Genomic DNA, 130,224 nt, shown 5'->3' on the forward strand with positions numbered 1-130,224 from the left:
AATGCCTCTAGGTACGAAATTTTCAGGTAACAATTTTTTTATATACAAATGAGTGACTTGAGTTACGAAAAAGATCCAAGTTACGAAATCGACCCCAAAAAGTACGTCTTTCATACAAAATTAGGACACTTTGACCAATTTTAAAGGGTTTAGTTGGTAGTTGTGTGAGGACCGTGGAACGAATGAGAGAATTTACATATAAAGTACACACACCTCAACTTACGAAATGTTCAAGTTACGAAAAAAGTTCTGGAACCAACCAATTAATTTCGTAAGTAGAGGTATGACTATGTTCATTGAGTAATTGCATTTCTTCTATATTAGTCCACAGCGTTCCCCTCAGAGGTCAAAGGTCTAACCAAGCGGATCCGTACGGTGCTGATGGCCACGGCTCAGATGAGGGAGCACGAAAAAGACCCCGAAATGTTGCTGGACCTGCAGTACAGCCTGGCCCGCTCCTACGCCAGCACCCCTGAACTTAGACGGACCTGGTTGGACAGCATGGCTCGCGCGCACCTGAAAAATAACGATCTTTCTGAGGTAGGATTTTTCTTGTGGTTGGTTTCATGTGGGCAAAACAAATATTCAGTATTTTAGCAACCAATTCTTGGGAATATGTTTTTCCAGTGAAGCCTCATGGGTGTACGTGTTAATGCTTGCTTTTTCATTCCTTTCTCAAGTTCCAAAGAGTTCTAAAAGGTGTCTTTAGTTCTCAGACACCACCCAAAGAATACAAAAGGAAGAGGGGAAAAAAATGGTTATCCACATTTTTCATTTGATCAGAATTCGAGGGTCAATATAGGTTAAAGTAGCAATTCTAAAATGGTGAAAAACAACTATGAAAAAATTGTGACTTATAGTCCAGAAAATACGGCATTTAAATTGTCTCTTGTTCCCATAGGCCGCCATGTGTCACGTCCACGTGGCTGCGCTGGTCGCCGAGTACCTTCACAGGAAAAGTAAGACGAAAAACCTTGTTTCCAACCCTAACGCAACCCCCAAAAAACCCACCAATGTACTTCCCGATGGACAGAATTGTTCCCCAGTGGGCTGGCCGCCTTCAAAAAGGTGACGTTGAACATTGAAGAGGAAGCCGCCATGAAGGAAGACACGGGGATGCAAGACGTTTATTACAGCGAGGTTCTTTGACCGAGTCTCGAAACTGTTCCACGTAATCGGAACAAGCGAAATTGAAGTGCGTTTCTTTTCCCATTTGTCGTCAGGAAGTGCTGGTGGAGCACCTGGAAGTTTGCGTGGAGGCGCTGTGGAAAGCCGAGCGCTACGAACTGATCACGTACATCGCTAAACTCGCCATCCCCTGCTATGAGAGGCGCCATGAGTACGAGGTACCATACGTTTCAGTATCAGGTCCTTTGTTTTTGATTCTGTTTCGATCCCGGCGTAGGGTCCAATCTGGCCCGCGAGGTTGCATACATAATTCCACGCTTCATCGACTGTTTTACGTGAGCTACAAAACGTTGGTTCTTTCATTTTAGGGCTATGCGAAAAAAATCTGGGTTGTAAAATAGCTAACATTTTTTTTGCACTTAAAAAAGTAAAAGATTCATCAGAAATTTACCATCGAGAAAATCCCCACTGACCGCTAAAAAGTCAAGAAAAGCACACCTAAAATAGCTCTTTTTCAGATTGGACAGTTTATTTATGTTAATCAAAACACTAAAACATTGACTGGAAATAATGAAAAAGCACTGTTTGAGTAACTAGCTCCATCGAGCTCTATTTAGGATTCTTTTGGAGGCCATATTCACTGACACTTTCCACATATTTTGTGAGCCATTAAAAATATAATTTGGACACCACTAGTATAAAAAATACTGCCCATCCCTGCGGATAACATGCATTAAAATGTTTACAATTAGAGACAGGCGATAAAACAATAACAATAATTATTGTCAATGATAATATTAAAAACCTTTGATAAAAAAATTAAACTGCAATTACACTACCCGGCCACCACAGAGAACGGGGGCGCCGTTGCAAGATGAACACGAGTTCCAGACCAACGAAGAAGAGGATGATGGAGAAACGTATTTCTAGCATGTTAGCAATAGAGGCTAACATGGAGCATGAACGCAAAAGGACAATAACACAGCCAAAATAAGCGATTATGAGATGCAGGACAACAACGAGCCGACCCACTAAAACGGGTCAGGAACCTTTTTGACGAAGAGAGCCACAAACAATTCATATTTTCCAATATTATTCCTTGTGAGCCATTCTACGAATTTAAAAGTCAAAATACATACATGTAAACGAGTTCCTTTTCATTTTTTTTTTTAGTAATTTCACCACTTTTAAAGTGGAAAAAAATGAATATTTTTTTTAAAGATTCTTATGCTGTTGCTAATCAATGAGAGGATGCATTCCAGAAGAGTTTACAGCCAAAAAAATGAAGATTAAAGCAGTTCTAGATGTAATATATCAGTTCTGTCACCAGCGATTTCCATATTTTAGCTCGCAGGTTAGCAAAGAGCCAGATGCACCCATCAAAAGAGCCACATGTGGCTCCCGAGCCATAGGTTCCCTACCCCTGCACTAAAATATCCAAGTGCATTTTTTTACATGTTTTTTTTTATTGTGATAACATTTTTTGTCAAATCTCCCAGCTGTACTTAGAATATAATTAACATTCTTGCAGAAACTGAGCCGACTGTACAACACGCTGCACAGAGCCTACAATAAAATCATGGAGGTGATCCAAACCGGTCGGAGGCTGCTCGGAACCTACTTCAGGGTCGCCTTTTACGGACAGGTACAATCTTCATTTTTGTAATATTACCGGAAAGCAGTCATATTCAATCGAGGTATTCAAACAAAACCCTGAACCTACTTTGAACTTCTCTATGCTGCTTTTCCACGACTTCCTCTTTTCTCACAAGAAGGCTACTATGGCAATTTTGCAACAGCAACTCGTAATATTTCTCAATATCTATGTGAATAGTGGGAATATTTTATTTAGTCCTGGTTTTGTGTTTTTACGCAGGGCTTTTTTGAGGAGGAGGATGGGAAGGAGTACATCTACAAAGAGCCCAAACTGACTGGACTTTCTGAAATCTCCCAGCGCCTGCTGACGCTCTACGGGGAAAAGTTTGGACCTGAAAATGTCAAGATTATTCAAGACTCCAACAAGGTGCGGTAAAAAAAACAACAAACAAAACGACAACAACAACTGTGTCTCATACAGAGCTTGCGTCCCTTAAGGTGAACCCCAAAGATCTGGACGGCAGGTTCGCCTACGTACAGGTGACCTTCGTCAAGCCTTACTTTGAAGAGAAAGAGGCGCCGGAAAAGAAGACGGATTTTGAGAAGTGCCACAACATCAACCGCTTCGTGTTTGAGACGCCGTACACGCTTTCGGGGAAAAAGCACGGCGGCGTGGAGGAGCAGTGCAAGAGGAAGACCGTGCTTACAAGTACGGTGCAGATTTCACAGAGGGCATTTCAGGGCGTATCCGTTTCTTTCTGTTGCGCAGTCTGTGTACAAAAGCTCAAATGGATGGCAATTAGTGTCTTAATTTAATTGGACCAACTCGTTCCCTGAACAAAGTTCCTCCTCCCTGCTTCTCTGTGTGTTCGTGATTGTTTACAAGATTGAGGTAATTCCGGAATAGGAGGACGATTCGCTGGTCCTGAGAGCAAATAGTAAAAAAAAAAAATGGTCCAAAATATATTTGAACTCACTGACACCTAAATGTATCTTTATCTAGCGAAGGGGTGTCAAACTCATTTTTTTGAGTTTTGTTTTCATTCAGAAGGCCATTATGTCTGCTAACTAGGCTGCTATAAATACAGTATTTTCCACACTATAAGGTGCATTTTCAATGAATAGCCTATCTAAAAATTTGTTTCATATATGAGATGCACCTGTAGAAGTAGTAGTAGTAGTAGTAGTAGTAGTAGTAGTGGGAGTAGTAGTAGTGGGAGTAGTAGTGGTGGTAGTATTAGTAGTGGTAGTGGTGGTGGTAGTAGTAGTAGTAGTGGTAGTTGTGATAGTAGTAGTAGTAGCAGTCGTAGTAGTGGGAGTAGTAGTGGTGGTAGTATTAGTAGTGGTGGTGGTAGTAGTAGCAGTAGTAGTTGTGATAGTAGTAGTAGTCGCAGCAGTAGTAGTAGCAGTAGTAGCAGTGGTAGTGGTAGTTGTGGTAGTAATGGTAGTAGTAGTTGCAGTAGTAGCAGTAGTAGTAGTAGAGGTAGTTGTGGTAGTAATAGTACTAGCAGTATTAGCAGTAGTAGTAGTGGTAGTAATAGTAGTAGCAGTAGTGGAAGTTGTAGTGGTTGTGGTAGCAGTAGTAGTAGTGGTGGCGGTAGTAGTGGTGGTAGTGGTAGTAGTAGTGTTAGTGGTGCTATTAGTAGTAGTGGTAGTGTTAGTGGTGCTATTAGTAGTAGTGGTGGTAGTAGTGGTGCTAGTAGTAGTAGTGGTAGTTGTAGTGGTGGTGGTAGTAGTAGGAGTAGTGGTAGTAGTAGGAGGGGTAGTTGTAATGGTGGTGGTAGTAGGAGGGGTACTTCTAATGGTGGTGGTAGTAGTAGTGGTAGTTGTAGTGGTGGTATAGTAGTAGGGGATTGTGTTATGTATACACCAGATGAAGCTGTAGTCGTAGTAGGGAGTTACACATGAACATTCAATTCCTTTTTAATAATTTAATGTTCATTCAAGAAAAGATATACATATATAGACATATTTTTTATTTGTATATGTTTTAATTATATTAAAAATAAAAGTGGAAAGCAGGACATGGCATGTCATCACACTTGAGTGGGCTGGATATGGTCCACCGGTTTGACCCCTGTGATCTAACGAATGAAAATGGTGTTGACTTAATATTGTATCTTGTATTTTTCCACCTTCTTACCTCAGCTGCCAACACCTTCCCCTACGTGAAGAAGCGTGTCGAGGTGGTTGGGGAGAAGCAGGTGGAGCTGAGGCCGGTGGACGTGGCCATCGATGAGATGAAGTCTCGCACCGCCGACCTGCAAAAACTATGCTCCGGTGCGGAGGTGGACATGATCCAACTCCAGCTCAAACTCCAGGGCTGCGTGTCCGTGCAGGTGCGACACTCCCGGATAGACCACCAAAGCTTGTTGCGAGATCCCTCTCTTTATTTCTCCTTGCAGGTAAACGCTGGTCCTCTAGCTTATGCTCGAGCATTCCTGGATGACAGTAAATCGAGCCAATCCGGAGGCAAGAAAGTGAAAGAGCTTAAAGAGATTTTCAGGCAAGCCTTGCATAACATTTCTCATGATAAGGGCCAGTTTTTGCAATGGGCAATATAGGCGACTGCCCAGGGCCCAATGTATTCGGGGGCGCATGAAAAATGAAATGAAAACAAAACAATGTCTTTTCGCAGACGTTTCGTGGAGGCGTGCGGTGTGGCTCTGGATATTAATGAGCGTCTGATTAAAGAAGACCAGTTTGAGTACCATGAGGGTCTCAAGGCTAATTTCAAAGACATGGTGAAGGAACTCTCGGAAATCATCCATGAGCAGGTAGACTAATCACTTTGGGTTTTCATTCTAGGCACCACTTTAGATGAAGTAAGTAAAGCCAGGAGTGTCAAATGCAATTAATCGATTAATCCATTGACAGGTTTTCGTATTTTCACGACTATAAGGCGCACTTAAAAATCTTAATTTTTTTTCCAAAATAGACAGGGCACCTTATAATCCAGTGTGCTTTATATATGGAAAAAAATCAAATTTGTCATTTATTGAGGGTGCGCCTTATAATGCAGTGCGCCTTATAATGCAGTGCGCCTTATAGTCGTGAAAATACGGTATTTTTAATATAAAAAGGGGGGAAAGCATTTCTTTTAATCTTCCGGGTTTTAAATGACTATTGTATTATTTATTGTTTAATTATTTGTATTGAAAATTTAAAGGAAAAAAAAAATTAATTATTTGTTTATAATTTTAAAATTTTTCAAAACATTTTTGGGATTGAAAAAAGTGAAAGGAAAAATTATAAAAATATTCAGGGTTTTTTAGATTTAAAAAATGAGTATCTTTTATATATAATACATTTTAAGAAATTCATTTTATTTTATTCATTACGTTTTTAAACATTTACTGGAAAACGCTTTCACGGGCCGGACAAAATGACGCCAAGGGCCAGATTTGGCCCCCGGGTTGCCAGTTGGACACGTGTGAGTTAGACTTTTTATCTGTGTAGCGGTTATGTAAGCCCGTTATTTAGCAAGAGTGGGACTTGAACCAATCATTTCCTTTCTCTGAAAAATATCTCGCAACGACCGCAAAAAGTCAGATTTGTGGTCTGCATTGATTGGCCATGTCACTGCATTGTTTAATGTTTTCAGACTAACTGGATTTTATTTGTGCTTTTTTTCCAACTGTGCTCTCCCTCAGCTTTAAGGAAAACAGGTAATTTAAAAAAGAAAAAGTTCGAAACAATAAAATGCATCCATTTAAAAAAAAAATCTTTTATTAATCAGTAAACAAAATTCAAAAATTCCAAAGTTTCTCAGCTAATGGCGAGCCACTGTTTACCTGACTAGCTCCACCTAGAGTTGAAGCTGAGAAAAGCTGAATTCAAGCATCTTGTGCGTGCCATATTTAAAAAAATAATAATAATTTGGTGAATAAAAACTTTTCCCGCACTGGATTTTTGTTTTTAGCAAAAAATGCAGCTCTTTCCCCGCTTTCAATCCAATATCATGAATTTTGTAGTATTTTTTTAAAATTTATATTAGCACGTAGCTTAGCATACGCACTCTTTCCCTTGATCTATTCATTTACTGTATTTTCACGACTATATGGCGCATCGTATTTTTAGCCGCAGTGTCAGTAACGAGTGCTATTTCTGTATTTTAAACACACAAAGGAGCCACCATTTTTTAGACGCATATATATTATATATGAATATCTAACCGCAATAGCGCTGGCTACCGGAAGCAGCCCCAGACTTCTTTTCCGGTTTCCGGTGCGCAGTGACTGCTGGGATATATAGTTCTTGCACGCTACACCCACATGCTAAAAACATGTTTTTAAAAAGGCAAAGGAAGCAAAACTGAGTTTGGTTGTACTTTATTTAGCCATTTTACAACTTATTCACGTCATCATCACCCACAAATCCATCAAAGTCCTCATTTTCTGTGTCCGAATATAACAATTGTCTAAATGTGTCATCGAAAACGTTGAGTTTAATGCGTTCGTCCAGGTGGCCACAATCCATTCACAAATAGTAGCTAGCTAGTAGCTAGCGCAACTTTTCCAACGGTGCTTTCCATGCTTCGTCATGCTGTGTTGATGTCGATGTATACAGGCCACAATCCATTCGCAAATAGTAGCTAGCTGGTACTAGAAGAAGAAGAAGAACTACTACATATCCCAGCAGTCACTGCGCAGTACTTGGTCCACGGGAAAATAGTAGAGTCGGTGTACCCTATCAACTGATTCATTTTATTTTATCGTGATAACAATTTTAGTATTGGTCCATATATAAAGCGCACTGGATTATAAGGCGCCCTGTCTATTTTGGAGAAAATGTAAGACTTTTATGTGCGCCCTATACAGACGCTCCCCTACTTCCGAACATTCGAGTTACGAACAACGGTACATACGAACATGTCTGCAAATTGCGTTTATGTCGAAAAATGTTCGTAAGTTCGATTTTGTATTGCGCGCCTTCTTCCAAGTAGTGCTTCTTTCCGCCGCTAATACCGACGCCTGGCGCTGTGAGAGCTCAGCTCACCTAGCATCCACCTTCCTCTGCCCAGTTCGTTGCAATGCGGAAGTGCGTGAACGTATATCTCCAGTGCGCAAAGAACCTTTTTCATTTGTATCATAAAAATATCTCGTGCATCCATTATTGAATATGGTTGGTGAAAAGCGAAAGGCTTCTATTGAGGGAGTTGCAAGGAAGAGGCAAGCCATTTCATTTGAAATGAGTGGCAATAATAACAAAGCTTGATGCGCGTTGCACGGGAATACAACTTGAATCGTTCGACCGTCAGTACCATTTATAAACATAGAGATCGTGCAGCAGGACCCAAATATTGAACGTTGCACAAACTTTGCAAATCAATTGAATGATGCCATACAGTGCTACCGCATCATTTATGATGAAAAAAAATGCAATCGTCATTAGATAGCTTCTTTCGGCCAGTTTCTAGTAAATCTCTCTCTCTAATGTATGTATACAGTACTGTATGTATTGTCTCCATTTTATTAAATGTTTTTTTTTCAGTACAAACCAGTGTGTGTTACTTATACAAGCCTTAAACATACAAATGCACTTATATAAACCTTCAATATACTTATATAGGCCTTAAACATAAATTATAATACAAAATATAGCACTGAGCAACTTACGAACAAATTCAACTTATGAACAATCGCTCGGAACCTAACTCGTTGGTAAGTAGGGGAGCGTCTGTAGTCGTGAAAATACGGTATTTATATATTGATTGATTTATTAACTTATTTATGACCTATTTATGTCTAAAAATGTCTTTTACTGTGTCTGTATTCTCACCCCTATTGTGACAATGAAATGTCCTGAATACGGGATGAATAAAGGGATCTAATCTAATGGAAATTTTCAGTTCTACCAGGCGGGGATGATGCGCTCACTCCTGCAAAACTCCCTCAACGTCTTCCGCGCCATCAGCGGGATGTCGGCCGACCTCGTTTGACGGCGTCTGTCCAAATGCGTCGCGGGGAAACCAGTTTTCAGGTGCGGCGAAGAATCAAATCGAGCAAATCAAGTCATGTTCCAAGGTTCTGCTTTTCTTGCAGTTGTGCAGGACACCATTTTGTTTTACTCTGACATTTATGTAAACACGGCCAGGCCTTTTTTTTTTTTAGCCTGAAATGTAAACAAGAGGGTCATGTTTAAAGTTCTCGACTCGCTCGCGGTTCCTCCTGTTCTTGGAAAGGTTGTCACAAGTGCTACACTGAATATTCGCCAATTGTACATAAACTCACCCATGCTTGTAAGTATCGGAAATATTTATATTTATCACATGTTGTGTTGACTTTTTTTTTTTTTGCATTACAGTTGGCAGAATAGCTTGTCCAATGGAATTCTTTGTACAGATTACAACCCTCCCCATAAAAGAAAAGACCAACAAAAGCTTGGGTTTCTTTTTTTTTTCTTTTTTTTTTATTTGTTTTAAGCTTCTCGAAATGAGATATGAAGTTAAGTAAACGATGTGGTAAAATGGATTTCTCTCTGACAGTGAACTTAATGACTAAAGGGCGATGACTTTATTGCGCCGACTCAGAGTGGGCGGAGCCTGTGTGTTGGGAAACCACCCACAATCTTCAATTCCAGGCAGGCAGAGCAAGTATAGTGCAGTGTCCAACGAACACGCCTGCTATTTCCCTTTCCCTCTGCTGTTTTCCGTGAGTTTCTATTCCTCTCTGTCGACGCGGAGAACTTTAAAAGTCCACAACTCAACCAGAGCGACATCAGGAGGGAAGAATGCTTGTAATCTGGGTCTTTTTTCTCAACGCGTTGGTGACTTCGACTCCACACAACCACGCAGGTAAGCTCATTTGAGCCTCAGGTTGTTGACATTTTTTGCACAAGCTTTTAATTACCACATTTTTCTGACTTTTTTATTTAAGCCTGCGGCTTATATTAAACTACCACTTTGTTTTTTTTCACTCTTTTAACCTATAGTTACCCCACCGCCTCCAAAAAAATCTTCGTTACGTTCACGTTTAGTTTCACTTTACGTAGGTGTGTTCTTAGTTTCGGATAAATTAACTCACCAAATTATTTTTTATCTTTATTCAGCATTAATTGTACCCAACTGAATTGTGTTTTATTTTTTATGTTTTTTTGTTCCTAAGGTCGTTTTCTTCCGCCCACTAACCTGTCACATAAGTGGATTGATGATTTTACGGTAAAGGTGTTCTGGCTGAAGCCCAGCAAGTTGCCAGAGCATTGTAAAATTCTGTACAGCTATGAAAAGGGTGAAAAAACCATGTGGACCAGTTTTACAAAGACTCTCCTCAAGTCTGACGCCGGATCTCCCGGCTGGAACTTCACCGTCAGAACGACCGGCAGCTGCGGAGTGGAGAGCGAACCCGCGTCAATTTTTATTGACACTCCGGAGCCACGAGGTACAAACTCATTCTTGCTATGTGAAGTCGTTCCAGAATCGTAAGACAATTTAGCCTTCAAATTCTTGAAAAAACGACCCATGACTTTTGAAATTTCTTAGCTAAATGGTCCTCATTAATCCATAATTCACTAGGAAAGGTTTGATTACCTCATTTTATTAGGTGTTTACAATATTTAGTCATAGGTCACTATTCTGACATCTGTTTTTTTAAGTATAAATATCTGTCTATGTAACTAAACACCGTGCGAAACAACTACAAACACTAATACCGTATTTACCGTATTTATAAGTATAAGGCGCACCCTTAAAATTGAAAATAGGGACCAAATGTTATGTACTTATGGCGTCGTAGTTGTAGCCGAATGCAGGGAAGCATGTGTTGTAACAAAACCTTAATAACGGACTTAGCAATAAATCAAAATCAAACCTGACATGGAAGACATGCAGAAACGAGGAACATGAAACATGGAGCATAGCATGGCAACGTAGGATGAAGTAAACAACAAATCAGATGACCCGAGAATGACTCACGAACACGCAGGTTTTGAATAAACACACAAGGGCTGATTACCATGTACAAGCAAAAAGCAAACAAACCAACCAAAACCACAATAACACTTGTTAATATAACATATTAGTTTTTTTTAAATAACTCCACTAAAACACTGTTGGGTGTCAAAGTAAAAAAATATGTTATTTTTAAGTGGCAGGCCAAGCCAAATGATGAAAAAATGCAATATATAGTACAGATAATACAGTAATTTAATTTGTCCTTTATAGAATCGTCTCATTTATTTAGGATAGGGTTGCCAAATAATGCTTTCCAGCATTTTTTGGGGACTTGACAGCTAAACTGGCAACAGACCAGTTTTTTTTAATAACTCGACTAAAAACACTGTTGGGGGTCAAAGTAAAAAAATAAAAATTTTTATTTTTATTTTTAAGTGGCAGGCCAAGCCAAACAATGAAAAAAATGTGATATATATAGTCCAGATAATGCAGTAATTGCATTTGTCCTTTATAGAATCGTCTCATTTATTTAGGATAGGGTTGCCAAATAATGCTTTCCAGCAATTGTTTTTTTTGGGGACTGGACATCTAAACTGGCAACAGACTTCAGTTTTTTTTAATAACTCGACTAAAAACACTTTTGGGGGTCATAGTAAAAAAAATAAAAAATGAAATTGTTATTTTTAAGTGGCAGGCCAAGCCAAACGATGAAAAAAATGCGATATACATAGTCCAGATAATACAGTAATTTCATTTGTCTCATTTATTTAGGATAGGGTTGCCAAATAATGGTTTCCAGCAATTGTTTTTTTTTTGGACTGGACAGCAAAACTGGCAACAGACTTCAGTTTTTTTTAATAACTTGACTAAAAACACTGTTGGGGGTCATAGTAAAAAAAATAAAAATTAAAATTGTTATTTTTAAGTGGCAGGCCAAGCCAAACGATGAAAAAATGTGATATATATATAGTCCAGATAATACAGTGATTTCATTTGTCCTAGAATCGTCTCATTTATTTAGGATAGGGTTGCCAAATAATGCTTTCCAGCAATTGTTTTTTTGTTTATTTTTTGGGACCTGACAGCTAAACTGGCAACAGACTTCAAATGTGTAGTTCATGCGGAAAATATGAAATGCTCCTGGATTCCGAGCCATCCCTCCGTTAACCTAAATCTGTCTTACAGGTGAGAAAAAAAAGTCGAAATGTCGAAAAACAAATTGTTAGTATGCTGTGAGACCGCTGCGCCACTGATCATGTCATCACAGGTTTTGCGGCGAAACTGAAGAAATCGCCTTAAAACAGTGCGATTGGCCTTTTCACGACGGGATCCGAAACGGCTGCATGCTGAGTCACAAATTCGTCCTCCAAGACGTCTGCATGCTCTTAACAAGCGACCAATCCAAGAGCACGTTTCGGCCTCGGCTCGGTTCGTTCCGTATTCGCCGCGCTCGCGTCTTCGCCGGAAATCTTCTGAACATGTGATGCTTTTTTTCCTCAGTTTTAGACCCACCCAAGCTGAATATAAGTGTTAAAAATGACCTGTTCCTCTTGAGCTGGACCCCCCCGGTGGTGGGGAAGGAGTGCGGTTGGAGCTACGAGTTGTGCTACTACCGACGCGGAGAACAGGCACTCTTGACTCGCCCCTAAAAAATAAAAATGACAGTTTTTGGCAGTGACTTCATGGATTTTATCAATGTCCTTTTCCCAGGTTTGCAAAGAATACACGAAAGAGGGGACGTCTATTCCGTATGATGAAAAATGCCGGTTTGATTTCCACGTCCGGGTCAAAAGTTGCAAGTACTGCAAACACCTTGAAAGTGACTTCAGTCCACTTTTGTCTCACGGTAAGCAAACATTGGCCAAATGCGTACTGATGCATTTTTTACCCAGATACTGATATTATAGTTAGATTTACAGTGGTACCTCTACTTACAAGATTAACTTGAAACACAAAAATAACAGAAAATGATCTAATAATGATAATGCAAAAACATTTCAAGGACATTAGCAAGGATGCTAACGTTAGCACACAAACACTACTTGGGTACCGATACCATTTTTGTACCCAGATACTGATATTATAGTTAGATTTACAGTGTTACCTCTACTTACAAAATTAACTTGTTTCGTAACTTGGATTTTTTTCAAAACACAGCAGTATTTTAAATGTAAATTATCTAATTCTTTAAACAATGCTAAAAAAACAAGAACAAAAAATAAAACTAAACCCTTTAAAATGATGAAAGTATCCCAACTTTTTCTATGAACGAGAAACACAAAAATAACAGAAAATGATCTAATAATGATAATGCAAAAACATTTCAAGGACATTAGCACGGATGCTAACGTTAGCACATAAACACATGGTACCTCTACTTACAAAATTAACTTGTTTTGTAATTTGGATTTTTTTCTAAACACAGCAGTATTTTATATAAACATTCTCTTATTATTTAAACAATTTAAAAACAATAAAACATAAATAAATAAAACTAAATCCTTTCAAATGATCAAAGTGTCCCATTTTTTTTATGAAAGAGAAACACAAAAATAACAGAAAATGATCTAATAATGATTATGCAAAAACATCTCAAGGACATTAGCAAGGATGCTAACGTTAGCACATAAACGCATGGTACCTCTACTTACAAAATTAACCTGTTTCGTAACTTGGATTTTTTTCTAAACACAGCAGTATTTTATATGTACATTCTCTTATTGTTTAAACAATGCTAAAAAATAAAAATAAAACTAAACCCTTTAAAATGATAAAAGTGTCCCAACTTTTTAATGAAAGAGAAACACAAAAATACCAGAAAATGATCTAATAATGATAATGCAAAAACATTTCAAAGACATTAGCAAGGATGCTAAAGTTAGCACATAACACAAAATTAACTTGTTTCATAACTTGGATTTTTTTCAAAACACAGCAGTATTTAATATGTAAATTATCTAATTCTTTAAACAATGCTAAAAAAAAACCAAAAATAAAAATAAACCCTTTAAAATGATCAAAGTGTCCCAATTTTTCTATGAACGAGAAACACGAAAATAACAGAAAATGATCTAATAATGAATAATAAAAATGCAAAAACATTTCAATGACATTAGCCAGGATGCTAACATTAGCACACGAACACATCCACATAAACACTACTGCGACAATATCAAAATAAAATGGATACATTTTGGTTTGTTTTGTACCTTGTATCTTTTTTTTGTATCTTGGAACAGTCACTTACATATCAAAGGGATTCATAACTTGAACATTTGGTATGTAGAAGCATTTGTAAGTAGAGGTACCACTGTAGTTTTTTACATATTGCAAATAAATACATTAACAATCCCACATTTTACCTTCAAAGAATTCCTGTGTGCTAGTTAGTATAATTTTTTCATCAACTTAACAAATAAACCCCCAAAAATCTCTCGTCTGGCGCAGGGGTGAATGAGTCTCGCGAATTCCCGCTGATGGCGGTGATCATCACTACTACCGTGTTCCTGTCTATCGTCGTACTTTTGACATGCTACTGCTTAAGAAGGTATGCTAACCCCTCGCTAAAGTCTTGTTTAACCGTGATTAAACGCGTTATTCCGTCTTTACAGGCACCACTCTGTCCTCTACCCCATCATTCCTGACCCATCGGCATTTTTAAATGACATGATGATTGGCGTAAGCACAGAAGTGAAGGTAACGAAGACTCACTATTGTTATCCCCCCAGTGGCGGTCCGTGCATTTTCTCGTAGTGCCTTCAACGAATCAATCCAACCCTCAAAACTATTTTATGGCTATAAAACCTCTACTGCAGCTACAGCTGCGACACATAAAAAATAATCAATAAATCAATGCACAAAAATGGGGTAAAATCCACTTCCTAGCAGCATTTATTGATTAAATACAAATACTGGAGCTTTTCAGACATTACAACCGGGCCAGGGGGGTGATTTCCCCGGGAAAAGACAGCGATGGACGTCAATGGCGAAACGGCAAAAATTGCACTAAAATGGGGTAAAATCCACTTCCTAGCAGCATTTAGTGATTAAATACAAACACTGGAGCTTTTCAGATATCAGAACATGGCCCACAATTGAAATATTATTTAGGAATATAGCCATATTTTACTCACCAAAAATCCTTTTTAACTGTACACAATATCCATCCTCCCTTCTTTCTTCCTTCTTTTCTATCGCCATCGAAGCTAATGCTGAAAGTCGAGCCTGTCCTGTCGTATTTCTGGCATAGTCCGTCTTAAAAATTGCTTTAAATCAACACAACAATATATTTGCTTGTGCAGCTCGCTCCAGATACAGTTTGGTAGCTCTGGCTAGTCCACTCTATCACTAGCCAATCATAGTTGGTGAAAGCGATGACGTATCCCTACGCCTGCCAGAAGGCATTGTGGTGTTTCCAACTCGAAATCTGATTGGTTAAAGCAACAGTCTTATCGACGCTTGTTTAATGCAGCAGAGCCTGCAGAACTAATTGTGAAGGCCTTGAGGCAGATTTCTGACCCTGGCAACAAATAATGGCTGAAATGTGATTGGTTAAATGCTTCAATATGAAAACACACATCTAAAAGCAGTGCAAACAGGGGGGAAAGCAATGAAAGGAAGCTAACATACAATTTGGAATTATTTCATAAGTATTGATGGACAAAATATAATATATGATTCAGATATTTCTTAGGCCAGCAGAGAAGGCCTTGAAGGCCCTGACGGCCCGCCACTGTATCCCCCGACATAAGAGCTCATTTCTTCTTTTCTTTTTCAAAGGGGTCCGCACATATCTACACGCCCGCGCCGGAATTGATAGAAACCTGCAAAATTATGGAATCTCATGAACAACCTCACCGCCCGTTGAGTAAAGAAGTGCTACGAGGAAATTCACCTTATCTTTAACTGCAAGGTAGGGCACACACCTGCCGGTTGACTTTTCGAGAGGCGTGGCTGCCGTGGAAACAGAAAACAAAAAAGCTGACGGAAGAGTTTACATGTGGAGACCCTCCAGAGGGGTTTCGAATTCTTGTTTCCGTCTAACCTGCACTTTGATTCCTTCATTTTGGATTTGTCCAACTCAGGAAAGTTTTCACCGTAACTGTTTATTTTGTTACAAGGCGATGCTAATTTACCGTATTTTCCTGACTATAAGTCGCAGATTTTTACGGAGTTAGGACTTATGTCTTTCATTTCCATCTTGTTCTTTTTAAGCTGTATTTATCTGATTTTTTTTTTATATGTTACATTAACAGGGTCCTCTTTTGTCTTTTGTTCGCTATTTTTCTGGGAAATGCCTGCCAAAATTGCTACTTATCCTCCAAGGCGAAAGCTTTTTATGTATTTTTTTGGGCTAGTGCGACTTATAGTCTGAAAAATACGGTAATTTATTTCCTAAGCATGCACTTTCATTCTTATAAATACTCGGTAATACCTCGCCACTTCACAGATCCACTATAATAATACCATCATGAAGAAAAAGTTATTCGTTAATATTAAATGGACAGCATAAAAACACATTGCGGTTATTCACCTATTACGGCAAGACTTGGAACTTATGAACTGTGATAAACGAGGTATTACCGTAGAGCCTGAATTTTTGCCGCTAATGACAAGTACGCTTGGGAATTCTGTTTTTCAATGTGGAGGGGTGAAGGAGAACCGATAGAGCGGCACACAAATCAAGGCTGTGATGACATAAAACAGATAACGTGTTTTGTGACTAAATATTTTGATGAAAAATGCCAACACTAGTGTACAGTTTAAAATTTCTATTTAATGTACCGTATTTTTTCGCGTAATGTGTATTTGTATGTCAAAAGGGTACGGCTTATATGCTCACAATTCTTGCTATACTCTTTTTTACCAGTAGATGTCGGCAAAGTAACATTTACTATTTGTTGGTTATTTTCTGTGTTGCAGTATGAAAACAACTATTACTGGATGAATTAATTCCTTATGGTATTGACCCTAATAATGTGCTTTTGATTCATACAGTATCGCAGAAATACCACGTACAATGATTTTTCTTAAGATTTTCCCTTCAAAGTAACACATTTGTATTAAAACCACGAATATGGAGGTGAAAATTGGGAATCGGGCGGCTTATACGCGAGAAATTGTAAAATTCAATGATTTTAAGGCAAATTTAAGGGGCGGCTTATACGCAAGAAATTGTAAAATTCAATGATTTTAAGGCAATTTTAAGGGGCGGCTTATACGCGAGAAATTGTAAAATTCAACGATTTTAGGGCAATTTTAAGAGGCGGCTTATACGCGAGAAATTGTAAAATTCAACGATTTTTGGGCAATTTTAAGGGATGGCTTATACACGAGAAATTGTGAAATTCAATGGTTTTAAGGCAATTTTAAGGGGCGGCCTATATGCGAGAAATTGTAAAATTCAACGATTTTAGGGCAATTTTAATGGGTGGCTTATACGCGAGAAATTGTGAAATTCAGCGTTTTAAGCCAATTTTAAAGGGCGGCTTATATGCGAGTAAATATGGCATGTGGAGATTATTTCTTACCCTTGCAGAATTGTGTGAATATGTATGATAAATGTGAAAAAAAGGACAAAATAGATCTTTTAAATGATAGCTGTTAAGTTAGTTTACATTGTACATATGTATAGTATATTGCTTTTGGAGGTATCCAATCAAAGGGCACTCCTAAATGCTGTTTTCAACTTATTTATTGAATGTAAGGTTTTGGTTGTTATGGTGAAACAAACAAAAAAAATATCAAAGTCAAAGTCACTGTACTTCCTGACCTGAAAATAAAAGTTTTGGAACATTTTTACTGCATTTCAATGGATACATGCTGACATTCCATTCTCCTCAATACATATTAGACATAATGTACTGCTTCAAGATGGCCGCCGGTTAATAACAGCGCCCTTTCTGACTTTTTCCATCTAGCGCAGGGGTCGGGAACCTTTTTGACGAAGAGAGCCACAAACAATTCATATTTTCCAATGTTACTCCTTGTGAGCCATGCTACAAATTTAAAAGTCAAAATACATACATGTAAACGAGTGCCTTTTCAATTTTTTTTTGTAATTTCACCACTTTTAAAGTGGAAAAAAATGAATATTTTTTAAAAGATTCTTTTACTGTTGCTAATCAATGAAAGGATGCATTCCAGAAGAAGTCTACTACAAAAAATAAATAAAGATTAAAGCAAAAAAATGAAGATTAAAGCAGTTCTAGATGTAATATCTCAGTTCTGTCACCAGCAATTTCCATATTTTAGCTCACAGGTTAGCAAAGAGCCAGATGCACCAATCAAAAGAGCCACATGTGGCTCCCGAGCCATAGGTTCCCTACCCCTGATCTAGCGCTATAAATATGATATCTACAAAAGCACATTTATTTACCATGAATAATTCCAACAAAAGGCACCAAACTTGTTTTTTTATTTACATCCAATCGCACAGATTTAAATTCTATAATAATGAAAATCGGACATAGGCCTTGTCGTCATCATCAACAACAAAAGCCTAATTGTCATCACCCAGAAACTGCGTATGACGAAATTGGTAGTGCTTCTCCACAAGGTGCGTTCACTCGGCAAAAGACCCAAATAAGTGATAATTTTGGACTCGTAATTTGGCAGTCTGCCGTTATGGATACATCGCAGTGTTGGGGTTATTCTGGGATATTATTATATATGTGCATATTGGGGCACATATGGAATATGTGAATATTATTAAATCATTCTTACGAAGCAGACGAAAGCTCGATATAACAAGGACACTTCCCCCTGACAGCTGGCTTCGAGGACATTTAATTGTTTTCAGGACTATTGACCTGACAGATAACCGAGTCCCGGAACCGAGGACTGTTGATCTGAGTTCGCAATGAAGATCTGTGAAGGACTCTTAAATTGCTTTGACTTGGATTCCAGCAGATGGCAATAATCGAATCAACTTCCGAAAATACTCGCATATTGTTTAAAAATACTGCCGCTCGGGTCACCTTGTGCAAATTCTTGCGCAGGTGTTTTGGTTTCCGACCTGATGCAATTGTTGTGGCAAGAGTACCAATTTCGTCATACGCAGCTGGGTATGATGACAATTAGGCTTTTGTCTAGTCAATGATGATGACAAGCCTATGTCTGATTTTATTTTATTTGTTTATTTGCACAGTAAAGTAAAAAGGAATGTATTAAGAAATATTAAAATGTAATTAAACAAAAGATAGAAGGGCTTTAAAACATGGAAAACAAGAGTGGATAGAGCTACTGCCACTGGCTGCCATACCGCGTGAACGGCGCCATCATGGGGGAAAAAATGGATTTTATTTTGTGCGCTCCATATGATTTGCTGTGCGCGCACGCGAGCAGCTTAAAGGGAACATTGACATCTGGTTTTATAGTGTTGAAGGCTGAGCTGAGCTAAAGTCAATGAAAAAAAATGCATTTATTTTGAAAAGCCTGTCAAGAATCACACATTTTTACTCCAACTCCCATTTCTGTTACTATACTCGATGCTAGGTTATATTTCATATTTATTTTTGAGGTGGAGTTATAGAGGGGAAATGGAGTGCTAAAAGAAGGAAATGCTCCGCCCATTTCTCCAGTTTTTGTTGAGAATGCGCTTTTCCTCTGAAGCAGGAAGGGTGACTGCTTTGCTCTTACTGGAAACTTTCAGCATTTTACATCTGGACTAATACAAAGCAGCTTTAATGGATTGCCTTTAAAAGAAAACATTGAAATATGTTTGTAAAATGTTTAATACTTTCCATAGGACTTTGCTTTTTGGTTGCAGTTGAGCCTCAAACACAAACTGGTAAGCTCAAAACATTTATAAACTTTTTTACTGGGTTAGATATGTTATTTTTCCATCATAATCCAACAAAATACCTTAAAAAATAGATATATTTATGTCCTCCAATACACACAAATGTACCATTTTCCAATGTACCTCTACTTACAAAATGAATTGATTCCAGAACTTGAATATTTCGTAAGTAGAGCAGTACTTTATATGTAAAAACGAAAGAAAAGTATAAGAAAATTATTTATTCATGTTATTAAATGAATAACAAGCATGCAAAAACTTTTTTACTGGGTTAGATGTTATTTTTCCATCACAATCCAACAAAATACCTTAAAAAATAGATATATTTATGTCCTCCAATACACACAAATGTACCATTTTCCAATGTACCTCTACTTACAAAATGAATTGATTCCAGAACTTGAATATTTCGTAAGTAGAGCAGTACTTTATATGTAAAAACGAAAGAAAAGTATAAGAAAATTATTTATTCATGTTATTAAATGAATAACAAGCATGCAAAAACTTTTTTACTGGGTTAGATGTTATTTTTCCATCACAATCCAACAAAATACCTTAAAAAATAGATATATTTATGTCCTCCAATACACACAAATGTACCATTTTCCAATGTACCTCTACTTACAAAATGAATTGATTCCAGAACTTGAATATTTCGTAAGTAGAGCAGTACTTTATATGTAAAAACGAAAGAAAAGTATAAGAAAATTATTTATTCATGTTATTAAATGAATAACAAGCATGCAAAAACGTGTTCTATTCGTGGAGTAGTACAGTACAGTAAGAAAGAAGCTAACGTTAGCACACGAAAACACGCACAAAAACACACAGGTGGCAATAATGTCACCTGGTCAATTTCAAAATAAAATAACGGATACAAGAAATGCATTTACATTCACAGGGATTTCAAATTAATTTCCTTAATGATGTCCCTTTTTCAGGCAAACTTTCGCCACCTCATAACTTGACCCTTCATTGGCTGAGCGACTTTAAGCCGCACCTGCGCTGGTCGCACCAGCGTTTAGCGCCATCTTGTGGCTACAAAGTCTCGTGGACAACAGCTGAGAAGCACAGCAGAAGGGAGCGAGTAAGTTCGATGTTGTGATTGGACTAAACCAAAATTTCGGAAAGGAACCAAAACTGGGAATTACCGTATTTTTCGGAGTATAAGTCGCACCCGAATATAAGACGCACTAGTCAAAATGCACAATGAAAGGAAAAAATATATAAGTTGCACCTGAGTATACATTATACAACATTATATGTTAAAATATTAGGAAAATCAACTACAACAGTCATAATAAGCAACTGTTATTATGAAATATACAAAAAAATGCGATAATTATATCCAAAAAACAGCATAATTAGCGGTTAGTGGTCAGAATGAACATAAAAAGTCGCAGGCCAAGCCAAATTATGAAAAACAAGTGCGCCTTATAGTCCAGAAAATCCAGTATTTGCTTTTTAATGAGAAATTGCAATAATTATATAAAAAAAACAGCATAATTAGCGGTTAGCAGTCAGAATGAACATAAAAAGTCGCAGGCCAAGCCAAATTATGAAAAACAAGTGCGCCTTATAGTCCAGAAAATACGGTATTTGCTTTTTAATGAGAAATTGCAATGATGATATCCAAAAAACAGCATAATTAGCAGTTAGCAGTCAGAATGAACATAAAAAGTCGCAGGCCAAGCCAAATTATGAAAAACAAGTGCGCCTTATAGTCCAGAAAATACAGTATTTGCTTTTTAATGAGAATCAAATGTTTTTTTTAAACTTTCAAATGTGGTCAGGATTGTTTTGTCTATTGTGCCCTGTGATTGGCTGACCACTGATGGAGACTGAGGTTCCAACACCCCCCGCGAACTTTGTGAGGATAATAAATGAATTAATATAAGTCGCAAACCCAGGGAAACTATGAAAAACAAGTGCGCCTTATAGTCCAGAAAATACGGGATTTGCTTTTTAATGAGAATCAAATGTTTTTTTTTACTTTCAAATGCGGTCAGGATTTTTTTGTCTATTGTGCCCTGTGATTGGCTGAACACTGACAGAGGCTTTTCAGGGTTGGTTCCAGCACCCCCGCGAACCTTGTGAGGTTAATAAATGAATTAATATAAGTCGCAGGCCCAGCCAAATTATGAAAAACAAGTGCGCCTTATAGTCCAGAAAATACAGGATTTGCTTTTTAATGAGAATCAAATGGGTTTTTTTTTAACTTTCAAATGCGGTCGGGATTGTTTTGTCTATTGTGCCCTGGATTGGTTCCAGCACCCCCGGCAAACCTTGTGAGGATAGGAAATGAATTAATATAAGTCGCAGGCCCAGCCAAATTATGAAAAACAAGTGCGCCTTATAGTCCAGAAAATACGGGATTTGCTTTTTAATGAGAATCAAATGGGTTTTTTTAAACTTTCAAATGCGGTCGGGATTGTTTTGTCTATTGTGCCCTGGATTGGTTCCAGCACCCCCGGCAAACCTTGTGAGGATAATAAATGAATTAATATAAGTTGCAGGCCCAGCCAAATTATGAAAAACAAGTGCGCCTTATAGTCCAGAATATACGGTATTTGCTTTTTAATGAGAATCAAATGTTTTTTTTAAACTTTCAAATGCGGTCGGGATTGTTTTGTCTATTGTGCCCTGGATTGGTTCCAGCACCCCCGCAAACCTTGTGAGGATAAGAAATGAATTAATATAAGTCGCAGGCCCAGCCAAATTATGAAAAACAAGTGCGCCTTATAGTCCAGAAAATACGGTATCTTAAGACCTTACCTCTAATTTTCTGGTTTTTTTTTTTTATTTTTTTAGGATCAGCAAAAAGAGGGGGTGTTGATCCCCGACCTCATCATGGAAGGGGGGTCCATTTTCTTCTCTGTTCAGACCACCTGCAACCAAAACCAGAGTCAACCTGTTTACCTTAATGTCACCTATCCAGGTCATCAAAATTTCAACAATCATATTTTTTTTTTATTTGGGCCATTTTGGACGTTTATGACTTTTTTTAAATTATTTTTTTTTAGAGCTGGTGAGTAACGTGCAGTGCGACATCGTCTCGTCCACGCTGACGCGGTGCACTTGGGTGCCGCTCCGGTTGATTCCGGATTTGTCTTTCCTTTATCGGTATGACGTTTTTCCTGTTTTTATTCATCGGTACAATTTTGAGCAATTGGCGTTCCTCTACGTAAGGTTGGTGGACGAGTTGGGCGACTCCTCCCCCGAAGGCGTGTCCCTGTCAGAGTGTCCTCAGTACCTGCAGACTCGCGGCGTCAGGACGGGGTGCCGATTGAGGTCCCGGACCCGGGAGTCCGTGACCATGTTGTTTAACGGCACCGTGAACGGAAGCTTGGTCAGGAACACCTTCCAAATAAAAGTGGTTGGAGGTAGAGATCGCACCTGGAAATGCAAATGGCTGCCTTTTTGAACTTTTAACCTTTTGACAATGTTCTCAGTCCGCCCACGTCCGCTAAGATGGAACGTGAGTCAAGTGGTGGGCGGGTTCAACCTGAGTTGGACTCCTCCTGATGTCCTGCGTCTGAAAAACTGGAGGTTTATCATCAATTACACCGAGTGTGACAGCACCAAGGTTAGAAAGTGGATATATACACATACATATATGTATATATATGCAAAAGACAGCGTCTTATATTCGGGCCAATAAGGTATATATATACATATATATGTATATATATACATACATAATATATACAAAAAATATATTGTATATACACATACATATGTATATATATACCTATCTATTTAAATATATACCTATATATATATATGTATATATATACATACATATAATATATACAAAAATATATTGTAAATACACATACATATGTATATATATACCTATCTATTTAAATATATACCTATATATATATACGTATATATATACATACATATAATATATACAAAAAATATATTGTATATACACATACATATGTATATATATACCTATCTATTTAAATATATACCTATATATATACATATAATATATACAAAAAATATATTGTATATACACATACATATGTATATATATATACCTATCTATTTAAATATATACCTATCTATATATATATATATATATATATATATATATACATATATATATAAATATATATATATATATATATATATATATATATATATATATATATATATATATATATATATACATACAAATATATACAAAAAACATCGTCTTATATCCAGGCCAATATGGTATATATATATACACACAAATATATTAAAATATATTTATATATACACATACACAATATACACACAAAATATATATATATATATACATATAATATATATATAAAAAACATTGTCTTATATTCGGGCCAATGCGGTATATTTTTAATATATATATATATATATAATTATATTATTATGTTTTATTATATTATATATATATATATTTAAAAAATATATTTAAATAGATAGGTATATATGTATTTCTATATACAATATATTATTTTGTATATATTATATATATATATATATATATATATATATATATATATATATATATATATATATAATATAATATATCTATAATGACGTCAAGCCGAGGAGAGTGTTTTAATCATAGATATCCTGTATCAATAAAATGCTCGATTGTAATAAAACTATCGTGGCAATAAAACAACGAGGACAGCGTCAGCGTGTGTCGGCCATTTTGCTTCAGAGCTGTTGAATAGAATTAATAATAGAATTAATAACGTCATAGATGTACTGAAAAAATACACACACACACACAAAACATTGTCTTATATTTGGGCCAATACGAGATGTGTGAGTAGACTTATTCATGTGTATATACATAAGTGCATATATATTTTTTGTTTATACATATATATAGGGGCATATGGTTCAGGGGACCACGTGGAAGTTCATGACGCGAGTGCCTCGCTGCCCGTACCGCTTGACTCTCAAAGCACAAAGCGACCGCGGCGAGACCGACTGGAGCCATGTCATATATTTCGGTAAACCCGACTTCTTTTTTTTTGCCCAAAAATGCCACGCGTGTGGACTTTCCCGTGCTTTTTTGAACCCACAGGGGCCGACGAAGACCCCAACGCGCTGCTGTACGCCGCCATCGTCGTCTCCGTGCTGTGCGCCGGCCTCGTATTGCTCCTGGGTTTTTATTGGAGGAGGTCGGGAAATTGATCATTTGAACCGTGCGTTTCTATTGGTTCATCGTCACTTTTCCTAATTCAGGAACAAGGAACGTTTCTTCAAAAAAGTGCCCGAGCCGCGAGACCTCCTCAGTGATATTTGTAACGATAAAAATAAGGTAAGGATTTATTTTGGGAACAAAATGGAGGTTTTGCTAAAAATATGATGCATTTAAAAACTGTTTTTTTTTTGTTCTAGAGTGGATTTCACAACCTTAATTTCCCCAAAAAGGAGGAAGGGGAGTGTCAAATCAGCGTGGTGATGGAGCAACAACTACTATTTTGGCACAATTAATTATTTTTTTTGTATTTTATAGGCCTATTTCTTGTCTTTTTTCTTATTTTTTTCCTTTTTTGTACGTGACAAAATGTTGTTGTTTTTTATCTTTATTTTTTTAACCCTTTCACCCTTACAATCCAGTGTTTTTGATCATTAAAAAAACCGAAATATCAACAACTTTCTTTTCTCATGTTATTTTACAGCAAAGTGAATACACAAATTATTTAATCAAAAAATTTTAATTTAGGAAATTACACTGGCAAATAATTAGTTTTTTTTACCTTACTTTTGAACGTTTTTTTAAACATTTTTTTAAAGCCTAAAGCTATTCAAAAGTATTTCATTTAATAGTTTTGCACCTTTAAAAAACCAAAATATTCATGCATGTAATGGTGAATTTAAAAGAACGTAGTGGCGGTTCACCAGTTTAGGACGCCACAGTGACATCTGCTGGTCATTTGGGAGTACTGCAAAAATGGCGAATTGGTCCTGATGCTGCACCAGCGATGCCCCGGATGCTCTTACCTACATATTGCGACCCTGCACGTTATTTTGTCGCAGTCTCTGTGGCGCAATGGAATAGCGCGCTGGACTTCTAATCCAGAGGCTCCGGGTTCGAGTCCCGGCAGAGATGGGTGCTTTGAATAATCATCTAAATCGGTGATTTTTTTTTCTTGCACTGCATCCTTGTTTTCATCCAGGATTTCTTTTGTCCTCGTTAGGACGCTGCGATGTGTTTTTATGTTATTAAATTAACAAATATTCTAAAAAGATGGTACAATAGATGTATTTCAGTGCTCCTAAATACAGTTTGTTATGATATCATCATCTTAAAAACAATATGAATAGTAACGATAAAACACAGTTGTGATTATACATCATTTTTTGGTGGATGGTTGCAAAATTCGCCATTTTGTATGCTTGAATTTTCTTGCAGATTTGCATTTTTTAATATTCATAGTGGTATTTTATTCAGATTCGTCATATATATTTGACCCAGTACCAATAGAACTTATCTTTTTATTTTATTTTATACATTTTTGTAATTTTTTAATCAATATTCGCTCGTCATAGATGGCTAATTTTCACATATTGTCCCTTTTAATGGTTTTCTATGTCTAAAACACGGCATAAAGTGTATTAATGTTCTAAATAATGATATTTAGGAGCTATTTTTAAATTACTAATTTGTAAAAAAAATATAATTATTGATTTATACGTACTTTAACAGTAATTTAGCATGATCTAACTCTTAAAATGACTTTATCACCAATCTATTTCAACTTGGTTACAAATAGTACATGTTTATCCTCTCAGTTACCACAGGAGGGCGCCCCAGCTTCACATTTCCGTCAACACATTGACTATATAATTAGTGTTCGAAATTTAATCACTAACAATTTTAGTTTTTAATTGGTTTTGTCTTTAACTTTGCTATTTAATTCGTTGACGTCTGACAGAAGGTTTTTCATTTGGAAATAACAATTAATATTTTGTTGCGTAATATACATTCTTTCCAAAGAAGTGGAACTAAATAATAATGAAGCATTGCATTCCAAAACAACGTAACCTAGCAACAAACTTATTTTAATGACGATTATATCGGTGCTTTTTGATAACTACCATCTGGATTTGATTGCAGATTGTAGGCGTAAGGAATGAGGAAATGACGTCAAGCCGAGGAGAGTGTTTTAATCATAGATATCATGTATAAATAAAATGCTAGATTGTAATAAAACTATCGTGGCAATTAAACAACGAGGACAGCGTCAGCGTGTGTCGGCCATTTTGCTTCAGAGCTGTTGAACATAATTAATAATATAATTAAAAACGTGAAAGATGTACTGAAAAAAGGCTTTAAAAAACAAAACAACTTTTACAATATCAAGTCTGAATAAAAGGCACGTTAATTCGTTTTATTCTGAATGAAATTAACTTTGTCAAGAGTTAAAACCTATTCAAATCCTGGACGCAAGATGGCCGCCGATTTAGTTTAGTCATCTAATCTTTATTTATGTGACATTTACGCAAGTACATTTGGTTACAGAATGTTTAAAGACAACATTTCTAGTCAAATTTAAAGATTTACAAGCATAATTCTTAAAAATTCGACAAAAAAATCGACAAATGTGTTCTTTGGCTCGTTTTATTTTGAAAACCCTCACCGGAAACGCCTCGCTATCCCTTTATTTTGACGTCCCTTGGCGCCAGCAGTGTGCGGACTGACGCCGGAGAGGAAAGAGCGAGGGGGCAGAGTTGGGGGGGCTTTAAAACCGAAGGGAATGGTGTAAAAAAAAAAAAAAAAACGAGCGAGGACAAACGACACGCGAGGACAGTCCACTGCTGTTATGCTCGCTTCTTTTATTTTCCTAACTGTCCCGTCCTGCCCTGCCTTTTTCATGCCGAGTTTTGGGCCAATAACGGACTTTCTATTCCTGGTGTAGTGAACCATGCGGAAATTGCTGCTTTTTCTCACTTTGCTGACTTTACAAACCGGTAAGGATGCTTTTTTTTAATAGTAGATGTCGGCTAAGGGAATAAGGAAAGGGGCGGGGCTAATGGGAAGCATGTTTTTTTTTTTAATCTTTTTTTTATGTATATTTTTTTAATTTATTTTTACCTTGCATGATTATGGTCGTCATGTTCCTTCAATGACCTTTGAGGTGTTTTGTACGACGCTCAGGCAAGACCGTGAACGTGACATGAATGAGGGGTCCTTACCTGCTCGCATCCTTATTTGACAGTCCCTTGTTGCTAGGAGACAAAAGGCTAAGATCTGGAGGAACACCCAGGGAAAAACGACAGGCAACCTGTTTGATGGAGATACCAAGGTGCCATTGTCTACCATTGTGGGAGGAAAGGGGGCGTGGTCTGCTTTAGGCATGATGTCACTGGGTCTGCCACCTGAATTTTGGGAGGGTGCTTTTTTTGGGGTGGGGGGGTCTGCAGCCCTTGTCGATAAATTAGGGGTTTCAATCGAAAAAAATCTGTTAAAGTGACCTATCATAAATAGGAGGTTTGTCAAGTAGTGCTGCAACCTAAACCGAAATGAAAACTAGGCTTTTTTTCTATATGTAACCGTTTTTTCTCACCGTTTTTTTGGCTCCAGGATTTGCTGTTCAAGGAGCCAATCTCCACGCGATCTACCTTTTTGCCATTAGGCAACCTTCCGGGGGAAAAAGGGGAGGGGTCTCTAGGCGCTGATTTCGGATGGGCCTCTTGACTAACAAAGGGTGCCGAATTGAAGCGTAGTTGCGGCAAGTGTTTGTGTAGGCGATTTAAGGGAATGACTTAACAAGCGGCTGGGATAGGTTATTAATAACTAATTAATGATAGAATTATGTTTGTGGATTTTATGTGTTGCTATTCTCAATTGTCTCGGATGGGTTTTTCACTTGTGGTTGCCAGATAGAGCCGGTTTCTGATTATTTTTTTACGTTCTTGTTAGCATCACACGCTAGTAGTGAAATGGCGTTGAATCAATGACGTCATCGGTCTTCAGATGAACAAAATATTTTGAGGCGGCCTGGGGGTTATTAATGATATCGCGGTTATTAGCAGAGCGGCTAATTAGTGAGTGAGGAGCTCTTTTTTTGTTATTCTCAAGAGGGTTATTAGCATAAACATTTTTTAGGGGGCATAAAATGTTGTTTTGCAAAGTTTGGTTCACTAGTTTAAATATGAATATATAATAAAGTACTGTGTATGATTTTTTTTCCTAAATATACCTCATTATTATTAATATTTGTAGCCTTTATGTCCTTTTTTGCTAATGTCGGTTAACGACGTCCAATCCATTTCAATTGTAAAGTCATTTCGTTTCACTGCCATTGACGGCGATAGACGTCCAATCCAATTTGATGTTAATTTGCCGACATCTACTGGTGAAAAAGGGTATAGCAATGCTGTACGTCTTGTGCGCATATAAGCCGTACCCTTGATTCAGTCATCATTTTTTTGGGAGTTACAAATACGGCTTATACGCGAGAAAATACGGTAATTCCTCACATCCGAATGACCACGATTGGACGCCCAACTCTTTGGGCGTTGATTCTAAAGGATAAACTGACAACTTCGGGACCCCCGCGGGTCGTAACCCCCTCACAATGTGATCGCGTTTGACAGGCTAGAAGCTATCAGAGTTAGCTTCGGAAAAAAAACTCCCTTCCCATCCCCTTTAAAAAGCTTTCTTTATACAAACCCCGAAACCCCCCCCAAACGAGAGTGGCGTACTTAATCACATCTGACTGAAGCGAACCCACCGGCCTCGTACCCCACCCCCACCGCAAATTCATGGCCGCATTCCGTGGGGAGGACCCCATTTTGGGTCGAGGTGAGTTACGGGAGGGTAGCGGTAAACAGGGGGGAAGGGAAATCAAAGCCGGACCCCCACCACCCTTCAGTAAGTTACTTTTAAGGTTTTCTCCCTGCAGTTTTTCATCACCCTAGCCCACCCCTCCCACCCCACTTCTCTTTCCATCTCCCCCCTTCCTCGCTAATACGTTCCAGATGTGGTTCTCGCATTCCTTAGCTCCGCGGAGAGCATTCCTTAGCTCCGCGGAGAGAGGGGTGTGGGGGGGGGGGGGGGGGTGAGGAGGTGGCGTGGGGGTCGCCTACTCTTCAGGAGGGATACAGTGTGAATTTCAAAAGAGGATTTTGTGTAGCGTAGCGCACGGCTAGCGGGGTAGAGCGCCGGCTTGGGGATTGGACGCCAGCTCGTGAGAAAGAGAAGCGGTTTGGCGTGGTGGGGAGGGGGGTTTTAATGTTCCCAGTAACCTCAAAAGTTGTTCTTTCCCTCGTCCCTGGCCTTCTCTGCGTTGACTCCGCCCCCTCCCACCGCAGGAATGCGGTCGACGCGCGATGATGTCACTCCGCGAGGGAGGGGGTTAACGCCGATTCGCCTGGCTGCGTCCGTCTTGGGGTCAGCCGTCCACCCGAATCAGGTCCGCGGGGTCGGGGGGGGGGGGGGGGGGGGGGGGGGCTCGGGGCGGGAGGGGGGGGGGGTCGGATGATTGCGCAATAACTCGCGAGCCGATGCGTCTTTTTTTCGTTACTGTCACTTCTGGGTTTGTCTCGTTTTACATTCATTATTTTCCGTTGGCGAGGATCGGGGGCGCCGGAGTTTACCCCGGACCACTACGACACCCTGGCATATTAATAAAAGATTCCAGGGAATGTCAAACAGGAAGTAGCCTCCCCCCCCCAAAAAAACTTTGGCATCCCGAGAGTTCCACATTTCAGGGAAAAAAAAATTTCGCCATTCTTGAAGCCATGTTGTCGTCTTACGTCCCTAAAAAAGGGTTTAGAGTCGATTTTGTGAGGGTAGTTGAATTCCCGGGGCGATTTTTTTGGACTTTGAGCCCCCTTTTATCAGTAAAGAGGCTCTCACCTTGAAGAAGGCGGGCACGGTAGTTTTGCTGCACTCAAAAGGGGGGAGAGGTCGAGGCCCTGGGCTCTTATTGGCTGCCCCGTGACGGATGACATTGCAACAAGCGTCAGTACATACCAATGAAATTAGATTGCGCCCGATTCAATTAAAGTGGACCTTGGGAGAGATCATTTATCGACGGGATGTCGCTTGGAAAGTAGTCGCTCGACTTCATATCGCATCAGGCGGCCATTTTTAAAGTCAACGGCCACTTTCCGGGGTCGGCGACCTTTCGGAAACGAGGCCCGGTCAACGAAACGGGTTCATTTTGGGTCTTCGTTGCTATTTATGTCGTATTTTTACTCTGACTCAGGGCCGGTTTTCGCGATGGGCGATTTTAGCGAACGCTAAGGGTGCAATCGATGTGAGGGCGCACAAGAGTCCTCATTTTTTTTTTTTTTAAACTTAAATTAACTAGCTATTATCTTTCATTTCCATGTCAAGTTAATTCTCAGAGACCCCCCCCCCAGTGTTAGCAAAGTGTCACTGCATTCAGTCAAAAATGGCGCGATAAAGATTTTAATAAAGTTCATATTCTACGTTTTTGGTTGAAAACAGTCACAATTTAGCGGTAATTATTAAAAAGGCTTAAGATCATATCAAAAAATGATGTTAGTCATTTAAAACTTTTATTTTTTTTATTGATTCTATTATATTTTTGTGCAATTTTTACATGTTAGGTCAAAATTAGCTTATTTTTTTGTTAAAATGATAAAATAATGATGCCAAACTATGAAAAAAATGCGGTTTATAATCCGGAAAATACGATATAAAATATTCTTGTTTATATGCGGGGGGGGCATGCGGGGGTCCACCCAGCGTACAATTAGGTCAAAATTAGCTTTTTTTTTGCTAAAATGATAAAAGAATGATGCCAAACTATGACAAAAATTGCGATTTATAATCCGGAAAATACGATATAAAATATTCTTGTTTATATGCGGGGGGAATGCGGGGGTCCACCCAGCGTACAATTAGGTCAAAATTAGCTTTTTTTTGCTAAAATGATAAAAGAATGATGCCAAACTATGAAAAAATTGCGGTTTATAATCCGGAAAATACGGTATAAAATATTCTTGTTTAAATGTTGCGGGGGGGGGGGTCATGCGGGGGGTCCACCCAGGGTACAGTTAGGTCAAAATTAGCCTATTTTTTTGCTAAAATTATAAAATAATGATGCCAAACTATGAAAAAATTGCGGTTTATAATCCGTAAAATACGGTATCAAATATTCTTGTTTTTATGTGGGGGGGTGTGCGGGGGTCCACCCAGGGTACAATATGGTCAAAATTAGCTTATTTTTTTTGTTAAAATGATAAAAGAATGATGCCAAACTATGAAAAAATTGCAATTTATAATCCGGAAAATACGGTATAAAATATTCTTGTTTATATGTTGGGGGGGGTCGTGCGGGGGTCCACCCTGGGTACAATTAGGTCAAAATTAGTTTAATTTTTTTGCTAAAATGATAAAAGAATGATGCCAAACTATGAAAAAAAATGCAATTTATAATCCGGAAAATACGGTATCAAATATTCTTGTTTATATGTGGAGGGGGGGTCGTGCGGGGGTCCACCCAGGGTACAATTTGGTCAAAATTAGCATATTTTTTTTGTTAAAATGATAAAAGAATGATGCCAAACTATGAAAAAAATGCGATTTATAATCCGGAAAATACGGTATCAAATATTCTTGTTTATATGTGGGGGGGGGCGTGGAGGGGGGTCTACCCAGGGTCCAAAATTAGCTAGGACCGCCCCTGGATAGGTTTTAGTGTTCTCCAAAAATTCTCAAGTTCTGGGGGCGGGGTCACACCATCGCAACTTTCACGAGGGTCCCGTGCTGGAAAATCAATCGTTGATTGTTGCCGGGCGGTTGCCCCTGGTTACGGAGGTCGCCTTTGTCCGGGCGCCGGAGGATTACCGGCGACCGATCATCTTTTCTCGCCGCCAAATGATCAAATGATCCTCGGGTGCTCCTGGGGTTGCCATGGTCCCCCTTTCTATCATTGTGTCGGTGGTCCTCACGGGCTGTCGCCATGGAAACGGCAGCAGCTACAGAGGTTGCACACGTAAAGAATGGGTGGGTGCTCCGGCGACCATTTTGACGGCGTTAACAGTCCACGCAAAAAAAAAGAGCTCAAAAGGGACGACAAAAGGGGACGAAAACGGTTGACAAAAGACGGCGAGGTAGCCGGGTGGGGGGGCTAAGGGGGGGCTCGCGAGGTGAGTTGACGGAGGAAAGCGGGCGGACAATGCGGCAAACAAAAGACGGCGTCTTTGTCCAAAATCTGAACCCCCCCAAGTGTCACCTTTGTAGGCCAGTACTTTGTCCCCGTCCCGTGTCGCCATAGCGATGGCTTATGGCGGCCATGTTTTTGAGGAAACGTGGGAGTGAAAAAGTCCCACCTGGGAAGGGAGTGCCGTATTTTCCGGACTATAAGGGGCAACTCAAAGGATTTTCAGAAAAGTTGGCTGTGCGTCTTATATAAAGGATCGATATTGGTTAAGCATTCTATGAAATTCCCTAGTGGATGAATAACACAACTTCTAACCACTACTACGATTACTACTACTACCACAGCTCCATCTAGTGCATATATAACACCCCTCCTATTACCACTACTACAGCTTCACTTATTGCATGTATAACACAACCCATAACATTACTACTACTACTACTATTGCTGCTACTACTGCTACTGCTACTACCACTGCTGCTACTACTACTGCTACCACTACTACTAATACTACAGTTGGGATATATAACACCCCCTGATATTGCTACTACTACAGCTTCATCTATTGTATGTATAACACAACCCTAACACTACTACTACTACTACCACTACTACAGCTGCTACTACTGCTACTACTAGTACAGCTGCTACTACTGCTACTACTACTACTGCTGCTGCTACTGCTACTACTACTACTACTACTGCTACTACTACTGCAGTTACTACTACTGCTTCTACTACCACTACTACTACTGTGGTTACTACTACTGTTACTACTACTACTACTGCTTCTACTACTACTCCTACCACTACTACTACTACTCCTTCTACTACTACTCCTTCTACTACTACTCCTACCACTACTACTGTGGTTACTACTACTGTTACTACTACTACTGCTTCTACTACTACTGCTACTACTGTTACTGCTTCTACTACTGCTGCTACTACTACTGCTACCACTACTACTAATACTACAGCTCCTTTTGGCTATATAACACCCCATGCTATTGCTACTACTATACAGCTTCATCTATTGTATGTATAACACAACCCCTAACACTACTACTGCTACTACTACTACCACTACTGCTGCCATTACTGCTACTACTATTACTACTGCTACTACTACTGCTACCACTACGACAGCTACCACTACGACAGCTACCACTACAACAGCTACCACTACTACAGCTACCACCACTACTACTACTACACCTTTATCTGGTGGATATACAACACCCCTTCTTATTACTATTACTACTACAGCTTCATCTATTGTATGTATAACACAGCCCCTACCACTACTACTGCTACTACTACAGCTCCATCTAGTGAATATATAACACAATCCCATACTAGTACCACTACCACCACCACTACTACTACTTACTACTCATAATCCAGAGCACCTCATACCATACAAAAGATCAGCCATTCATTGTAGGGTGCGTAAAATATGATACTATCAACGGGCAGTTGATAAATTGCGGTATTTACTAACCAAAATAGTGTCGCGGGTTCGAATCCCAGCTCCGAATGCTTACACATTAAAGTGTCTTTGGGTTTGAGAAACAAAAATGGCAAAAGTTTGTTTGCATACACGTTGTCACTGATTTTTGGGGGGTTATTACGTCCAACATGATTTTGCTAAATTGGCTTTTATGCGGGAGACAGTGTTTGTCATTAGATGGCTTTTTTTGAATAGTGTTTGTGTGTGTTCAATTTGTTCATTTTGACATGCACTCTCAGAAAAAAATATATCTTTTGTCTCCACATGTTATTTTGGTGCTTTTTTTTGTTCATGGCATTGAAAAAATATCCCATGATGCATCAGTTATTAGCACATTTTTCACGTCGAGGAATCTGACTTTGTCCCGAAACAATGATGTCATCCCCCTCCTCAACTCCGTCTGCGGACCTCCGCGGCGTCTCTTTGTTCTATTTTCCACAGCGCCACCGTACGACTGCGGCTGCACGGTGGCCAAACGGGCGTTTGCGCTCCGCCGTTCCGATCGAACGGATGATGCAACCCGCGGCGGGAATGCTGAAATCCGGCAAGCGTTGACATTTGCGGCGTCGCGGGGGCAAATCGGTGGCACCCTGGCTAAAAATAGCTCCAGATGTCTTCGCACGCGGGTGCCGTAGCCTCGCCACCGCCGTTGTCGTCGGGCGTAAACGACCGGCGGGGCGGCGTGTCGTAATTGGACGAGTTGCGGCAGCGATTTCGAAAACACGTGAGGGTGTTTTAAAGAGATGCGTCTGAATTACAAGTGAAACTGGGTTTTAAACGGGTTTATTTTGACAGCAAAATTGGGGAATTTAGAATGAAAGATGCTCTATTTTCAAACCTGCCTCCAGTGGACATATACGGTATTGCAGGGCCTCGTTTTAATTTTTTTCTTCAAAATTATAAGCATATAAGCCGTATTTGTAACTAAAAAAAATGATGATTGAATCAAGGGTGCGGCTTATATGCAGGATTGCTATACTATTTTTCACCAGTAGATGTCGGGAAAGTCACATTTACTGTTTGTTGGTTATTTTCTGTTTTGCAGTAAGAAAACCAGCATTGCTATTAATTATTATTGTACTTTTGATTCATAAAGTATCTCAGAAATGTTAAGATTTTCCCTTCAAAGTAACACATTTGTACTCCCTATTAAAACCACGAAAATTGTGAATCAAAGGGCGGCTTATACGCGAGAAATTGTGAAATTCAACGATTTTAAGGCAATTTTAAGGATGTGGCTTATACGCGGGGGCGACTTATATACGGTATTAAAATTTTACCCCAAAAAATTTTGACCCAATATTTTTTAGACTGCATGCAGTGATGCTTTACCGACGCTAGGGGGAGACAATGAGCCCTTCGCGAACTTTGCCGATTTACGCTATTCACATAACGTGGGATTTCAGTCGTAACTTGTAATGTAATTTTAAATTTTTTTGGGAGGGGGGGCACCCCCATATGGATGGCACCCTAGTCGATCGCTCGCATTAACCGAAGCAAAAACCGGCCCCGAGAAAAAAAATAGCTTTTTAATGCTATTATTTTGCGAGAAATGTTCAAAAATCGAGTCTTTCGTTGGTTTTCTCGCAAAAAAATAGCTTTTTAATGCTATTATTTTGCGAGAAATGTTCAAAAATCGAGTCTTTCGTTGGTTTTCTCGCAAAAAAATAGCTTTTTAATGCTATTATTTTGCGAGAAATGTTCAAAAATCGAGTCTTTCGTTGGTTTTCTCGAGGACAAACCGCCTCGACGTGTTAATTACACGTTTTACCCGGAGTGCGGTCGTGTTAGCGCGTGTCCACGGGAAGTGGCTCGCCAGCCCGTGGCGGCGGGTTGGATTTTGTGGACGTGCGGTCGCGGCCGACCTCTTTGTGTGGACAGGGAGCTCCGGCGGTATCTCGGGGACGAGTGACTCAAGGAAATCAGGACACACTCTATATTTGTCACTGCAGTATAACCCACATAATGAAAGAATACAAGCTTCACACTGCGCCGTGTGCCAAAGCTTTGGAGTTTTTTACACCCGCGGATGAACACATAAACATACACACACTTGCCGGTGTTCGCGCCGTCGTATGGAAATGCGGGAGAGTCGAGCACATGTTGAAATGACTCAGAATTTTGGGTAATTCGGCCTCAGCGCGGGTGTTTTTTTTCTTCATCCTCTTGCGTTTGGATTACATTCGTGGTTTAGTTTGAGGGAATACCTCCAACGGGCCTTGCCGAGGTGGCTAAAGAGAGGATTTTCTGGGCAGGGGGTGGGTTTTTTTACCCCAAAAATGAAAGGGGAAGTTGTGTAGGGTGTGTTGAGGTGTGGTTTGATATGTTGGGTGGGAAAGTGGCGGTTTGAGGGCCGGATTTGGCCCACCATTTCAGGTTTTGCGGCATGCGTTCATGCTTCATTTACAGATTTTTTTAAATATTTATTTTATTTGTAGATTTTTTCTTGTCTTTGTTTTTTTAAATATTTTTTTTTATTTGATTTATTTGATCATTTGATTCATTTGATTCCTTTGATTCATTTGATTCACTTGATTCATTTGATCCATTTGATCCATTTAATTCATTTGATTCCTTTGATTCCTTTGATTCCTTTGATTCACGATTCATGATTCATTTGATCCACTTGATCCAATTGATCCATTTGATTCATTTGATTCATTTGATTCATTTGATCCATTTGATCCATTTGATCCATTTGATCCATTTGAATGATTTGATTTATTTGATTTATTTGATTCATTTGATTCATTTGATTCATTTGATCCATTTGATTCATTTGATTCATTTGATTCATTTGATCCATTTGATTCCTTTGATTCATGATTCATTTGATCCATTTGAATGATATGAATCATTTGATTCATTTGATCCATTTGATTCATTTGATTCATTTGATCCATTTGATTCCTTTGATTCATGATTCATTTGATCCATTTGATCCATTTGAATGATATGAATCATTTGATTCATTTGATCCATTTGTGTCCTTTGATTCCTTTGATCCATTTGATTCATTTGATTCCTTTGATTCATTTGATTTATTTGATTTATCTGATTTATTTGATTTACAAATGTTTGAAATTAATAAATAGTACAGAACATGAACCTTTTTTTCACTTATTTAAAATGTAGTTATTGAAATATTCATTCATTCGTTTTCCGAGCTGCTTATCCCGGCAAAGGTCGCGGGGGGTGCTGGAGACTATCCCAGGTAACTATTGGCACCCTGGCCAGCCAATCAAAATGTTTTTGCAATCCCATATCCTGTTTTTGGTGTTTTTTTCAGACGCTTGGAACGAATTAATTTGTCTTTAGTTCATTCCTATGGCAAACATTCATTTGAGTTACGAGTAAATGGACATACGAACGCATTAAACTCATATCTCAAGGTACTACTGTACTACTTTTTAATATTAGCACATACATTTAAGCTATTTTGAGTTCGTCCTTCCTTTTAGCACCGAAACAAAACAAGCTGAAAACATACTGTCAAAATTCCGCACCTTGCCTCACTCCGTTTTTTAAAATTATTATTATTTTCACCTACGATTCCAATATAAAATAGAATTTTTCAAGCCGCTACGCGAAATCCTTCCTCATCCTTTTGTCTCTCACTTCATTCATCACCATTTTAGGAATGAACGGCTCGCATTGTTCTTTTAAAACAATTTTTTTAGGACCCGTGTTGAATTATTCTAGGTATGCACGCACGCCACGGCGCCCCATCTGCATCCGATTCCCTCCTCTCCGTTCCCCGTGTAGCCTCACACATCTCCTTTATCTTCGGAATATTAATGTGCAGCTCTGTCAGAAGCTATTGTTGTGATTGGCGCGTTTTTTTCTTTCTTTCTTCTTCTTCTTCTCTTCCTCGCACGAATGACTTCTTTCGCATTAGCCAGCGTTCTGTATCTCGGCAAATCGCGCCCAGTCCGCTCGAATATGCATAAGCGAGAGGACGAGCGGAATAAGGACCGGGGGGGTCACGACTAAAGTTGGGCGGGGGGCATATGGTTGCGGGTTGAAAAAGTAGCGAAAGGGGGCGGCGGGGGCCTCGAAAGGGGCTGGGGGGGTTCGAACCGTGTGAGAGGAACCGGGGACGCTGGGGGAGGGGTGCGGAAGAATTTGGTTGGGCGTTAAAATAAAGCGAAACGGCGATGGGGGGAAAGGGAACGTGCCGAGGGGCTGATATTTAATGTGATAAACGACTTGTGACAGTTCCAACCAGTGAGGAGGAGGCGGGCAGAAATAGAAGCCATTATGGCTCAAAAGGACATACATGGGGTTTTAGAGATGTGTACACATGGAGGACGTGGGAGGGGCCTAAATTTGGCAACCCGTGACGCAAATACAGTGGTAACTTGAGATATGAGCTTGATTCGTTCCGGGACTGAGCTCGTATGTTGAGTTACTTGTAAGTCAAATGAATGTTTAACATAGAAATGAACTAAAAACTAATTAGTTAGTTCCAAGCGTCTGAAAAAAACACCAAAAGAGGATATTGGATTGGAAAAAAAAATGTTCTAATTTTCCATCTATTAACAAAGTAAAGAATAACTAGTGGTTTAATAGTCCTAAAATGTGTTTAATAGTACTAAAATGAGACTTTTTGCACGGCAACGCGCTCGTAACATAACAAACAAATTTAAACGAACTTGGATTACGATGCAGACACACTCAGTCACACTACTACTACTACTACTACTAATGCCACTACTACTACTACTACCACTACTACTACTACTACTGCTAATACTACCACCACTACTACTACTACTAATACTATGACTACTACTACTAATACTACGACTACTACTAATACTACGACTACTAATACTATGACTACTACTAATACTACGACTACTACTAATACTATGACTACTACTAATACTACGACTACTACTACTAATACTACGACTACTACTACTAATACTACTACTACTACCACTACAACTCTATCTAGTGGATCGATAACACAACCCATACTATTACTACTACTACTAGTAATATTACTACTACTAATACTACCACTACTACTAATATTACTACTACTTCTAATACTACCACTACTACTACTACTAATACTACCACTACTACTACTACTAATACTACCACTACTACTACTAATACTTTCACTACTACCAATACTACTACTACTACTACTACTACTACTACTAATACTACCACTACTACTAATACTAATACTGCTACCACTACTACTACAACTCTATCTAGTGGATTGATAACACAACCCATACTATTACTACTACTAATATTACTACTACTACTACTAATACTACCACTACTACAACTACTACTACTAATACTACCACTACTACTAATACTATCACTACTACTACTACTATTAATACTACTACTACTAATACTACTACTAATACTACCACTACCACTACTACTACTACTACTACTACTACTACTACTACTACTACAGCTCCATCTGGTGGATCTATAACACAACCCACTACTACCACTAAAACTACGACCACTTGCCAACAAGAAGTAGTATATACTCCTCTCGTATTAGCGAGCGCCTCACCATTCGCAATGACTCTACTTAGGAAAAAAAATCATTTCCTAACAATAGTAGTACCTCTACTTCCAAAATTAATTGATTCCAGCCTTGTAAATGTAAATGTATGTAAAATGTAAATTCTCTCATTTGTACCACGCCCCCCCAAAAACCTTTAAAGATCATCAAAGTGTTCTAATTTTGTGTTTAAGATGTGAGAAACACAAAATATGTTTTCAATGTATTGAAAATGAATAACAAGCATGCAAAAACATTTTGTCTAAAGGCAATGCTAACATTAGCACATGTCTAAACAACTTTAATATGACTTAGCATCAAATAGAACTAGCAATATTACTCATGGATGGATAACATGGAGAATTAATGCTGTGAGACAACCAATGAGAGGCCAGCAGGAGATTGTAAAGCAGGACGCAAGGCTACCGTGACGATTTCAAAATAAAATAACGGATGTTTTGAGGATTTTGTAACTTGGATCTTGTTTTTTTTGTATGTTGGAACGCTCATTTGCATATTAAAGCTTTTGTAACCTGAAACATTTCTCATGTTGGAGCATTTGTAAGTAGAGGTACGGCTGTACAGTAACGTTCCTAACGAGATGCTAATCCCCCACGCTGTGGTGGGTCCGCTCTCGGGGGAGGGGGCGGCTAATTACAACTCGTCAATGTAGCGATAGGCACAATGGCGTCTCTTTTAGCGGCGCTCCGGTTCCCCCGCACAATGATGGCCACTGTAGCTCGGGAAGCCTGCGAGATGACTCACGGGGAGGGTGGGCTCGCAAGACTTGGAAGTTGCCTTTTGAGACTGAGTCAGCGTGAGATGCGGCCCCCCGCCCCCGACTGATTTCCTCTGGCAATCAGCGAAATTCCATCTCGGGCCGGAATCAAACCGCAGGGCCAAATATTCGTCTCATTCCGTCAACTTTTGTTTTCTCTCTTCCAGCGTGGACGGCGAGGTTCTCCCAGGAGCCGGCGGACCAGTCGGTGGTCCGGGGCCAGAGGGTCATCCTCTCCTGCGTGGTCTTCAACTACTCGGGGATCGTCCAGTGGACCAAAGATGGCCTGGCGTTGGGTATCGGCGAAGACCTGCGGGGTGAGATGGGAAGTCTCTTAAACGAGGCCCTCGCCAGTTTCGTGGCACTCAATCAACTTGATTGCAAAGACATAAACCTTACCCGCGTAAAACCTGCACGGAAGTGTCGCATCTGGCCCAAACCCATTTTTATGGACTTTTCAAAGTCACCTTTGGATGCTTCCTCCATCATTTGCATTTCCTGAAATCTGCCGGACTTTGACCGTTTACCGTATTTTCACGACTATATGGCGCATCGCATTTAAAGCCGTAGTGTCAGTAAGGAGTGCTATTTCTGTATTTGACACACACAAAGGACGCACCGTTTTTAAAGACGCAGCCAGGCATGGCAAAACATACACCATCTTAAACATACATGCTACACCCACACGCTAAAAACATGTTTTTAAAAAGGCAACGGAAGCAAAACTGAGTTCGGTTGTACTTTATTTAGGCATTTTACAATGTACTCCCATCATCATCACCCACAAATCCATCAAAGTTGGTTCGTAGCTGTGTTGATGCCGATCGCCAGGCCACAATCCATTCACAAATAGTAGCTAGCTAGTAGCTAGCGTCCATGCTTCGTAAAGCTGTGTTGATGCCGTTCGCCAGGCCACAATCTATTCGCAAATAGTAGCTAGCTAGTAGCTAGCGTCCATGCTTCGTAAAGCTGTGTTGATGCCGATCGCCAGGCCACAATCCATTCACAAATAGTAGCTAGCTAGTAGCTAGCGTCCATGCTTCGTAAAGCTGTGTTGATGCCGATCGCCAAGGCCACAATCCATTCGCAAATAGTAGCTAGCTAGTAGCTAGCCTCCATGCTTCGTGAAGCTGTGTTGATGCCGATCGCCAGGCCACAATCCATTCGCAAATAGTAGCTAGCTAGTAGCTAGACTCCATGCTTCGTGAAGCTGTGTTGATGCCGATCGCCAGGCCACAATCCATTCACAAATAGTAACTAGCTAGTAGCTAGCGTCCATGCTTCGTAAAGCTGTGTTGATGCCGATCGCCAGGCCACAATCCATTCACAAATAGTAGCTAGCTAGTAGCTAGCGTCCATGCTTCGTAAAGCTTTGTTGATGCCGATCGCCAGGCCACAATCCATTCGCAAATAGTAGCTAGCTAGTAGCTAGGGTAAACGTATCTGAAAACTGTTCATATCTTGTCTATGTCTGTCGTCGGGTGCGACTTATAGTCCGAAAAATACCGTAAAAAAAATTGGTGTGTCGCAACTTGATATTGCATTACGGTAATAACACATTTTCATCAAACGCACCCGTGAATTTTCATCTGCTGACGAATCGTCGAGTGTTCGTTCCTAGCAAAAGCGCGCCGTCGCCGCTAACGTTTCATCTGTAAAACAGACTTGAGGTTGTCTACTTGGGTTTGTGGTTTGTTCTCTGGGCTTTTCATACGCTTTCTTGCTCTCCCGCATTTCACATGCAAATTCATGTATCAACAAGGCGCACGTGCGAGCACGAGCAAGGACACGCAAGGTTAGGAAGCGAGCAGGCTCGCACGCCGCCGCCGCCGCCTCCGTCTGAGCAGCAAATTGGGTGTGCCGCGCCACGGACTCCGTCCGAGTGCTCCAAAAACACTAAATAAATATGTTACTACTTGCTGACTGAAGATATCTGAGCGCGGGAATGCCACCTCTTGGAAAGAATGCGCAGCTGGGCCCAATTGTCCAGTGGGGGCGGGTTTGTGCAAAGGGGACGTGATGGTGCAATGGGTGGTGGGAGTGTGCGGCTCATCTCAAAGTGGGCTAAATCAGCGGTCCCCAACCACTGGTGTCCATTTACTTCATTTAGAAACATCCCCTAACCACTATTACTACTACTACAGCCCCATCTAGTGGATCGATAAAACAACCCATACTATTACGACATTTACTTCTCCATCTGGTGGATCTGTAAAACAACCCGCTACTACTACTACTACCACTATTACTACTACTACTACTAATACTACCACTACTACTACTACCACGACTACTACTACCACTACTACTACTACTACTACCACTACTACTACTAACACTACTACTACCACTACTACTACTAATACTACTATACTACCACCACCACCACCACTACTACTACTATTACTACTACTACTAATACTACCACTACTACTAATACTACGAGTACTACTACTAATACTACGATTACTACTACTAATACTACGAGTACTACTACTAATACTACGATTACTACTACTAATACTACTACCACTACTACTACAACTCTATCTAGTGGATCGATAAAACAACCCATACTATTACTACTACTACTACTAATATTACTACTACAAATACTACCACTACTACTACTAATACTACCACTACTACTACTAATACTATCACTACTACTACTAATAATACTACTACTACTACTACTACTAATACTACCACTACCACTACTACTACTACTACTACCACTACTAGCACTACTACTACTACTACAACAGCTCCATCTGGTGGATCTATAACGCAACCCACTACTACCACTAAAACTACGACTACTACTACTACTAAAACTACGACTACTACTACTACTAATACCACAACTACTACTACTAATACTACGACTACTACTACTAATACCACAACTACTACCACTACTAATACTATGACTACTACTACTACAGCTCCATTTGGTGGATCTATAACACAACCCACTACTACTACTACGACTACTAATACTAATACTACGACTACTACTACTACTACTAATACTACGACTACTACTACAACTAATACTACGACTACTACTACAACTAATACTATGACTATTACTACTAATACTACGACTACTACTACTAATACTATGACTACTACTACTACTACTACTAATACTACAACTGCTACTAATACTACGACTACTACTACTACTATTAATACTACTACCACTACTACTACAGCTCCATCGAGTGGATCGATAACAACCCATACTATTACTACTACTACAGCTCCATCGAGTGGATCGATAACACAACCCATACTATTACTACTACTACTGCTCCATCGAGTGGAGCTATAATACAAACCGTACTACTACTACAGGTCTATCTAGTGGATGTATAACCCCTACTACTACCACCACCACCACAAACTCTATTACCGCGTCTTAATCTAGTCTTTTTGGACTTTGTTTTCCCAGCCTGGCCTCGGTACCGGGTCCTGCGGGTCCAGGATCTGGGCCAGTACAACCTGGAGATCCTGTCAGCTGACCTCTCCGACGACTCCTTGTACGAGTGCCAAGCGCCCGATGCCGCCTTGAGGTCCAGGAGGGCCAAACTCACCGTCCTCAGTAATCCCCCCCGTCAAAAAAATCCATCTTTCAAAATGGACCCCGTTCTCCAAAACTCAATTTCCTTGCAGTCCCCCCTGATGACCCTGTGATCGACGGTGGTCCGGAGGTTCTCCTCAACGCGGGGGAGTTCTACAACCTCAGCTGCGTGTCTCGGGGCGCCAAGCCGCCTTCCATGATCGAATGGCTAAAAGACGGCTTACCCATAGATGGCGCCGTCAGTGCCACCGTGAGTCCCGAATATACCGAACCGCTTTGGGGCGCCGGTCTTTGACGCTCCCCGCGATGGTTTCAGGAGGTCCTTCCAGACCGAAAGAGGGTCACCACGCGGAGCTTCCTCCCTGTCCACCCCATCGACACGGACACGGGGAGGAACTACAGCTGCGTGGCGTCCAACCTGGCGGCTCCCGCCGGCCGAAGCACAACCGTTACCCTCAACGTTCACCGTAAGCATTTCTGTTAGCCATATAAACGACAAAATAAACTTTTCAGGGGTGCTGATTTGAATCTTTTTCCCACAGATCCACCGACTGTGACCTTGTCCATTGAGCCTCGTTCTGTCCTGGAGGGGGACAGGGTGACTTTTACTTGTCAGGCTCATGCTAATCCACCTATTATGGGATACAGGTGTGTTAGGACAGAAGTTGCATGGGTCATTTTTCATCAAAATACAAAAAAAAAATGGTTTTACCGTATTTTCTCACATATAAGCCGCTCCTGTGTATAAGCCGCATCCTTAAAATTGCCTTAAAATCTTTTAATTTTACAATTTCTCGCGTATAAGCCGCTCCTGCGTATGAGCCGCATCCTTAAAATTGCCTTAAAATCTTTTAATTTGAAAATTTCTCGCGTATAAGCCGCTCTTGCGTATATGCCGCATCCTTAAAATTGCCTTAAAATCTTTTAATTTTACAATTTCTTGCGTATAAGCCGCTCCTGCGTATGAGCCGCATCCTTAAAATTGCCTTGAAATCTTTTAATTTTACAATTTCTCGCGTATAAGCCGCTCCTGCGTATAAGCCGCATCCTTAAAATTGCCTTAAAATCTTTTAATTTTACAATTTCTCGCATATAAGCCGCTCCTGCGTATAAGCCGCATCCTTAAAATTGCCTTAAAATCTTTTAATTTTACAATTTCTCGCCTATAAGCCACTCCTGCGAATAAGCCGCTCCTGCGTATAAGCCGCATCCTTAAAATTGCCTTAAAATCTTTCAATTTTACAATTTCTCGCATATAAGACGCTCCTGCCTATAAGCCGCTCCTGCGTATACGCCGCATTCTTAAAATTGCCTTAAAATCTTTTAATTTTACAAATTCTCGCGTATAAGCCGCTCCTGGGTATAAGCCACATCCTTAAAATTGCCTTAAAATCTTTTAATTTTACAATTTCTCACGTATAAGCCGCTCCTGCATATAAGCCGCATCCTTAAAAATGCCTTAAAATCTTTTAATTTTACAATTTCTCGCATATAAGCCGCTCCTGCATATAAGCCGCTCCTGCGTATAAGCCGCATCCTTAAAACTGCCTTAAAATCATTGAATTTTACAATTTCTCGCGTATAAGCCGCCCCTGATTCATAATTCTCATCTGCATATTCATGGTTTTAATAGGGAATTCAAATGTGTATTTTTTTAAGGGAAAATTTTAATAAAAATCATCGCAGGTGGTATTTCTGAGATACTGTATGAATCAAAAGCACATTATTAGGGTCAATATCATAAGGAATTAATTCATCCAATAATGGTTGTTTTCTTACTACAAAACAGAAAATAACCAACAATTAGTAAATGTTAATTTGCCGACATCTACTGGTGAAAAAGAGTATAGCAAGTCTTGTGCACATATAAGCCGTACCCTTGTTTCAGTCATCATCTTTTTTTTTGTTACAAACACGGCTTATATGCGAGAAAAAGTGAAATAAACGTGAAAAAGTCATTTTTAACAAGCTGGAAAATGTTGACTCCATTTTAGAAACCTGCAGGATGAATGCATCTTTCTAGATATCTTATTTTTTAAAGCAAACTTTGAAATGGATTGCTCGTAGGTGGGCCAAAGGTGGTGTGGTGCTACAAGGGGCTAGGGAAAGCATCTTCACCACCAAGGCGGACCACTCCTTCTTCACCGAGCCGGTGTCCTGCCTGGTTTTCAACGCCGTGGGGAAGACCAACGTCAGCATCCTGGTGGACGTCCACTGTGAGTGTCCACTCACTTCGGCGTCCGTCCCCGCGCCACTTCACGTTCTCGCTCCCCCCTTTGTCAGTCGGTCCCATTCTCTTGGTGGAACCTCAACCCAAAACGGTGGATGTGGACTCGGACGTCACCCTCAACTGCAAGTGGGCCGGAAATCCTCCGCTGACCCTCACTTGGTTCAAAAAAGGCTCCAATATGGTGAGAAAACTCTTAAATCTAACGTTTCTTTTACACACTAGGGGTGGGATGATATCCCCAAATGGTGATTAATTGTCTTTGTATCCCAAAAGGTTTTTCGATCTGCTCCTAATTCATATATGGAATTGGACATCTAGTACCAGTAGAATAACCAGAGCATTCAAAGCCAATTTGGGGATATTACCTGAGTCACTTCCTGTTCAATAACCCCAAATTGACCCAAAAATGTCCCAAAATAACCATGATATGACCCAGAAATATACTTCCAACGAATTGGACATCTAGTTCCAATAAATACCTTCTCACTTAGCAGAAGGTCGAAAAATAGCTTGTTTTTCTGGTTATTGTTTTTAATTCATTGAACATAGCCCTGTGATTGGCTGACCACTGATGCCTGGGATAGGCTCCATCACCCCCGCGACACTTGTGAAGATAATAAATGAATAAAGCCTGACTGACGTATCCATAATCATTGTAACGCTACAACTACTACTACTACAACAACAACTACTATTACTACAACTACTACTTGTACTACTACCACTACTACCACTACTACTACTACTACTTGTACTACTACCACTACTACTACTTGTACTACTACCACTACTACTACTTGTACTACTACCACTACTACTACTACTACTTGTACTACTACCAATACTACTACTACTACTTGTACTACTACCAATACTACTACTACTACTACTTGTACTACTACCACTACTACTACTACTTGTACTACTACCAATACTACTACTACTACTTGTACTACTACCACTACTACTACTACTACTTCAACTACTACTACAACTACTACAACCACTACTACTTGTACTACTACCACTACTACTACTACTACTACTACTACTACTACAACTACTACAACTACTTCAACTACTACTACTACTACTACAACTACTACAACTACTTCAACTACTACTACTACTACTTCAACTACTACTACTACTACTTCAACTACTACTACTACAACAACTACTACTATTACTACTACAACTACTATTACTACTACTACTACAACTACTATTACTACTACTACTACTACTATTACTACTACTACTACTACTACAACTACTACTACTGCTACAACTACAACTACAACTACTACTACTACTACTAAACGTGTACTACACAATCTGGCACCCTGCAGGTCCTGAGTAACAGCAACCAACTGTACTTGAAGTCGGTAAGCCAAGCCGACGCCGGCCAGTACGTGTGTAAGGCCATCGTGCCGCGAATCGGCGTGGGCGAGACCGAGGTCACCCTCACTGTCAACGGTCAGGAACGCCGCCGTTTATTTATTTTCAACATGGCGTCGGAGTAAAACGTCCAATTTTTTCGCCACAGGCCCGCCAATCATCTCCAGCGAGCCCATCCAGTACGCCGTGCGGGGTGAGCGGGGCGAGGTGAAATGCTACATTGCTAGCACCCCTCCACCTGATAAGATTGTAAGTAGACATGCATGAAATATATCGTATTGACCCGAATATAAGACAGTGTTTTTTTGCATTGAAATAAGACAGGAAAAAGTGGGGGTCGTCTTACATTCGGGGTCTAGACATTATACCCATTTACTACAGTAGATGGCGCCAGATATCTTTAAAACAAACATGATGGTTAATGCAGGTTTGTTGTTTTATCATAGTAGATTGGTTAATTTACATGATTGAACTTTACTTTTCATATTCTAATGTTCAGCAGATATTAAAATGTGATTGACAGTCTTGAATATATTGTTATAATCATTTGTTTCAGATGTACTGTCAATATTTTCCGTATAAAATTGAATTTGGTGGGCAAAAAAGTCAAACTTGAGCCTTGAAAAAAGGGGTCGTCTTATACTCGGGCTTTATCTGCTTATTATTTTCTAAAAATATGAAAAATGGAGGCACGTATCGTGATCGTCATCGTAGCCAGAGGTTGCCATCTGTGCGTGTCAACAATTTTTGCCATTTCATTATAACATATTCAATCTTTAGTACTGCATATTCCGGACTATAATCCGCATTATTTTTCATAGTTTAGCAAGGCCTGCGACTAATACTCAAGTGCCATTCTTGTATTTTTTTCCATCTCTGACCACGATAGCCTCTTATGTTGTTTTTGTTTAGGTTATCATTCCCTGAAAAAAAAATGCTAATAAATCCCTAATTAGCCCTTTTTTGTCCTTTTTTACATCCTCATATCTTGACAAACCAACCCTAAGCCGGTCTACTTTTAGCTCAGTTGCCTCACACGGGCTCGGCGCTTCCTTGACGGATGCGTCCTGACTAGCGGCGCGCTCCGCTAATGCTAGCGCTTCAGCTTGGGACATGTAAAGATTTATAAAATATAAAAGGAGGAAAGGAGGAACAGTTGTCCGGGTAAACGCCACAGCCGGGAGAGTCTCCTTCTCCGGAACAAGTGGGCACATTATGGGAACATGTGGGCTTATGCATAATTAATCGGCCTTAGTACAGTATATGCTGAATAATACAGCTGCTTTTAGTGGCTTTAAAGATGGAGGACGTGCACGATTCCCCGCACCCGGTCTGCATGTCATTAAATAAGGAGGTTAGGGTCACTCAGGCGGCTGCGAACTTTTTTTTACCCGGTCAAAACCAAGTACAGTAATACCTCGTTTATCGCGGTGGATAGGTTCCAAAACCTGCCGTAAGCAGCCATGTTGGGACAGTGTTTTTATGTTGTTTAGTTCATATTATTTGGACTTTTAAAGCCCTCTCTGTACTATTATTTAACTCTCGAAGGTAGACAATGCCCTCTAGTGGCCAGGGATTTTTTTTCCCAATTGCGACTGGTCTTTTTCTCCTATTACATGTACAGTAATCCCTCGAATATTGCGGAAATGTAGACCAGACATGGCCGGGATAAACGAAAAACCGCAAAGTAGGATGTTTTCGCGCCTATACAGAAAAGGTACAATGATCAAAAAGTGTATATTTATTAAATAGGACGGCTATAAGCATGTCAAAGGACTGTAATGTATTAATATCTAAATAGAATGTATATATTTACAAATTTAACTATAGTTGTACCTCTACTTACAAATTAATTGGAACTTTTTTTGTAAACTGAAAATTTCGTAAGGAGAAGTGTACTTTATATGTAAATTCTATAATTTGTTAACAGTCCTCACACAATGTTGCATTTGTGGTTTTTAATCGCTTAATAAGGAGAATTCAAAATAAAATAACGGATAAGGAAATGCATTTACTTTTTGGGGGATTTTATAATCATATTTTTTTGTATCATGGGTCACTCATTTGCAAAAAAAAAGTAGAATAAAGTATAAATCCAAAAAACACCGAAATAGGGATTTTAGTCCAAGTCCTTTGTCTTGGTCCTTTGTCTGATTACTGCGCTATTATTTAACTCCTGAAGGTAGACAATGCCCTCTAGTGGCCAGGGAAATCATCCCCAATTGTCTCTTGCCTGTAAACTTTTCGTATATATTTGGCGGATCCAACCGCGATGTTCGGGTATTACTGTCATCATAATGTGCGCAGGTGTGGGCGTGGAAGGAGAACGTTTGGGAAGAGGAGAAGGGAACGCTTCTGGAACGCTACACGGTAGAGCAAAGCAGAACATCCATCGACGGTGGCGGCGGCGGCGTGCTCTCCACCCTCACCATCAACAACGTGATCGAGTCCGACTTTCTCACCTCGTACAACTGCACCGCCTCCAATTCCTTCGGGCCCGGGACCATGATCATCACCCTGGAGGAGACGGGTACGTTTTGAGTTCTACTTTCTGACTGCAGCCCGGCCTGTCCAAAAATGGCCGCCAAAAATGATCCTGCACGCTTCCGTCGTAAATGTATTCCACGTCAATGCACCCCACATAGATTTTTTTCTATTATATTCCGGAAACTGTTATTTCCTGACATGTTTGCAAACTCCCGTTTCCCCGTGACCGGACGATTCGCCGAAAGACGTTTGGCCGACGGACAGTTCGCCGAACGGACGTTTCGCCGAAACGGGATTCGCGCGCTCGCCCCGCCCCCGGATCGTGTGTACATGTTTTTCAACCTTGGCCCGCGGGCCATATACAGCCCCTTACAGATAACATTCATTTAGGAATAACAAAGACATGTACTGCCCCCCGTTGGACATATTTCTAAATACAAGTACATACTACAATGTGCTGCCAATTTTTTATATTTTTTATTTTATCCTTGCGTTTAAAGTAGTAGCCATTTGGAGATCATGCAGAACAGTACGTGACAGAAGAAATAGAGAAAATAAAGTAGTATTAACAGTAAGTACTACTATAATGAAATTGTAAATCCAGAAATCCTACTCCAGAAAACTTACACCAGCATTGAAAACGTTGAGATTAATCTTTGAATTAAGGTTCTCAGCAAATCATTTTGAATATATATTTCCGAAAGTAATGGGAAATTATTTAAAATTAAACTAGAAGTAAAAGTGTGTTCATGGCATTTTCAGGTATTGTTCTCTAAGCCCTCTAGTCTGTCCAAGGCACTTAGAATTTCACATAAATCTTCTAGTGTTGTTTTTTCTGAGTGTCAGATTTGATAAATTACATTGCGTGTCCAAATGGCTACTACTTTAAACGCAAGGATAAAATAAAAAATAAAAAAAATTGGCAGCACATTGTAGTACGTACTTGTATTTAGAAATATGTCCAACGGGGGCAGTACATGCCTTTGTTATTCCTAAATGAATGTTATCTGTAACGGGCCGTATATGGCCCGCGGGCCGAGGTTGAAAAACATGTACACACATGATCCGGGGGCGTGGCGAGCGCGCGAATCCCGTTTCGGCAAAACGTCCGTTCAGCGAACAGTCTGTCGGCCAAACGTCCGTCGGCGAAACGTCTTTCGGTGAATCGTCCGAGTACCCCGTTTCCCGACGTACTTGAACCTAACATTTTTACAGAGGAGGTCCCCGTGGGGATAATAGCGTGCGTGACCGTGGGCTCCATCGTCCTCTTGTTCATCTTCCTGCTGGTTTTTGTCCTCATCTTCTACCGTCAACGCAAAGGCAGTGAGTCCCACTCGCCACCCGGATCCCTCCGACGTGTTTCTCGGGTGACTTTTTGTGGGTTTTGTACGTGCAGGTCGGCGAGGGGTCACGCTGGGGAAGCCGGACATTAAGGTGGAGACCATCAACAAGGAGAGCCACAGCTTGGAGGAGGACTCGGGCAGCGTATCCACCGCCTCACGCATGGTGAAGGCGATGTACTCTGTAAGTTGCGCGCGGGTTTGTGTGGGTGGGTGTGTGGCTATGTTTCCCTTGTGTGTTCTCCTATTTTAACACCTTCAATGCCATCTTCTTCTTTTGTGTCGCATTTTTTTTCCCTCTCTGGCACGTCCGTGTCTCCTTTTTGGTTTGCTTTGGTTTAGTTTCTCCCCTCTGTGTCCTTCTCTCCCTCCAACCAGCCCTTTAAGGACGACATCGAGCTTAAGTCGGACCTCCGCAGCGACACCCTGGACACCCGGCAGGAGTACGACCTCAAGGTATGTATTTAGCAATAACAGCTTAAGTCTGCTCAGCTTTAGGGGGGAAGAAATACCGTACTTTCACGACTATACGGCGCATCGTATTTTTAGCCGCAGTGTCAATAACGAGTGCTATTTCTGTATTTTACACACACACAGGACGCACCGTTTTTATAGACGCAGCCAGGCATGGCAAAACATACACCAGCTTAAACATACACGCTGCACCCACACGCTAAAAACACGTTTTTAAAAAGGCAACAGAAGCAAAACTGAGTTCCGTTGTACTTTATCTGATGTATTTTATTTTATCGTGATAACAATTTTAGTATTGGTCCATATATAAAACGCACTGGATTATAAGGCGCCCTGTCTATTTTGGAGAAAAATTAATAATAATAATAATAATAATATTATTATTATTATTAATTTTTAATTAAAAAATTAAGACTTTTATGTGCGCCTTATAGTCGTGAAAATACGGCACTTGATTTTAATGCATCTAGCTGTCACAAAGCTACCTTTTGCCTGTTAGCTTCATGCTAATGCTAACCCGATGAGAAGCCTATAATGGGAAACGACTTTTCCAACGGGTAACAACAAGGTGGTCTTGCTAAAACAAAAAATCTGAAACGCAGTTCATTTTATATAGTCAAGCTCATAAATTCTTTATCCTCTGCATCGAACGACTGATACCATGGCGTGGTAGTAGAAAAAAATAAACATGCAAAAAAGTCATTACACAGGTCCATAACCTTAATTTTGAAGGTCCTATCCATACCGCTCATAGACCATTCATCGCAGTTGCGCCTTATAGTGCGCAAATACGTCAATTCCCAGCAATTTCCCATTCATTCCCGAATTATTTTGACAATTCGGGTTACTTTCCAGGACCCCACCAACGGCTACTACAACGTGCGAGCCTCCACGCTTGACGAAGGTCGCCCCGCCTCTCGCTCCACCGTGCACTACTCCGACTACCGCTCCCCCGGCGGCACCCCAGGGGGGGCGGCGTCCATCAGCGGCAGCAGCGCGGGCGGCTCGGGAGCCACGGCCAGCGGCGGAGCCCCCGGCCCGGGGCCCCTCACCTCCCCGGGGCGCCCGCAGGCCTGCTACGACCCGCGTCCCCCTTCCAGACTGTCGCACATCAGCTACGCGCAGTTCAACACCTTCACCCGCGGGGGGCAGAGTCAGCAGCCCCCCAGCAATCCCCCTCCCCCCACCGGGGACTTCCCCGGGGACTGCAGCCTGCTGGATTCCAACTCGCAGCTGGCGTACGACAACTACGGCTACCCGTCGCATTACCAGACCTACCGGATGGGCTTCGCCCCATCCAGCCTGGCGCCGCTGGAGTCCGGACCCTCGTACGAAATGTACGGGGTGAGCTCGGGAGTCCCCGGTCCGGGCGTGGTCCCCGCAGGCCCCGCCCCCTCGGGCTCCGACGCGGGGCTCGGCAAGTACGGCAGCTCCACTCGTTTCTCCTACACGTCGCAACACTCCGACTACACCCACGGCCGACATACACAGAGGATGCAGACCCACGTGTGAGCCCCCGGCTTTTAGACCCCGCCAAAAACCCACACGCACATATCACGCACGCACCTAAACACGAACCCCAGCGAACACCGGAAAGGCACACTTCAAGGGGGAAGCGTGGAAAGAAGACGGAGACGGCATGCCGGACGACCAGAACGGACGCCGCCAAGTCACAATCACGACGGGGAACCGGCGAGAAAACCCGGGGGGCGGAGACTTTGCGCCTCGGTACGAAAAACAACAACAAAAACGCTCGCTTCTTGTAGCAATAAACAAGAAGAACATCCAAGGGAAGGGTTTTGGACCACTTTAGTGGGGACCTGTTCCGATCCAAACTTGGTGGAAGGCCAAATAAATATGTCTAATGTGGTACTGATCGTGACCGGACGATTCGCCGAAAGACGTTTCGCCGACGGACGTTTCGCCGACGGACAGTTCGCCGAACGGACGTTTCGCCGAAACGGGATTAGCGCACTCGCCCAGGCCCCGGATTGTGTGTGTACATGTTTTTCAACCTCGGCCCGCGGGCCATATACGGCCCGTTACAGATAACATTGATTTAGGAATAACAAGGGAATGTACTGCCCCCGCTGGACATATTTCTGAATATAAGTACGTACTACAATGTGCTGCCATTTTTTTATTTTATCCTTGCGTTTAAAGTAGTAGCCATTTGGAGATCACGCAGAACAGTACGTGACAGAAGAAATAGAGCAAATAAAGTAGTGGTAACAGTAAGTACTACTGTAATGAAATTGTAAATCCAGAAATCCTACTCCAGAAAACTTACACCAGCATAGAAAACGTTGCGATTAATCTTTGAATTACGGTTCTCAGCAAATCATTTTGAATATATATTTCCTAAAATAATGGGAAATTATTTAAAATTAAACTAGAAGTAAGTGTGTTCCATGGCATTTTCAGGTATTGTTCTCTAAGCCCTCTAGTCTGTCCAAGGAACTTAGAATTTCACATAAGTCTTCTAGTGTTGTTTTTTCTCAGTGTCAGACATCAATCCCCATGATAAATTACATTACGTGTCCAAATGGCTACTACTTTAAACACAAGGATAAAATAAAAAATACAAAAAATTGGCAGCACATTGTAGTACGTACTTGTATTTAGAAATATGTCCAGCGGGGGGCAGTACATGCCCTTGTTATTCCTAAATGAATGTTATCTGCAACGGGCCATATATGGCCCGCGGGCCGAGGTTGAAAAACATGTACACACGCGATCCGGGGGCGGGGCCAGCGCGCGAATCCCGTTTCGGCGAAACGTCCGTTCGGCGAACTGTCCGTCGGCGAAACGTCTTTCGGCGAATCGTCCGAGTACCGGAACTGATATATGAGAAACCTCAAGACAGTGTTATTTTTGTGTCAACTTTTTTTCCCATGATGCTTAGCCAAGGGAAAATTTGTTAGTAAAAGGATAATCATACTTTTTTGCACTGCAACAGTATTCATGCTTGGACGTCTCTCATCTTTAATTTGCACACCCGACTAGAGCTTTGTAATCTATTTTTTAACATGACAGAATTATTTTTCTCGATGTCAATCATGTGTGGACCAAAAGGGTGGCGCCATCCAATAGGGTTTATCCATGTATAAAAGAAACCTAGTGCCAAGTGTTCATATCGTTCTTCATCGTAGATCATGTACAGATTATGCAGTAGAATCTCCTATCGGCGACTGTTTTACAGTTAAGGGAGTTTGGGTCAGATTTTTTTTTTGGCCCCGCCCCCTTTTGCCAAGCTCTACATTTGAGACCGGTGAGGAGAAAAAGAACTGAGTGGCCTTATCGGAAGAACGTTATCGTCTCGTCTTTGCCATAAGGGCCGGAAGAGAATGTCTATGGGAAGGTTCTATGAAGGCTGTCTACCATATTGTGTGTGTATGTTTGAGTAGATTGGGTGAACACATGAATTTGTACAGTGTGTCTGTATAAATGTGTGAATGAATACATGCATATACTCCAAACATCTGACTGGTGTGTGCGTGGGATGTTGTATGCATGTCCATGTGTATACAATATGTGTGTGTGTGTGTTATAAAAAAATACGTCTGTATCTTTTCTCTCACAATCTAGTACTTTTATACCTCTGCTAGGACTGTATCCTGTATTATTGTGTCTATGAATTTAGGAAAATCCCAATGTTTGTTATTGTACTGTTCAGTAGCAGGAAAAAAAATGGTTTGGAATATGTTATTAAAGTTTTTTTTCCGATTTGTTTTTCTTCAGTATTTTTTAAAAAATGTATGTAATTATTTTTCCACAGTATTACGTCAATAAAGCACTGTTTTTTTTAAATAAGTGTTAGTGTTGTTGTTTTTTGTATTGGTTTTTTATTGATTTGCTGAGCTAGATAAGATAATTTAACTAGATAATTTAATTTATGGTGTTTTTTTTTCATAAATAATAATTAAAAGTTAATTAAATGGAAGAGTAATCTCAAATTTTGCTTTGTTTTGACCCATTTCACCAGCCGGTGGCAGCCGCGTGCTTATTTTACTCCTAATTGACAGCGAAGAAGATAGACGGTGACGTCACATGCTTGCAGTAGCCTCCCATCCAAAATGGCGTCCTCAATGTTGAGGGTGCTTACAAAACTAGGACGTCCTTCAACCAAATTAATATTAAATCCAATAAACTGTCATACCGAGAGCCCCTGCTGCGCTGTGTTTCAAAGCAGGTAAGTTAATTTGAGCTGTAAATTTTGCATAAAAGTCGTATATTGCAATCCCAGTCCTATAAGCTCTCGCTTAACAATAATGTACATAATTTAATACTTTTCCTGTAAGCCGTAAAATATGATCATTCTATTTTAACATTGCTAGACAGGTATTGGTACGACGAACCGTTTAATGTGTTATTTTTTAAATTAGGTTGCCATTTACATAACACTATTAACTCTTTCAGTGCTACCGTGTTTTTTTCCCCTATACAATTGCTATTATTATTTTTTCTCATCACTAGTTGTCCAATCCACTTGAAGTGGAAGGTTCATGCCACCTTCCAAGTTGAAATGGATTGGACTTCTCACACTGTCAATGGCACCCGATGACTTAAAACGACTGTTCTGTTGATTATTAGGAAGAAACAATGGCAACCGGATGTGGAGTGGACTGAACAATATGCGGGGGCCGTGATGTACCCCACTGCGCTAAACAAGAATTGGAAACCACCCCCATGGAATGGTATAACCCAGTTTTTATATTTTTAACCTGTAAAATCAGTTTTGAACTTATTCCACTTTGTTTTACAGACAAAGATCCTCCGGCCGAGAAGGACGTGTCCAACCTGACCATCAACTTTGGACCGCAGCATCCGGCGGCTCACGGGGTGCTTCGTCTGGTCCTGGAGCTCAGTGGCGAGTCTGTCAAAAAGTGCGACCCCCACATTGGCTTGCTTCACCGTGGCACGGAGAAACTAATCGAGTACAAGACTTACCTGCAGGTACGACTCCAGATTTGCGATACCAGGTTGACGATTGAAATTATTTCACAATGAATTGGTCAGGAAATCACTCTACATGTGTCAAAGTGGCGGCCCGGGGGCCAAATCTGGCCCGCCGCATCATTTTGTGTGGCCCGAGAAAGTAAATCATGAGTGCCGACTTTCTGTTTTAGGATCAAATTAAAATGAAGAGTATAGATGTATATTAAATTTCCTGATTTTACCCCTTTTAAATCAATATTTGTAATTTTTTAAATCATTTTTTCTGTTTTTAGTTCAAAAATCATTTTGTAAAATCTAAAAATATATCAAAAAAAGCTAAAATAAACGTTGTTTTAGATCTATAAAAAAACTGAATATTCAGGGATATAAATCCAGTTCTTTTAATCCATTTATTCAAAAAAATCTAAATATTATATCTAAAATGGTCCGGCCCACATGAAATTAGGTTGACGTTAACGCGGCCCACGAACCAACCCGAGTCTGACACCCCTGCTCTACAATATTCAAATACGGTACCGTATTTTCCGGACTATAAGTCGCACCGGAGTATAAGTCGCATTATTTTTTTCTCTGATCGGAAACCCCAACACACTTAGGTTAAAGTAGCAAAAGTAAAATTTAGAAAAACGGGGTAAATAGGTTGACTATTTTAGATAACTATAACCTAAAAAAAACAAAATTAGAGGCTGGAATGGTCAGAAAGTGAGAAAAGAAATCACCCGAGTTTCAGTTGCAGGTCCAAATACGGCTCCTCTTTGATGTCAACATTTTTTCCATTTTTATTTTTCATTTTTACCCAAGGCTCTCCCCTACTTTGACCGCTTGGACTACGTTTCCATGATGTGTAACGAGCAGGCCTACTCGCTGGCCGTGGAAAGGCTGCTGAACATCAGGGCTCCGCTCCGTGCCGAGTGGATCCGAGGTATTGGAACGGGTCGGGTCGCTGATCCTCAATGCCCAGTTCCAATCCTAATCACCCCTTTGGTTCTTCATTCCAGTTCTATACGGGGAGATGACTCGCATCTTAAACCACATCATGGCTATCACCACTCACGCACTCGACATCGGCGCCATGACGCCCTTCTTCTGGATGTTCGAAGAGAGAGAGAAGGTCCGAAAACGTAAAGCGTTCACACTCCAAGACCCCAAGACACGTGACATGGCCGTGTCTTTTTCTCTTAGATGTTTGAGTTCTACGAACGAGTTTCTGGAGCCCGAATGCACGCCGCCTACATCCGACCCGGTGGGGTTCATCAGGTGAGAGCGATGCAAAATTGCGATGAACGTCTCTAAATATTATATCTAAAATGGCGGACTTTCCCACCTAGGATCTTCCTCTGGGCTTGATGGACGACATCTACGAGTGGTGCAAGAACTTCTCCATCCGCATCGACGAGGTGGAAGAGGTGTGTCGGCGCTCCGTTTGACGAGGCGCGAGATCAGCTAGCTAGCGCGCTAAACTGTTGGCGATCTTCTCAATACAGATGCTGACCAATAACCGCATCTGGAAGAACCGGACCGTGGACATTGGAGTGGTGACCGCAGAGGAAGCCCTCAACTATGGTTTCAGGTGAAGGCCTATTTCATATTGACGTAGAATTACCGTATTTTATCGCATATACAGTGGTACCTCGACATACGATCGTAATCCGTTCCGAGACTGAGATCGTATGTCGAGCTTTTCGTAACTTGAGCGAACGTTTCCCATTGAAATGAATTGAAAGCAAATTAATTCGTTTGGTAGAACGGACGTTTGGTCGCCGGGTTGTTACTGTTGAAACCAGCTCTCAAAATTATAATCATGAGAGAGAGAGAGTGAGTTTAATATCTAAATATCTAATATCAAAATGTCAACAGGAAACTCTCTGTCATAATTTGACAGCGAGCGAACCCGGCGACCAAACGTCCGTTCTACCAAAAGTCCGTTCTACCAAACGTCCGTTCTACCAAATGTCCGTTCTACCAAACGTCCGTTCTACCAAACGTCCGTTCTACCAAACGTCCGGTCGACCAAACGTCCGGTCGACCAAACGTCCGGTCGACCAAACGTCCGGTCGACCAAACGTCCGGTCGACCAAACGTCCGTTCGACCAAACGTCCGGTCGACCAAACGTCTGGTCGACCAAACGTCCGTTCTACCAAACGTCCGTTCTACCAAACGTCCGTTCTACCAAACGTCCGTTCTACAAACGTCCGCTCGACCAAACGTCCGCTCGACCAAACGTCCGCTCGACCAAATGTCCGCTCGACCAAACGCCCGCTCGACCAAACGTCCGCTCGACCAAACGTCCGCTCGACCAAACGTCCGCTCGACCAAACGTCCGCTCGACCAAACGTCCGCTCGACAAAACGTCCGCTCGACCAAACGTCCGCTCGACCAAACGTCCGTTCGACCAAACGTCCGTTCGACCAAACGTCCGTTCGACCAAACGTCCGTTCGACCAAACGTCCGGTCCACCAAACGTCCGGTCCACCAAACGTCCGGTCCACCAAACGTCCGGTCGACCAAACGTCCTGTCGACCAAACGTCCGGTCCACCAAACGTCCGGTCGACCAAACGTCCGGTCACGGAAAAAAAATGTCCACAAAAATTCACTATTCTTTTTATTGCAATATTTTTCATGCTCCAGCGGGGTGATGTTGAGAGGCTCTGGCATCAAGTGGGACCTACGCAAGTCTCAACCGTACGACAAGTACGACGAGGTGGACTTTGACATCCCGATAGGAAGCAACGGCGACTGCTACGACCGGTCGGTAAAGAAGCACAATTTTCCTCGCCGGCGCACTCTTGATTTTAATTTTTTTTTTGAAGGTATCTTTGTCGAATGGAGGAAATGAGGCAGTCGTTGCGGATCATGCACCAGGCTCTCAACAAGATGCCCGAAGGTGAGATCAAGGTAGACGACGCCAAAGTGGCTCCGCCCAAGAGGTCCGAGATGAAGGTAAATCGAGCGTGGGACAAAGCGACAAAAAGCATGGCGTGAACTAATCACATGTCTTTGATAGATGTCCATGGAGTCTTTGATCCACCATTTTAAACTCTACACCGAGGGCTACCAGGTCCCCCCCGGGGCCACGTACACCGCCGTGGAGGCCCCTAAGGTGACCGTTTATTTCCTGAGATCAACGTTTTCATCCGACAAAATACAATTTCCTGGTTTTCATTCTTCTTTTCAGCCATTGTATTAACTACCATATTTTTCGGATTAACGTTGCACCTGACTATAAGTCGCACTAGCCAAAGAATGCAAAAATAAAGTATCGTTTTCATTTTTGTGGGTTAGTTTTTTAATTCAGAAACTCATAATTCATCAGAAAATAAGAATACCGTATTTTCACGACTATATAGCGCATCGTATTTTTAGCCGCAGTGTCAGTAACGAGTGCTATTTCTGTATTTTAAACACACAAAGGACTAACCGTTTTTTAGACGCATATATATTATATATGAATATCGAACCGCAACCGTGACTGCTGGGCTATATAGTTCTTGCACGCTACACCCACAGTTTTTTTCAGTCTTATTTCAATGCAGGAAGCATCGTCTTATATTTGGAACAATACGGTATATATTGTTTTTTTTCTTTGGCTGGTGCGACTTATACTCAGGTGCAACTTTTAGTCCGAAAAACACTTTAATATCGTTGGCAAAATCCAGTGAGGAGTACCGTATTTTCACGACTATACGGCGCATTGTATTTTTAGCCGCAGTGTCAATAACGAGTGCTATTTCTGTATTTTACACACACAAAGGACGCACCGTTTTTATAGACGCAGCCAGGCATGGCAAAACATACACCAGCTTAAACATACACGCTACACCCACACGCTAAAAACACGTTTTTAAAAAGGCAACAGACGCAAAACTGAGTTCGGTTGTACTTTATTTAGCCATTTTACAACTTACTCACGTCATCATCACCCACAAATCCATCAAAGTCCTCATTTTCTGTGTCCGAATAGAACAATTGTCCAAATTAGTCATCGAAAATGCTGAGTTTTATACGTTTTCCAGGCGGCCACAATCCATTCGCAAATAGTAGCTAGCTGGTAGCTAGCGTAACTTTGCCAACGGTGCTTTCCATGCTTCGTCATGCTGTGTTGATGTCGATGTATACAGGCCACAATCCATTGGGTGTATTGACAAAAGAACTACTACATATCCCAGCAGTCACTGCGTAGTACTTTGTCTACGGGAAAATAGTAGAGTCGGTGTACCCTATCAACTGATTCATTTTATCGTGATAACAATTTTAGTATTGGTCCATATATAAAGCGCACTGGATTATAAGGCGGCGCCCTGTCTATTTTGGAGAAAATTTAAGACTTTTATGTGCGCCTTATAGTCGTGAAAATACGGTAAATATATTCTACGGTAAAGTCATAGTAAAATAGGGAAGAACGGATCAAGTAACCCCGTCGTTGAACTCAAACATCTAAGAGAAAAAGACACGGCCATGTCACGTGTCTTGGGGTCTTTGAGTGTGAACGCAATTTTTTTAGTTGAGCGCGATTTTTCGCAAACTACAGAAATGAATCCTTCACAGTGGTAAAAAAATCAGGATGTTTTGATGCTTATTTTGTGGGTTTTTTGCCTGTTACCCGCAGGGCGAGTTTGGGGTTTACTTGGTGTCGGATGGATCCAGCAGACCCTACCGCTGCAAGATTAAAGCTCCCGGATTTGCCCACCTGGTGTGTGTTTTAAAATTATTCCGACACACTCGTCCTCGAGGCGACTCTGACTTCTCAAAGTACTGACGAGGCTTTTTTTATTTATACCGCGTTTGCTTTCCTTCCTGCTTATTGTTTTGAGTTGCGTCTTTAAAGTTGTCTACTATTGTTGGACTAATACAATTTTTTGGTCCAATTTTTTTTTTTAATATTCAATATACAGTAGCACCTCGACTTATTTTTCGTAAATAGAGCCGTATTTTATATGTAAATAAATAACCAAACCTTTTAAAAAGGGTCATTAACCGTTATTTTCAAAATAAAATAACAGAGATTTATGTTTTGAGGGATTTTGGAATTTGAATCTTATTTTTCAAAATAAAATAACGGAGATTTACGTTTTGAGGGATTTGGGAATTTGAATCTTGTTTTTTTGGATATTGGAACAGTCATTTGCATTTTAAAGGGTTTTTGGAACATGAACATTTTGTATGTAGAAACATTTATTTGTAAGTAGAGGTATTTTTTATTTTTATTTTAATACCATTTGAATTGGGAAAGCTCGTGATAAAAATATTTCTTTGGGTTGTAACTGACTTTTGTTTGGGTTTAGGCCAGTCTGGACAAAATGGCTAAAGGACACATGCTTGCTGACGTAGTAGCCATCATTGGTAAGTCATATTGTCAAAATGGCCGCCCTTCTTGTCCTCGGTTTTAACTTTTTAACTCAAACATGTCTTTTTTTTGTCATAGGCACACAGGACATTGTCTTCGGGGAGGTAGACCGCTAAGTTGCCCCCCCCCCCCACTGGCTAGTGTAACTTAAGGATCCTGCTCATTTATGATGTTTAAAACCTAATAAAATGTTTTTTGGGTCAGATACAAAAGACGACTCTGGGATTTCTACTTTGTGAGTGAAATAATTGCACTCGGTTGTGGTTTCAAAGAGGAGTGGCCTAACAAGATCGGAGATAGATGGACCTCGAGCTCAGACCACAACTTCCCCCTCTGCCACTTGTGCGTCATTTTTTTTTAGAGCTGAAAACATTTCCAATTGGGTCATTGTGTGTTCCAGATTCGGTAGAACCATGGTCAGGAGCTCGTTATTTATGGCCGTTCCTCTGTGGATGACGTTCGGTCAAGCTGGTGAGTTCAATCCCGAACGCCGGGCAGGTTATTAAAGTTCGTGATTTCATCACCGACAGTTTTTATTTGCCCAACATGCCGCTTGTCATTCTCTTTCTTTTTTAAATACTATTTTCTATTGGTTATGTTGATTTGACAAAAGTATAATCCGGACTATAAGTCGCACTTTTTACATAGTTTGGCTTGAACTCATGTTTTTTTTTTGTGTTTCTCATCAACGACCGCTTAAGTTTTTTTTTAAATCTGAAAATCTGACTAATCACGTTAGTCAAATGTCTATTTAGCCTGTTCACCGTTTTAATATTTTTACTTAACCAATGTTTGTTCTTGAATTCTAAACAAATACAAAATTGCCTTCCCGAAAATGGGATATTTTTTGCTCAGAGTATTCTTCAGCTAGTTCGACTTATTTTCCGAAAATTGTCAATTTTTTTGACTTATTTTGGTGAATGTCGCTACCGTCATGTGACCGGAATGGTTCATTTCCTTTTTATTTGGGTGCAGGACGAAAGAATAAAAACAAACTGGCCGAAGGCCGCATTTTTTTGCCCTAATTTTAAGATATTTACCCAATTTTTTTTTTTCTCCGATGTGTTTTGACGATTCAGCTTCATTTTTTTTCCACAGTCGCACTTACAGAACCCGAAACCTGTTACGTGCTGGACGCTTTTCTGTTTTTGTACGGCATCATACTGACCGTACTCTACTGCCGGCTCAAGGTTGGAGTGATTTTTACAATTTTTCATGAATGCATCACTATTCACAGGGGTCTTTGATTAGCCACATTAGCTAAATTAGCCCCCCAAACCACAGACAGTGGCTAAATTTACCCCTTGAATGTAGTTTATGTGGATGTTGCGTCACTTCCTAAGTGATTGTGACATTTTTTGTGGCTGCATACAAATAAGTAAAGGATCAAAATGCATTGTGAAGATTAATATGAAGCAAAAATTTATATTTTTATGTTATTATGGCTTTCAGATTCGGAAGGAGTCGGTGCAGAAGATTGAAAAAGGCAAACAAGTAAATTACTTTTTTTTTAAAGGCATTTTAATGTATACATAATTGCATTATGTCCAAATTTTGTCATTTTAGTGCTTAATAAAGTTATAAAATTATCATTATAATGCAAAATTATTCCATTTTAAGCTTATGAGTTATGACAATATGTCATGAAAATTTTTCTTCTGTCTATTTTTTAAAAAATTTGACTACTTTTTTGTCTTTTTTCCTCCTTTTGTCAGTGTACCGAAGAAAGAGTCTACACTGTGAGTCTTTGAGATCTTGTTGGTGTCTTTGAGATTTTGTTGGTGTCTTTGAGAACAATATTTTTTTATTTTTTTCCCCCCCAGGGTTTGGCTCCTCACGACCAAGACACGTATGCAATAATGTACACGAAGAAGTAAAAAAGAAGAAGATATGAAAACAAGCTTTAATCTCAGAGATGCCGAAAATGTAGATGCTTTTGTGCAATTTTGGACCCAAATGAATATTTTGGATTTCCATTTTTCCTCCAATAAATTTAAATAAAATAAAAGTGAGTTGGCAGATTGGAGCTGGTTTTTTTTTAAAAAGAAAAATGCCAAATTTAGCAGTTTTTGGAAGCAACGTTTCTGATTAGTTTGAACAGTTGGGAGCGCTTTGATAGCTCAACAGCGCCCCACAGCGGATAGAATGTTAACTGCATGTGTTTTCTGCTTTGTAGGTGCATACGGTAAAAAACAATTCCTAAAATCAAGTTTAATTATATTTATATTTTTTTGGGGGCGTATTCTACTTTATTGTGTAATTTTCTTTTGTTTTGGAAACCAATCAGAGTCAAACTACTTTTCCTAAAGTGTACTTTGGAATTTTCTCTGGAAAATATTGTCAAATTATACTTAGACAAACATGTATTTTGAAGTTTAGCCATATATTGTTAATTATTTTGTTAGTTCCAGAAAGAATTAAATCTTTTCCGAGAAGAACTACATCTCCCATGATGCTCTTCGGCAAAACATTCCACTGCAATGCACGCGGTGTTTTTCTCATCTGTTTCTTTTTAAAATGCAAAAATACACATAGGCTTATAGAGTAGAAACATCTTATAATGAAGCGGAAGTTGTTATGATAAGTTATGAGTTGGGTTTTGAATTAAACTGGGCGGGTTTTACGTTGTGATTGGGCTGGATTCTGTCTTCCCGATCTGGCAACCCTGGAAACAGTCTGGACAGCTAAGATGGCGGAAGAGCAGCAGGAATCATCACAGAAAGAGATGGAGGGTGAGAAAAACAAGTGGAAACATAAAATAAACATAACATAGCCGCTCATCCTAGAGCCCAAAGTCAAGATCGAGTCGGAGGGGTTCACTCGGTATTCGGGTCGACGTTTTACGTGAGACCAAAGCGGTTGACATGCAGCGTCTCTAAATCTAAAAAGGCCCTAGCATGTTGCTAATGCTAAGAGGCTAAATTGCTGCACAAAGAGAAAACGCTCGTTTGGCTATTTGCTCAGTCAAACCTGTCTTACAGTCTGAGAGTTTTCAATTTAAATTCACGTTAAAGCAAGATGCCAAACGTCACATAAGACGTCGATTATGTGTTTGTGCTACCGAGGGTTGGGTTTAAGTAGACCTGCATTTCATGTCAGGTCAAGTCTCGCTCTCTTTGGACTATCTTCATCTTTATAAATATGTATTTCTATTTTCACCCCTTGTACATTGATTCTGTTCTCTTTTATAGGCGTGAATTGCCTCGCGTATGACGAGGCCATTATTGCACAGCAGGACAGAATTCAACAAGAAGTGAGCATTGCTTTAAATGCAAACATCTGTTCATGTTTAGCTTTATAAATAAAGTTTTGCCCTTTTTTTCCCCAGATCGCCAACAGTAACCCGTTAGTGTCCGAAAGAAAGGAACTATCTGTGCTGCAGAGGGAGTACTCTGACGACGACACGGTTTACCAGCTCAAGATCAAGGTCGGTAAATTGGCTCGAAACGACATCCGTAAACGAAGTTTCTTACCGCTGCTTTTTCGCAGGACCTTTACAAAAAATATTCCTACATCCGTAAGACAAGACCGGACGGCAACTGCTTCTACCGAGCCTTTGGCTTCGCGCATCTCGAATCCCTGCTCGACGACAGCAAAGAACTGCAAAAGTGAGAGCTTTTGTCCCTAGGGGTTGGGGGGTCCTCCGGTACATGGTCGATTGGTCGCCCGGAACGTTATTGATAATTACCATTTAAATCGTTGCTCAAATGCCCCAAATACAAACTGCGAATTACTATTTAGTCATACTTAATGCCCTAGTAATTATTAGGCTAAAGAAAAGCTCAAAATTTCCCGGACTGGCGACCAGAAGACGGGCGACCAGAAGACGGGCGACCAGAAGACGGGCGACCAAAAGACGGGCGACCAAAAGACGGTCGACCAAAAGACGGGCGACCAAAAGACGGGCGACCAAAAGACGGGCGACCAAAAGACGGGCGACCAAAAGACGGGCGACCAAAAGACGGGCGACCAAAAGACGGGCGACCAAAAGACGGGCGACCAAAAGACGGGCGACCAAAAGACGGGCGACCAAAAGACGGGCGACCAAAAGACGGGCGACCAAAAGACGGGCGACCAAAAGACGGGCGACCAAAAGACGGGCGACCAAAAGACGGGCGACCCAAAGACCGGCGACCCAAAGACCGGCGACCCAAAGATCGGCGACCCAAAGACGGGCGACCAAAAGACGGGCGACCAAAAGACGGGCGACCAAAAGACGGGCGACCAAAAGACGGGCGACCAAAAGACGGGCGACCAAAAGACCGGCGACCAATCGACCGCACACGGGGTCCTCCAGCGCCCCGCATGATCGATTTTCTGCCCAGGTTCAAAGACGTGGCGGCTAAAAGCAAACTGGACCTGGTAAATGAAGGCTTCACTGAGTTCACCATCGAGGACTTCCACCACACGGTGAGAAAAAAACGCCAAAAGCCGAACGAAAGCCCCGTTGGTGAACTTCTGGTCTCGGCAGTTCATGGACCTGATCGAGCTGTGCGAAAAGCAGCCCAGCTTGAAGGAGCTGCTGAGATCCTTCAACGACCAGAACGTGTCGGACTACGTGGTGGTGTATTTGCGACTCCTCACCTCGGGCTACCTGCAGCGGAAGCACGCGTTCTTCGAGCACTTCATCGAGGGAGGACGCTCGGTCAAGGAATTTTGTCAGCAGGTCCCGTTGCCGTTCCCTGGCTTGAAGGGTTTATTCAATTTTTGAATTGAATGCTTTTACTGTCATGACACAAGTATAATGAGCTTAAAAGCTTCACCACAAAGCGCACATAACAAAAACAAACAAATAATAATAAGTAAGTCATCAATAAATAAGTAGTCACCGTATTTTCACGACTATAAGGCGCACTGCATTATAAGGCGCACCCTCAATGAATGACACATTTTTTTTCCATATATAAAGCACACTGGATTATAAGGCGCCCTGTCTATTTTGGAGAAAATTTAAGACTTAAGTGCGCCTTATAGTCGTGAAAATACGGTACTCCGCAACATAAGTAGGAAAGTGCACAAAAACAATAACAAATAATAATAAGTAAGTTATCGATAAATAAGTAGTCACATAAGTACCATATTTTCACGACTATAAGGCTCACCGCATTATAAGGCGCACACTCAATGAATGACACATTTTAATTTTTTATCCATATATAAAGCACACTGGATTATAAGGCGCCCTGTCTATTTTGGAGAAAATTTAAGATTTAAGTGCGCCTTATAGTCGTGAAAATAGGGTAGTCCGCAACATAAGTAGGAAAGTGCACAAATAACAACAACAAACAAATGAACAGATAAATAAACAATAAATAGTCATAAGTAGTAGTCAACATAGATAAGTAGTCGACATGTTGGAGAAAATTTAAGACTTAAGTGCGCCTTATAGTCGTGAAAATACGGTAGTCCGCAACATAAGTAGGAAAGTGCACAAATAACAATAACAAACAAACAGATAAATAAACAATAAATAGTCATAAGTAGTAGTCAACGTAGATAAGTAGTCGACATGTTGGAGAAAATTTAAGACCTAAGTGCACCTTATAGTCGTGAAATACGGTAGTCCGCAACATAAGTAGGAAAGTGCACGAATAACAACAACAAACAAACAAATAAATAAACGATAAATAGTCATAAGTAGTCAACGTAGATAAGTAGTCAACATGAGTAAGTCGTCACATAAATAAGTAGGTACAAAAAATGGTGGTTAGCAGCTTATGAAGTTTTAGTGCAAGTTTACGATAAGAAATTACAGTAATCCCTCGAATATCACGGTTAATGTAAGAAAGTGCACAAATAACAACAACAAACAAACAGATAAATAAACAATAAATAGTCATAAGTAGTAGTCAACGTAGATAAGTAGCGTAACATAAATAAGTAGGTACGAAAAATGGTGGTAGCAGCCTATGAAGTTTTAGTGCAAGTTTACAATAAGAAATTACAGTAATCCCTCAAATATTGTGCCCCTTATTATGACTACCACAATACATGTTTTCGTGCCTATACAGAAATACAAGTACACAAGTACAATGATCAAAAAGTGTATATTACCGTATATACTCGCATATAAGCCGCACCCTTAAAAGTTCCTTAAAAGTCTGTTTGTCTTGGCTGTTATGGTCCTGTCTTTGCCCCCAAAATGTCCGCTCATCACTCTGCCTTCTGTTTTTTTTATTTTTTAGGAAGTGGAGCCCATGTCAAAGGAAAGCGACCATATTCACATCATCGCCTTAGCGCAGGCCCTGGACTTATCCATCCACGTGGAGTACATGGATAGAGGAGAAGGAGGAACTGTCAATCATCACATCTTCCCCGAAGGCGGCGATCCACGCATTTTCCTCCTCTACAGACCCGGCCATTACGACATCCTGTACAAATAGGTCCCTCCCCCCTTCTACATCCGTCTACCCACGTTCCATAACGTCAGCATCCGCACGGGTGAAGCCGAACGCTTCGTCGGCCCACGAGATGACGCTCGCGCGTCGCAAAGAAAATCAAAAGTACAGTTCATGGTTCCCGCACTTGCTCCCGATTATCACCAAATATCTAAAGAAAAAAATGTTTGAGAAAATAGAAGTGCATTTAGAGTTGTACAGGTTTCTTTTGTGGTTGTAATTGTTAGCGACTTGCTTTGTTGGATTCTCTTCCTTTGTTACACTGCGTTTCATTGAGTTTTATTAAAAGGGATTTACATCTTATTGGCTTTTCTTGTGTGAGCGCATTTACTATCAGTTTAATTGTGTTTATTAATTTAAAAAAATGCTTGCGGACGTCACAAAAACTTCCGTGACACGTCATGAGTGACCCCGACAAAGATCGTCTAATTTACATTGTCCGAAATGACCCTGAGAAAGATCGTCTATTTGTATTGGCCGAAATAAAGCATTGCTATCTCAGTCCGCTATTTTTAAATCCGAGTAAGTCCTCCTGTTGTCAAATCTCTGGAGGTGAAGCAGCTGCAATGGCTTTTGTGCAAAAGTCTTTTTTAACAAAATTAAGAAGATTTCAAACATGTTTACGACGTCGATCAACTCTTAGCAGTAGGTGTAATGCTCGTGTGATAACCTATTATATTTGTGTGTGTTTTTTCCCCTCACGTTTTTATCGTTTTGTCACATTGCTAAGTTAGCTAAAATGTTTGCTAACTCCTTGTGACCAAATTACGCCGCATTCCAGCACAAGTCCATTCAAAATAGCTGTATATTTGTATTAACATTCCGTTTTATTAGGTATTTTACCGCATCAATGTATTAAATACCATATAGATTTAAATGAATTAACCTGATAACTGTCTTTGACCGCAATTGAATTAACGTCTATTACCGTCAATGGCCGTGAACGCATCACAATTAAGAAAGCATAATGTGATGATGAGTAAATAGGATAAAACTGTGAAGTTAAATAATCAGTCTGTCCTCTTGTACATTTTTCCAGCTGAATTGATTGAAAACATGGACAAGAAAGCCACCTGGGACCGCTTTTATTTAGAAAATTCCAGTAAAACCATATAGATTTAAATGAATTAACCTAATAACTGTCTTTGACCGCAATGGAATTAACATCTATTACCGTCAATGGCCGTGAACGCATCAAAATTAAGAAAGCATAATGTGATGATGAGTAAATAGGATAAAACTGTGAAGTTAAATAATCAGTCTGTCCTCTTGTACATTTTTCCAGCTGAATTGATTGAAAACATGGACAAGAAAGCCACCTGGGACCGCTTTTATTTTGAAAATTCCAGTAAAACCAGCTCATTCAAGAACTTTGAGTGGTTTTTCGGATTTGAAGCAGTGCAAAACATCATCATGCCCTTATTAAAAACCAGACCCGGCCCCCAAGACCCCCTTAAAGTCCTGGATATCGGCTGCGGTACTTCTGCGTTGGGCCCTTCTGTGTACAAAAGCTGTTTGGTTCCCGTCCGGGTAATTTGCGGGGATATTTCCCCTGTTGCCGTACGGATCATGAAGCAGCAATTTGGATCCGGAGCCGTCACCCCTGGCGACCGGTCGTCACGGCTGGAATTCGTGGAGCTCGACTGCACACAGCTGGACAAACATTTTGATCCGGGAAGTGTGGACCTTATCGTGGACAAGGGTACCATGGATGCCTTAATGAGGTCCAAGCGCGGGAAGAAGAACGCCGGTGTGGTGCTAAAGCAGTGTTTAAAGGTTCTGCGCCATTCGGGGTCTTTGCTCCAGTTCTCTGATGAAGATCCAGACGCCAGGTTGCTTTGGCTGGAGACCGAAGCGCCAAAAGCTCGGGTTGGGGTTCAAGAAGTGGGAACGCTGGGAGGAGTTTGTTACTACTGCTACCATGTGGATCTTCTCCCCAGTGTACAGGACTAATTTTGTGCCTAGTTTGCTATTCGTAGATAAAAAAAAATCAGGTTATGAAACCCTTTGAGATGCAAATGACTGTTCCGATATCCGAAAACAAGCTCCAAGTTACAAAATCCCCCAAAACGTCAATAGATTTCCTTTAGGTGTTATTTTATTTTGAAATTGTCACAGTACCATTGCGTCCTGCTTGACAACACTCCGCTGAACAATGCAAGTTTTGCACCAATTTCTGGAACTAATTAATTTCATAAGTAGAGGTCTCCACTGTAAATGCTTTATTTCATATGGAACAAGCTGAAGAAGTCAACGGGCTCCTCGTGGAGGGCGTCTTGGCAGAAAGCGGGGGGATTGAGCTGATTGGGGTCCGAAATGCCGATGACGTTGTTGAAAAAGCTGTCAAAGCAAAAATAAATGGTTATATTCATTAGCTTGTCAAAACTGAGTAAAACCTGGAGACCTTACCTGGTCACTATCCATCCAAACGGCTGCGTTTTGTACGACGTGGAAATCGGAATGCACCCGAATTCCGTCACGGTGATCAAATAACGTGCTGCAGAACAAAATTGAGAGATTCAAGATGATTGTGAATTACCCTCACATGCCTCCTTACCATTATCAGGAAGCTGACCCGTCCACGTGTTGACCAGGACCCCCTGACCTGGCCCTGAGGAACTCCCAAGAACGGCCTGACCCATAAGACTGGCATTTCTGGGGACGGCCATCGGATGGAAGTCCGGCCGTAAAGCTCTTTTCTTGCAAGTGACGTCTTGATGGTTGATCTCGTACATCACCCCCTGGTCCACCCGACACATCAGGTACAGTTTTTAATTCCTTACCACAATAAAAGCCATGATTATTGACACACACCTCTCTGTAGAGTAGAAGAGCGTCATACGTGAAAGACTTATTCTGGTAAAATCCCATTTCCTGCAGCCTTATCCGCTGTCCAAGCGCGTCGTACAGGTAGCGGGCAAACGCCCAGAGTTGTTCATTCTGTGTAGACTGCACAAAAATGTTATGAAACGATAACAATAATTATCGTGAAATATTTTTTGTCAACGATAACATTAAAACATTTCGATAAAACTCGAATTTTAAACTGCAATGACATCACCCGGCCACCACAGAGAGCGGGGGCGCTGTTGCAAGAACAACGCTAGTTCCAGACCAATGCTCAGGAGAAGAAACATGTTTTTAGCATGTTAGCAATAGAGGCTAACGCAGAGCATGAACGCAAAAGGATAATAACAGCCAATAAGCGATTGTGAGATGCAGGACAAGCCCAGTAAAAAGATGTTAAAATGGGTTAAATTCACTTTTTAATTTAATTTTTTTTGTAAATATGTAAAAATAATGTGTGAGGAAAATTTCCTGTTTGTTTTTGTGAAGCTGAAAATAGTTTGCTGTCTGCAGTTCATTATTTCATTTATTTCATATGACACAGCAACTTTTGGTTTGAAGACAAATTTATCAAAATAAAGACTATCACAATTTCTGCGGGTTTTTTGCTTTACTTTTATGACAAGACAGAGCAACTATAATACAATCTTACATATTTACATATGTTCATTAACATGAATATGCTCATTAATGTGCTTTCCCTTATTAAATATCATGTTTGAAACAACCCACATAAAATCAGACTTACCAAAGTCAGTTGGCCGCTTAGAAGTGCAGGACTGGCTGTTGTTTGGGTTGCAAAAAAAAAATTAAAGCCAGTAAATAAGGGTTGATAAGTTAAAAACGAAAGGAATTGTTATGTACTTACTGCACGGTTCCGGATTTTTCGCCCGGCACGCTATCAGAAAGGTTGAAAGCACAACAAAAACCCGCATTTTTGTTCCTCACCGCCGCCGCGCAGCAGGCAATAATAAGCGAGCGAGGTGGAGTGACTTCCTTATAAGCTTGAACCAGTAGGATAAGGTTCACGTTGTTAAGGAAGTACTTCAGTGCCGCAATTTGGAATAATTGGGGGATTAGAGGTTTAATGGTTTACACAAGGGTTGCAAAATCAGGGGCGTGACATCACTGTCATATAACTTTCCGTTGTGAAAAAAACAGTCAAGGTAAATTTATTTTAGGGTGGAAATGGCAAATTTAACTGCTGGTCAATGTTATGTAGATACAGAGGCGGTCCTAGCTAATGTTAGCGCCATGGGTAAAGTAACCGACCCCCCCCCTTACAGCCCCCCTCCCAAAAAAACCAAGCGTCTCCAACCATAATGTAAAAAAAAATTCAAGAATATAGTATATTATGTATGTATCAAATACATAGTTTTTTTGCAATTCCATATTTTTGAAAAAAAAAGATAAAAAAATAAATAATTAAGCTAATCTTTAATTTAGGGTTTATAGTACTGTTTATAGTACTGTTAAATTGTATTCTGGATGATTGGGTTGAACCTAAAACTGAACTTTTCTGGGTTTTTTGGTGCCTAATTATGAACTACATCTTAATAAAAAAATTAAAAAAGAAACTATGCCGCAAAGTCTACACTACATGTGTCAAAGTGGCGGCCCGGGGGCCAAATCTGGCCCGCCGCATCATTTTGTGTGGCCCGGGAAAGTAAATCACGAGTGCTGACTTTCTGTTTTAGGATCAAATTAAAATGATTATAGATGTACATTATACATCATATTTGTATTTCCTGATTTTCCCCTTTTTAAAAACAATCATTGCAATTTTTTTAATCCATTTTTTCTTTTGTGTTTTTAGTTCAAAAAGCATTTTGTAAAATCTAAAAATAAATATACAAATATTTTCCGTTTTCCACTTTAAAATAAATATGTTTCCATTTGAAATAAAAAAATAAGATATTTTCCATGACTAAGAAAAAAAAGCTCAAATAAACATAGTTTTAAATCTATAAAAACAGACTATTTAGGGCTTTTGATCCAGTTCTTTTAATCCAATTTTTAAAAAATCTAAATATTAGATCTAAAATGGTTAAAACGTTAATGCGGCCCGCGAACCACCCCGAGTTTGACACCCTTGTGTTAGACAGTTTTTTGCATGATTTGAATGAGGCAAAATAACATGATTTTTTCCCTCAAATATAGTGTTATAATCATCTTTTTCAGATGTACTGTCATTATTATTGGCATAAAACTTGAATTTGGTGTTCAAAAAGTCTTTTTTAAACTCTTGAAAACAAGTCGGTCGTCTTATATTCGGGCCAATAGAAGCCATTCATTTACAAATGTGATTGCACTTTAGGTTACATATTGAATATGTTGTTATAATCATTTTATTTCAGATATACTGTCATTATTTTCTGTATAAAAATTGAATTTGGTGTTCAAAAAGTTTTTTTCAAACTCGAGTCTTGAAAATAAGGTAGTCGTCTTATATTCGGGCCAATATGGTAAGCTGCATTTTTGGGAAGGGAATTTTGAATTTGATGAAATTAAAAGAACAATAGTACTAAGATGGAGAACAACGGGCTGAATAGGTATCTGTTGACGTAGCGTAGAGTATAGATGTATATTAAATTTCCTGATTTTCCCCCTTTTAAATCAATAACTGTATTTTTTTAATCCATTTTTTTCGGTGTTTTTAGTTCAAAAATCGTATTGTAAAATCTAAAAAAATATATAAAAAAAAGCTAAAATAAACATTGTTTTAGATCTATAAGAAACTGAATTTTCAGGGCTTTTAATCCAGTTCTTTTAATCCATTTATAAAAAATATATATATCTAAATATTATATCTAAAATGGTCTGGCCCACATGAAATCGAGTTGACCAACCAACCCGAGTCTGACACCCCTGGTCTACACCAATAACTGAAATGCGGGAAAATACTGGTAAAATAATTGAAAAAAAATGGTTTTCATGCGCCCCCATAGGAATTGCACCCTAAGAAGTCGCCCACCCTGCCCAGAGTAAAAACAGGCCCTACGTACACATTTGATTTCGAGAGTTAAAACACATTTGCGTTCCTCCATCTGATAAACGAAACTAAAACGTAAAAGTTATTCCTTAACCCATCGACCGCCATTGATGGCGATAGACGAGATTGGACGCCGATTGGATAAAAAACGCAAAAACACTACTATTAAAGACACAACACTTCCTACGCAGAGCTCCGTATCAGCTCCCGCATATCACAACACATTCCGGATAGAAACATCTACGAAATGGCGCCATTCAAACGTCCTACACGTGAGGACACGGCGTACTGAAAAGCTCAGCCGCACCTGATTTACTCCAAATAAAATTAATTTGAAGTCAAAGCACACACGATTAAGGGAAGGTTGAACTGGATTGTTCACATTTTTTTTTAATCGGTCGAATGACTCCACAATAAAGCAGTTTACAGTCATTTTATGAGCGGAGGCGGTCACATGACCTGCAATCAGCACTGATACGGGAATCACCTGACGATTTGCGTGTTATGCAGCATACGGAAAATGGATGCAGGTGATAGTCAGGTGGTTTTTGTTCCTGTTTTCTGTCATTATGTGCACTCAAACCGGTCCGACAACAATTGACTCATTCGGTACAGAGATGACTTGATTTAAACGATAACAAGTCAAAACAATGAATAAATAGTTCAAGTACTCAATTTTAAAAAAATAACCTAGTCTATGTATACAAAAATTCAAACAACGGCGATAAATCAACATATAGGCCAAGGTTAGCTGACTTTGTGACCTATTTTTGCCATCACAGTGCTGCGAGATAAAAGCCACTAACTAATTACTAGTAAATAGTAAACATGGTCACAACCAACCTTATCCCCCCATTCAATATCTTATTTCAACTGCCCCAAAACTCGGTAATATGAAAAACTATCATGCCAATATTTTTTGTTTTTTTAGCCGTATTTTCCGCAGTATAAGCAACAACTAAAAGACTTCAAGTTTCTCCAAAACAGGCAGGCAGATCCATCTAGTGTACAACACAATTTCCCACTACCACTACTACCACTACTACCACTACTACCACCACTACCACCACTACCACCACTACCACCACCACCACCACTACCACCACTACCACCACTACCACTACTACCACTACCACTATTACGACTACTACTACTACCACCACTACCAACACTACCACTACTACCACTACCACTACGACTATTACGACTACTACTACTACCACTACAACCACTACTACTACTACTGCTACCACTACTACTACCACTACCACACACTACTACTACTATTACTACTACTACCACTACTACCACTACTACTACCACTACTACTACCACTTCTACCACTACCGCTATTGCTACCGCTACCACTACTACTACCACTACTACCACTACCGCTATCGCTACCGCTACCACTACCACTACTACCATTACCGCTATTGCTACCGCTACCGCTACCACTACTACCACTACTACTACCACTACTACCACCACTACCACCACTACCACCACTACCACCACCACCAGCACTACTACTACTACCACTACCACCACCACCACTACTACTACTACTATTACTACCACCACCACCACTACTACTACCACTACTACTACTATTACTACTACTCCCACTACTATTACTACTACTACCACTACCACCACCACTACTACTACCACTACTACTACTATTACTACTACTCCCACTACCACCACTACCACCACTACTACTACTACTACCACTACCACTACCACTACTACTACTACTACCACTACCACCACTACTACCACTACCACCACCACCACTACTACTACTACAACCACTACTACTACTGTAGTAGTACTGTTTCATAATCTGGTGCACCTTATAGTATGTAAAAAATGGTAGTGTTTATATTTATTTCAAGATCAGGAAACCATCTGGCTAACGTTGTTTTTTTGGGGGTGGACACTAACTAAAATTGCTTTACCCCCATGTATTCATTCGGGAGTGCTTGTTGATTTTAGGCTCCGAATTGGCTAGCATTGGGAGCCAGATGGTCAGTGTTCATTTTGAAATAGTTTGTTTAGTTGGCGCTTCATTGTCTAAGACAATGACAAAAAAAAGATTGATTCACAGATAAATGTTAAGGTCTAAAAAATGCAACCGAATGAATTGAACTTGTATCTCAAGGCACAACGACTCGTTCGTTAATGTGGATTTTTGGGCAACGGGGGGAGGTTTAGAAGCCGGCAAATGTTTTTACACTCTGGTCCGTGTTGATCTCGCAGGAAGGAATCAATACCGCCTTGACCGAGGTTGGACGGACCTCGGGGGATTCTCGTGGAGTGGATCTGGGGGTCCGTGAGGTAAGTCAACCCTTTGCCGTTGGCAGTCACCCAACCTGTGAGGACAGAAAATGTATTTCTCGTTTTAGATGGAGGAACATCACACTTCCTGTCTTGGAAAACACACCTTGCAAGTCAACAACAATGTCTTGACCGTCAGAGTGCAGGTAGGTAAAATGTCCGAATGCTAGACCATAATCTGTGGCGGGCAGAGAGTCGTTCTTCTTCTTGTTGTTGTTGGTGAGTTTGACAAACGGGCCGAGCATGTACGGTTCTACGGTGACGCAGCCCGCAATTTCGTCTCCGGACAAAATCTGATCGACGTGAACACAAGGTTATTTTGGGTCAAGGGTGTTGTGGGTGTGATCGGGACTTACCAGTAGCGCCTCGGAGGGCAGGAAGAACATCTGGGCCATGATGTCTTTTTCGTAGAGGCGCTTGTTGAATTCTGTCACGTAGTACTGGGCCGTCATCTGCCTCTCCACGTCTCTCAGGTGGAAGTGGATCTGCGTGGGCTTCCGGTAGTCCTTCCCGACGTAGCTATGGGTTGGCGAAAAAAGTCAGAAGTCTTTGCGAAAGCCTGCGATGGTTTCGTTTTGTTTGCACACTTGCTCAGCCTTTCCTCCTGGTGTAAGAACCGGATCCAGATGGCGTTTCGGTGGGTGCCATGCAAGCCCATTGGCCTCCCGACGTAGGCGCAGGTCTCTCTGGCGGTCCAGAGACCCGAGGCTTTGGAGAACTTTAAATGAAGCGCATCTGGCAGAGGGAAGAGGCGTGCGTTAGAATCGGGGGAGTTCCATAGACGGTGAATGGAGGACACCTACTGTGGGCAATGTCGTATTGCTCGAGTTTGAACCCGGTCTTGTCGCCGCCCAGTCTCGTCAGGAGACAGTCGTGGCAAACCCCAGCTAGGAGGTTTTGGTAGTCCTGCCGAGACAAGGAATACTGCCCGGACGAAGCCACTTGAACCAGGAAGTTACCCTTGAGGCAGCTGTTGCATCGTGGGTTGGATGTTTGAGGACTTTGGTTTAGCTCATCTGGCGTCCCATGAGAATTTTCCGTAGAAGGCTCAGTTGTCTTACAGTTGCCGTTGTTTATGTTAGGGGTCTCCGGCGATTTGCTCATTCTCAAGATCTCCCACCCAGTAGCGGGGTCATACTCGGGATCGGTGCTTTGGAAATCTTGCGTTTTCATGAGAAAGAAGCTTCCGCTTGACTCCGTGGATTTGCCGCTCCGGTGACTTCCCGCAGACCTCAGGATGTTTTCCCATGAAGACTTGGAGCCAAAACTGTTGCTAAGAGAGCTCGAGTCGAGTACCAATTGGGATAAAGACCGCGGCAGACCGTCCTCCGGTGGGTCCGTTGGACAAAGATCAGAGCCCGCCGTTGCGATTTCGGATTCTGGCATCTCGGACTTTTCCGAACCACGACTCACACTCGAAGAGAATCTGGCAGCCGGTCTTTGTGAGGCCAGAAACGTGGCTCCGCCTACATCCTGCACAGGTACAGCGGCGGACTTGGCCGACCCGGAACTTGTCAAGGAGAGCTTCATCCAAGAAGAGCTAAGACTCTTCGCGCACTGGCGTTCAGGCAGGGGCGAAACATCGCAACCCGAAGTTTTGCCCGCTTCTGGGTTGCAGTCCGTGGTCCCACAATCCGTGGTCCCGAATGCTGTAATGCACACCCTGGCTCCGTCGACTTCCTCGTTCCCGGATTCGCACTTGGCCTCGGCGGAGTGACACAACGACATGTGGTACTTCTGAAAACTCTGCAACGCCTTGGAGAAACCGTCCAAGGTGAACCGGACGAAAGGGTCGGTCCCACTTCTGAAGCTATCTGGTATAAACGAGTGGTTTTCAGAATTCACGAAAGGCTCCACGCGCAACTCCGCCTTGACCCGGGACACGGACCGCATAATTTCGGCGCAGATCCCGCCCCGGTCCCGGGTGTCCGCTTGGGTGTAATGGGAAAATTGAGTCAGGGCCTCTTGGCAAGCCCAAGTCGCTCGCGTCACGGACTCCGAGGGTCCGTCAAGCCACTTGTGAACGACGGCTAGCGAATAAGCCGCCTTGATAAGGGTGTGCAGCTCCTGCTTGCTAGTGATCGTTTGACCCTCCACGTTCGTCAGGAGTCCAACCTCAAATGCCTCCTTGGCTTTTAACAGGAACTCCGGCCTCTTTTTTGGGTGGCAAGCCACGGAAAAACTGTAAGACAACAAGCAGGTCCCTTGGGCGGTCTGCAACAGGAAGTTGAAACGGGTTTGATGCCTACACTTTAGTATCAGAATACCGTATTGGCCTGAATGTAAGACGCTGTTTTTTTTGCATTGAAATAAAATTGAAAAATTGGGGGTCGTCTTACATTCGGTGTGTAGACATGATACCCATTCACCACCACTAGATGGCGCCAGATACCTTTAAAGCGAATGCTGAACACTGATGATTTATGCCCTTATTTCAATGTAGTTGTTGTATGATTACACTTGTTTGGTTAATTTACATTTCAAAAACCAGAAGACATTCATTTACAAATATGATTGCACTTTAGTTCACATATTTAAATTCAGATATTAAAATGTGATAGACAGTTTTTGCATAATTTGAATGAGGCAAAATAACATGATTTTATACATTGTTATTGTTTCAGATGTACTGTCATTATTTTCTGTATAAAAATTGAATTTGCTAATCAAAAACTTTTTTCAAACTTGAGTCTTGAAAAAAGGGGTCGTCTTATAATCTGGATCGTTTTATATTCGGGTCAATACGGTAAGGATATTGTAAAATACAGAATAATTTTTGCATTCAAAAAATGCAGTAATCGGAAAAGTGTAGAAAATCTGACGCAAAATCGCTCTATCAGATTGGATTTTTTAAAATATAAATTTATGTCAAACAAAAACTGAAACGCCCATATGCCGCCATTTTGGCTCAAGTAAAACCTACCACATTGGTTAGAACGTAGAGTGGCGTGTATTGGCTGTACACCACTGCCATTTGGGCCGCCTTGGCCGCGCATAGAAGACGATGGGACGTCTCGCCGAGCAAAAACTGCGCCAGAAAAGATTAGAAATGACATAAACCGGGTTATTATGAGTCGGACGGACTGAGTACCACTCACTAAATCGACGTCAGGATTGGTCTGGAAAGCACGGAAGTCCTCGTCGTTCATGGAGAGCAGAATATTAGCTAAAATGCCAAGAGAAGTTCCGATACCCTGCAAAGTAAAAACCGTCAATGTTTATTATAATATAAAAACGACAGTATTTTTCAGACTAAAAGGCACACCTGAGTATAAATCGCACGAGCCAATAGGGGTGTGTATAAGCCTCAAATCTGCCTGATACGATTTGCTATCAATCCTTTAGGCTGATTATAGCAGTTTTTTGTATAACACTTTCAAAAAAGTACTTTTCTAACAATGCTAATCTGAAAAATACTGTATTTTTCAGACGAAAAGGCACACCTGAGTATAAGTCGCACGAGCCAATAGGGGTGTGTATAAGCCTCAAATCCGCCTGATACGATTCGCTATCAATCCTTTAGGCTGGTTAAAGATTTTTTTGTATAACACTTTCAAAAAAGTACATTTCCAACAATGCTAATCTGAAAAATACTGTATTTTTCCGACGAAAAGGCACACCTGAGTATAAGTCGCACCAGTCTTAGCTAGTAATGACCTTTTTGTCCGGCCGTGGGAGCGCGTAGTACCCAACCAGTGAAGCCCAGATGAGGTATGCAGCCTCCAACCACAGCCCTGTAATCATAATTCCCCCCAAAAAAATCATAATTTAAAAAAATATGGAGGCACGAGAAAAAAATCCAACCTAGTTTTTGCAAAATCATCCCGCGTATTTGCAGGCAGACGGCTTGCACGAGAGTGCGGTCACTTTCCGAATGGTACTTCCAACACCCTGTCCAAAAAAAATGAAATAATTCATATATTTATTCTATGTTTCATAATGTCATACTATAAGATGTTAAATGAGTTCACCTGTGGTTCCACTGTTGATAATGAGACGGCTTAGTATGTACTCTGCTTTCTGAAGTTTTCCTGAAAAAAAAATCGGGATTCAAATTATTCCGGTTAAAGCCTTTTTTGGAATAAAGAAAAACAATGGGAAAAAAATGCAAATATTATATTTAAAAAAAATTGACCACATTTTTATTTATTTATTTATTTTTACTAAAAATATTATCTAGTTATCTACAATCTTTATTTAACAGGATATTGACACATTATTTAATATGCGTTCATGTAAGTATTTAGTTTTATTTATTCCTTTTTTTCAGTTAAAGCCTTTTTTGGATTAAAGAAAAACAATGGGAAAAAATGCAAATATTAGATAAACATTTTTTTTTTACCCACATTTTTATTTATTTATTTTTACTAAAAAATATTATCTAGTTATCTACAATCTTTATTCAACAGGACATTGACACATTATTTAATATGCATTAATTTAAGTATTTAGTTTTGTTTATTCCTTTTTTGGATTAAAGAAAAACAATGGGAAAAAAATGCAAATATTATATTTAAAAAAAACCCACATTTTTATTTATTTATTTTTACTAAAATATTATCTAGTTATCTACAATCGTTATTTAACAGGATATTGACACATTATTTAATATGCGTTCATGTAAGTATTTAGTTTTATTTATTCTTTTTTGGATTAAATAAAAACTGGGAAAAAATGCAAATATTATATTAAAAAATAATTTATTTTATTTAAAAAAAAATACCCAAATTTTCACTTATTTATTTATTTTTACTAAAAATATTATCTAGTTATCTACAATCTTTCATTAACAGGACATTGACACATGATCTACTTTCGCCGGCCGCGGACAGTGATGTGGCGGGCCGGATCTGGCCCGCGGCCCGCCACTTTGACACCCATGGTGAAAACCACCTGAGTTGAGGTACACCCGCGCCTGTCGTATGACCAGCTGAGGCGCCACGGGTGCACTGGGGTGACGTTTGTGAAGCAGCTTGCTCATTTTTAGCACCGCCCCGGACTGGTCGGTCCAGTAAAGGAAGCGATCCACCAAAAAAAGCAACGCCAACGCAAACTCCGCCTCCCGCGCTACGATGGCGGCCTCCAGGACGTTCTGCCGAAACAGCGAACCAACCGTGAGAACCGTCTCGGCACGATGTTGTGATGTTTGTTTATCACCAGGAGCTGAGAAAGATGGCCGCCGATGAGCTCGCTCAGGTTGCTTTTGTCGTTAGGGGTGACGTCCTGCTTGTACTGCCATTTTTCAGGGACAAAAGGCCACCGCATGTCCACGGCCTCCTGGAGAAGGAAAACCAACTCTTCGCACAGGGACTCTGATTTTTAAGACAACAGAAATGTCAGTATTAGAGAACATTTGACATAATGGACATAACATTTTCAAATGGGACTACAGTGGTACCTCTACTTACGAATGCTTCAACATACACATTTTTCAGGTTACGAAACTCTAATATGTTTTTATTCCAAGGTATGATCATCTGTCCAAGCTATGAAACATCAAAAGAGGTAGAGCATATATATTGAAAAATGTATACGTGCATTTATTTGTATACATATGATGCTCAATTTACGAAAAATATAATCTACGAAAAATCCAATTTGCGGAAAAATCCAATTTACGGAAAAATACAAATTACGAAAAATACAAATTACGAAAAATACAAATTACGAAAAATACAATTTACGAAAAATCCAATTTACGAAAAATCCAATTTACGAAAAAATCCAGTTTACGAAAAATCCTATTTACGAAAAATCCGTTTTACGAAAAATCCGTTTTACGAAAAATCCTATTTACGAAAAATCCTATTTACGAAAAATCCTATTTACAAAAAATCAAATTGACAAAAAATCAAATTGACAAAAAATCCAATTGACAAAAAATCCAATTGACAAAAAATCCAATTTACAAAAAATCCAATTTACAAAAAATCCAATTGACAAAAAATCCAATTGACAAAAAATCCAACTGACAAAAAAATCCAATTGACAAAAAATCCAATTGACAAAAAATCCAATTGACAAAAAATCCAATTGACAAAAAATCCAATTGACAAAAAATCCAATTGACAAAAAATCCAATTGACAAAAAATCCAATTGACCAAAAAATCCTATTTACAAAAAAAACTATTTACAAAAAATATCCTATCTACAAAAAAATCCTATTGACAAAAAAAACCTATTTACAAAAATATCCTATCTACAAAAAAATCCCATTGACAAAAAAATCCAATTGACAAAAAAGCCAATTGACAAAAAAATCCAATTGACAAAAAAGCCAATTGACAAAAAAATCCAATTTACAAAAAAACCCAATTTACAAAAAATCCAATTTACAAAAAATCCAATTGACAAAAAATCCAATTTACAAAAAAATCCAATTGACAAAAAATCCAATTTACAAAAAAATCCAATTTACAAAAAAATCCAATTTACAAAAAAATCCAATTTACAAAAAAATCCAATTTACAAAAAAACCCAATTTACAAAAAATCCAATTTACAAAAAATCCAATTGACAAAAAAATCCAATTGACAAAAAATCCAATTGACAAAAAAATCCAATTGACAAAAAATCCAATTTACAAAAAAATCCAATTTACAAAAAAATCCAATTTACAAAAAAATCCAACTTACAAAAAAATCCAATTTACAAACAACTTCTGGTACCAATTAATTTCATATGTAGAGGTAGTACCACTGTACTAAAAGCTTCATCTAACTGTAGAACAATTTGCTAAGCAACAGCACTCTCTAGTGGCAGACCTCTAGCACTGCAGTAGTTGAGCTTGTCTTTTTCAGTGATTTGCCCGCAGGCTCCTGTTCCTGCCGCGCCGAGGCACCTTTCAAGGGAAACCTTGACTTCCTGATTGGCCATTCTGCTCTCAAACATTAAAAACAACATAAAAATTAGGCTGCCATTGACAACAAAAAACGTCCAATTATTTCAAACTCACCTTTTCACTCGTGTCTATCACTGGAATCAATACAAATGTCCATGTCGCTCATTTCCAGTGCTTGATAGACGTCCAATCTGTTTGCGTTTCTCCTGCAGTGGCTGCTCGTCGTGGGGTGTTACCGTGACGCCCCCAAGAGGCGGGACTAGGGATCTGCAGGCGGGGACAACGATCAGAGAACTGCAAAACGTCCCTCCCCCCCGTGATAACTCACTGCTGACATCGCATGCGGTAAAATGGAACATCTGCCCAGGCTATTTCAAAATTGGGACTTTTAATACATTTTCTTGCCTTTTAATATATTTTTTTTAATCCTAGATGCTCCTTCAAACTCTACATTTATTACCAGCGTTACAGCGGCTTGAAGAATTGCAACCATCCTCGTGAAAAGGCAAGAAATACCCATACTTTGGATCTTTATTTCTTCATTTTAACCTATTATTTTTTACGTATCTCCACTTATATGAATACAAATAACTTGGATTCTTTGGAATTTAGTGTTTTGATTTATGTGGGATTTAGGCAATGACTTCTTACTCCTGAAAAAAGAATTTGGGAATAAATCCAGATGATGACTTACTTCACTTGTAACATTTTTACCCGCAAAGTCTTAAAGTTGGACAAGTGGGATTTAAGCACTAATCTGGAGTTTTAAAGTCTTAACTGCTGTCAGGAGGTGGAAAAAATCCAACAAAAAGCTTCTTTTTTGGATATCGGGTAGTGAGCAATCATGTTTTTAAGTCACAGGTGTCAAATTTTGTACCGAAGTGATGTTACAAATGGAACTCCCGTATTTTCTGGACTATAAGTTACAGTTTTTTTGGTTATTCTTACCTGAAAAACTGTGATTTAGCCCAAAAATCAGCTTGTCTATACACACTTATTGTATTTTCCCCTCATTCATGACCAGTTATTGTTCATTTAACAATTGAATATGTTATTAATCATATTTGATGAGTAGAAAAAGAGCTCAATACTGACCTTATGTGACCTGTGACTTGACCTTATGACCAACAGAAAAAAAAGATCTCGTTGTCCAAGATTAGAACGTTCACTTAGTTCGAGAAATGACCCAAAAAATGGATGTTTCCTCTCTTTATGTGGAATTTTTGACACACAGGATGTGATTTTTATGACTTGAGCAATGTGGGGAAACAAACCCAAACTTTTTCCCCCCTAAAAAATCAGGAGATAGTCAAAAACAACAACCGATACGCGATTGCCAATTCCATTATTTTGTGAAATAGGAAGTGAGAACGCTTTAGGTTGCATGCGGTCTAAACTTGTCAACATTAACACACCTTTTCCTGTGTGTGTGAGGCAAACGCTCACATCTGGCCTGCGACTGAACTAAAGCAGGAAGTGGGAAACAAAAGCGGGGCTAAAAACCTGCCACCAATGATTCATGGTCACATTCAACTCCACTCGGGACGTGGAGCGCCAAAAACGCCATCTTTTGGAGGGAAGAGAATCCAAACAGGACCCAAAAGCGTTTTTAGTCGGTGACATTTCCCTCCCAGCGGCGGCCTCGTGTCAGATGTCGCACAGCCAATAGCGACCTGTCAAGCTCCTTATCCCGCTGTTTTTTATAATCTGGCAGATCGAAGGGCTTGACTTTGCCATCGCCAGGCAACCACGCGTGCCAGAAAATCTCCCCCGCTGTGGGAAATATCTCAAATGCCTGATAAGAAGGCAGTTTTAAGTCAGAGTATCGTATTTTCCGCACTATAGACGTGCCGGATTATAAAACGGGGTAGTGGTAGTGGTGGTGGAAGTGGTGGTAGTGGTAGGAGTAGTAGTAGTAGGGGATTGTGTTATACATCTACTAGATGGAGCCGTAGTAGTGGTAGTGGTGGTAGTGGTGGTAGTGTTGGTAGTGTTGGTAGTGTTGGTAGTGTTGGTAGTGGTGGTAGTAGTGGTAGTGGTAGTAGTGGTAGTGGTAGTAGTAATAGTAGTAGTGGAAGTGGTGGTAGTAGTAGTAGTAGCAGTTGTAGTAGCAGTAGTAGTAGAAGTGGTAGTAGTAGTAGAAGTGGTAGTAGTAGTAGTCGTAGCAGCAGTAGTAGTGATACTAGTAGTAATAGTCGCAGCAGTAGTAGTGATACTAGTGGTAGTAGCTGTAGTAGTAGTCGTTGCAGTAGTAGTAGTAGTAGCAGTAGTAGTGATACTAGTGGTAGTAGTAATAGTAGTAGCAGTAGTAGTAGTAGTAGCAGTAGTAGTGATACTAGTGGTAGTAGTAATAGTAGTAGCAGTAGTAGTAGTAGTAGTGGCAGTAGTAATAGCAGTAGTGGTAGTAGTAGTAGTAAAAGCAGCAGTTGTATTAATAGTAGTATTAGTAGTAATAGTAGTAGTAATAGTAAAAGCAGCAGCAGTATTAATAGTATTAGTAGTAATAGCAGTAGTAGTAGTAGTAGTTAAAGCAGCAGTTGTATTAATAGTAGTATTAGTAGTAATAGTAGTAGTAGAAATAGCAGCAGTAGTAGTAAATAGCAGTAGTAGCAGTAGTAGTAGTAATAAGATTAGTAGTAGTAATAGCAGTAGTAGTAGTAGTAGTAATAGCAGTAGTAGTACTAGTAGTAGTAGTAGTAGTAATAACAGTAGTAGTAGTAATAGTAATAACAGTAGTAGTAGTAATAGTAATAACAGTAGTAGTAGTAATAGTAGTAGTAGTAATAGCAGTAGTAGTAGTAATAACAGTAGTAGTAGTACTACTAGTAGTAGTAGTAGTAATAGGAGTAGGAGTAGTAGTAATAGCGGTAGTAGTACTAGTAGTAGTAGTAATAATAGCAGTAGTAGTAGTAATAATAGCAGTAGTAGTAGTACTAGTAGTAGTAGTAATAGCAGTAGTAGTAGTAATAATAGCAGTAGTAGTAGTAGTAGTAATAATAGCAGTAGTAGTAGTACTAGTAGTAGTAGTAATAGCAGTAGTAGTAGTAATACCGGTAGTAGTACTAGTAATAGTAGTATTAGCAGTAGTAGTAGTAGTACTAGTAGTAGTAGTAGTAGTAGTAGTAGTAATAGCAGTAGTAGTAGGGGATTGCCACTGGATATAGCTGTTATAGTAGTAACGTTTAGGAGTTGTTTTATTTCCCAAAAATGCGACTCCAGTGCGACTGGATCGAGAAATACGGTATTTTTGTTTTGTAATATGCAACACAGCTGCAGAGAGCAGAAATCGAAATAAACACTGCCAAGTTGAATATTTCATAGGCCTGTCACCAGTTTTAGCAATTATCTTAAAATCCATTAATTAGCCCCGCGGCGCATATTAGCATAGAACGATGAAAATGAGCTGCTTTCAACAATTTGCCTGCCTGCACGCGTTTATGAGTGCGAGATGGAGGGAATCGGTGAAGCCTGTAATCGAGTGTCCGCCCACTGCTCTACAGCAGACATGGCAAAATGGCCGACACACAAACACCAGCAAAAAAACAGTGTATGTTTCTGACACCTAATCGCGTCGTCTTGTAAACGAGAAAAACAATTTATGGACAATTTGCATCGTATATATACCTGCACTGGTTTATTATCCATAAGCACCCAACTTGTATTATGGGATATTTGCCTCATGCATTCATCTAACAGCCAAAAAATACAGTATTTACATTTTCTTCAATCAAAATTAAATTTGAAAAAGTCTTTTGCTTTTTTACCAGAAAGAAATGAAATGAAATGTAGTAAAATGTGATAAATTCTTTTTTTAGTGCTCCTTATACTACTACTACTACTACTAAAACTACTACTACAACCAAAACTACTACCACTAGTACTACTAAAACTACTACTACTACCAAAACTACTACTACCAAAATGACTACTACTAGTACTACTAAAACTACTACTACTACAAAACCTACTACTACTAGTACTACTAAAACTACTACTACTACTACCAAAACTACTACTACTACTACCAAAACTACTACTACCAAAACTACTACTACTACTACCAAAACTACTTCTACCAAAACTACTATTTCACTAAAACTACTACTACTTCTACTACCAAAACTTCTACTACTACCAAAACTACTACCACTACTACTACTACTACTAAAACTACTACTACTTCTACTACCAAAACTTCTACTACTACCAAAACTACTACCACTACTATTACTACTACCACAACTACCAAAACTACTACCACTACTACTACTACTATTGCCAAAACTATTACCACTACTTCAACTACTACTACTACCAAAACTATTACCACTACTTCAACTACTACCACTACTACTACTATTGCCAAAACTATTACCACTACTTCAACTACTACTACTACTATTACCAAAACTATTACCACTACTTCAACTACTACTATTACCAAAACTATTACCGCTCTTTCAACTACTACAAAACTACTACCACTACTAGTACTACTACCACCAAAAACACTACCACTACTACTACTACTACTACTACTACTACCACCAAAACTACTACCACTACTACTACTACTACCAATACTACCACCACCACCACCATTATCACCATCACCACTACCACCAGTACCACCACTACTACCACCACTACCACCACTACCACCACTACTACCACCACTACCATCACTACCAACACCGCCACCACTCCCACCACTACCACCTCTACCATCACTACTACCACTACTACTACTACCACCACTACTACTACTACTACTACCACCACTACTACTACTACCACCACTACTACTACCACTACCACCACCACTACTCCTGTGTCTTATAATTCGGTGCGCCTTGTAGTGCGGAAAATATGATACGTGAAATGGCTTAAAAATGTGGATGCATTTTGAAATTTGACCAGTTCCCACAATTCCCTCCTGTACAAGTCTACCCAATTTGAGAAATTATAGTTGCATTGCACACAAGATAATAGACTGTGGCTTCCTGTCATCAGCACTGGTGGCTGCCAACTTGTCTTGACGAGTCACAGTACGGAATTTTAACATAATCACACAGCAGAAGCTAGTTAACATTTTTTGTTTGTTTAATATAGTGCGACTAAAGTGAGGAAGGAAACAACTTGAAGATGGAGACCCTCACGTCGGAGCAGTCGACCACCGTGGACGACTTGGTGGAGGCGTCCATTCGAGCCTTTGGTTTGTCATTTTCTATCGTCAATCATTGAGTGATGCAGACATTTTTGGTCGAATATTTCAATAGGTCTATAATTCACTATTTTTAATAGATTGTCTTTTTTTGTTTTCCACCACTAGCCAGTTATGTTTTTTTCATATTTTTTTAAGCTGTTGTTATCGGAAAAATATTATGTTAACAGATTCCTATTTTATTTTAGTTCCTTTGACAACGTTTGAAATAAAAAATTGTACTCCCCAAAAATGCGACTTAGTATCCAATGCGATTTATATATTGTTTTTTTTCCTCTTGATAGTATTTTTATTTTGTTTTAGCGAACCCAGGTGTTTGGCAGTGGGCGGAGTCTCTTGCGTCTCACCTGCGTTCCATTTCGTTAGCAGGGAATTTAGACATTTTGCTTTTTTAAAATGCATTTTTTGGAGGAAAAAAATACAATATGGTACCAATGATCTGTAAAGGGAGTAAATCAAGATTTTTTCATATTAGCCTATAACTAAGCAATATTTTTTCTGAATATTTTTCTATAATTTTATGTCCTGGATGAGTATTTATGTCATTTCCTGTGTTGTTTTTACGCCTAGATGAAAAAGGGGCGTTAGCCGACCCACCTCTGGTGCGAATGTTCCTGATGATGCACCCTTGGTACATCCCATCGACAGACATGGCCGCCAAGCTGATGCACAAGTATCCTTAAATTAGCATTTGTAGCCTCAAAAGTAGGCGTGTCCAGAAGACAAAATGTCCATTGATGGTAAAAAGACAAGAAAACTACAACCATATTTTTTAGATAACGTATTTTCACGACTATATGGCGTATCGTATTTTTAGCCGCAATGTCAATAACGAGTGCTATTTCTGTATTTTACACACAAAGGACGCACCGTTTTTATAGACGCAGCCAGGCATGGCAGCTTAAACATACACGCTACACCCACACGCTAAAACACGTTTTTAAAAAGGCAACGGAAGCAAAACTGAGTTTGGTTGTACTTTATTTAGCCATTTTACAATGTACTCATGTCATCATCACCCACAAATCCATCAAAGTTGCTTCGTAAAGCTGTGTTGATGCCGATCGCCAGGCCACAATCCATTCGCAAATAGTAGCTAGCTAGTAGCTAGCCTCCATGCTTCGTAAAGCTGTGTTGATACCGATCGCCAGGCCACAATCCATTCGCAAATAGTCGCTAGCTAGTAGCTAGCGTCCATGCTTCGTAAAGCTGTGTTGATACCGATCGCCAGGCCACAATCCATCCATTGGGTCTATTGACAAAAGAACTATATATCCCTGCAGTCACTGCGCAGTACTTTTTCTACGGGAAAATAGTAGAGTCGGGGGCTGCTTGCCGTAGTTGTGAGAGCTGTAGAGGATGGTGTACCCTATCAACTGATGTATTTTATTTTATCATGATAACAATTTAAGTATTGGTCCATATATAAGGCGCACTGGATTATAAGGCGCCCTGCCTATTTTGGAGAAAAATTAAAACTTTTATGTGCGCCTTATAGTCGTGAAAATACGGTATATAAGATTATGGAAAACCAATTGCTAATTGATAATCACAACCCCACCGAGCCGGAATCAAACCCACACCGCTTGCAGTGAGGTCAGGCAAAACAACCACTCCACCACCGAGCGGCTTATATAAAACCAATTCGTAATGATTGGAAATAACGGAAAATCTCCGTTAAGTGACTAATTCCATCTCATGTAAAAACTGAAAAATGTAGCAAAATGTAGACTGAATTGCAGATTCTTATGCGGGTCAAGGTTTCGGTTTTTCCTTGGACTCTTTTTGCCAGATCGCAAGAGGAAATCTGCACGGCAGAACGTCGAAGCAGAATTTGCCACCTCGTAAAGTAAGAAACAATCTCCCTCTCGCTCGATTCTTGGACGAGTCACGTTTTCTGCTCCACAGGTACTGGATCTCCGAGTTCCCAGCCGAGTTTAATCTGAACCCATCTTTGGCCGAGCAGATGAAGGACTTTAAAGATCTCCTAAGCACTGAAGGCAACGAGCGCCAGAGCAAGCTCATTGACCTCGAGAGCGTGTAGGCCTTACAAAGTCCTCCATCCGTCACCGCGTTAGCAATAAATCGTCCTTTTGTCCGTCTTATCTCAGGCCGTCTTATGAATGGAAGCGTCAGGTGGCCCAGCAGGTGGCGTCTGTCTCCAAAAAGAGGAAAATGTCCCTGCTTTTTGACCACCTGGACTCCTGCGAACTGGCCGAGCACCTGACCTACTTGGAGTACAAATCTTTCTGCAAGATTTTGGTCAGTATTAATGGACATATTTATTCTCATGTTAATGAACATATATACCGGATTTTCTCGCATATTAGCCGCATTCGCGTATAAGCCGTAGCTTTAAAATTGGCTTAAAATCGTTGAATTTGACAATTTCTCTCGTATAAGCCGCCCCAGGATTCCCAATTTTCACTTCCATATTCATTGTTTTAATAGGGAGTACAAATGTGTTACCTTGAAGGAAAAATCTTACGAATAATCATCGCACGTGGTATTTCTGGGATTCTGTATGAATCAAAAGGGTGTTGCTTGCACGTAGACAAATTCAAAAAGGAAGTCAGGTGAGCAGTACAACCAGGAAGTGTGTTCGTAGCGGTCTAGTTTTCACCAAGATTCTGGGTGCAATAATAGCATGAGATACACATTACGCAGGTATCAAGTTTGGTATTTTAAAGATCGATTGCAAGACGTTTTAATCAGCCTTAACAACTATTGGGATAGTATCAACCCTGTTTTCACGTTTTATGCAAGATACCTTTTTTTTTTAAATTTCATTCATAGACGTCAAAATGAATTTTGTTTACGATTTTATCTGTTTATCTTTTCTCTATTTTGAAATAAATTACCATATGGCATTTCTTCTTTATCACCTTGCATTTTCATGCATGCCAGATTTAATTTATGCGCATATAAGCCGAACCATTGATTCAGTCATCATTTTTTTGGCGACAAATACGGCGTATATGCTAGAAATTACGGTCAAAGACTGTTAGCTTTGGCTAATTTAGCACACTTTTTGAAAGGAACTACACAATCACCTCTAGAGCCAGCCCTTCTTGATGTGTTGGAATTTTTTGGGGGACTAAATTTTGCAGTGGAGGTTTGTGTTGGAAGATTTTGTAAGCAAAGAGGTCTAATTTTTATTTTTCAGTTTCAGGATTACCACAGTTTCGTGATGCACGGTTGCACGGTGGACAACCCTGTGTTGGAGCGCTTCATCACCCTTTTTAACAGCGTCTCCCAGTGGATCCAGCTGATGGTGCTCAGTAAGCCCACGGCACCCCAAAGAGCTTCGGTCATCTCGCACTTTATCAGAGTTGCGCAGGTTCGTTTTTAAATCATCTCCTGTCAGGTCGCCTGCTTATCTGTCTTCAACATTCCCATATTAGCGGTTAATTTACTGCTTTATTTAGTTTTCCTCATATTGCCTTATCCTTTCAGTACAGAAGCATTTTCTGAATTTAGGAAATTAATAACGCTTCAGCTGTCGTGTTCATTTCCTTCATCAGACATTAAATTCCAGAACAACTGCTACGTCAACAGATACCTATTCAGCGCCTTGTTCTCCATCTTAGTATTGTTATTTTAACTTCATCAAATTCAAAATTCCCTTCCCAAAAATGTCAGCTTACCATATTGGCCCGAATATAAGACGCCTACTTTATTTTCAAGACTCGAGTTTGAAAAAAGACTTTTTGAACACCAGATTCAATTTTTATACAGAAAACGATGACAATATATCTGAAACAAATGATTGTAACAACATATCCAATATGTAAACTAAAGTGCAATCACATTTGTAAATGAATTGACCCGAATATAAGACGACTCCCTCATTTTCAAGACTCGAGTTTGAAAAAAGACTTTTTGAACACCAAATTCAATTTTTATACAGAAAATAATGAGAATATATCTGAAGTAAATAATTATAACAACATATTCAATATGTAACCTAAAGTGCAATCACATTTGTAAATGAATGGCTGCTATTGGCCCGAATATAAGATGACCCCCTCATTTCAAGAGTTTAAAAAAGACTCTTTGAACACCAAATTCAATTTTTATACAGAAAATAATGGGACTATATCTGAAATAAATGATTATAACAACATATTCAATATGAAACCTAAAGTCCAATCACATTTGTAAATGAATGGCTTCAATTGGCCCGAATATAAGACGACCCCCTCATTTTCAAGAGTTTAAAAAAGACTCTTTGAACACCAAATTCAATTTTTATACAGAAAATAATGGGAGTAAATCTGAAATAAATGATTATAACAACATATTCAATATGTAACCTAAAGTCCAATCACATTTGTAAATGAATGGCTTCTATTGGCCCGAATATAAGACGACCCCCTCATTTTCAAGAGTTTAAAAAAGACTTTTTGAACACCAAATTCAATTTTTATACAGAAAATAATGAGAATATATCTAAAGTAAATAATTATAACAACATATTCAATATGTAACCTAAAGTCCAATCACATTTGTAAATGAATGGCTTCTATTGGCCCGAATATAAGACGACCCCCTCATTTTCAAGAGTTTAAAAAAGACTTTTTGAACACCAAATTCAATTTTTATACAGAAAATAATGAGAGTATATCTGAAATGAATGATTATAACAACATATTCAATATGTAACCTAAAGTCCAATCACATTTGTAAATGAATGGCTGCTATTGGCCCGAATATAAGACAACCCCCTCATTTTCAAGAGTTTAAAAAAGACTTTTTGAACACCAAATTAAATTTTTATACCGATAATAATGACAGTACATCTGAAATAAATGATCATAACACTATATTTGAGAGAAAAATCATGTTATTCTGCCTCATTCAAATCATGCAAAAACTGTCTAACACATCTTAGTAGAGGATGGTGTACCCTATCGACTGATTTATTTTATTTTATCGTGAAAACAATTTTAGTATTGGTCCATATATAAAGCGCACTGGATTATAAGGCGCCCTGTCAATTTTGGAGAAAATTGAAAACTTTTATGTCGCCTTATAGTCGTGAAAATACGGTACACGTTATTTTACGGGCGGTATGAGGGTGAATCCAATGACCTGAATGAGTGGATCCCCCTCGGGCAACTCAGCTGCGGCCCCATTGATTTTTGCAGGGAGGTGAAGGGCATCGCGGGTCCCCTGCGGCGGGCCATTGGCAACGTGTCGCCACTTTGATGGGGCTCAGTTCAAGCGCAACCCAAACTCGCTCCTTGATAACCCTTTTTTTCCCACCACTCAGCCATTGTTTCCCTTCGACTCCCCGACAGAAACTGCTGCAGCTGCAGAACTTCAACACCCTCATGGCGGTGGTAGGCGGCCTCAGCAACAGCTCCATCTCCCGCCTCAAAGACACGCAGGCGCACATCAGCGCCGAGAGCAGGAAGGTACGTAGAACCCCGATTGCCCCCCTCTCAAAGAACCGCCTTCCAAAATCCCCTCCTCAGGTTTTCGACGGTCTGGTCGAGCTGGTGACCTCGTGCGGGAACTACAGCCAGTACCGAAAGCGCTTCTCGGAAAGCTCCGGTTTCCGATTCCCCATCCTGGGCGTGCACCTGAAGGACCTGATCGCCGTGCACGTGGCGCTGCAGGACTGGAGCGACAAGGAGAAGACGCGGGTCAACCTGGTGAAAACCCAGCAACTCTACGCCATCTTGCAGGAGTTGGCGCTGATCCAGAACACCCCACCCAACGTGGACGCCAACACTGACCTGCTAAACCTGTTGACAGTGGGTGCTGGTGATACAGGATACAGGCAATAAAAAGCCGCTATCTGTCCTAATCGGGTTCTAATAAGCAGAATTGGGCCACTTCCTGTTGTGCACAGGTATCTTTGGACCAGTACCACACTGAGGAGGAGATCTACCAGATGTCTTTGCAGAGGGAACCTCGCAAGTCGGCGGTAATAGCAGTCCGGCGTGTGGTTAGGGGTGTGTCAATGTATCGAAATTGGGATATACAGTGGTGCCTCTACATAAGGACATAATGCCGCTCGTCCGGTCAAGATTATTCTGTCGAGCGACATTATGTCCTGCCCATTTAAGGCCTCAAATCAAAACAATTACAAGGTTATCGATTCGATCCAATTGCGTAAGCAAGAAACAAAACAATTCCATAATCAAGCAAACCTAGCGTCAAACCTAGCGATAGCCATCCGCTGAATCAACAACAATTTAAGCGTCCTTCACAGATCTTCATTGCGAACTTGTATCTGGGGAAAGGGTTGAGGCGTATCTTCCAGTCATCAGTCCTCGGAGCAAGGACTCAGTGTATTGTTAAGTCATTGCGAACTTGTATCTCTAGCTGGAGCCAGCTGTCCTGGAGAGTGACCTTGTAGTAAGCGTTTGTCTTCGTTGAAAGCACATATTAATTCATGTATATTATAAGGCTTTATATTCATTGCAAACACATTTATAATAATGATTACTCCAACAGTAAGCCACCCAGCGATGGCTGAAAACCAAAGGGTAAGCAACCCAAAAATGGCTGAAAATCAAAGGGAAAAACAACCAAGAAATGCCTTCAAATGAACAGAAATGCAAACAAATTCAACAGGAAATGACCTGAAACAAATGTTCATTCGCTGTCAACCTCCCACTTCAAATAAATTGGACATCTCTTAGTTTAGAAAGTATGATCGTTATCCAGACAAAGCGTATCGTGCTAATCCCCTCACCCTAACATGAATGTTTGTCCTGTAGCAGAACGCTAACGTCGCTCCAGCTCCGGACCCCAAGTCCACCGTCATCGGTGAGTGGGCCGTGTCGGTGAAACCCAACGCCGACCCGGCGGTCATCAAGACCCACATCGAGAAGATGGTGGAGGTAATCCAAAAAAATCACGGTTTCCCATGCTCCTCCTCTCGGTTAATCGACTCTCCCAACCCCGCCATAGTCCGTCTTCAAGAACTTTGACTCGGACGGTGATGGTCACATATCCAGGGATGAGTTCGAAGCCATCAGGAACAACTTCCCCTACCTTAGCAAATTCGGAGAACTGGACAAGAACCAGTAAGGCTTCCATCCGTTTCCTCCCGGGAAGTCACGGGTGGTCGACTGGGCGTGTACCTTGCTTCACAGGGATGGGCAAATCAGCCGTGAGGAGATGATCGACTACTTCATGAGGGCCAGCTCGCTTCTCAACTGCAAGATGGGATTCATTCATACCTTCGCCGAGGCCACTTATGTCAAGCCCACCTTCTGCGAGCACTGCGCTGGCTTTGTGAGTTATTATTATTACCATTGGTTTCGGTGGGTTTGTTTTTCTTTTAGAAAAAGGTACTTTTTTTTTTGCTAAACTCTTGCTTATTTGCTGCCAGGTCAGCTCGTAGCCAATTTATTCCAATCCCCGGGGAAGGAAGATAATTGTATGTGATGACGCGTTTGTGCGTGGGTCTTGACATTTCGGATTTGGCTGGAAGGAAGTGGTTCTCAAAACAGAAGCGGGGGGAGATAAGGACTCCGAATACATGTCAGTGGCACCTCCTCATTTCCCTGGTTTCCATTCCAACATAATTACTGGATATGCTGCAACCACTTTAATACACTATACCGTATTGGCCTGAATATAAGACGACTCTCTTATTTTCAAGAATCGTGTTTAAAAAAGACTTTTTGAACTCCAAATATTAAATTTTTATACAGAAAACTGACAGTATATCTGAAAAAAAAGATTATGACAACATATTCAATATGTAAACTAAAGTACAATCACATTTGTAAATGAATTGACCCGAATATAAGACGACTACCTCATTTTCAAGACTCAAGTTTGAAAAAAGACTTTTTGAACACCAAATTCAATTTTTATACAGAAAATAATGACAGTTTATTTAAAACAAATGATTATAACAACATATTCAATATGTAAACTAAAGTACAATTACATTTGTAAATGAGTTGACCCAAATATAAGACGACCCCCTTATTTTCAAGAATCGAGTTTAAAAAAGACTTTTTGAACACCAAATTCAATTTTTATACAGAAAATAATGATAGTTTATTTGAAAAAAAAGATTATAACAACAAAAATGAATAGCTACTGCTTTTAAAAATATAATTTTACCAATATACTACGATAAAACAACAAAATTGCTATAACTGAATTAACCATACAAGTGAAGTAAGTCTGACTGTAACTAAGGAGTTAAGCTGAGCATTCGCTTTAAAGATATCTGAGCCCATCTAGCTTTGTGAATGGGTATAATATCTAGACCCCGAATGTAAGACGACCAACATTTTTTCAGTCTTATTTCACGGCTTGTGCAGCCCATATTCAATGAATTAAAAAAAAAAATCTGCGGGCCAATAAAAACTGGGCAGCGGGCCGGAGTTTGAACACATTCGGTGTGTGCGATGCTAACCCGCCTCACTTTGTAGCCCACTGTTTGTCTTTTTGTGTTTTACGAGTGTGTGTTGCGAGAGGTCAGGGTATTTCCTGCGCCCTCAGATGTTCCAGGGATCGTGTGTGATCTCGCTTTCATGTCATTGTTCCTTCCCCCCGCCGACACCGCCCCTCCGCCATGCCGCTTGATGTGGTCCGCCTCCATTCTCCCAGCATCCCACGGAGCTCCTCTCATGTCGCAATTTACCCTCTGCTCAATTGTGCGTTCATGAAAAGTTCAGTAAAATTGTCAAAATACGTGATTTAAAGTCTGTAATCCCACCCTCTAATAAAAATAAACTCAATTGTGGCTTTTCTCAAGGTAAAAAGCAGCAGTCATGAGATTTGTCATTTTTTGCTGCCATCTAGTGGCTAACAGTGTAAGTTCCCAGAAAGAAATTATGGAAGATACCGTATTTTCCGGAGTATAAGTTGCTCCCGAAGAACCTTTTCACCTCTTCATATTCAAAAAATTGTCCCAGAATGTATTTTCAATGCATTTATTGGTACATCAATTGCAAATTTAAGCCCACCCACCATCCAAAATTCAATTTTTGTAACCATTTTTGTTGTTGTTGTTTTTTTACAGATATGGGGCTTCTACAAACAGGGCTACAAGTGCAAAGGTAAGAGTCTTTCACTTCCAACATCGAAAACAATGTTTTTCTTGAAAAACTGCCCCCCAAAAAACAAAGATTGTCCACCCCCAACGTTCAGACTCCCCCTGGTTCGTCGAGTTGTTGTCCGGCCCGGTCGGCCTGGTGGTGTGTTTGTGCGAGTGCTCGTGCGTTTGCATGGCGTGCAGTAGTAACTTCGCCCCGTCTGACCCCTGTTCCCCACCCCGTTCCCTTTGGGCATGGCGTCCCCCGACTCGCCGCCGTCTCTCCCTGCCTCTCTTGCGAACCCCCCGCTCTGGGCTGCTCCTCCGCCACCTCTCCCTGCTGCCGTCTCGCCCCCCCGCGGGTTCAGCCTGCGGGGTCAACTGCCACAAGGCATGCCGGAGCCGGCTGGCCGTGGAATGCCGGAAGAGAACCAAGAGCATCAGCCACGAGACGCCGCCGGCTCTTCAAGCCAGATCGTACAGCTTCCCGCCACCTGCTAACCCTTCGTCTAACTTTCAGAACAATGGTAAGAAATTCCAAAACATGGGTTGTCATTTTAACGCTATGAGGATCTATGTTCCCGGGAAATTACATTTTAACTATATAAAGTGTCTACTGAATTGGCCTGAACATAAGACGATATTTTTTTGCATTGAAGTAAGTAAGAAATTCCAAAACACGGGTTGTCATTTTAACGCTATGAGGATCTATGTTCCCGGGAAATTACATTTCACTTATATGAAGTGTCTACCCGAATATAAGACGATGTTTTTTGCATTGGAGTAAGAAATTCCAAAACACGGGTTATCATTTTAACGCTATGAGGATTTATGCTCCCGTGAAACTACATTTCACTTATATAAAGTGTCTACTGAATTGGCCCGAATATAAGACGAAGTTTTTTGCATTGAAGTAAGAAATTCCAAAACACGGGTTATCATTTTAACGCTATGAGGATGTATGCTCCCAGGAAATTACATTTTAACAATATAAAGTGTCTACTGAATTGGCCCGAATATAAGACGATGTTTTTTTGCATTGCAAGTAAGTAAGAAATTCCAAAACGCGGGTTGTCAATTTAACGCTGTGAGGATTTATGCTCCCGTGAAACTACATTTCACTTATATAGTGTCTACTGAATTGGCCCGAATATAAGACGATGTTTTTTTTGCATTGAAGTAAGAAATTCCAAAACGCGGGTTGTCAATTTAACGCTATGAGGATTTATGCTCCGGTGAAATTACATTTTAATTATATAAAGTGTCTACTGAATTGGCCTGAACATAAGACGATATTTTTTTTGCATTGAAGTAAGTAAGAAATTCCAAAACGCGGGTTGTCATTTTAACGCTATGAGGATTTATGTTCCCGGGAAATTACATTTCACTTATATGAAGTGTCTACCCGAATATAAGACGATGTTTTTTGCATTGAAGTAAGAAATTCCAAAACACGGGTTGTCATTTTAACTCTATGAGTATGTATGCTCCCGTGAAATTACATTTTAATTATATAAAGTGTCTACTGAATTGGCCCGAATATAAGACGATATTTTTTTGCATTGAAGTAAGTAAGAAATTCCAAAACGTGGGTTGTCGTTTTAACACAATGAGGATCTATGCTCCCGTGAAATTACATTCCACTTATATAGTGTCTACCGTATTGCCCCGAATATAAGACGATGTTTTTTTGCATTGAAGAAATTCCAAAACACTTAATAATAAAAACTAGACTGACCTGTGTATGGTAAATTCGGGTTATCACGTCGACTTAAAAGCCGAAAAAAGCCCGGTCAAATGTTTGTCCGCACTCGTTTTTGTTTTCCAATTCGATTCCCCAATTAATGTATGTTTCTGTGTTTTTTATCCGTTCCAGTAATTGCCGAGGAGGATTTGAATGAAGTACAAGAAGGAGTATTTGACGTGCACTTATAAAAGGTGAGCATTGTTGACGCCCACTAGCAAAATAGTTTACGACGTATTTTTTTGCCAACATTTTGTTATGCTCTATATTTTAGGCTATAGTTATACTAAAAATGACATAAAAATTTTGGCGTAGCGCCACCCCCCCCAAAACAGAGCATCTCCTTTTAGCACTTTGATTTATAACCCCCCACCCGCCATCCTAGCACCACTGCTGTTCACAGCCCGCCGTGCTATTGATCCAGAAGAAAAATGAAAAAAGGATATGAGGGAAATTGAATAGCGGACCAGCTAATTACAACTTGTGATAGCAGGCTGGAAATAAGCTGAAATTGTTAGCGGCCACTCGCTGTGACATTGATTGCAAGGAAAGGGTTTGCGTCAAAGTACTTTAGCATTCATGTGGTTCTGTTTTTTAATACACATATAAAGTCACGCATTTCACATTGTGAGGGCAAAGAATTGTGTGTTGAGTTCTGGCATGTTATTAGATATTAGATGTTATTAAATAATATGAAATAAACATAGTTTTTCACCTATTGCAGAATATAGTCGTATCTCTACTTACGAAATTAATTGGTTCCAGAACCTTTTTTGTAACTTGAAAATTTCGTAAGTAGAGGTGTACTTTATATGTAAATTCTCTTAATTCGTTCCACCGTCCTCACACAACTACCAACTAAACCCTTTAAAATTGGTCATAGTGTCCCAATTTTGGATGAAAGATGTGAAGAAACACAAAAATGAGAGAAATTTATCAGGAAATTATTTATTGAAGTCTTAAAATATATAAACCATATGAAAATTGGTTTTAAATGTCTAAATAATATTAAATAGACACCATTAAAAACACTTTCAGTTTTTCACCTATTGCAGAATACATTCGTACCTCTACTTACGAAATTAATTGGTTCCAGAACCTTTTTTGTAACTTGAAAATTTCGTAAGTAGAGGTGTACTTTATATGTAAATTCTCTAATTCGTTCCACAGTCCTCACACAACTACCAATTAAACCCTTTAAAAATGGTCATAGTGTCCCAATTTCGGATGAAAGATGTGAGGAAACACACAAAAATCAGAGAAATTTATAAGGAAATTATTTATTTAAGTATTAAAATATATAAACCATATGAAAATGTGCACTGTGAAATACTTCCCTCCGTGGCCATTATTATGGGAGACGTAATACAAGTGTTTGTCTGCCAGATGGCGGCAAGAGCCCGTTCTAGCTGAAAGCCGTCCACTTTGTAGTACATATTAGGCTTTTACGTGTGCCCGATTGTGTGTGTGAAAATATGTGCCACATTGCATTTATACTGTTTTTAATCGCTTAATAAGGGGAATTGCAATCATTAATAAGAGGAGCATTTAGCTAGTAGAGGTTAGCAATGTTGTGAGAAGTGAGAATCAATACATCCGCGGCAATATTTTCAAAATAAAATAATGGATAAGGAAATGCATTTACTTTTTGGGCATTTCGTAACTTGGATCTTTTTTGCATCTCGAGTCACTCATTTGCATAAATCACAACATCCAAATAGTTCATTTAAATAGAATGTATTTATAGTTGCATACTATCTTTTACCACACGGTGTCAGTGTTGACCTGTGTGAATCCCTGAATTGAAAATAACCGACAAGGACTCCCTCCCTGCCGTTGACAACAATAGAAATCCAATTCACTTAAACTTACTGTGGAAGCTCATCTTTCAGTGCCATTGACGGCTATAGACGTCCCATCCATTTGGACTGGGAGGGGCAAAGACCCTCAAACGCATTCCGTTGATGGACGCTCATATCATTGTCGTCCGAGGAGGACATTGCGGTTTTTTACAAGCCCATAAGACAGGATTAGTCACCAACCGGTTTTTATGAGGGAAACATCTGAAAGGCATGTAAAAGCTGGCTTTTATTAAAGACCCGTTAAGTCCGCTTTATATCCTACAGAAATTGCCGCTTTATGTAAGCACAACCTTGATTCGTGCAGGTTTATCAAGTGGTGCCTGTGAAGGATGTAAGAAAAAAATTGTGTGAATAGAACTGCGCTCGGTTAAAAAGACGGTACATTTTTTGTCCTATTGAGCGCCGCACATTGTTTCAAATATGTGGTAGAGTCATTTTGTTGTTGTTGCACGTTTATAGCAATATTTAGCAATTTCGGTTTTGATTTCTAAAGAAGTGCTAAACTAAATTGTAATTTTAAATCCAAATTTTAGATCTAAATACAAAATAAATATTACATCTAAACCCTAAATATACATTTTAGATCTAAATAAAAACATAATATTAAAACTAAACCCTAAATATAAATCCCAAATGAAAATCCCAAATCTAAATCCTAAATCTAAATCCTAAATCTAAATCCTAAATCTAAATCCTAAATCTAAATCCTAAATCTAAATCCTAAATCTAAATACTAAATCTAAATCCAAATCTAAATCTAAATCTAAATCTAAATCCTAAATCTAAATCCTAAATCTAAATCCTAAATCTAAATCCTAAATCTAAATCCTAAATCTAAATCCTAAATCTAAATCCTAAATCTAAATCCTAAATCTAAATCCCAAATCTAAATCCTAAATCTAAATCCCAAATCTAAATCCCAAATCTAAATCCCAAATCTAAATCCCAAATCTAAATCCCAAATCTAAATCTTAAATCCTAATCCTAAATCTAAATCCTAAATCTAAATCCTAAATCTACATCCTAAATCTAAATCCGAAATCTAAATCCGAAATCCGAAATCCGAAATCCGAAATCCGAAATCCGAAATCCTAAAAACGAAATCCTAAATCCGAAATCAAAAATCCGAAATCGAAATCCTAAATCGAAACCCTAAATCCAAAATCCTAAATCCGAAATCCGAAATCCTAAAAACGAAATCCTAAATCCGAAATCCGAAATCCGAAATCCGAAATCCGAAATCCGAAATCCGAAATCCTAAATCGAAATCCAAAATCGAAATCCTAGATCTAAATCCCAAATGCTAAATCTAAATGCTAAGTCTGAATCCTAAATCTCTCAACTAAATATTTAGCTAACATGTTAATTCAAATGACCAGAAATGTATATCATATAAGTAATTAAAAATAACCAAAACACAATGTTTTATACCCAAAATTATTCATGAAAAAATAAATATATTTATATCTTTAATCAACCTTTTTTCTTCTCACGCAACTATACCTAATTTTTGGTGTGGGAAACTGCAATTTTTGGCTTTATTTCTCTTTATTTTGGCTTAATTTTGACGCCACACCTGTTCATTTTAAAGCTGCTCTTGTCAATTTCCCCACCTGCATGTCATTAGCCAAACGGGCAAAATGGACACCAACCGATCGTTTGTTTTCGAATGTTGTAAAGCGTGTTCTTCCCATCTTCCTCCATTTTTATTTACGAGGGTGCCGTAATAGGCTCCGATGATTACGCATCATGGACCTGGCCATATTTTGCCACGCACGCGACATGTTAATGAGATTGATGTATCACACCGGCGCGGAGAAAAACACAATCGATGGTCTTTTGTTAGCATTTATATGGCTTTTGCTCGGGTACGGCCGACAGAGTACCCGCAAAACCTAATAAAAGCACTGAGGGTGTCGGCGCTAACAGTTGATAGCCGACCGAGCGATGTTGTCCACTTAGCAGAGGCCGTTAAACATCATCCCGCCGCTAAACGGCCTCTCGCATTAGCGCGTTAGCGAGCGTCATAAACGCTAGACGGTCACCTCCGGCCGGAGGCGTTTTAACTTTTGGAATGACCGTATTATCCAGACTATAAGTCGCGTTTATGTTTAATAGTTTTGCCGGGGGTACGACTTCCGTGTGAAATTATTCGTACATTGTTATTTTGACATTGAACTGCAAGAAGGCGCGCTAGGTCTGAATGATTTCAACGTTAGTGTTAGCCTGTTGGTGGTAGTAGTAGTAGTGGTAGTATTAATAGTACTAGTAGTAGTAGTAGTTGTTGTAGTAGTAATAGTAGTGCTAGTAGTAGTAGTGGTGGTAGTAATAGTAGTGCTAGTAGTAGTTGCAGTAGTAATAGTAGTGCTAGTAGTAGTAGTGGTAGTAGTAATAGTAGTGCTAGTAGTAGTAGTAGTGGTAGAAGTAGAAGTAGTAGTAGTATTGGTAGAAGTAGTAGTGGTAGAAGTAGTAGTAGTGGTAGAAGTAGTAGTAGTGGTAGAAGTAGTAGTGGTAGTGGTAGAAGTAGTAGTGGTGGTGGTAGAAGTAGTAGTGGTAGAAGTAGTAGTGTTAGTAGTAGTAGTGGTGGTGGTAGAAGTAGTAGTGGTAGTGGTAGAAGTAGTAGTGGTGGTGGTAGAAGTAGTAGTAGTAGTAGTAGTGGTAGTAGTAGTGGTGGTGGTGGTAGTAGTAGTAGGAGTAGTAGTAGTAGTAATAGGAGTAGTAGTGGTAGAAGTAGTAGTGGTAGAAGTAGTAGTAGTAGTGGTAGAAGTAGTGGTAGTAGTGGTAGTAGTAGTAGTGGTGGTAGTAGTAGTGGTAGTAGTAGTAGTGGTGGTAGTAGTAGTAGTGGTAGTGGTAGTAGTGATAGTGGTAGTAGTAGTAGTGGTAGTAGTAGTGGTAGTGATGGTGGTAGTAGTAGTAGTGGTAGTAGTAGTGGTAGTGATGGTGGTAGTAGTAGTAGTGGTAGTAGTATTAGTGGAAGTAGTAGTAGTGGTGGTGATGATGGTAGTATTAGTAGTGGTAGTAGTAATAGTGGTAGTAGTAGTAGTGGTAGTAGTGGTAGTAGTAATAGTAGTAGTAGTGGTAGTAGTGGTAGTAGTAGTAGTAGTGGTGGTGATGGTGGTAGTAGTAATAGTGGTAGTAGTAGTAGTGGTGGTGATGGTGGTAGTAGTAATAGTGGTAGTAGTAGTAGTGGTAGTAGTAGTAGTGGTGATTGTGGTAGTAGTAGTAGTTAGAAGTTTTGTTATACGTCCACCAGATGGAGCTGCGGTAGTAGTGTTTAGTGTCAGGCATCCACTGACGCTAGGGGGAGCAGGGCAAACCTACTACGCCATTAATTTGATGTGAAAATAAAAGATACTCATCTAGATAACTGGTATTATCATTGAAAAACCGTTTTTTTGGAGGACACTCGTGCCCCCTTTAATAGATGGCACCCTAAGCAGTCGCCCACCTTCCCTAACGCAAAAACCAGCCCTGTTTCTGCCATCTGAAGCCTTTCATATGCAAATGAAAAAATTGTTCTAATAGGCCCGAAAAACAGAAGGCTTTTGAATCTAGATTTGAGACAGATTTGACTGGGCGCAGCGTGCATCTTATCTTCATCTCCCGTGTGAAACGGTGAGTTTTTAACATCCTGACGCAAAGAAAAAAAAACACAGAGTGAGCATGAAAGTCAAACATAATCCATATCTCTTGGCGCTAATCTCTTTGATTTCAGCGAATTTCCCTTTGCGGCCAAATCAAAAAGGGCCTATCTATATACCCCCCCCTCTCTGTGTTTTTAAGTTATTATTTTAAGATATTTTCAAGGCGACAAGGTTTTCCTTTGCACACTTTGTGGGATTAACTCAATTCAAAGCGGCTGCCCGAAATGGAAAAGATGTCTATCGCCGATGTTCTTTCATTCATCTCACCTCCTCCAAATTCGGGGTGAGGAAGGTTGTCTCCTTTCATGCCGGATCCCCTCGTGCTAAATTATATTTGGACGGATTAGCGTTGCGTTCAATTGGATATGCTAATCTGGCAGCGCTCTTCCCTGACGAGCCTCAAATTTCTTAAGTGGGGCGAGACGACGTCATTCACATACAGACACAAGTCCATATTACAACATATTTAGCTTATCTGTGTTTATCGTACACATAGATCTTCGTTAATATAGTATATTAGCAAAAAAAAGTGAAATTTACCACAATAGAAGAGCTGAAATACACATATACAGTAAATAAAGAACAGTGTAAATTGCACAAACCCTGAACCCTAAAAATAGAGTACACTAAAATCCAAAATAATCAAAATAATTGACATCATCTGAATTTGGTGCTCAGTTGATGCTTTAGATGGCTTTTTGCCCTTTTTTAAACACTTTTTACAGTAAGAAAAAAACCCTGAACCCTAAAAATAGAGTACACTAAAATCCACAATAGTTAAAATAATTGACATCATCTGAATTTGGTGCTTAGTTGATGCTTTAGATGGCTTTTTGCCCCTTTTTAAACACTTTTTACAGTAAGAAAAACAATTGCACAAACCCCGAACCCTAAAAATAGAGTACACTAAAATCTAAAATCATCAAAATAATTGACATCTGAATTCGGTGCTCAGTTGATGCTTTAGATGGCTTTTGCCCTTTTTTTTTACACTTTTTACAGTAAGAAAAAAATTGCACAAACCCCGAACCCTAAAAATAGAGTACACTAAAATCCAAAATAATCAAAATAATTGACATCATCTGAATTTGGTGCTCAGTTGATGCTTTAGATGGCTTTTTGCCCTTTTTTAAACACTTTTTACAGTAAGAAAAAAACCCTGAACCCTAAAAATAGAGTACACTAAAATCCACAATAGTTAAAATAAATGACATCATCTGAATTTGGTGCTTAGTTGATGCTTTAGATGGCTTTTGCCCCCTTTTTTTTTACACTTTTTACAGTAAGGAAAATGTTGCACAAACCCCGAACCCTAAAAATAGAGTATATATAGTAAGGCTTTTTTCTTTAAAAAATCGACATAGTATAGTAAGGCTGAGAAAGTCGGAGAATAAATCTGACTTCTGATTCTTCTCCTAGTTATTGCTGTGGTCCTTTATTGAGGTAATGAAAAGGATAGATATAACTTCCAATCATTTCATTTCAGAAGTCACTGTGGTCCAGTGGCAAAGACAATGGGTCAGAACTTCAGGTGGACTCAAGTTCAAATCAGGAGTGAGTTCAATTCCACTCTTTGCAATTCATGTGGGAGATGGGGTTCGAATCCGGCTCTCGTTTGGCTAACCACTACACTAGTAGTTCAGTAAATGGGAAATCCTTTTTTCATTCAAATAAAGACTTAGTCATTTTTTTCAGCAAAACAATATTTCCGGTCAGCCTTCGGCTGACCGGAAGACAGTTGGGAGGGGGGATCCCTGGTGGTGTTCGACAGTCGGCCTTCGGCCGACTGCCGACACCATACAGTCGTTGACTGGCGACACCGGGACGTGAACCCTCGACACCCACGTCGCAGGCAGGTGACTTACCCACTACACCACGAGGCGGCCCGCCTATATACGATTGGAAGTTATATTTATCCTTTTCATTACCTAAATAAACAATTTGAGAATTGCAAAGAGTGGAATTGAACTCACTCCTGATTTAAACTTGAGTCCACCTGAAGTTCTGACCCATTGTCTTTGCCACTGGACCACAGTGACTTCTCAAATGAAGTGATTGGAAGTTATATCTATCCTTTACATTACCCCAATAAACAATTTGAGAATTGCAAAGAGTGGAATTGAACTCACTCCTGATTTGAACTTGAGTCCACCTGAAGTTCTGACCCATTGTCTTTGCCACTAGACCACAGTGACTTCTGAAATGAAGTGATTGGAAGTTATATTCATCCTTTTCATTACCTCAATAAACAATTTGAGAATTGCAAAGAGTTGAATTGAACTCACTCCTGATTTGAACTTGAGTTGACCTGAAGTTCTGACCCATTGCTTTGCCACTGGACCACAGTGACTTCTGAAATAATGTGATTGGAAGTTATATTCATCCTTTTCATTACCTCAATAAACAATTTGAGAATTGCAAAGAGTGGAATTGAACTCACTCCTGATTTGAACTTGAGTCCAACTGAAGTTCTGACCCATTGTCTTTGCCAGTGGACCACAGTGACTTCTGAAATGAAGTGATTGGAAGTTATATTCATCCTTTTCATTACCTCAATAAACAATTTGAGAATTGCAAAGAGTTGAATTGAACTCACTCCTGATTTGAACTTGAGTTGACCTGAAGTTCTGACCCATTGCTTTGCCACTGGACCACAGTGACTTCTGAAATAATGTGATTGGAAGTTATATTCATCCTTTTCATTACCTAAACAAACAATTTGAGAATTACAAAGAGTGGAATTGAACCCACTCCTGATTTGCACTTGAGTCCACCAGAAGTTCTGACCCATTGTCTTTGCCACTGGACCACAGTGACTTCTGAAATGAAGTGATTGGAAGTTATAGCTATCCTTTTCATTACCTCAATAAACAATTTGAGAATTGCAAAGAGTGGAATTGAACTCACTCCTGATTTGAACTTGAGTTGACCTGAAGTTCTGACCCTTTGCTTTGCCACTGGACCACAGTGACTTCTGAAATAATGTGATTGGAAGTTATATTCATCCTTTTCATTACCTCAATAAACAATTTGAGAATTGCAAAGAGCGGAATTGAACTCACTCCTGATTTGAACTTGAGTCCAACTGAAGTTCTGACCCATTGTCTTTGCCAGTGGACCACAGTCACTTTTGAAACGATACGATTGGAAGTTATATCTATCCTTTTCATTACCTCAATAAACAATTTGAGAATTGCAAATTTGAGAATTGCAAAGAGTGGAATTGAACTCACTCCTGATTTGAACTTGAGTCCACCTGAAGTTCTGACCCATTGTCTTTGCCACTAGAACACAGTGACTTCTGAAATGAAGTGATTGGAAGTTATATTCATCCTTTTCATTACCTCAATAAACAATTTGAGAATTGCAAAGAGTGGAATTGAACTCACTCCTGATTTGAACTTGAGTTCACCTGAAGTTCTGACCCATTGTCTTTGCCACTAGACCACAGTGACTTCTGAAATGAAGTGATTGGAAGTTATATTCATCCTTTTCATTACCTCATTAAACAATTTGAGAATTGAAAAGAGTGGAATTGAACTCATTCCTGATTTGAACTTGAGTCCACCTGAATTTCTGACCCATTGTCTTTGCCACTGGACCACAGTGACTTCTGAAATGATGTGATTGGAAGTTATATCTATCCTTTTCATTACGTCAATAAACAATTTGAGGATTGCAAAGAGTCGAATTGAACCCACTCCTGATTTGAACTTGAGTCCACCTGAAGTTCTGACCCATTGTCTTTGCCACTAGACCACAGTGACTTCTGAAATGATGTGATTGGAAGTTATATCTATCCTTTTCATTACCTAAACAAACAATTTGAGAATTGCAAAGAGTGGAATTGAACTCCCTCCTGATTTGAATATGAGTCCACCGGAAGTTCTGACCCTTTGTCTTTGCCACTGGACCACAGTGACTTCTGAAATGAAGTGATTGGAAGTTATATCTATCCTTTTCATTACCTCAATAAACAATTTGAGAATTGCAAAGAGTGGAATTGAACCCACTCCTGATTTGAACTTGAGTCCACCAGAAGTTCTGACCCATTGTCTTTGCCACTGGACCACAGTGACTTCTGAAATGAAGTGATTGGAAGTTATATTTATCCTTTTCATTACCTAAACAAACAATTTGAGAATTGCAAAGAGTGGAATTGAACCCACTCCTGATTTGAATTTGAGTCCACCAGCAGTTCTGACCATTTGTCTTTGCCACTGGACCACAGTGACTTCTGAAATGAAGTGATTGGAAGTTATATTTATCCTTTTCATTACCTAAACAAACAATTTGAGAATTGCAAAGAGTGGAATTGAACTCACTCCTGATTTGAACTTGAGTCCACCTGAAGTTCTGACCCATTGTCTTTTCCACTGGACCACAGTGACTTCTGAAATTAAGTGATTGGAAGTTATATTCATCCTTTTCATTACCTCAATAAACAATTTGAGAATTGCAAAGAGTGGAATTGAACTCATTCCTGATTTGAACTTGAGTCCACCTGAAGTTCTGACCCATTGTCTTTGCCACTGGACCACAGTGACTTCTGAAATGAAGTGATTGGAAGTTATATTCATCCTTTTCATTACCTCAATAAACAATTTGAGAATTGCAAAGAGTGGAATTGAACCCACTCCTGATTTGAACTTGAGTCCACCAGAAGTTCTAACCCATTGTCTTTGCCACTGGACCACAGTGACTTCTGAAATGAAGTGATTGGAAGTTATATTTATCCTTTTCATTACCTAAACAAACAATTTGAGAATTGCAAAGAGTGGAATTGAACCCACTCCTGATTTGAATTTGAGTCCACCAGCAGTTCTGACCATTTGTCTTTGCCACTGGACCACAGTGACTTCTCAAATGAAGTGATTGGAAGTTATATCTATCCTTTACATTACCCCAATAAACAATTTGAGAATTGCAAAGAGTGGAATTGAACTCACTCCTGATTTGAACTTGAGTCCACCTGAAGTTCTGACCCATTGTCTTTGCCACTAGACCACAGTGACTTCTGAAATGAAGTGATTGGAAGTTATATTCATCCTTTTCATTACCTCAATAAACAATTTGAGAATTGCAAAGAGTTGAATTGAACTCACTCCTGATTTGAACTTGAGTTGACCTGAAGTTCTGACCCATTGCTTTGCCACTGGACCACAGTGACTTCTGAAATAATGTGATTGGAAGTTATATTCATCCTTTTCATTACCTCAATAAACAATTTGAGAATTGCAAAGAGTGGAATTGAACTCACTCCTGATTTGAACTTGAGTCCAACTGAAGTTCTGACCCATTGTCTTTGCCAGTGGACCACAGTGACTTCTGAAATGAAGTGATTGGAAGTTATATTCATCCTTTTCATTACCTCAATAAACAATTTGAGAATTGCAAAGAGTTGAATTGAACTCACTCCTGATTTGAACTTGAGTTGACCTGAAGTTCTGACCCATTGCTTTGCCACTGGACCACAGTGACTTCTGAAATAATGTGATTGGAAGTTATATTCATCCTTTTCATTACCTCAATAAACAATTTGAGAATTGCAAAGAGTGGAATTGAACTCACTCCTGATTTGAACTTGAGTCCAACTGAAGTTCTGACCCATTGTCTTTGCCAGTGGACCACAGTCACTTTTGAAATGATACGATTGGAAGTTATATCTATCCTTTTCATTACCTCAACAAACAATTTGAGAATTGCAAAGAGTGGAATTGAACTCACTCCTGATTTGAACTTGAGTCCACCTGAAGTTCTGACCCATTGTCTTTTCCACTGGACCACAGTGACTTCTGAAATTAAGTGATTGGAAGTTATATTCATCCTTTTCATTACCTCAATAAACAATTTGAGAATTGCAAAGAGTGGAATTGAACTCATTCCTGATTTGAACTTGAGTCCACCTGAAGTTCTGACCCATTGTCTTTGCCACTGGACCACAGTGACTTCTGAAATGAAGTGATTGGAAGTTATATTCATCCTTTTCATTACCTCAATAAACAATTTGACAATTGCAAAGAGTGGAATTGAACCCACTCCTGATTTGAACTTGAGTCCACCAGAAGTTCTAACCCATTGTCTTTGCCACTGGACCACAGTGACTTCTGAAATGAAGTGATTGGAAGTTATATTTATCCTTTTCATTACCTAAACAAACAATTTGAGAATTACAAAGAGTGGAATTGAACCCACTCCTGATTTGCACTTGAGTCCACCAGAAGTTCTGACCCATTGTCTTTGCCACTGGACCACAGTGACTTCTGAAATGAAGTGATTGGAAGTTATAGCTATCCTTTTCATTACCTCAATAAACAATTTGAGAATTGCAAAGAGTGGAATTGAACTCACTCCTGATTTGAACTTGAGTTGACCTGAAGTTCTGACCCTTTGCTTTGCCACTGGACCACAGTGACTTCTGAAATAATGTGATTGGAAGTTATATTCATCCTTTTCATTACCTCAATAAACAATTTGAGAATTGCAAAGAGCGGAATTGAACTCACTCCTGATTTGAACTTGAGTCCAACTGAAGTTCTGACCCATTGTCTTTGCCAGTGGACCACAGTCACTTTTGAAACGATACGATTGGAAGTTATATCTATCCTTTTCATTACCTCAATAAACAATTTGAGAATTGCAAATTTGAGAATTGCAAAGAGTGGAATTGAACTCACTCCTGATTTGAACTTGAGTCCACCTGAAGTTCTGACCCATTGTCTTTGCCACTAGAACACAGTGACTTCTGAAATGAAGTGATTGGAAGTTATATTCATCCTTTTCATTACCTCAATAAACAATTTGAGAATTGCAAAGAGTGGAATTGAACTCACTCCTGATTTGAACTTGAGTTCACCTGAAGTTCTGACCCATTGTCTTTGCCACTAGACCACAGTGACTTCTGAAATGAAGTGATTGGAAGTTATATTCATCCTTTTCATTACCTCATTAAACAATTTGAGAATTGAAAAGAGTGGAATTGAACTCATTCCTGATTTGAACTTGAGTCCACCTGAATTTCTGACCCATTGTCTTTGCCACTGGACCACAGTGACTTCTGAAATGATGTGATTGGAAGTTATATCTATCCTTTTCATTACGTCAATAAACAATTTGAGGATTGCAAAGAGTCGAATTGAACCCACTCCTGATTTGAACTTGAGTCCACCTGAAGTTCTGACCCATTGTCTTTGCCACTAGACCACAGTGACTTCTGAAATGATGTGATTGGAAGTTATATCTATCCTTTTCATTACCTAAACAAACAATTTGAGAATTGCAAAGAGTGGAATTGAACTCCCTCCTGATTTGAATATGAGTCCACCGGAAGTTCTGACCCTTTGTCTTTGCCACTGGACCACAGTGACTTCTGAAATGAAGTGATTGGAAGTTATATCTATCCTTTTCATTACCTCAATAAACAATTTGAGAATTGCAAAGAGTGGAATTGAACCCACTCCTGATTTGAACTTGAGTCCACCAGAAGTTCTGACCCATTGTCTTTGCCACTGGACCACAGTGACTTCTGAAATGAAGTGATTGGAAGTTATATTTATCCTTTTCATTACCTAAACAAACAATTTGAGAATTGCAAAGAGTGGAATTGAACCCACTCCTGATTTGAATTTGAGTCCACCAGCAGTTCTGACCATTTGTCTTTGCCACTGGACCACAGTGACTTCTGAAATGAAGTGATTGGAAGTTATATTTATCCTTTTCATTACCTAAACAAACAATTTGAGAATTGCAAAGAGTGGAATTGAACTCACTCCTGATTTGAACTTGAGTCCACCTGAAGTTCTGACCCATTGTCTTTTCCACTGGACCACAGTGACTTCTGAAATTAAGTGATTGGAAGTTATATTCATCCTTTTCATTACCTCAATAAACAATTTGAGAATTGCAAAGAGTGGAATTGAACTCATTCCTGATTTGAACTTGAGTCCACCTGAAGTTCTGACCCATTGTCTTTGCCACTGGACCACAGTGACTTCTGAAATGAAGTGATTGGAAGTTATATTCATCCTTTTCATTACCTCAATAAACAATTTGAGAATTGAAAAGAGTGGAATTGAACTCATTCCTGATTTGAACTTGAGTCCACCTGAAGTTCTGACCCATTGTCTTTGCCACTGGACCACAGTGACTTCTGAAATGATGTGATTGGAAGTTATATCTATCCTTTTCATTACCTCAATAAACAATTTGAGAATTGCAAAGAGTGGAATTGAACTCACTCCTGATTCCCACCTCATGTTCTGACCCAATGATTTTGCCAGTGGACCACAGCAACAACTAGAAGTTGAAGAATCAGAAGTCAGATTTATTCTCCAACTCTCTTAGCCTTACTTGCTATGTCATCTTTTAAAGAAAAAAAGCCTTACTATACTATGTCGTTTTTTAAGAAAAGAAGCCTTACTATACAATATCGTTTTTTAAGAAAAAAAGGCTTCCTCTACTATGTCGTTTTTCAAGAAAAAAGCCTTACTATACTATGTCGTTTTTTAGGAAAAAAAGCCTTACTATACTATGTCGTTTTTTAAAGGAAAAAAGCCATACTATAATATGTCGTTTTTTAGGAACAATCCACGCCAATAACTTGACGAAAAAATGAGCAATAATACTCTCGACAACTCATACTATATCATTAAAATAAAAGAAAAACAATTTGAGGGTTTTCGTGCACCCCCTCATAGATTGCACCCTACACAGTCCCCCATATTGCCTATAGCGAAAACAGACCCTGCCGACAGTTTATATCACCCAGCGCGACAACGAAAGCAGATTTTTTTCTTTCTAATGATTAATAACGAGACAGCATTTTTGCACGAGGGTTCCGGCTCGATATTGTCAGGTTTTGGTGCAAGTGTGGCGAGCGAGGAAAGCAATTAAAATTCCAAAATGGCATCAGCAAAAGCTATCCACCGAGGTTATGCAGTCGGTGAATGTCACCTGCCGCCTTCATTAAACCTTCCCACAAGGGCAGACATACTTAAACACATATTTGCATACAAATGTTGCTGTTAACTGAGACACCGGTTTTGAATGCACACCTGTCAATGCCATTGACGGAATTAGACTTTAAAAAACAGCAAATTCAATTTATTTAGTCAAGCTGTAACGTCAAGGTGGTAAAAGGTTAAACAGACGGTGGTTTAATTTGAGATTTAAAAAAATATATACATCTTCCGACTAAATTTTTTGTTTTTTATAATTTCATAAAAAAAATCTAAAAAAAGTGGAAATAATAAATAATTATTTTGATTATTTTTCCTGTTAGAAAAGAAGTGAATCAAATATATTTCAAGAAAAAATGTTTACTTTTATTCACAAAAATTATAAAAGGCCTGTGATTGGCTGGCCATCAATTCAGGGGTGTGGTTTGGAAAATGCTTCAGCACCCCCCGCGACCCTCGTGAAAATAAGCGTTACTGAATGGATAAATTAAAAGTAGAAAACAATAAATCTTCAGTTTTAATGTATTTATTTTCTCATTTTCATGTTTATTTGTATTATTAAAAAACTGATAAATATTTAAATTTGATTGAAGAATTACAATTTATTTTTTTCTAAAAAAAAAAAGGACAAAAGTAAATATTCAGAATTTTGGGATAAATCATAAACTCGACACACAATTTACTTTTGCCCTTTTTTTTTTTTTTACACTTTTTACAGTAAGAAAAAAAATGCACAAACCCCGAACCCTAAAAACAGAGTACACTAAAATCCAAAATAATCTAAATAATTGACATAATCTGAATTTGGTGCTCAGTTGCTGCTTTAGATAGCTTTTTGGCCTTTTTTTTTACACTTTTTACAGTAAGAAAAAAATTGCACAAACCCCAAACCCGAAAAATAGAGTACACTAAAATCCAAAATAATCAAAATAATTGACATCATCTGAATTTGATGCTCAGTTGAAGCTTTAGATGGCTTTTGCCCTTATTTTTATACACTTTTTACAGTAAGAAAAAAAACCTGAACCCTAAAAATAGAGTACACTAAAATCAAAAATATTTAAATGTTTTTGGAGAATTCAAATATATTTTTTTTCTAGGAAAAAAAGGACAAAAGTAAATATTCAGAATTTGGGCATAAATCATAAACTCGAACACAATTTACTTTTGCGGGCCGCACATTGCAATTCACCGGTCCAAATTTGGCCCCTGAGCCATATGTTCATTCACCTATGTCTGTGATGCTTTTAAAAAAAAAACGTGGTTCATTTTTTCGGGCCTTCTATCCGGCTTACCGCCGCAATTACGTAAACCCGGCGAATCGCCAGTTGTCAAATTGGAGTGATGGAATGTGGGTTTTCGGCAACGGCGCCCCTCGCGAGCACACAGCCGCGAGCGGAGCTAATTAAATGCTTCTAAGTGAGTCGCCACGGCTACCGCCGCCGCCGCGAAAGGTCATCCGACTCACGGGCGCAACGCCGACATTTCTCATGACTGTTTTCCTTTGGAGAAATTTAGCAGATTGCTAATTATCAGATTACAAGTTTGCCTTTCCAAAGGCCAGCGCGCCCTCCCCGAGTGGAGCGCTGGGGGTGACGTTTCCCCGCTTTGGGCCTTTTTTGTCCCTCCCTCCCTTCGCCCCGATTGGGGGAGGGCTGTGATTTGCTATCGGGGAGGGAAAAGGGAGATAAGCAGTAGAGAGAGGAGCTCTTTCGGTCTGAAATTGACCTCCATGTTTCGGTCAGATTAGAGGCGGTTCTGGGTAATTTTTCGCCTGGGGCCGACAAGCCCCGCCCCCCAACAAACACAAACATACAAACAAGAATATACTACTTATATTGAATTGAATGCTTTTATTGTCATGATACAAGTAGAATGGGATTTAAAGCTTCACCACTAAGTGCACAAATAACAACAACAAACAAACAAATAAATAATAACAATAAATAATAAATAAATAAGTAGTCAACTTGATAAGTAGTCGACAACATAAATTATTATTATTGTCATTATACAAGTACAATGAGATTTAAAGCTTCACCACTATGTGCACAAATAACAACAACAAACAAACAAATAAATAATCAATAAATAATAAATAAGTAGGCAACATAAGTAGTTGACATCATAAATTATTATTATTGCCATTATACAAGTAGAATGACATTTAAAGCTTCACCACAAAGTGCACAAATAACAACAACAAACAAATAAATAATCAATAAATAATAATAAATAAGTAGTCAACGTAAGTAGTTGACAACATAAATTATTATTGTTGTCATGATACAAGTAGAATGAGATTTAAAGCTTCACCACTATGTGCAAAAATAACAACAACAAACAAACAAACAGACAAATAAATAATCAATAAATAATAACAATAAACAATAAATAAATAAGTAGCCAACATGATAAGTAGTCAACAACATAAATTATTATTGTTGTCATTATACAAGTAGAATGAGATTTAAAGCTTCACCACTATGTGCAAAAATAACAACAACAAACAAACAAACAAACAGACAAATAAATAATCAATAAATAATAACAATAAACAATAAATAAATAAATAAGTAGCCAACATGATAAGTAGTCAACAACATAAATTATTATTGTTGTCATTATACAAGTAGAATGAGATTTAAAGCTTCACCACCACATGCACAAATAACAACAACAAACAAATAAATAATCAATAAATATTAATAAATAATAAATAAGTAGTCAACATAAGTAGTCGACAACATAAATTATTATTGTCATTATACTAGTAGAATGAGATTTAAAGCTTCACCACAAAGTGCAAAAATAACAACAACAAACAAACAGACAAATAAATAATCAATAAATAATAACAATAAACAATAAATAAATAAGTAAATAAATAAGTAGCCAACATGATAAGTAGTCAACAACATAAATAATCAATAAATAATAGCAATAAATACATAAGTAGTCAACATAAGTAAAGTACAACATAAATTATTATTTATATATGCCAACATATAAATACTAATAAATAGAATACACTGAATTAGTCATTATACAGGTAGAATGAGATTTAAAGCTTCACCACTACATGCACAAATAACAACAAACAAACAAATAAATAATCAATAAATAATGACAATAAATAATAAATAAATAAGTAGTCAACATAAGTAGTCAACAACATAAATTATTATTATTGTCATGATACAAGCAGAATGATATTTAAAGCTTCACCACCACATGCACAAATAACAACAACAAACAAACAATAAATAACAATAAATAAGTAGTCAACATAATTAGTTGACAACATAAATTATTATTCATGTCATTATACAAGTAGAATGAGATTTAAAGCTTCACCACAAAGGGCACAAATAACAAAAACAAACAAACAAATAAATAATCAATAAATAATAACAATAAATAATGAATAAATAAGTAGTCAACATATGTGGTCAACAACAATAAGTAGGGAAGTGCACAAAAAATAAATGGAACCTATTAAACGCAATAAATATGTTTTTAGCAAATATAAGTACACATTTTGACCCAAAAAGGAATACAAATATGCCAACATATAAATACAAATAAATAGAATACACTGAATATAAACCACAAATATTTTAAAACATTAATATACACATCACAATACAACCAGCACCTGTTAATGTAACATTTAGTTGTTGTTTTTTTAAAAAAAAGGCTTTCAAACTATGAAAAAAGTGCGACTTATAGTCCGGAAAATACGGTAGTTTGGATGTGATGTAACTGTTAGTTTTCTGACATATTTTGATGGCATTCTGAATTGAAGGGAGCAAAGAAATATGGGTGTAACAAATGACGCAAGACCCGCAAAGTAGCCATTTCTGACGGGTAGTGAAGATCCAATCAGTGAGAAGCAGAAACTGTTTGAGAAAAAATAGATCAATACTTAATTTTCTTGCCGGTAGATATGTTCGGCAGCTAATCGGGAGATGACATGTGGACTAGCAAGCAGCTGTCAGCAGTACTTTTTAATACTGAAGACGATCCGTCACTTTAAGAATCCTTGTCAAATCGGGGGATTTTTATAGGGGATTTTTTGGGGTGGGTTTGCCTTCTCAACCAATGAGGACAAGTGAAGAAGAACAAGAAGAGGTTACTCAAGGACAGTCCTAAATCTGTGTCCTAAATCAAAGTCCTCAATTGAGGTCCCAGATCGTGGTCCTTAGACCAAGGTCCTAAAGCAAGGTCCCAAATTTAGGTCCTAAATCGAGATCCAAATGGGACCCCAAATCAAGGCCCTAGTCAGGTCTTAAAATGGCCCCAAATCAAAGGTTATAAATCGGAACCTAAATCGGGGCCATAAATCAGGGACCATACACTGAGGGTCATAAATCAGGGGTCCCAAATCAGCAAGTTGGGGTCCTAGACCAGGGTCATAAATTGAGGATCCTAAAGCAGGTCACAAATCGGGGCAAAAATCAAGGGTGATAAATCGTGAGTCCAAACTGGGGTCCTAAATCACGGTCATCCATTGGGGTCCTAAATCACCGTCCTACATTGGGGTCCTAAATCATGGTCCTACATTGGGGTCCTAAACAAGGTCATAAATCGGGGGTCTTAACTCGGGGGGCCCTAAATCACAGTCATACATTGGGGTCCTAAACAAGGTCATAAATCGGGGGTCTTAACTCGGGGGGGCTAAATCACGGTCCTACATTGGGGTCCTAAACAAGGTCATAAACCGGGGGTCTTAACTCAAGGGGCTCCAAATCACAGTCCTACATTGGGGTCCTAAACAAGTTCATAAATCGGGGGTCTTAACTCGGGGGCCCTAAATCACGGTCCTACATTGGGGTCCTAAACAAGGTCATAAATCGGGGGTCTTAACTCGGGGGCCCCTAAATAACAGTCCTACATTGGGGTCCTAAACAAGGTCATAAATCAGGGGTCTTAACTCAGGGGGCCCTAAATCACAGTCCTACATTAGGGTCCTAAACAAGGTCATAAATCGGGGGTCTTAACTCGGGGGGCCCTGAATCACGGTTCTACATTGGGGTCCTAAATCACGGTCCTCCATTGGGGTCCTAAACAAGGTCATAAATCGGGGGTCTTAAATCGGGGGGCCCTAAATCACGGTCCTACATTGGGGTCCTAAACAAGGTCATAAATCGGGGGTCTTAACTCGGGGGGCCTTAATCACGGTCCTACATTGGGGTCCTAAACAAGGTCATAAATTGGGGGTCTTAACTCGGGGGCCCCTAAATCATGGTCCTACATTGGGGTCCTAAACAAGGTAAAAAATGAAGGGTCTTAACTCAGGGGACCCTAAATCGGGGTCCTAACTCTATGTCCTGAGTTGAGGTCCTGAATCGGAGTCCTTAATCGATTTCCTTCATCCAAGTCCTAAATCTGTGCTAAATCTATATCTGAAATATATGTTCTAAATGTACGTCATGAATCTATGTGCTAAATCTATGTCTGAAATATATGTTCTAAATATCTGTCATGAATCTATGCGCTAAATCTATGTCCTAAATCCTAAATATCTCAACTAAATATTTAGCAATATTTAAGATTGTGGCTAAATATTGTTTTCACACCATATTTTAAACACCGCACACCACTAAATATGACAAAACGACTTTTTAAACCAGGACTGCTTCACCAATGGCGCCCCCTACGGAGCTAACGGTGTGTGCTTATGAAATCTTATGCAAAGCTTATATTCAATCTCCTTGTCAATGTCACCTAGAAGCCCTTATCGTATTCGCCGAAGCTTATGGCCGCTAACGAGGGCGAGGAAATTGGTCGCCGACTTACGAGGAGATGTCAATATTATTTTTTTAATGTTCTATAGATGTCGAGTCGGGGGGGGAAGGTTGTCATCGCCATGACAATGCCAGAAACGCATCCAAGTACGCGGGGTTGCCTTTTAATGCATTTAAGCCCCCCCTTCATTCTGCGGACCACGAACAAAGTGACGTGATGGTTCTAATTGGCTGCCCTCTGCCACGAATCAGATCACACAACCGGCGCTGGAAGGGCTCCGGCCGTTACCCATAATCCCTCGCTTCGCAGATCAGGGGAAAGCAGTTGAGTCGACGGAGATGTTCCACCAACGTGAAGTCGACGCTATTTTCCCACCTGACTGGAACAATCTGACAGCACGCCTACCCAGAATTCCCCAGTGGAGGTCACGCTTGACGTGGTCGTCTTTACCGTCAATTAGCAGAGGAGCGCATCCATCTTTTTGATTTATTAATTGATGGATTTAGACCAAGCGGATGGAGCAACAAACTCAGTTATTAGAATACTTGCCAGTCATTTTTTGTGTTGAAATGTTGCCAGATATTTTAGAATGACTGAAACTGTCAATGATACATTAAAAGGTGTTCTTTTAAATATTTTGACTTAACATGTTTGTTCTTGGGTTTTGATCAAATAAAAAATTGACCTCCCTAAAATGCGACTCTTGTATACTGTTTTTTTTGCTCTTCATTATGCATTATTTGGCTGGTGCGACTTATAGTCCGAAAAATACGGCAGCTCAACTCAGGTATGTATTGAGTTTTGGGAGCATATTTTTGAAGCGAGATGATTTGTTCAATTAGTAATGTTACTGTGATGAGATTACCGTATTTGCATTGAAATAAGACTGAAAAAGTTTGGGTCGTCTTACATTCGGGGTCTAGATATTATACCCATTCACAATGCTAGATATCTTTAAAGCGAATGATGAACACTTTGATAGTTGATGTATGTATTGCAATTTTGGTTGATTTACATTTCAAAACCCAGATACCATTGATTTACAAATGTATTGCAATTTTCTTTTACATATTTAAATGTTTAAGATGTGATTGACAATTTTTGCATGATTTGAATGAGGCAAAATAATGTGCTTTTTCTCTTGAATATATTGTTATAATCATTTGTTTCAGATGGATTGACATTATTTTCTGTCTAAAAATTGAATTTGGTGCTCAAAAAGTCTTTTTCTCAAACTTCAGTCTTGAAAAAGAGGGGGTCGTCTTATATTCAAGGTAATATGGTATATCACAATTATAATGGAAGCAGATATTGCCAAAAGTGGTAGCAAAATTTGACAAAAAGTGGCAGCAAAATTTGACAAAAAGTGGTTGAAAAAATTGACTAAAATGATAGCAAAATTTGACAAAAAAGGTAGAGAAATTTGACAAAAATGGTAGAGAAATTTGACAAAAATGGTAGCAAAATTTGACAAAAATGGTAGCAAAACTTGACAAAAATGGTAGCAAAACTTGACAAAAATGGGAGCAAAACTTGACAAAAATGATAGCAAAACTTGACAAAAATGATAGCAAAACTTGACAAAAAATGGTAGCAAAACTTGACAAAAAATGGTAGCAAAACTTGACAAAAATGGTAGCAAAATGTGACAAAATGGTAGCAAATTTTGTCAAAAATGGTAGCAAATTTTGTCAAAAATGGTAGCAAATTTTGTCAAAAATGGTAGCAAATTTTGTCAAAAATGGTAGCAAATTTTGTCAAAAATGGTAGCAAAATTTGACAAAAAGTGTAGCAAAATTCAACAAAAATGGTAGAAAAAATGTGACAAAATTGTATCAAATTTTGTCAAAAATGGTAGCAAAATTTGACAAAAATGGTAGCAAATTTTGACAAAAATGGTAGCAAAATTTGACAAAAATGGTAGCAACATTTGACAAAAATGGTAGCAAAATTTGACAAAAATGGTAGCAAAATTTGACAAAAATGGTAGCAACATTTGACAAAAATGGTAGCAAAAGAAGCAAATGTGAAGGTTCGCCTTCTCAAAGCAAAGGGCTAGCTAGCAACATCCCGATTTATCTTCCAAGACGAGTTAAAGCAACAATTTAACCTTTCGTTTTTATCCACGGACGGGAATGGAGAGCCTTTTGTTTTTTCCAGGATCTGTCGTCTACCCATAAAATTCCCTTGAACTTTCACACCCCATAAATACCTGCAACCGTAGCCATTTTGTAGCCTCAAAAGACTTAAAGGACTCCTGCGGAACAGATGGGATCTCGTGCTCCGGTGACAAAGTCCGGCCTGTTTGTGCAGTCCACTAAGGGCGCCGTGGCGAAGGAAAACAAACGATTGGGCGAGCTTTAACCGTCCAATTACGAAGTGTCAGGGAAAGCCTGGCCTCCGCCGAGGCTATCCGAAGAATTTCACCAAGCAAATGCGCTTTCATTTCCCGTGGCAGCAAAGTGCCATGATTGAATGCCATTTTAATGAGCTTTCCCGATGAGGTGCCACCTGTTTTACCCAGATAATTGGATGATTGGCCACCCTTAAACGACCCGGCCGACTCCTCAAAAGAATAGCTCTGCCCCCGTAAAGGATTCTGCCGTCCAAGCAGCTCAGGTGTTGCCGTTTTTCTTTTTTTTAACATGGTGTTGCCATGGTTGCAGCTCACACGTGGTTGCCTGCCTGCCAACTCCGCTTCATTTGGTCGTAATAGATCTCAATCAGGGCAAATTAGGAAAGTCATCACGAGCTGATGACACTTTCACGCCGTCGTAATGTGCCGCCGGCAGCTGACAGTGAACTCCCAACTGCGCCGGCATTGGAGGAATAAGTGTCGGGGGTGGGGTGGGGGGCTGCAAAATCAGGTCTGTGGAGAAATGAAGCCGGTTACGGCGGCGGAACAGTCTTCAGAACTCGGGTTGCAATTGTGACTGGCATCCTTGAACCTGAACAGTATAGCGACAGATTAATGGAATAAATGAGTGTTTAATCCCATCAAAGACTCTTGGCGGCAGCTCCATAATCTGCCAATAATTGTACACGGCGAACACCCCCTAAACGCGGGTTTGACCTCGTGCAGATGAATACTGGGTGTAAAGTATAGCTAGAAATGAAGAAAAATGGGGAGAAATGTAGACAATATCAGATCGGGGTCTTTCTGGTCGCAACTCCCTCGTGTAATGTCTCTCTACGAGCACTGGGCGGAGCGTTGCATCTGAAAGTCAGGGTGGAGGCGGGGCCAATAGAGCCAACCCGGGAGAAGAAAGGTATCAAAATTTCAAACAAAATTTGAATTAAATTTAGTGGTTGGGTTAGATTAAATTTATTTTTGAGTGTCTGCATCGTCATTCAAGTTCATTTTAATTTGGTTATGTTATGTCACAAGCGCGTTGCCGTGCAAAAAAAATTGCAACCCCAAATCGGGGGTCCTAAATCACGGTCCTACATTGGGGTCCTAAACAAGGTCATAAATCAGGGGGTCTTAACTCAGGGGGCCCTAAATCACGGTCCTACATTGGGGTCCTAAACAAGGTCATAAATCGGGGGTCTTAACTCAGGGGGCCCTAAATCATGGTCCTATATTGGGGTCCTAAACAAGGTCATAAATCGGGGGTCTTAACTCAGGGGGCCCTAAATCACGGTCCTACATTGGGGTCCTAAACAAGGTCATAAATCGGGGGTCTTGACTCGGGGGCCCCTAATCATGGTCCTACATTGTGGTCCTAAACAAGGTCATAAATCGGGGGGTCTTAACTCAGGGGGCCCTAAATCATGGTCCTATATTGGGGTCCTAAACAAGGTCGTAAATCGGGGGTCTTGACTCGGGGGGCCCTAAATCACAGTCCTACATTGGGGTCCTAAACAAGGTCATAAATCGGGGGTCTTAACTCAGGGGGCCCTAAATCACGGTCCTACATCGGTGTCCTAAACAAGGTCATAAATCGGGGGTCTTAACTCAGGGGGCCCTAAATCACAGTCCTACATTGGGGTCCTAAACAAGGTCATAAATCGGGGGTCTTAACTCAGTGGGCCCTAAATTACGGTCCTACATTGGGGTCCTAAACAAGGTCATAAATTGGGGGCCCTAATTCACGGTCCTATATTGGGGTCCCAAACATGGTCATAAATCAGGGGGTCTTAACTCAATGGGCCCTAAATCACGGTCCTACATTGGGGTCCTAAACAAGGTCATAAATCGGGGGTCTTAACTCGGGGGGGGGGGGCTAAATCACAGCCCTACATTGGGGTCATAAACAAGGTCATAAATCAGGGGTCTTAACTCAGTGGGCCCTAAATCACGGTCCTACATTGGGGTCCTAAACAAGGTCATAAATCGGGGGCCCTAATTCACGGTCCTATATTGGGGTCCTAAACAAGGTCATAAATCGGGGGTCTTAGCTCGGGGGGCCCTAAATCATGGTCCTACATTTTGGTCCTAAACAAGGTCATAAATCGGGGGTCTTAACTCAGGGGGCCCTAAATCACGGTCCTACATTGTGGTCATAAACAAGGTCATAAATCGGGGATCTTAACTCAGTGGGCCCTAAATCACGGTCCTACATTGGGGTCCTAAACAAGGTCATAAATCGGGAGTCTTAACTCAGGGGACCCTAAATCGCGAGAAAAACAATTAAAATTTTAAATGGCAAAAAAATTATTTGAGATACGAGTAAATCGACATACGAGCTCAGTCCCGGAACGCATTAAGCTCGTATCTCGAGGTACCATTGTATTTCATCAGAAAGTGTTTCTACTTACAAAAAAAAATCCAAGTTACAAAACCACTCCTGAAAGGAATCATTTCAAGTAGAGGTACCTCTGTATTTGTTACAAACCTGGAGAAAACATTCAATTCTTTTTACTTTATGGCTAATTTGACAGATTGCCGCACTCGCCCGTGTTTGATCGACGTCGTAAATGTCTCTAACAGGATCGCGGTTGAACATAAATCCGAAATGGCGCAGGTAAGCTGAGGAGAAGAAGGAGGCGCTCTCTTCAGCTAAAGGGACAAACACAAGGGCCAGTAAATAATATAGTAAATACTGACGCTTTTATTCCCCAACACTCCCATCTGTCTGGCCCAGGAAGGAAGAATAAATAGCGTCAAAGGGGAGGAGTCAGCAAGGTGGCAATGGATCATCCCGAAAGTGGAAAATGCAGATTATAGACAAGAGAAACATCAGTGTGAATTGTGAGGCCTTCTAAGAGTGTCTGTCCGTATGCAATAAACTTGTTTGGGTGCATTTTCGCAAGAATCCTGCAGGTGGAGCTGTTTAAAATTGGTGTCATGGTGGTGGACCAATGGAAGATTTGTGATTTTTTTTGTGTATATGTTGGATTTTTCCTAAATAGAGTTCAGCGGAGTGTCGGGAGATTGTCAAGTAGGGCGCAATGTTACTGTGAGAATTTCAAAATAAAATAATGGAGGCTTTCCAAAATAAAGGAAAGACTGGTAACTCTATTTATGAAATTAATTGGTTCCAGAACTTGGATTTTTTCCTAAATAGAGTTCAGCGGAGTGTCGGGAGATTGTCAAGCAGGGCGCTATGTTATTGCGAGAATTTCAAAATAAAATAATGGAGACTCCAAAATAAAAGGAAAGACTGGTAACTCTATTTATGAAATTAATTGGTTCCAGAACTTGGATTTTTTCCTAGAGTTCAGCGGAGTGTTGGGAGATTGTCAAGCAGGGTGCAATGTTACTGCGAGAATTTCAAAATAAAATAATGGAGGCTTTTCAAAATAAAGGAAAGACTGGTAACTCTATTTATGAAATTAATTGGTTCCAGAACTTGGATTTTTTTCCTAGATAGAGTTCAGCGGAGTGTCGGGAGATTGTCAAGCAGGGCGCAATTTTACTGCGAGAATTTCAAAATAAAATAAAGGAAAGACTGGTACCTCGACATATAAAATTAATTGGTTCCAGAACTTGGATTTTTTTCCTAAATAGAGTTCATCGGAGTGTCGGGAGATTTTCAATCAGGGTGCAATGTGATTGCGAGAATTTCAAAGTAAAATACTGGAGACTTTCCAAAATAAAGGAAAGACTGGGACCTCTACTTATGAAATGAATTGGTTCCAGAACTTGGATTTCAACTGTGCTTCTCCATAAATTGGGAAATCAAATTCTCTTGCATTTCTCATCTTGAACACTAGAGGGAGCTAGTCACTTCAACAGTATTTATTTTCCTGCAAGTGGTGCCTTTTGAAAAAAATTGGACACCCCTGACAGAAATCCTCAAATGTCTCTTTTCCAATTTTTTTATGAACGTATTCCTGCTTGTTTGCGTCTTCTCACCCGCAGACGGGGGGAACGTGTACTCGGCGAGAGGGCTATTAGGAAGTCTCCGTTTCACGCGGTGCTTTTTTTCTCGACTCGCCAAGTCTGGGTTTGATCTCCGCTGCGCCACAGTAATGAAGCGCGGCAGCGGACGCCGCGCTTTGAGGCCTTCCTCAGTATGGTTCCGACTTTGAATTGGAAATGCTTTGAATTTAGGCTGCCGACCTGCCGACCTGCCGTGTTCGTGGGTGCCAAAGAAGCAGGTATCGGTGGGAAAATGGCAAAAGACAATGAAGGCAATTGTGTGGGATTTGGGTCCTAATTTGAAATGTGTGTATGTATTTTTGTCATATATATTTGTTTTTGTCATGTTGAGGTCTGAATTTATTCTCAGAATTCTCAATTTTGGCTTTGTTCTTAAGCCATTTTAGTCACTGAATTCTGACTTTTAGTCTCAGAATTCGGGATATTTTCTCGGAATTTTGAATTTTAGTCTCAGAATTCTGAGACTAAAAGTCCACATTCTGAGATCAATATTTTCTCAGAATGTGGACTTTTAGTCTCAGAATTCTCAATTATGACTTTATTCTAATGCCATTTCAGTCTCAGAATTCTGAATATTTTCTCAGAAGTTTGACTTTTAGTCTTAGAATGTTGACTTTTAGTCTCAGAATGTTGACTTTTAGTCTCAGAATTTTGACTTTTAGTCTCAGAACTCTAAATATTTTCTCAGAATTGTGACTTTTAGTCTCAAATGTTGACTTCTAGTCTCAGAATTTTGACTTCTAGTCTCAGTATTTTGACTTTCAGTCTCAGAATTTTGACTTTTAGTCTTAGAATTTATACTTTTTGTCTCAGAATGTTGACTTTTGGTCTCAAATGTTGACTTTTAGCCTCAGAATGTTGACTCTTAGTCTCAAATGTTGACTTTTACTCTCAGAATTTTGACTTTTAGTGTCAGAATTTTGACTTAGTCTCAGAATTTTTACTTTGTCTCAGAGTTTTGACTTTTAGTCTTAGAATTTTTACTTTTTGTCTCAGAATGTTGACTTTTGGTCTCAAATGTTGACTTTTAGCCTCAGGATGTTGACTCTTAGTCTCAAATGTTGACTTTTACTCTCAGAATTTTGACTTTTAGTGTCAGAATTTTGACTTAGTCTCAGAATTTTTACTTTGTCTCAGAGTTTTGACTTTTAGTCTCAGAATTTTGACTTTTAGTCTTAGAATTTTTACTTTTTGTCTCAGATTGTTGACTTTTAGTCTCAGAATTTTGACTTTGTCTCAGAATTTTGACTTTGTCTCAGAATTTTGACTTAGTCTCAGAATTTTGACTTAGTCTCAGAATTTTGACTTTTAGTCTCAGAATTTTGACTTTTAGTCTCAGAATTTTGACTTTTAGTCTCAGAATGTTGACTTTTAGTCTCAAATGTTGACTTCTAGTCTCAGAATGTTGACTTCCAGGCTCAGAATTTTGACTTTTAGTCTTAGACTGATGACTTTTAGTCTCAGAATTCTGAATATTTTCTCAGAATTGTGACTTTTAGTCTCAAATGTTGACTTCTAGTCTCAGAATTTTGACTTTGTCTTAGAATTTTGACTTTTAGTCTCAGAATTTTGACTTTCAGTCTCAGAATTTTGACTTTGTCTCAGAATTTTGACTTTTAGTCTCAAATATTGACTTCTAGTCTCAGAATGTTGACTTCCAGTCTCAGAATGTTGACTTCCAGTCTCAGAAATTTGACTGCTAGTCTCAGAATTTTGACTTTGTCTCAGAATTTTGACTTTGTCTCAGAATTTTGACTTTTTGTCTCAGAATGTTGACTATTAGTCTCAAATGTTGACTTTTAGTCTAGGAATGTTTACTTTCAGTCTCAGAATTTTAACTTTTAGTCTCAAATATTGACTTCTAGTCTCAAATATTGACTTCTAGTCTCAGAATTTTGACTTTTAGTCTCAGAATTCTGAATATTTTCTCAGAATGTTGACTTTCAGTCTCAGAATTTTGACTATTAGTCTCAGAATTCTGAATATTTTCTCAGAATTCTACCTTTTAGTCTCCGAATTTGGACTTTTACTCTCACAATTACCACCCTATTCTCCGAACACACCATTCAAAATCCCGAAAACCCAACTCATAATCACTCCACACTCGACTCTCAGAACTCAAACTCTCGCAAATGACCATACGAAACCAATAACAAACACATCAACGTCTCCACCGCAAAAGCTTCCCAACCACCACCTGTGGACAAAAAAAAACACGACTCCATCACCCTCTAACGTAACCATTTGATACCGAACAACACATCCTTGAATGTTAAGAACAAGTAAAAAAAAATTGCTCCCTGGCAACCTTGTCGCCAGGCAACACAAACGAGGTTTTCTTCTTTCAACATCCACTTTGTTCAGCCAAAACGACACCACCTGGTACGCAAAAAAATGGCGTCTTCGCAGTCGCCGTTACGCCTTCTGACCCCGCCTCTCGCGTATAGTTTTTGGACCTGAAACACGTGTTTTTGAAGCTGCAATTTTGCATTGACTGCAAGGCAATCAACACTCCATTAAGCACACAACACACACACACAAGGGAACACAAATCAACCCTGACTGCTTCAGCTTTATTTTTTTTATTATTCAGTATCCTCCTCCTTTTCTTTATCTCTTCAGAGTGCTTAAATTCGTAGCACCGAAGGGGAACTTTGCCATTTTTTATTATCACACTCCAGCGCAGAAAAGTGATCATGTACTACAACGCCCGAAGTGGAGAGTAAATGTGTTATTCAGTTTTTTTTATCATGTTAAGTGGAAAATCTACTAGTGGTCGACTGTCAGAAAGTTGAATATGGATGTAAAATAGAGGAATACCTTGAGATACGAGCTTAATTCGTTCCGGGACTGAGCTCGTATGTCGATTTACTCGTATCTCAAATCAATTTTTCGCTATTTAAAATTGTATTTTTTTTTCTATTTTCACATTTTTACTTTCACTGTATATACATTTAATCATAGTACAGTGGCACCTTGAGATACGAGCTTAATTCGTTCCGGGACTGAGCTCGTATGTCGATTTACTCGTATCTCAAATCAATTTTTTGTATCATGTTAAGTGCAAAATCTACTAGTGGTCGGCGACTCTCAGAAATTTGAATATGGATGTAAAATAGAGGAATATCTTGAGATACGAGCTTAATTCGTTCCCGGACTGAGCTCGTATGTCAATTTACTCGCATCTCAAATCATTTTTTTGCTATTTAAAATTGTAATTTTTTTTCTATTTCCACATTTTTACTTTCACTGTTATACATTCAAACATAGTACAGTGGCACCGCGAGATAAGAGCTTAATTTGATCCCAGACTGAGCTCGTATGTCAATTTACTCGTATCTCAAATCAATTTTTTGTATCATGTTAAGTGCAAAATCTACTAGTGGTCGGAGACTGTCAGAAATTTGAATATGGATGTAAAATAGAGGAATACCTTGAGATACTAGCTTAATTCGTTCCAGGACTGAGCTCGTATGTCAATTTACTCGCATCTCAAATCAATTTTTTGCTATTTAAAATTGTAATTTTTTTCTATTTCCACATTTTTACTTTCACTGTTATACATTCAAGCATAGTACAGTGGCACCTCGAGATAAGAGCTTAATTTGATCCCAGACTGAGCGCGTATGTCGATTTACTCGTATCTCAAATCAATTTTTTGTATCATGTTAAGTGCAAAATCTACTAGTGGTCGGCGACTCTCAGAAATTTGAATATGGATGTAAAATAGAGGAATATCTTGAGATACGAGCTTAATTCGTTCCAGGACTGAGCTCGTATGTCGATTTACTCGTATCTCAAATCAATTTTTTGCTATTTAAAATTGTATTTTTTTTTCTATTTCCACATTTTTACTTTCACTGTATATAAATTCAAATATAGTAAAGTGGCACCTTGAGATACGAGCTTAATTCGTTCCCAGACTGAGCGCGTATGTCAATTTACTCGTATCTCAAATCAATTTTTTGTATCATGTTAAGTGCAAAATCTACTAGTGGTCGGCGACTCTCAGAAATTTGAATATGGATGTAAAATAGAGGAATACCTTGAGATACGA

The 130,224-nt window shown here is 39.7% G+C and overlaps 10 protein-coding genes and 1 non-coding gene across 16 annotated transcripts in view; 9 read left to right on the forward strand and 2 right to left on the reverse strand.

Moving 5' to 3' along the window:
* dock11 (dedicator of cytokinesis 11) overlaps nucleotides 1-9,105 on the forward strand; it is a 37,897-nt gene extending 28,792 nt beyond the window's left edge. For both annotated transcript variants that reach the window (XM_077588301.1, XM_077588302.1), the window contains 11 exons: nucleotides 325-540; nucleotides 902-959; nucleotides 1,034-1,140; nucleotides 1,224-1,346; nucleotides 2,660-2,773; nucleotides 3,005-3,151; nucleotides 3,223-3,433; nucleotides 4,873-5,063; nucleotides 5,130-5,230; nucleotides 5,363-5,501; nucleotides 8,576-9,105. In XM_077588301.1, the coding sequence (XP_077444427.1) occupies nucleotides 325-540; nucleotides 902-959; nucleotides 1,034-1,140; nucleotides 1,224-1,346; nucleotides 2,660-2,773; nucleotides 3,005-3,151; nucleotides 3,223-3,433; nucleotides 4,873-5,063; nucleotides 5,130-5,230; nucleotides 5,363-5,501; nucleotides 8,576-8,665 (1,497 nt within the window). In that variant the 3' untranslated portion in view covers nucleotides 8,666-9,105. The remainder of the gene's footprint in view (nucleotides 1-324; nucleotides 541-901; nucleotides 960-1,033; nucleotides 1,141-1,223; nucleotides 1,347-2,659; nucleotides 2,774-3,004; nucleotides 3,152-3,222; nucleotides 3,434-4,872; nucleotides 5,064-5,129; nucleotides 5,231-5,362; nucleotides 5,502-8,575) is intronic.
* Nucleotides 9,106-18,675: 9,570 nt separating this feature from the next.
* On the forward strand, nucleotides 18,676-25,044 carry il13ra1 (interleukin 13 receptor, alpha 1). Of its 2 annotated transcripts, XM_077588927.1 has the most exons (10): nucleotides 18,677-19,406; nucleotides 20,360-20,505; nucleotides 22,230-22,356; nucleotides 22,442-22,541; nucleotides 22,608-22,801; nucleotides 22,871-23,004; nucleotides 24,292-24,415; nucleotides 24,490-24,586; nucleotides 24,651-24,726; nucleotides 24,807-25,043. In XM_077588927.1, the coding sequence occupies exons 1-10, from the start codon at nucleotides 19,334-19,336 to the stop codon at nucleotides 24,900-24,902; spliced, it is 1,167 nt and encodes a 388-aa protein (XP_077445053.1). In that variant the 5' UTR covers nucleotides 18,677-19,333; the 3' UTR covers nucleotides 24,903-25,043. The 2 variants fall into 2 exon arrangements, with proteins under 2 accessions (XP_077445054.1, XP_077445053.1); XM_077588928.1 differs by lacking the exon at nucleotides 20,360-20,505 and having other exon boundaries at nucleotides 18,676-19,406; nucleotides 24,807-25,044.
* A 403-nt stretch (nucleotides 25,045-25,447) lies between these two features.
* On the forward strand, nucleotides 25,448-25,521 carry trnar-ucu (transfer RNA arginine (anticodon UCU)). Its single transcript has one exon. It is a non-coding gene; the product is annotated as a tRNA-Arg (tRNA).
* Nucleotides 25,522-27,114: 1,593 nt separating this feature from the next.
* On the forward strand, nucleotides 27,115-53,819 carry kirrel1a (kirre like nephrin family adhesion molecule 1a). Of its 2 annotated transcripts, none has more exons than XM_077589058.1 (15): nucleotides 27,115-27,383; nucleotides 40,561-40,710; nucleotides 43,854-44,003; nucleotides 44,075-44,232; nucleotides 44,299-44,449; nucleotides 44,525-44,630; nucleotides 46,050-46,198; nucleotides 46,266-46,393; nucleotides 47,565-47,691; nucleotides 47,762-47,862; nucleotides 49,921-50,143; nucleotides 51,316-51,423; nucleotides 51,497-51,624; nucleotides 51,783-51,896; nucleotides 52,770-53,819. In XM_077589058.1, exons 1-15 carry the CDS (start codon nucleotides 27,338-27,340, stop codon nucleotides 53,424-53,426), a joined length of 2,496 nt encoding a protein of 831 aa, XP_077445184.1. In that variant the 5' UTR covers nucleotides 27,115-27,337; the 3' UTR covers nucleotides 53,427-53,819. The 2 variants fall into 2 exon arrangements, with proteins under 2 accessions (XP_077445184.1, XP_077445185.1); XM_077589059.1 differs by having other exon boundaries at nucleotides 51,819-51,896.
* Nucleotides 53,820-55,944: 2,125 nt separating this feature from the next.
* On the forward strand, nucleotides 55,945-62,431 carry ndufs2 (NADH:ubiquinone oxidoreductase core subunit S2). The gene is made up of 14 exons (XM_077588028.1): nucleotides 55,945-56,106; nucleotides 56,508-56,611; nucleotides 56,680-56,870; nucleotides 57,675-57,795; nucleotides 57,872-57,984; nucleotides 58,056-58,130; nucleotides 58,202-58,279; nucleotides 58,358-58,443; nucleotides 59,504-59,623; nucleotides 59,686-59,815; nucleotides 59,880-59,975; nucleotides 61,482-61,565; nucleotides 62,158-62,215; nucleotides 62,298-62,431. The coding sequence occupies exons 1-14, from the start codon at nucleotides 55,991-55,993 to the stop codon at nucleotides 62,333-62,335; spliced, it is 1,410 nt and encodes a 469-aa protein (XP_077444154.1). The 5' UTR covers nucleotides 55,945-55,990; the 3' UTR covers nucleotides 62,336-62,431.
* Nucleotides 62,432-62,549: 118 nt separating this feature from the next.
* On the forward strand, nucleotides 62,550-64,238 carry fcer1g (Fc epsilon receptor IgFc epsilon receptor Ig). Its single transcript, XM_077588032.1, has 5 exons — nucleotides 62,550-62,690; nucleotides 63,318-63,409; nucleotides 63,672-63,713; nucleotides 63,935-63,958; nucleotides 64,043-64,238. The coding sequence occupies exons 1-5, from the start codon at nucleotides 62,633-62,635 to the stop codon at nucleotides 64,094-64,096; spliced, it is 270 nt and encodes an 89-aa protein (XP_077444158.1). The 5' UTR covers nucleotides 62,550-62,632; the 3' UTR covers nucleotides 64,097-64,238.
* Nucleotides 64,239-64,786: 548 nt separating this feature from the next.
* LOC144065302 (ubiquitin thioesterase OTUB1-like) lies at nucleotides 64,787-68,920 on the forward strand. The gene is made up of 7 exons (XM_077588029.1): nucleotides 64,787-64,951; nucleotides 65,411-65,472; nucleotides 65,548-65,646; nucleotides 65,709-65,827; nucleotides 66,545-66,629; nucleotides 66,691-66,885; nucleotides 68,405-68,920. The coding sequence occupies exons 1-7, from the start codon at nucleotides 64,909-64,911 to the stop codon at nucleotides 68,600-68,602; spliced, it is 801 nt and encodes a 266-aa protein (XP_077444155.1). The 5' UTR covers nucleotides 64,787-64,908; the 3' UTR covers nucleotides 68,603-68,920.
* A 242-nt stretch (nucleotides 68,921-69,162) lies between these two features.
* Nucleotides 69,163-71,333, forward strand: cskmt (citrate synthase lysine methyltransferase). The gene is made up of 3 exons (XM_077588030.1): nucleotides 69,163-69,262; nucleotides 69,903-70,558; nucleotides 71,184-71,333. The coding sequence occupies exons 1-3, from the start codon at nucleotides 69,184-69,186 to the stop codon at nucleotides 71,205-71,207; spliced, it is 759 nt and encodes a 252-aa protein (XP_077444156.1). The 5' UTR covers nucleotides 69,163-69,183; the 3' UTR covers nucleotides 71,208-71,333.
* On the reverse strand, nucleotides 70,694-72,493 carry LOC144065305 (ependymin-like). The gene is made up of 6 exons (XM_077588031.1): nucleotides 72,333-72,493; nucleotides 72,213-72,247; nucleotides 71,432-71,566; nucleotides 71,175-71,358; nucleotides 71,027-71,114; nucleotides 70,694-70,957 (listed from the first exon to the last, which is right to left on the reverse strand). The coding sequence occupies exons 1-6, from the start codon at nucleotides 72,397-72,399 to the stop codon at nucleotides 70,840-70,842; spliced, it is 627 nt and encodes a 208-aa protein (XP_077444157.1). The 5' UTR covers nucleotides 72,400-72,493; the 3' UTR covers nucleotides 70,694-70,839.
* Nucleotides 72,494-75,322: 2,829 nt separating this feature from the next.
* alpk1 (alpha-kinase 1) lies at nucleotides 75,323-83,868 on the reverse strand. The gene is made up of 14 exons (XM_077588024.1): nucleotides 83,756-83,868; nucleotides 83,565-83,677; nucleotides 81,957-82,111; nucleotides 81,693-81,891; nucleotides 80,771-80,830; nucleotides 80,604-80,690; nucleotides 80,457-80,533; nucleotides 79,898-79,993; nucleotides 79,723-79,827; nucleotides 77,603-79,013; nucleotides 77,387-77,534; nucleotides 77,156-77,318; nucleotides 76,906-77,092; nucleotides 75,323-76,834 (listed from the first exon to the last, which is right to left on the reverse strand). The coding sequence occupies exons 2-14, from the start codon at nucleotides 83,674-83,676 to the stop codon at nucleotides 76,641-76,643; spliced, it is 2,994 nt and encodes a 997-aa protein (XP_077444150.1). The 5' UTR covers nucleotide 83,677; nucleotides 83,756-83,868; the 3' UTR covers nucleotides 75,323-76,640.
* Nucleotides 83,869-83,997: 129 nt separating this feature from the next.
* On the forward strand, nucleotides 83,998-120,534 carry LOC144065300 (RAS guanyl-releasing protein 2-like). 3 transcript variants are annotated; one of them, XM_077588025.1, is made up of 17 exons: nucleotides 83,998-84,146; nucleotides 88,754-88,856; nucleotides 89,436-89,538; nucleotides 90,658-90,714; nucleotides 90,774-90,905; nucleotides 90,977-91,127; nucleotides 92,032-92,205; nucleotides 94,169-94,285; nucleotides 94,346-94,627; nucleotides 94,726-94,800; nucleotides 95,600-95,722; nucleotides 95,793-95,908; nucleotides 95,978-96,119; nucleotides 97,870-97,906; nucleotides 97,998-98,408; nucleotides 99,758-99,819; nucleotides 120,091-120,534. In XM_077588025.1, the coding sequence occupies exons 2-16, from the start codon at nucleotides 88,787-88,789 to the stop codon at nucleotides 99,814-99,816; spliced, it is 2,049 nt and encodes a 682-aa protein (XP_077444151.1). In that variant the 5' UTR covers nucleotides 83,998-84,146; nucleotides 88,754-88,786; the 3' UTR covers nucleotides 99,817-99,819; nucleotides 120,091-120,534. The 3 variants fall into 3 exon arrangements, with proteins under 3 accessions (XP_077444151.1, XP_077444152.1, XP_077444153.1); XM_077588026.1 differs by having other exon boundaries at nucleotides 98,250-98,408; XM_077588027.1 differs by having other exon boundaries at nucleotides 95,603-95,722; nucleotides 98,250-98,408.
* The last annotated feature ends 9,690 nt before the right edge of the window (nucleotides 120,535-130,224 follow it).

The sequence above is a fragment of the Stigmatopora argus genome, chromosome 20, assembly GCF_051989625.1.
Source record: "Stigmatopora argus isolate UIUO_Sarg chromosome 20, RoL_Sarg_1.0, whole genome shotgun sequence".
Lineage (NCBI taxonomy): Eukaryota > Metazoa > Chordata > Actinopteri > Syngnathiformes > Syngnathidae > Stigmatopora > Stigmatopora argus.

What these genes read in the sequence shown, in the direction of transcription:
- il13ra1 (XM_077588927.1), top strand. Translation starts at nt 19,334, where the DNA reads ATGTTTGTAAAATGTTTAATACTTTCCATAGGACTTTGCTTTTTGGTT. An exon ending in GAGCCATGTCATATATTTCG is followed by an intron (nt 24,416 to 24,489) that starts GTAAACCCGACT and finishes TTGAACCCACAG; the next exon opens with GGGCCGACGAAGACCCCAAC. An exon ending in TTTGTAACGATAAAAATAAG is followed by an intron (nt 24,727 to 24,806) that starts GTAAGGATTTAT and finishes TTTTTGTTCTAG; the next exon opens with AGTGGATTTCACAACCTTAA.
- kirrel1a (XM_077589058.1), top strand. Translation starts at nt 27,338, where the DNA reads ATGCGGAAATTGCTGCTTTTTCTCACTTTGCTGACTTTACAAACCG. An exon ending in ATGGCGCCGTCAGTGCCACC is followed by an intron (nt 44,233 to 44,298) that starts GTGAGTCCCGAA and finishes CGATGGTTTCAG; the next exon opens with GAGGTCCTTCCAGACCGAAA. An exon ending in CCCCTCCACCTGATAAGATT is followed by an intron (nt 47,863 to 49,920) that starts GTAAGTAGACAT and finishes TAATGTGCGCAG; the next exon opens with GTGTGGGCGTGGAAGGAGAA.
- ndufs2 (XM_077588028.1), top strand. Translation starts at nt 55,991, where the DNA reads ATGGCGTCCTCAATGTTGAGGGTGCTTACAAAACTAGGACGTCCTTCA. An exon ending in TGCGCTGTGTTTCAAAGCAG is followed by an intron (nt 56,107 to 56,507) that starts GTAAGTTAATTT and finishes GTTGATTATTAG; the next exon opens with GAAGAAACAATGGCAACCGG. An exon ending in AACGGCGACTGCTACGACCG is followed by an intron (nt 59,624 to 59,685) that starts GTCGGTAAAGAA and finishes TTTTTTTTGAAG; the next exon opens with GTATCTTTGTCGAATGGAGG.
- fcer1g (XM_077588032.1), top strand. Translation starts at nt 62,633, where the DNA reads ATGGTCAGGAGCTCGTTATTTATGGCCGTTCCTCTGTGGATGACGTTC. An exon ending in GATGACGTTCGGTCAAGCTG is followed by an intron (nt 62,691 to 63,317) that starts GTGAGTTCAATC and finishes TTTTTTCCACAG; the next exon opens with TCGCACTTACAGAACCCGAA. An exon ending in AGATTGAAAAAGGCAAACAA is followed by an intron (nt 63,714 to 63,934) that starts GTAAATTACTTT and finishes TCCTTTTGTCAG; the next exon opens with TGTACCGAAGAAAGAGTCTA.
- LOC144065302 (XM_077588029.1), top strand. Translation starts at nt 64,909, where the DNA reads ATGGCGGAAGAGCAGCAGGAATCATCACAGAAAGAGATGGAGG. An exon ending in GACAGCAAAGAACTGCAAAA is followed by an intron (nt 65,828 to 66,544) that starts GTGAGAGCTTTT and finishes TTTTCTGCCCAG; the next exon opens with GTTCAAAGACGTGGCGGCTA. An exon ending in TCAAGGAATTTTGTCAGCAG is followed by an intron (nt 66,886 to 68,404) that starts GTCCCGTTGCCG and finishes TTTATTTTTTAG; the next exon opens with GAAGTGGAGCCCATGTCAAA.
- cskmt (XM_077588030.1), top strand. Translation starts at nt 69,184, where the DNA reads ATGGCTTTTGTGCAAAAGTCTTTTTTAACAAAATTAAGAAGATTTCAA. An exon ending in ACGTCGATCAACTCTTAGCA is followed by an intron (nt 69,263 to 69,902) that starts GTAGGTGTAATG and finishes ACATTTTTCCAG; the next exon opens with CTGAATTGATTGAAAACATG. An exon ending in ATGTGGATCTTCTCCCCAGT is followed by an intron (nt 70,559 to 71,183) that starts GTACAGGACTAA and finishes TACCATTATCAG; the next exon opens with GAAGCTGACCCGTCCACGTG.
- LOC144065305 (XM_077588031.1), bottom strand. Translation starts at nt 72,399, where the DNA reads ATGCGGGTTTTTGTTGTGCTTTCAACCTTTCTGATAGCGTGCCGGGCG. An exon ending in TAAGCGGCCAACTGACTTTG is followed by an intron (nt 71,567 to 72,212) that starts GTAAGTCTGATT and finishes ATTTTTGTGCAG; the next exon opens with TCTACACAGAATGAACAACT. An exon ending in GGGTCAGCTTCCTGATAATG is followed by an intron (nt 71,115 to 71,174) that starts GTAAGGAGGCAT and finishes TTTGTTCTGCAG; the next exon opens with CACGTTATTTGATCACCGTG.
- alpk1 (XM_077588024.1), bottom strand. Translation starts at nt 83,676, where the DNA reads ATGGCCAATCAGGAAGTCAAGGTTTCCCTTGAAAGGTGCCTCGGCGCG. An exon ending in TGCCCTCCGAGGCGCTACTG is followed by an intron (nt 77,093 to 77,155) that starts GTAAGTCCCGAT and finishes CACGTCGATCAG; the next exon opens with ATTTTGTCCGGAGACGAAAT. An exon ending in CATTGTTGTTGACTTGCAAG is followed by an intron (nt 76,835 to 76,905) that starts GTGTGTTTTCCA and finishes CTGTCCTCACAG; the next exon opens with GTTGGGTGACTGCCAACGGC.
- LOC144065300 (XM_077588025.1), top strand. Translation starts at nt 88,787, where the DNA reads ATGGAGACCCTCACGTCGGAGCAGTCGACCACCGTGGACGACTTGGTG. An exon ending in GCCGCCAAGCTGATGCACAA is followed by an intron (nt 89,539 to 90,657) that starts GTATCCTTAAAT and finishes TCTTTTTGCCAG; the next exon opens with ATCGCAAGAGGAAATCTGCA. An exon ending in GGGAACCTCGCAAGTCGGCG is followed by an intron (nt 94,801 to 95,599) that starts GTAATAGCAGTC and finishes TTTGTCCTGTAG; the next exon opens with CAGAACGCTAACGTCGCTCC.